This window comes from Phoenix dactylifera, chromosome 17 (assembly GCF_051530095.1).
Source record: "Phoenix dactylifera cultivar Ajwa chromosome 17, Ajwa_hap1_PhDact_Kaust_v1.1, whole genome shotgun sequence".
NCBI lineage: Eukaryota > Viridiplantae > Streptophyta > Magnoliopsida > Arecales > Arecaceae > Phoenix > Phoenix dactylifera.
The window spans coordinates 18712943-18839554 of NC_143206.1; the positions used below are offsets into that span (position 1 = coordinate 18712943).

General features: G+C 39.1%; 10 protein-coding genes across 31 annotated transcripts; 3 read left to right on the forward strand and 7 right to left on the reverse strand.

Moving 5' to 3' along the window:
• Window positions 1-2402: 2402 nt before the first annotated feature.
• On the reverse strand, window positions 2403-9546 carry ABO1 (IKI3 family protein). 2 transcript variants are annotated; one of them, XM_008812581.6, is made up of 6 exons: window positions 8929-9546; window positions 7503-7838; window positions 3913-7016; window positions 3308-3409; window positions 2788-3103; window positions 2403-2708 (listed from the first exon to the last, which is right to left on the reverse strand). In XM_008812581.6, exons 1-6 carry the CDS (start codon window positions 9085-9087, stop codon window positions 2685-2687), a joined length of 4041 nt encoding a protein of 1346 aa, XP_008810803.2. In that variant the 5' UTR covers window positions 9088-9546; the 3' UTR covers window positions 2403-2684. The 2 variants fall into 2 exon arrangements, with proteins under 2 accessions (XP_008810803.2, XP_088569717.2); XM_088713591.2 differs by having other exon boundaries at window positions 3913-6968; window positions 8929-9318.
• A 7229-nt stretch (window positions 9547-16775) lies between these two features.
• Window positions 16776-23754, forward strand: AGD7 (ARF-GAP domain 7). Its single transcript, XM_039133094.3, has 3 exons — window positions 16776-17970; window positions 20729-20806; window positions 23073-23754. The coding sequence occupies exons 1-3, from the start codon at window positions 17134-17136 to the stop codon at window positions 23541-23543; spliced, it is 1386 nt and encodes a 461-aa protein (XP_038989022.2). The 5' UTR covers window positions 16776-17133; the 3' UTR covers window positions 23544-23754.
• A 2370-nt stretch (window positions 23755-26124) lies between these two features.
• On the forward strand, window positions 26125-36664 carry LOC103723018 (THO complex subunit 4A-like). Of its 4 annotated transcripts, none has more exons than XM_089928318.1 (7): window positions 26125-26523; window positions 26634-26780; window positions 28451-28519; window positions 28603-28787; window positions 34347-34892; window positions 35095-36101; window positions 36224-36664. In XM_089928318.1, the coding sequence occupies exons 1-5, from the start codon at window positions 26362-26364 to the stop codon at window positions 34498-34500; spliced, it is 717 nt and encodes a 238-aa protein (XP_089784444.1). In that variant the 5' UTR covers window positions 26125-26361; the 3' UTR covers window positions 34501-34892; window positions 35095-36101; window positions 36224-36664. The 4 variants fall into 4 exon arrangements, with proteins under 4 accessions (XP_089784444.1, XP_089784446.1, XP_089784443.1 ...); XM_089928320.1 differs by having other exon boundaries at window positions 34347-34815; XM_089928317.1 differs by having other exon boundaries at window positions 35095-36664.
• Window positions 36665-38183: 1519 nt separating this feature from the next.
• On the reverse strand, window positions 38184-68486 carry LOC103723019 (uncharacterized). Of its 5 annotated transcripts, XM_089928310.1 has the most exons (19): window positions 67699-67836; window positions 66498-66598; window positions 56164-56243; window positions 54887-54937; window positions 54237-54773; window positions 53839-54093; window positions 53032-53097; window positions 50455-50634; window positions 48035-48086; window positions 47672-47959; window positions 45688-45798; window positions 43433-43624; window positions 42708-42983; window positions 41165-41773; window positions 39815-40326; window positions 39670-39730; window positions 39495-39563; window positions 39170-39388; window positions 38184-38924 (listed from the first exon to the last, which is right to left on the reverse strand). In XM_089928310.1, exons 3-18 carry the CDS (start codon window positions 56211-56213, stop codon window positions 39302-39304), a joined length of 3396 nt encoding a protein of 1131 aa, XP_089784436.1. In that variant the 5' UTR covers window positions 56214-56243; window positions 66498-66598; window positions 67699-67836; the 3' UTR covers window positions 38184-38924; window positions 39170-39301. The 5 variants fall into 5 exon arrangements, with proteins under 5 accessions (XP_089784436.1, XP_089784433.1, XP_089784432.1 ...); XM_089928307.1 differs by lacking the exon at window positions 66498-66598 and having other exon boundaries at window positions 38184-38912; window positions 67699-68486; XM_089928306.1 differs by lacking the exon at window positions 66498-66598 and having other exon boundaries at window positions 67699-68486.
• A 2622-nt stretch (window positions 68487-71108) lies between these two features.
• LOC103723020 (UDP-glucuronic acid decarboxylase 6-like) lies at window positions 71109-78505 on the reverse strand. Of its 3 annotated transcripts, none has more exons than XM_008813808.6 (13): window positions 78170-78505; window positions 77620-77737; window positions 77400-77486; window positions 76835-76922; window positions 76417-76508; window positions 73815-73879; window positions 73642-73730; window positions 72717-72794; window positions 72481-72574; window positions 72264-72330; window positions 72110-72173; window positions 71902-71942; window positions 71109-71552 (listed from the first exon to the last, which is right to left on the reverse strand). In XM_008813808.6, the coding sequence occupies exons 2-13, from the start codon at window positions 77707-77709 to the stop codon at window positions 71361-71363; spliced, it is 1047 nt and encodes a 348-aa protein (XP_008812030.3). In that variant the 5' UTR covers window positions 77710-77737; window positions 78170-78505; the 3' UTR covers window positions 71109-71360. The 3 variants fall into 3 exon arrangements, with proteins under 3 accessions (XP_008812030.3, XP_008812029.3, XP_088569839.2); XM_008813807.6 differs by having other exon boundaries at window positions 78247-78443; XM_088713713.2 differs by having other exon boundaries at window positions 77620-77850; window positions 78170-78396.
• A 2037-nt stretch (window positions 78506-80542) lies between these two features.
• LOC103723021 (uncharacterized) lies at window positions 80543-84970 on the reverse strand. Of its 2 annotated transcripts, none has more exons than XM_008813809.6 (5): window positions 84622-84970; window positions 83260-83407; window positions 81757-81977; window positions 81473-81649; window positions 80543-81105 (listed from the first exon to the last, which is right to left on the reverse strand). In XM_008813809.6, exons 1-5 carry the CDS (start codon window positions 84808-84810, stop codon window positions 81019-81021), a joined length of 822 nt encoding a protein of 273 aa, XP_008812031.1. In that variant the 5' UTR covers window positions 84811-84970; the 3' UTR covers window positions 80543-81018. The 2 variants fall into 2 exon arrangements, with proteins under 2 accessions (XP_008812031.1, XP_008812032.1); XM_008813810.6 differs by having other exon boundaries at window positions 81473-81646; window positions 84622-84810.
• Window positions 84971-85476: 506 nt separating this feature from the next.
• LOC113460989 (rhomboid-like protein 19) lies at window positions 85477-100500 on the reverse strand. Of its 10 annotated transcripts, XM_088713721.2 has the most exons (11): window positions 98195-98446; window positions 96245-96373; window positions 94227-94305; window positions 90851-93017; window positions 90636-90754; window positions 90406-90466; window positions 89522-89688; window positions 88558-88672; window positions 88219-88421; window positions 87939-88073; window positions 85607-86837 (listed from the first exon to the last, which is right to left on the reverse strand). In XM_088713721.2, exons 4-11 carry the CDS (start codon window positions 90920-90922, stop codon window positions 86735-86737), a joined length of 975 nt encoding a protein of 324 aa, XP_088569847.2. In that variant the 5' UTR covers window positions 90923-93017; window positions 94227-94305; window positions 96245-96373; window positions 98195-98446; the 3' UTR covers window positions 85607-86734. The 10 variants fall into 10 exon arrangements, with proteins under 10 accessions (XP_088569848.2, XP_088569847.2, XP_088569845.2 ...); XM_088713722.2 differs by adding an exon at window positions 85477-85579 and having other exon boundaries at window positions 86755-86837; window positions 90851-96373; XM_088713719.2 differs by lacking the exon at window positions 98195-98446 and adding an exon at window positions 100488-100500 and having other exon boundaries at window positions 90851-94563.
• On the reverse strand, window positions 100354-104919 carry LOC103723022 (CASP-like protein 4C1). 2 transcript variants are annotated; one of them, XM_089928312.1, is made up of 3 exons: window positions 101106-104919; window positions 100867-101002; window positions 100354-100734 (listed from the first exon to the last, which is right to left on the reverse strand). In XM_089928312.1, the coding sequence occupies exons 1-3, from the start codon at window positions 101336-101338 to the stop codon at window positions 100516-100518; spliced, it is 588 nt and encodes a 195-aa protein (XP_089784438.1). In that variant the 5' UTR covers window positions 101339-104919; the 3' UTR covers window positions 100354-100515. The 2 variants fall into 2 exon arrangements, with proteins under 2 accessions (XP_089784438.1, XP_089784437.1); XM_089928311.1 differs by having other exon boundaries at window positions 100867-101020.
• Window positions 104920-105066: 147 nt separating this feature from the next.
• Window positions 105067-112034, reverse strand: LOC103723024 (ubiquitin-conjugating enzyme E2 7-like). Its single transcript, XM_008813813.6, has 6 exons — window positions 111809-112034; window positions 111585-111687; window positions 110598-110695; window positions 110399-110499; window positions 108394-108471; window positions 105067-105380 (listed from the first exon to the last, which is right to left on the reverse strand). Exons 1-6 carry the CDS (start codon window positions 112023-112025, stop codon window positions 105303-105305), a joined length of 675 nt encoding a protein of 224 aa, XP_008812035.1. The 5' UTR covers window positions 112026-112034; the 3' UTR covers window positions 105067-105302.
• A 1477-nt stretch (window positions 112035-113511) lies between these two features.
• Window positions 113512-117246, forward strand: LOC103723025 (heat shock 70 kDa protein 4-like). Its single transcript, XM_008813814.5, has 2 exons — window positions 113512-114430; window positions 115353-117246. Exons 1-2 carry the CDS (start codon window positions 114220-114222, stop codon window positions 117083-117085), a joined length of 1944 nt encoding a protein of 647 aa, XP_008812036.2. The 5' UTR covers window positions 113512-114219; the 3' UTR covers window positions 117086-117246.
• Window positions 117247-126612: the final 9366 nt, after the last annotated feature.

The following is a 126612-nucleotide window of genomic DNA, read 5'->3' on the forward strand; positions in this document are numbered from 1 at the left end:
CATGCTCGGTTATGAAAAATTGAAACATTTACCACCCAAGGTGGTTGCACGGTTGGAACAGGGCTCAGATTTTATCAGAGTAGTTCAAGTTTGAAACGTACGAACGTTAATTAAATGCAGAAACCGGATATCCCCGCAGGATTAGCTTGGTGGAGTCGTCATCTGATCCGCCAGTGCTGAGATGATGTACTAATACGTGAAAATTTTCTAGTGGAAGGAGGCAGGTGGGGTTAAGTCCCCTGCCCCCTCCTTTCCCTAAGCAAAAAAAAAAAAAATTATAACGTCTTGATCCCCCAAAATCTACAATATATATATATATATATATATATATATATATATATATATATATATATATAGAGAGAGAGAGAGAGAGAGAGAGAGAGAGAGAGAGAGATGCCGTGATAAGCTCATCCGGCCTCAACTAGTTCGAAGACCAAATCTCCACCACTGGCGGGAAGGCACCGATGTAAAATTTCATTAACATATCTGGTGAGTTATTGCCATCTCTATAATCCTAACCTATTCGTTATCTCCTATGTATTTTTGCTCCCTTTCAAATTTGAAAGAATGGACGGGAGTCCTTTGATGAATATTTTAACACAGACAAGAAGGTAATGCAAGGTCACCTTTTCTGCTGACGGAAGCAATATGTGGAAAACTCGTGTAGAGTTCTATCAACCTGTGCCACCAAGTCTTATCCTAAGAGCAGATAATGATATAGAACAATGCCTCAACTCAATCAAATATAAACTATTTCTAGTGATACTCATACATGAACAATTTAGGTCCTGTTGGTATTGCTTTTGCCTTGTGTTTTTGTTTTCAAAAATCCAAGAAAACAACGAACTAGACTGAACAAATATGTGTCATGAAAAGGGTGTGCAAGCTCTTAAGAGCTTTTAGCAGCAAAAAATTATTGCTTTCAAGTGAAAATAAAAGCAAGGAAGGGAAGAAGTTCCATGTAAATGTTATCTCCAATGTCAATCTCCATACCATATTACACTAATGTGTGAGGAAAACAAAACACAAAAACGAGAGTACCAAACAAGCCCTTACCTTGTCAAAAATTTTTAATACACGCAGGAGAAGGCAGTACGAAAGTCCCACGCTGGATGTTGCTAGTGAGAAACACAAATAATAGAACTCCTGACTCAATCCCCTCGGGATTCATTATGTGGGGCCTATTTTTACTAGACTCTTATTTGGAAGAACCAACGTCACCAATAAAGAGAAGTTTCTTCAAATAATCCCCACTGCTCATTTTTAACAACGCGCTTTTCCTAATAACTTGTACTCTGGCCCTCTGTGTTCTCAACAGGGCCAGTGTCAGGCGTATAATGCAAATAGCCAAACTATTTAAATGATTTTACGCTCAGTTATTCTCTACTACTTCCACCTCCAACCTTTGTTGTCCATCTTGTTTTTTTTTTTTATATATATAGTAAAAACGACAATTTATATAGCTCTAACGTGAGCACATCCTGCCAAGTCAGTAGAAAGTTTCCATGTTTACTACTCTATCCCCCTATCTTTTATGCTCCACTTACTTTCATGCCAACCTGTGAATTGTCCAACATTCTTACCACAAACTATAGTTTCTCGGAGAAGGGTTGGTTAAAAAATTGAACATTTTCATTGTATATTTGATTTAATGAGCAAGTCCCAATCCACAGAATCTACTTCCTCAACCAAATGAAAGTCATAACCAAATTTTGATGAGCGAATGGCATGGATGTACCATAAATAACATGATATCTTTAATATGTATAAATGAATATGATAGTTACTGTACTTGATGCTAAATGAGAAGTCTTTCTTAAACTTGATCTTAAGAGTAACTCAGATATTGTATGTCAAGATATTTATGGATTTGCATGTTCAGCAGCTGCACTGTACTCGGTAAGAGATTGACTACTAAAGATGAGACAAACCTAAACTTACATGAACTCGGCCTCGCTTCCTAACACAATTCCTCCATACAAATTGAATGTGAAGGCTTTTGCATCAAGCCTGTCGATCGTAGTATTTTGCCTGAGTTGAAGTTGTCCTTAGAGATCCATTCTACAGGCCAATCATCCTCCAACAGATATCTGGTAAAAACTTGCAGCTAAAATCTAGACGTATTATAGTCTTCATGAACCCATTAACCCACAAGCGCAAGGGCCCCAAATTAACCGAGTACGAATTGAAGGGTTGGTTGGATGCATTGCAGGATAGTCTGACTCATTGTCTTAACTCTTTGCCCTTTAGCAATGGCCACGGAAGACATTTATGGTTGCAATAAAAGTAGGATTTCTTTGTCCAGAGAAAAGGAAAGGACTAGGATTTAGATACCGTAGTCCTAGCAAAAATCTTCAATAATGGCATACTGGTATCCCTTATCCTAAAAGGCAAGACAAAAATTAATACGATAATAAACTTTATTCCATATTACAAGGTTGCCATATAAGGTTAAGAACCAAAATTTGATATGCAAAATTATACGAGCGATAAGCTTTTGACAGAAACCATTAGAATGAATCATTCATAAAATAAAAAAATATAGACATGCAATAACAATCAAAAATCCGCAGTACTCGAGGGAAAAAATGTAAATCACTGATGCTGCCTCAGAAAAAAAAAATTGCACTCGCCGAGCCGCATGGCCATTGCTCTGCATGTGTATCTTCACAAACATGTCCATGCTAGCCACCAGTATTTCGATGCCCCTGAAAACAGACATCTATAAGATGGATACTTCCGATAAAAAGGCAATCTGAAACAATGCGTGATTTCAAAAATTTTTACCTGCAAAGGTGGCATCAATACTTTTGATTGCCAACAGAGGGCCTGCAAATGGTGCGGCGCCCTTAGTTTTTTCACATAATGCTCCAAGGTATGGGTGTTTTCATCAACAGTCTCATTCGTCATGGTATCTTCAGCCAGTTTCACAGCTGCCTCTTGAGTTAATTGAAAGTGATCTCCTACAGATTGTATTTGCTGAGCGATTTCCTCCTTTCCCAGCATCACAAGAGCTTTCAGCAAGGATTTGAGTTCATGTTGAGCACTGGCAGTAAGAGACATGCCCTTCAAATGTTCGACCAGTGCCATCTCCTCTCCAGGGCTGTAAACATTCAGATATTTGGACTGGATCAGGACAAAGAAATGAATTAAAGGAAAATAAACAACTTAAGAATTGAAAGCATCAAGCCTTGCCCAACTTATTTGGATCAGCTTGATTAGTTCCTTTTTGCTTCAATTAAGAAGCATAAGTCACTAGATTTGATCAACAAATATAAGATAAAGAAAAGGATTTTGATCTTTGAACCTTCCAGCACGAATTTTTCCACCCTTGTGCCTTTGGCGTCTTATGTCTCGTGACTTACTGGCAGTACTAGAGCTGATGGAAGCCACTGAGTCCTTTGCTGTCCTGTTAACAGTCCAACGGATGAACGTATTTGAGGCACAAGCAAATGTATAATCAATTTTGGCAAAACCAATTGAAAAATATGCCCAGCACAATTAGCAGTTGGTGGAAAATCATGCAAAAAGAAGCCTTAGTAACTGAAGAGGTTTTATAGCCATCGAACTATGTGGATGTGTAATAAAATTCGTAGAATTTTCCAAAGAAAGCCTTAGTAACTGAAGAGGTTTTATAGCCATCGAACTATGTGGATGTGTAATAAAATTCGTAGAATTTTCCAAAGAAACAGCTAATTGTCGAGAGACTCAAGAGGATGGGATGTTATGCAGTTTTATAGTACAACTGGTGCACAAGGGGCGTTAAGTAGATTAAGCATAAAAGTTCGAAAAGGGTGTTATCATAACCTTAATGGTGAAGCACTAAGGCACCACAAAAGAGTAGAGAACATTAAGGCAGAGCAATACAAAAAAATAATGCAATTAAAAAAAAAATCTGATTGGAGAGCATACCTTGTGGTGTATGCACTCATCTCACTGAAACGACTGCTGGTTTCTGAAACAGTATCATAATCAGCATCATTCACCAATCTATCCTCGGATTGAATTCTAGCAGCAAGAACTATTCTTCTTTGACGCACAGCTAGGTAGCGGGCTAGGTACTTCCCCACTTTCTCTGTTCCCTCCTTATATTCAGATATCAACGTAGTGGCACATTCCAAAGTTGCATCCTTCACATCAGAGATTAAATCCTCCCTTTCATTCATAAAAGCAACTCTAAGAGCCTCATCCCATTCTCGTGCCATTATAAAATAGTTAACACCTCTAGCAACATCAGCACAATACTCGAGTGCAATTTTAGCAGCCTCGGCTGGATTCCCAAGTGCTTGAAATTCTTCGCAGAGCTCATTTGCTAGATGAAGAATTTCTTCCTTTCCTAGTTTGAGAAGTCCGGCTACTATAAACAAATCTCTCCAATCACCACAAGCACGATATGCCCTCAAGGCTTTCTGATATGAGGAACAGCATAAATAAGCCACACCAGCATCTTCAAAGCATTTTTCAGCATGAAGATGATCACCCCATGCCTCCTGAACCTGCCTCCTCTTGATATCATCGGTAAACAATTGAAGGCCAAGTGGAAAAAGTTCAGGGTTATTCTTCAAGAGATTTATGCAATCTTCATAATAAGCATCACCTGCTGAAACAATATGTTTAAGTGCACTCTCATACCTACGTAGTCTTAGATCAATTGTATACCTCATAACAGCAGGAGGCAAGTTTTCCAGTCCTTTGAGAAAAGGAAGGAATTCCTTTGGATCTTTTTGAGAGTTTAATGCCACAATGGCAGCAAGGTTCAGATCATACAAGCCTAATGCAGCTTCATAAACAGCTTCAGGATCTGTCAACCACAAGAGGTGCTTTAGAGATTCTTCGGCAGAAGGATACGATCTTTGCCGACCATCATCAACCCCAGACAGTTCCAACTGACGGATTACTTTAATTCTGTTAAGTGCTTCCTCTAGAGCAGGAGGCTCGCTACGAGCTAAAGTGGTCAATATGCAAAGCTCTCTTTCTGGACTTTCTTTCATCCGTTCCTCAAGGGCTCTCCGAACTGCCAGCAATACAGAAAAAATCTTGTTTTCTGTGCCAAAACCCTGAGAACCTTCTGATTGTCCTGTGGAGTTTTCAGTGAGAGTGGGTGGAGAAATATATGGCTTGTACAAAGTATTAATAACATTCTCATTCTTGATTGAACAGACAAAGTCTGTGATGTGACCAAGATTATTCACTTGACTAACAAACTCTGCAGCTGATTTAAGAAAAGTTTTCCAGCCACAATAGTCAATAATCACGTTGAAGTCTATCCTGTGTCGCCTTACCATGAGCATTGCATCTCTAAAACGTCCTTGGACCAAAGCATTAATGATTGATACAAGAACCAACTTTCTGGGGTAAATGCATTCGAGGTTGCCCCGATTAGTTTGCAATAAGACTGCTGCTTCATCCCCGTGCATAACACCAATCACCGTTGCCCCTCTTTCCCATATATTCACATATTCCTTATTTTCCTTCCCTTGATTTTGACTACTGCTGTAACTTCCAAATTTTACTTCAGGATCCCCATGCAAAATGTCATCAATACTGATAATAAACAGTAAATCCTGCTTTGTGGTAAGAATCAAGTGTGAAACCACTTCAGTAACTCTGCAGGTATTGGAGTAGAATGAGAAACTGCTGCAACTATTGCATAATACCCTTCTGCCAACATGCAGCCTACCACTGTCATCAAGCCCAAAAAGTAATGATCCCATAACGCCTTTGTCATGAATAGCAACAGCTTTCATCCAAGGGCATGATGATGGAAATCCATATGCAGAATCAAATTCACGAGAATGTGACCCTGCAGAAACCCTCATGGTACTCATATTTGAAGTATACTCGAAAACAGATCCTCCATTCATCTGAACAAAGGCTGAAGATCTTTTTGCAGGATTAGGGACAATACCAATAACAGGTCCCTCTAGCGACAATGTGTTGGAGATCTTTGCACGCCAACCTGAAGAACTGACGGAACCAGGCACAGAATCCTCAGAACATACAAGTTCAATCTCCTGTAAATAATAATTGTTAGCATGTTTCTGTTGTTGATGTGCAAGAACATCTTCCCTCAATGACATTGAACAGTTAGTAGCCTGGCAGCAAGATACACCAAGAAGAATATGTGAATCTAACCAAGTGAGATGCATAAAAGCTCCCAAATTTAATTCAGAGAGACAAGTTCCAATTCCAAATTCTTTGCCTTCAAACTGATCCCATAAATCCATAGTAGGAAGCTCCACGGCACACAAACTGCCATCAGAGAGGTGTGCAGCCATATAGTTCTTTGCGCTCTTAGAAATGAAGGCAATGTCTTGAACAGCAGTATGAAACTTCAGACTGAAAAGAGACATGGGAGGTGGCATGAGGGACAGAGCAAGGGGAGTTACCAGTACACTGGACTTATCAATAACCAATGCAGTTGTGGTCTCTGTGACAGCAGACATCCAAACAAAGTTGTAGCTTATGATCATGCCACTCAGAGTCCAACAAATTAGGTGCAACGGTTTTGTTGGATTCCAGGCGAACTTCACTTCATCTTTCTTTGAGTATCTTACTTCTTGTTTTAAGTAGCAATGGTAGTTGCTAAAAGACCAAATTTTAATAGCATCATACTGATCACAAGTAACAGAAGCAGCAAGAAGGTCTGAATTGCAATTCCATTTTAAGATCTCAATTGTCGTCTCTGCTGGCTCGTCAATGGAAAAGGAGTTCCTCTCCAATCCATTCTTCTCAAAGAAGACAATAAGAGGACATTTGTTTTCAGCCCTCCTGTCACATACAGCCGCCAGCTTAGCTCCACTTGGCATCCAGTCTAAGGTTTTCCCCATAAAGGTCTTGGAGTTTGAAGCAGAATGCAACATTCCAGATTCTCGTTCCCAAACCCTAAGCTTTTGCAAAGAAGAAGAATCATGAACTCCACCAAGAGTAGCAAAATATTTCCCATCACCTCGCCAAGAAATGGAACTCTGGAACCCATTGCCAGGAGAACCATCCATGTCATCCATGAACACATTCTGGCAATAAACTTAATCAGATACACTAAATAATCTACATACATCTGCAGAACCACGTTTTCACCAAATTTATGCCATGTTCAGATACAAAAAATGTAATCAGACATCTGTGCATATACTCATAGCTGAAATCAATAGCTTGCAAATAAAATGTATTATATTACTGTTAGCAACTAAAACTTCGCAGAAATTAATGTGGCGAAGAAGATGCTATCATCTTTGTAAACTGAAAAGAGGCAACTACAGAACAATAAAAACATTATAGTCAACCAAATACATTCTAAGTGCACTCCTCACTAGAAAAGGTTTAGAAGTGTAGGATTGGGATTTAGTGCATGTATATAAGAGAAGGTGTACTAAGAACAAGAGTTGGCCGGCATCTATGCAAATGATGCAAATGTGAATGATATCAGATAAACTGAAGATCAGATTTTTGATTGTGTAGAAAAGAAGTTTTAGGAAGGGAGGTAGGACGTCGGAACATACATCGGAAAGTTGAGGGTCAAGTGCAGTTTCATACAGTACTTCCCAGTCATGAGTCATGACTAGTAACTGTCCTGAACCAGTTGTTACAGCGAAAAGTGCTCCATCTGGACTAGAAGCAATGCTCTTCACACCACCCTCCACCCTCCCGATAAGTTCAGTCATTCTGCTGTCCATAATAAGTAGTACCAGGCAGCCACTTGAAGTACCCACCATCAGTGCCTCCTTCTCTATCAAATAATCCATTGCAACTATGGAGTCCCCTGGTTCCAAATCTATAGGCTCAGGTTCTGACGATAAAAGGGCTTTGCTCCATGGCACTCCCTTTTCGTATAGATGCTACATAAAAATAAACAAGAGGTTAAATGCATGTCAATAATTCTCTCTTTGCATCATGCATGTAAAGTACATTTTCCCATGCACAAACATGATATTTTGCAATAAGTTGTTGGTTCCTAGCCTATTTCCGATGCAAAGAAGGTAATGGATAATGATATCTTCGGGACTTGACATAAAGTGCAAGTAACAATAATGGACAGCATGATGAGAAAAGTATCAAGAAAAAAATCAAAAATTCCAAGAACTATGTAAGAAAACTTGGCACCAACCGACCATGTCAAAACATCCAAACATTTTTGTTTGATTAATTAAAAATTTAAAATTATGTTTCTAGAGGCTAAATATTTATGAATGCTCTGAATAAATATTAAGAAAAAAAGTATACAACATAAAAATTCTAGTTTCAACTACCACATACCCTTGCCCAACAAATAAAGAAAGTGACTGTATAAATGCACATTGATTGACCATATAAAAAACAAGGATATATTCTACATTGATTACGATCATACATGGACATAGACCAACTGAACAAAAAAAGGACAATATACATTCAACAACTCAAAGCAACATCCCTATAAATGGCATCGTTATTCATCAGCTTCTGTGAATGGAATTGCACACTCCTTCATTTCGCTTTTTGCATACAAATAGAATACAAGATCTTCATCTTCATCCATCATGTGAATGAACCTCATGCAACCTCCAGGTTGCAAATTCCCTTTATCCTACAAAGTAAACCCTGATATGCCTTTGTTCTACTGTAGCCTAAATACCACTCTAGAGAAGGAATCGAACTCTTTCATACGATTAACCCCTTCGAATTTCCCGTTGTTTCATTTCTTTTTCTCTTCTTTCTTTCTGCAAACATCGCTCAAAGTTGAATCACCTGACGTTAACTGCATCTCGCGGTATGCTCCGCCATCAGTCGGCGCATAAACCCAATCCTTCGATGCATAAACGATAAATTTAACAAGAACGTCCATTTATTTTTTATAGTATCAGTTTATAGAAAAAAATGGAAAAGAACTGGAGGCATCTACATAACCCTAGAATCAGATGGAACTTGACAGAGCATTTTCTTGCTTACTTGAGATAAAGGAAGTTGGAGAGTATAGATAACGTTGGCCGAGGAGGCGAAGAAAATACGGTTGTGCTCGATGTCGAAAGCGGAGAGGAGAAGGGTTTCTCCCTCGAATTGCAGATCGAGCTGCACCGACTGCTGGGAAGAAAGCTTCAGGTTCTTCATCTCCGGCGCGCAGCAGAGGAGCGGATCAACGGCGAAGCTGTAGAGTTATACCAGGTTTTTGCTTTGGAGTCAGAGGGAAGTGGAAGTCCACGGCCACGAGGGAGGTGGGCGTTGCCTTCTCCGGCTCTTGCCCGCTCTTGCAGCAGGGCTTTAGGAGAGAGTCGGGGAGAGGGCTAGGGTTTTGGAGGAAAGGCAAGCGAGGGACGACCGGTAACGGGCCTAGAGGCCCTCGCGGGACAGTCTTGGACCCTTGGTAGTGGAATAGGCTCGGACGTTTTCCTTTCGGATTCGAGCTCGGGTTTGGGTCAGAACCGAATGGGTTTGCCAATAGGTTATTGACCCGAGCCGAACCCGACCGACGCAACCGATTGCCACAGCGCGAGGTCTGGAACCAGAGCAACCGCAAGCCCCTCGATTTCCGAATCATATGCGTGCAAGCCTGGATGACCTTGATTTGACGAGTAAAAATGGCTAGTTTTACGGAGAGTGCCTCCTTGAAACTAGCTGCGTTCAGAAACAAACATTTATTTATCATTTTTGTTGTTATTAAAGGGTTTGGAGAAGTGTATAGTTTGCCACATGTACGAATCATGTTGAATGGGCAGCTAAAATCACGGTGCATCACATGTTTGACTATGGATTGAAAGTACAGACATGCAATTTTTTTATTTTTTTAGTTAAATTCTCTCCTCTCTAACTATAAGATCTCTCTAGAATGGTTAGTCACATAGAATGCTACCCAATTTGCTGCCTTATTGGCCTCACGATACACATGCTTAGCCGATAACGCCATCCATCCCTCACCATCGAAGAGGTGGCACTCACCCCTTCACATTCTGCTGGATCTAGATTCTAGCCGATGACAGTTTAGCGGACCCACATTCTATAACAGAAGTTTGCAAACACAGTTAAGCTCTATACAATAAACACCTACAACTTCTACAGCAGAGATGACATATTTGACTATGCTGAGAGCGCACACAATTCAAATTGAGCAAGTCAGACTGCACATAGCAAGCAAAGATAAAATGAATATAATAATCCAAATTACTGGCAAATCAAAATTCAAAAAAAGCACTTATGATTATAATTGGTAATATACGCGCAATTCTTAACTATAAGAATAATTCCTTAAATTACTTGTATCTTTAAGTATATAATAGATAATTTTTAGTATTACAATTTTACCACAACTGTTTAATATATGTGCATTTATGCCAATATTAAATTAGGTCAAAAGTTTGTGATCCAGGTTTAGCCCAACCTATTGGCCTAGCCTTCTTGCAATGCAGGCTGGGTTGAGCAGGCCATAGACTTTTTTGAAAGGTTTTATGGGTGAGCCACACCTTGTCTCTTTTCTCGCTTCACCCGTCCACGCATCTTTTCTCTAGGGTCTACATGAGATCAATCTCGGATATAAAACCTCTAAAAATAATATGCTTGGCCACTTTTATGATCTTGAAGTCTATTAGGTCAATTTTTTAGATGAATGAGAAATTTTATTTGAATATATTTTGGCCTAATCTATGAAGTTAGATGTCTCCAAACTCTATCCTTATATTTACATCATCATTATTTTTTTTTTTATGCTTTTTGGATACATCGGTAGCTTATATTAGTCTCGCGTGAGCATTGCCATCTAAATCAAGAGACAAAATACTCCATAAATATGGAGGAACAGATACAAAACGAGTCTAGAGAACCTCTTTAGAATGGTGAGCAGCAAAGGAGATAATCCAATCAGCAGTTCTGTTTGCCTTCTAGAACACATGCACAACCTGAAAGGCATCACACTCTTTCAGCAGCCTTCGGATGCCATCTAGAAGCGGGTGGTCGAACACCCTCGGCCCCTTCTGTAGAATCCGCTCAATCATCTTTACCGAGTTCCCCTCTAGGATGATGCTTCTAGCCTCTAATACTTGTCTCGCTTAAGAGACTTCCTTCTAGATGGCCCAGAGTTCCGCCCCTAAAACTAAGGTCTCGAAGGTACGTCGCCACTCTGCCGCAATCAGCCTGGACTCGTGGTCCCTAATCACATAGGCAACACCAGAGCTGCTTCCGCTAACCGGTAGACTAGCATCAGAGGGTGGAGGTTCCTAAGATGTGATTTCCACCATCATTGATGTTCTTGGACTATAATATACAATGCAGAGTTTTGTAAGTCCACCCGCAAAACTCTGGCGGAAGAAAAACAACAGTGAGCCCAAGTTCCCAAGTTCGAATCGCTGCGGCGATGATTAAATTGTGGACCGGAGCTCACTACTTTGGCCACTGCTTGGACTTGTGGTTTAGGACCGCTCTTGAACCGCTAGTAGCCGGGGTGGTGCCGGGTGTGACGTACTCACACGTGGGACTCGAGCCAGAGCTCAGAGGAGTAGCTGAGCCGGGCCCACGGGTGGGGAGGGTATGAGTAAAACTGGTCGGGGTGCCCAACACACGGCCATTTCTGCCCGCATCGAACATTCTCCTGGCGGGGCGGGGGCTCAGTGGGGGCTGCTACGCGGGGATGGGCTTGTCCCTTCCTCCCCCTACCCCTTTTCTTTAGCAAAAAAAAAAAAAGAAAAAGAAAAACAACAGTGAGCCCGTGCGTGTGCAAACATGAAGCAATTGTACTAATCATCGAACAAATTCCATGCACCTAATATCTAGGAACTTTTTTTTTTCACCAAAGGCTTCACATTCTCTAAGGTTGTAATATGGTTTATTCACAATTAAATTGCTCGTTTGCACAGGAAATTGGGAAAAATCTTCTTCAGCGGGGCATCAAATTACTTTGCCGAAAATCCCATATCTGATCGATCGATCATAATGCACGTCATGACTTTTTACTTGTTCCAACTAATCAGGCATGCCACGTGCTAGTATGCAGTCAATATCAATTTGTGGTACTTAATATTTTAGAGTACTGAATATTATAATAAAATGCACGATAAAAACAAAACAAAAAAAAAACATTGCTTTGGGCGTACATTTTACATAGACTGCAGCTTACCCTCTCCTCGCCATTTTTAACCGGTAGAGTATGAATAATAGTTGGCTGATGGCTATATCTCAACAACCTTTCATCTCAATTAACGGGCCAAAACTAGCTATAGGGAGTCTACCTGGCATTTTTTTTAAAAAAGATTTCTGTTATAGTTTATGCTGAATGTAGGTGAAGCACACCTTGCATCTTTGAAAGTCTATGCATAATAAATATGGCCTTCATATCAAGGGGGTGACATGCCCTAATTCACGTGTCGTGTAGGCGGCTTAGATGCCCATGGAGATACTTGGGGGTGCCAATTACTGGTAGAAGGCTGAGGAAAGTTGGATGTGAGACTTTGGAGCAGAATATTAGGGAGAGACAAAATGGACGGAAAGCTATGTTCTTTTTATGATGGGTAGGGTGACTCTTATGAAATTAGTACTCGATTCTATTCGTGTCTATCTTATTACTAATGTCATATTACCAAAGTACTCCTTGATGAAGCTAGCATGGATGTTCAAGAACTTTCTCTAAGGCTCTATGAGAGAGGTAAGGAGGGTTCACCTTATTGTTTGGGATAGTGGGTGCTAGCCACTTCGGGAAGGAGGCTTGGATCTTCAGTCATTGATCAGAAGGGAGGTGATGATGGTTAAACATGTGGCCAACTTCATTCTTGAGCCTAATGGTTTGTGGAGTTCCTTGATGAGAACTAACTATGGAACATGGATTGTTTATCATATTCATCAGCGCCTACCCATAGTAGTTCTTTTCATTAAGAAGAAGGTGTGTACTCACACTCATATAGTGATGCAAAATATTGGATGGTCTATTGGTGAGGGCTGGTAGGTGGAGGTGCTGAATAAAGTTTGGGTGTTCGATATTTCTTTGGCTCGATAGCCAACTATTATTGTTTAGGAGGTTGTTGGAGGTTTTAGGTATTGGTTTGTTCCTTTCGGGAGAAAAGAGATGGAATGCTCCCTTCATAACCCAATGGTTTGGACATACGTTTGTAGATAGGATATTGTCCATAGTTATCCCAAGCGTTGCTACTTTTGACAAGATGATGTGGAGATCTACATGCAACTCCTAGGTAAAATCCAAGGAGCTATACATGCTCTACAATCAAGGATCATTGAAAAGGATCGATAGTGCATGGGTTTGGAGACTAAGGGTTCATCCTAGAGTTGCCCTCTTCCTGTGAAAGATTAGTTGGAGCTAGATTCTATTCTGAGATGTGCTGGCTTGGAGGTGGTTGAACATTTCCTCGACTTATAATTGTTGTCCAATCGTGGACGAATCGATGGGGCACGTCCTTTTCTAGTGCCCTAAGGTGTGGAGGTTATATAATACATCTTCTGTTGTCATTTCTTCCCCTTCCTTGTTAGAGGCCTTTCTTGCATGTCTTAAGGGATGTGGTAGCAGAGCCTCTAGCATAGCTCAGGGCACTTGAGCAACATATATCTCTTACTAGATTTGACTTGCTAGCAACAGTCGGATATTTGAGAACAGTCACCGTCCATCGAGATTCATGTTGGATAGGGAAATATTGCAGGCAACTGAGGTTATCAACTTGTCTACTATAAGAGACCTTGTGTTAACCAAGGACATCTAGAGTTCCCTTACTTTAGTGATTGCGGCACAAATGATATTCATCAGTTGGGAGACCCCACCCCTTAGCTTTATTAAGGTCAACTTTGATAATAGTGTGCTGGATGGAGGAGATAGAGGAGGAATAGAGTTTGCAGTCAGAGAGCCAGATTCTACTTTCATTGTGGTGGGTGGCGGTAGATTGACGGATATCTTTATCTTGGTCTAGAGTTGAGAGGAGCATGGGGGTGAGAATATGTGAAACTCATCTTGCGGGCCAACCACATTCTCGAAAATGATTCACGATGGTGATACGTTGATTATCTAGACTGTTTCAGTCGAACCATGACCATCCTTTACTGCTGGACACTTGGAGCCTAGCTTCAATCAGTGGTTCATTTAGCACTACCCACATGTATCAAGAGGCGAATAGAGTAGCAGATTAGGTAGCATCTTTCATTACGGAGCACTCAGATTGTATGTCGTGGGAGAGTTATACCAATATTCCCTCTAAATTTCAAGATATTCAATTTTGTAATTTTATTGGATACACTCATGCTAGATGGTTATGATTTATCTGGTATATCAAAAAAAAAAATAATTATGATATTATCATCGAGTGTCTACTTGGAAGGTACCATCATTGCCGCTTAGAAAGAGGGACCATTTTGATTGGAGTTTTTAAGAGATGGAATACTTATAGAGTAGGAGGATTAGTCCCTTTTGATTAAAAGAGAAAAAAGGAGGACGCTGCTGCATGTGAATTATGTGACAAGGGACGATTAGAAAAATGACACCAAGGTGATAATATAATAAATTGAATTCTTTATTTTTATACTTTTAAGACTTCGACACTAGTAGATAAGAATAGAAAAAGTATTATCTACACTGCATGCACCATACGACCGTGCACACTTCTAATAATGACTGTTGGTATTTATGAACTCCATTTATCGTACACACATCTTGATGCATTATTATTAAAATCAGTGCAGTAATTGTCGCATGCACGGCTACGCTGGTGCATGCAGCATGAGCAATAATTTTACCGGTTTTTTTCGTACATATGCTCCCAAATATTGAAATCTGCATGAATACCTTCCTAAAATTAATATTTATATGTATACCCTTATAAAATACTTGTTTTGCATATATACCCTTCATTTTCTTTTTTTCTTGCATATATGCCAACACTACCTAACGCCATCAAAAAATTAGTTGTTTAAAATTAAAAATGACTAAAATATTCTTAATTGGTAGATATTTAAAAAGAAACATTTATAAAGGTATATATGCAAATAATACTTTATGAGGTTATTAATGCAATTTCACATATTTAGGAAGATTTACATGCACAAAAAAATCTACTTTTATTTTTTTCTATTTCAACCAATTTTAACACTCAAATTTGTCTAGTGCTTGCTCCTCAATATTATTTTATAAAAATAATACTTAAGAAAAAAATTGATTCGATAATTAGATAACAAAAAGAGTTATAAAAGTTCTTTCACTAATCATGAGATTATTCTATTTGATTCTTTTTTCATTTATAACAACCACTATATCTTATTTCATCGAAACATAGCTTATAATATTTACCATTATAGATACATATATGAGGGCATATATTAGAATATAGAAAATGATTAGAATCTCTTAAAGGCATGCAATAGATTGTAATGATCAAGTTTCTTACTATTGCTATGTTGATGGGTGAAAAAACAACATCAATCATCCTCAAACAAAATTATTGAAGGACTTCGAACCCTTCGGACTTATTAACAACTTCCGCAGCTATATGGTAGAAGGCCACTCCTTACGTTGTGTATCTTAACCCATTTTTCTGTAAAGCTTCAAATTTTTAAAAGAAGAAAAGATCTAGTATATGAGGCCCATCTTGTCACAGTAATTTTAAATTAGCTACCAGCCTATACATGAGAAATTTTCCAACTCTAAATGATAAACATTGCAAATCTCATACACTAAGAGATAAATGTTGCAAATATCTCACAACACTTTTCTTTAAATAATTCATAAAGCCAAAGGAAGGACCTAACTATCTTCATGTAAAAAAAAGAATATAATGAAGGGCTGTCTATGGTGGAGAAGGGAGTCAAGGGAATAGTTTTGATTCTAGATGAAGAAATGAAAGAGAGGGTCGAGAGAGATCAGAAGATTTCTCAAAAGAGGTAGAGATATTAGTTTCCATTGAGACCTATTAACCTGTTACCCACTTCAGAAATAAAAAGATACTTTCATAATTTTAATTAATTTTTAATTTAAATAAATATGATTTTGGCTAATCACGTTAGCTCAATCGTATGTTAAATGTATCCATATAAAATTAGTATTTTGTGAGAGCATGCATGTAAATATCAATTTGGAGGATATTCATACAAGTTTCAATATTTAGAAGGGGGTTTATACAAAAATATATAATTTTTTTTGCGTGTATATCCTTCTAAATATATGAAATTGCATGAATATCCTCTAAAATTATTATTTGCATACATACTTTTATAAATATTTCTTTTTATATGTTTACCTTGGCATTTTCATTATTTTAGTTTTAAATTACTAACTTTTTAACGATGTTAGATGGTATGGGTAGATATATAAAAAGAAAAAAAAGGTATACTTATAAAAATAAATGTTTGATGATGATATAGATGTAAATATTAATTTTGAAAGAATATTTATGTAAATTTTAATATTTAGGAAAGTATGTGTTAAAAAAAAAATAATATCATTGCGAAGGGGCTTAGGTCACTGTTGTTAAAAAAAGAAATTAGAAAAAATAAAATTCAGGGACAACATAATTAGACTAAAAAAGAAACCGTTTCTACGACAAGTGCCGGAAGCAATGCCAATTGTAGGGCATGTGAGGTCTAGACGGATCTCACCAACCGGGGTCTCTTGCACTGTGGAAAAAGAAAAACTCGAGAAAGCCCAGCCGTCACACTCCACTAATGGCCATCTCACCGCCCACTTCGACACCGATCGCCGATCGCCGCCCAGTCTGCGTGAGATCTCCACCCTCGGCCCCCAAAGGGCCCAAGTGGCTCCACTTAATTCCGTAATTCCAGGGGCATTTTTGGAAATCTATCCAAGTATTCACACCGCGATCCGAGCAGAACGTTTTCCCCATTTATAACCTGTTCCGTGTCGGCGACACCCCGATTACCACCACACCCCCCTTCAAAAAGAACGTTTTTACTCCCCCCGAGACGAGAAGGAAGAAGAGGAGGCCCGCTCTCCAACTCCACCCCCTCAGCCTCCTCTCTTTCTCTCTCTCCCCCCCTCCCTCCTTCCCTCCCTCCCTTTCTGTCTCTGCCCTTTCTTTCCCAATCTTGCTCCCGAAATCGATGGGAATGATCTCCAATTCCTTGACCCAGAAGTTGTGATTGTTTCCTTTTCTGCTTCCCTGGTTCCCGTCTTAGGATCCGTTTATTATCTTCTTAGATTCGGAGATCCAGATCCGGCTGATCGGGATGGCGGCGATGGCGTCGCGGCGGCTCCGTGAGCTTCAGGCCCAGCCGGGGAACAAGACGTGTGTGGACTGCGCCCAGAAGAACCCGCAGTGGGCCTCCGTCTCCTACGGCGTCTTCATGTGCCTCGAGTGCTCCGGCAAGCACCGCGGCCTTGGCGTCCACATCAGCTTCGTCCGCTCAGTCACCATGGACTCCTGGTCCGAGATCCAGCTCAAGAAGATGGAGGCCGGCGGTAACGACCGCCTCAACGGTTTCCTCGCCCAGTACGGTGTTCTCAAGGAGACCGACATCCCCGCCAAGTACAACACCAAGGCCGCCGCCGTCTACCGCGATCGCATCCAGGCCCTCGCCGAGGGCCGCCCCTGGCGGGACCCGCCCGTCGTCAAAGAAACGCTCACGACCGGCGGCGGCTGCCGGGCCACTGGGACAAAGAAGCCCCCAATCGGTGGCGGCTCCGGTTTATCGGCGGCGAATAATGGAGGGTGGGATAGCTGGGACGGCGACGACTTCCGGTCGTCGTCGGACATCCGGCGGAACCAGTCGGTGGGCGATTTTAGGGCTGGGGGGAGCGGCGGCGGCGGAGGCGGGCGAGGAGCGCAGCCGTCGAGATCTAGATCGACGGAGGATATCTACACGAGGGTGCAGCTGGAGGCGTCGGCCGCGAACAAGGAGAGCTTCTTTGCGAGGAAGATAGCCGAGAACGAGTCGAGGTCCGAGGGGATCCCGCCATCTCAGGGGGGAAAGTATGTGGGTTTTGGATCGACGCCGCCGCCGTCTGCTCGACGCAACAATCCGCAGGGAGATGTGCTTCGGGATACGGTTTCCGTGGTTTCTCAGGTGAAGTGACGCGCACTTTTGTCTTTTGCTTGATAGATAGTGAAGCGATGATAAATCTTGCATACATCTTGGCATTTTAATACTTTTTAATGGCTATTTATGGCTATTACATTTTTTTTCCACATTTTATGGTATTTATTTATTTTGTCTGCAAGTTCCTTGAGAGCCAGCTTGACATTGTTGGAATAACTACATTTGATTAGAAAAATGTTATGCTTATTAACCTGTGAAACTTAAATAATTAATATATAAATTGTTAAGCATGTGCGGAAAGTCGCTGCTCATGTTCCTTTCTCTGGGGTTAATGTCTGCTACCTGTTTTTATATTTTCAATAATTGGAGCAGATTTCTATAACATATTGTAGGAAGGCTGTCAGAACTGAGGTTTGAAAAGGTACAAGCATCGATTGCAAAGGGAAATCAGGATTTCTATATGGAGGAAAACCTTTTCACCTCCCGTAGCGAGGCATATTGTGATATATATGGATGAAAGATGTGCCGCCTTCTCTAGCAATATTGGTAGCTAGAAGGCCTTCCACCAGAGGCATAATTTTGGAACATTAATGTCAACTCATGCTTCTGCATTATTACACATAACCAATCCAGCTAACCTCCAAGCCTCACAAAGGATGCGGCCATTGTGATCATCTAACAATCTGCCAAACCTGACAATGTCCTAGTACTAGATGTAGAGAACATAATTGAAACAAAAAGTAATCTTTTCGGCATGTCAATGAGAATTCATGCTTCTGCAGTGTCATATGTAGCTGAGCCAATTAATCTACAAGCCTCTGACAGCATCTGGCCATTGTGATCATCTATCACTTTGCCAAACCCAAAAATATCCAAGTACAAAATGTAGATTACGTTTAGCTTGGAGGCCAATTGTTGGGTGGGGGGCTCCTGACCAATCTAAAAGCAATACATGCTCCTCAAGCTTTTTTCGGTGTTGGCTCTTCTTTCTTTTAAGACACTAGGAATAAAGGATCTATGTTTATCTATGTACCTTCTATAATGGGATTAAGAAGTGTAGATTTTTCGTTCATCATCTTTCTAAAATGTCCAAAATTCCTTTAGATTTCTTCTTTTTTAAAATGTTCAACATATCTCTATTTTTGTATAATTGTCTAACAAATCAAGTTCCAGAGTTCCTTTCAGATATTGCTAAACTGAACTTATTATCAGTTGGTGAGATCCAGCTTTTCTTAAGAAAAAAGACAAGTTGTAACTACTGCACTAAATATCTAAAGACATGTGCTCGATCACCTAACAATGAGAGGGAGCATTACATTTTGAAAAGTTTTCATCAAGTTTCAATCGAAAAATACCATGGATATTTGTTAATATTAGCCTATATGCTGGAGAAAAGGTTTCTTTCACTTTCTTGCTAGTACCAAAAAAATGTTGCTGTTTACAAATGACCTCCTCTTATTATTTATTAGAAAACTACTTGATATTGCTGGCCTATTGATGCATGATGAGTTCATAGGCTTTCTAATTTTACTTTCTGTTGGGATAGAAAGAAGAAGTTATTAACAAGGAAATGAGCAAGGAAAGAAGGGGGAAGAGAAAGGGAAGTGAATGAGAGAATGAAGAACAAAGATGGGAGAAGAAAGAAGAAGAAAGTAATACCCATAAAAAAAGAAAATGAAAGAGGGCTAATAAGAGGCAAAAGAAAAATAAAGGCAGGGGTGCAGTGGCTGTGCTCCAAAATTCTGACAAGAATTTGAGGTCAAATTCTACTACTTGGAATCAATAATTAACTAATAGGCATTTCAAATATTCTAAAAAGTGATCATATTCCGTAATCATAATTTAGATGATCTGTCCTGGGTTGTGGACTTCTAATTTGTGGTTTATATTATGTAAATAGGAGTTCAATTCAACTTTCTCCTCTCTCTCTCTCTCTCTATCTTCTCTCTGCCTGCCCCATCCCTTCTTTCTCCCTGTGTGTTTCTTTGGGCATGCTTGGATGCACATGCAAATAGGTGCTTGGTCGATATTTTGTGGACTTGTACATATACACATGTAGACATGTTTGTTTGTAGATATTTATGCACATGCATGTTATATGGTTTAATATATGCATTCTTAATTATGGCATTCATGTATTTACATATGTACTTATGTAGCTTCAGTGTCTGCTGTTTACCAAACAAGAGCCATTATTATTGCCATCATCTTAATTTAACACTGTATTTTGGTCCTTTGGTTGATACATCTTGTTAATTGATTCACTATTTCTAGAAACTTCATGGCTCAATGCGGGTGTTTTAAACTTAGATTGCAGATCTGAACAGTTCTATCTTGTACTTACATGTTGCATGTTATTCTAAATTGTTTTGTGCTGTTAAGTTTGATCGTATTGCTCTAGAGGACAGGCTTTGTTTCTATGGTAAGGTTGCTTTCTTTGACTTGGGTGTCATGGGTTTGAAACACCTCTCCACAGCCGGGGATAAGACTGTGTATATCTAACCCTCTCTAGACCTTGCAGTAACGGGAGCCTCGTGCACTAGAATGCCTTTTTTAAGTTTGATTATATTACTGGATCCTTGTTTTGTTCAATTGTTTGGTCTTCAATTGCTAATAAACTATATTTACGTAAAAAGTGAAGGGGTGTTTTTACCTTCTTGGAAATCTCCTTTTTTGATCACCATGAATCTTTTTCTCTTCTTCTGTACATAGTGAGCCCTATACTGGTTGTTGCTGCACATCTTATGCACTATTTAAATTACCATGTTCTTATTTATTTTGTTAGGGTCTTGGTCGTCTGTCCCTGTTTGCAGCGTCTGCTGCCAATGTTGTCCAAGCAAGCACGAAGGATCTGACTTCCAAGGTATCTTTCATTTCTATTGGTATTTCAGCAGTTTTTAGGTATCATAAATATTTGATATTTAGCTCAGGCACTGCTAAATTTCATTAGTGTTTAACATGTATTTCTGGTTGGTGATAGTGAAGAAACCTTCGATTAGATTTTGAATTTTATGCTGCTGAATTTTTTTTCACTATATTGATGGTCTTTTTATATCTGAGGCATACTTTAGAAGTCAATGAGAAAAAATGATAATAAAATTAGAACATGTCTCCTTTTATGCATCCAACCCAAGGCGCTTGCGCTTGAAAGCAGCCTTGGAGTGTCCTTTAGGAACCTTTGGATACTAAGATTTCCGACCTCTTACTTTCGTAGTTCTGAATCCCAGAATTGACTCTCACCATTTATTTGATTCAGTTGATATCATAAATCAAATAAATGTCCGAATCAATCATTAATAAGTAAGGGTTACTTCATACCTATTGGTACTGGTTTGGACCGGTACCCAGAACTGACTTTCTTTGCTAGCTCACCCAAAACTCTGTCTTCAGGAGGAAAGCTTGCTTGAAATCAAGACTCAAGCTCTTTCAGTAAGCTTGTTCCTATAAATTTTGCTTTGAAATTTCTGTTGTTACTAAATACAACAGATCATTTATTGATATGTTTTGTAGCCTATCATCTGGCCTTTCACTTTCTTACTCATTAATCTTCAGGTGAATATTGCCATTATTATTATTTTTTTGGGACATTCATATGAGTTTGTGAAATAGTTATCCATAATTTTGTACAAAAGGCTTAGTCATCTGGTAAGTATTTTACCACTTTATACTAATTTCACGTAGTGTTAGCCAGCAGTGGTAAATAAATATATTGGGAATGCTGTATTAGAATAATTAGCAAATTGGGATTCATAAAGCCAACCCAGATGGTTTGGACATATGTTGATTGTTGTTGTTTCCTGAAGTTGTAGCTTTAATTGGTAAAACATATCTTGATTAGAATATAGGGCCATAAAAAAGAAGTGCTTTCTAGATGCTATATGCCTGATCTGTTCCATTTCATAGTGACACAGGAAGCTTATCTTGAGAAAATAATTTATGTTTATGATAGCTTAGCTCATACACAAGTACATCATTTAGGCAGTACAAAACAGAGATGTCCCAACCAACTGAGGCTATTGAATTTAAATTGTACTCTTTATGAAGTTGAGAAAGAGGATGGGGAGATTCAAGCAGGTTTAGATCCAGTAGTCTATAATGGTTTGAAGATTCTCCAATTAGGAGGTGGGGCTTGGATAGGAAATGATAGCAGAGTAAGATACTTGTCGTTTACCTAATTTATGTGACAGGGCTTCTGTTTAGTGTGTTTTATTTTTGTAATCTTGTCTTCTGCTTTGAAAAAGGAAAGAAGATGCGAATGACTCTCCAACACAATTTACTTCTACCTAGCTCAATGTCACTGATTATCTGTTTCCTTGTAACCCTCATCTACCATGCCTGTTACAATTACCTATTTGTAGTGTGCCTGTCATGAGCCAATACTACACCAAGGCAACATTGTTACTTCCAACTTTATATCAATGTTTATTGACTAGAACTTATGTGCAGTGCATGGTGCCTTTGTGCACAACTGGCAATGGAAGTGCTACTGATACATAAGACTAACTCTTGTTGATTGTTGCAAGATAGTTTGGTACAGTCTTTTACCTCATTCTGGGTATCCCTTGAAAGGTGCCTTCTGTTTCTGGAGTTCCGAAAATGTCAGAAGTTGCTAGGAATCTCTAAGGCTAAGATATGTGTCTCTAATTTGAGAGGGAAGTTGCGTAGCATTTCTGTGCTAATTTTAGTTTTTGTGGATGTAAACTACAATATTTTTTACAAGTGGAACACATTGTTGTTCCTATTATTAACTCATATATCACAGTCATCCATCTCTTATTCAAGCTTTAAAATTTTGTGTGCTATCATTTGATTGACAACACTTTGGCTTTCAAATTTTATGTCCTGATCAGGTGTTAGTACTGTACGATGTAAATTGCACAAGGTTCTTTTTGCTGCCAAGGTCTAGTAATTATCTCCACCTAGTGGAGATGTTGTAAATTTACTGTTGATTGGTAACTGATTGTTACATGTATGCTTGAAAGATCCGAAACAATTATTGTTTATAATACTCATACTCTTAAAAATGACCTTCGAAGAATTTCATGGGATCGTTTTTCAAATTACAATCATCCATCAAATCCTTTTATTACCACTGTTTGATATCTGATATTGGATGCTTCAAACTACAGGTGAAGGAGGGAGGTTATGATCAGAAAGTGAATGAAACTGTAAGTGTAGTAACTATGAAGACCACTGAAGTTGGGCAGAAGACATGGGGAATCATGAAAGGTGTTATGGCAATGGCATCACAAAAAGTCGATGAGTACACCAAGGAAGGGATCAACTGGAACGGGGATGATTGGCAAAGAAAGGAGAGCGAGAAAAATGGGCACTATCAAGATTTTGGACAGGATAAGGGCTTCAATTCCTCCGAAGGGAATTCCTTCAAACGTTACAATTCTGTCAGCTCTTGGGATGACTGGGATGAGAAAGAAAAGAAACAAGAGCCTGAGAAAGGGACCCAAAATAGTGAAAGCTGGGCAGGGTGGGATGATGTGAAAGATGATGGCTATGATAATTACAGTTACAGCCCATCCAACAAGGGTGTCAACCAGAATGGCAAATCTGGTTCTTTGTGGACTGAGAGCGGCTTCCTTTAAGGTTGGCCAGCTTGTCAGATCTCTTTTTTCCTTTTATAATATCAAAATATGGAGAAACTTGTGTGTTTATGCTAGTTTATAATGTTGATAGCTTTGGGTTACCAATAATTTCATTTCTTTTGTAGGAAGTCATCTGAATACTTGTACTTTGTACTTTATTTTTGCATCTGTGACAATCAACTATATTATGATGCTTGCTCTTATTTTGCCATTTGATAATTGTATGTGTGTCTAAGTATTGTTTGAACTTTGTACGGTTGCCAATTAAAAGTCATGCCATTCATTTGAGCTTAACTGCTTTTCAGCAGAGGGCATTTTGGAGCCAGTTACTAGTTTTTAATCTGCAGCATAAGCAGTGTGATTTTACGGATCGGCTGGTTGTTCCATGAGCTGTTTTGAAGAGTCAAAACAGAGTGGCCACGATTAAATTTGGTTATGACAAGTTTGTTCATATTTTGTTGGTTACCTCACATAGGTGGTACAAGGATCAGCCTGCATTGCTTGATGCCTGTTTTAACCGAGAATTTTGTTTGTTCATGGAGAGAGGCCTGTTTTATTCCTATGATATCTATGAGTTAGGTCTTCTGAATATTGCGCCATTTTGACCCAACCCACCATGCACGGCTTGGGGTTGGCTCGCAGCAGGTGAGCTGAGTAATGCTGGCAGATGTTGGAATCAGGCCGAAGTTTTTGTAGCTTGAATTCTTGATGAGGTGCCATTAAATGTCATGCATCTGAGCAATGGAACTGCAACATGGCATATAGCGTCTCTCTTGGCATGCTGCAATCATTTAATTTTTCTTGTTTATGCACTATATTGAAATTATTTGTGATATTGTTTTATAACAAGCCTTCTGGTTTCTTAACAAAGAGGTTAATTTGTTCAAGTTTTGTAGTCACATGGAAGCTGTAAAAAACTGTGCGGAAGATCCTCTTGCTTATTGTGTTTTCTACTTTCAGCGGCTTCGTGGGTGTTGCCGGCATCCACGTCAACAACGGTTCCATCGCTACCGTGGAGGACCATGGCGACAGGTGTCTCCTCCGAGTGGACCACGTCGTGCTGCTGGATCACAAGAATATATGATACCACCCCGTGGCTCGACGACGCCGGCGCGTCCCCGATGGGCCCCTGCTCCTGATGCTCCGCCTGCCGCTCGGCCAGCTCCGCTACCATCGGCTACGGGAGCCGCCCCTTCCCCATCACTATTAGCTCGTGCGCTCCGCTCCTCCCGATCGCCAGCGCTGCCTCCAAAACATTCCCCACCGGCGTCTCCTCGTACCTCGCTGTCCCATCAGTCCGCCCCCGGAACACCGCCACCGCCGCCTCGTCCAGCTCCTGCCACCCAGAACAGCAAGCATCAGATCCCCCACCAATATGTTGCTTGACGCGTAGTCACATACATACGATTAAGAACAGAGATTTGTTGAACGAATAACCATTTCAAGCTCGCGGGCCATGACGGCGGTGGAAAAGGTGTAGCTGTCGTCGGCGCTCTTATCGGGGAGGGGCGCAGCATGACTCTCACGCCGCGGTGCTCCGCCATCCTGCCGGCCAAAGGAGAAAGTGGTGTTGTTGGATAATGAGCGTTCGGGACAAAGGAGAAAAAATAGCACAATAAGGGAGTGGGTGTTGATTCCATGAAGGAGCGAGTGTCTATGTGCTACGTTTTCTTGCCTTATTCATTACATTTTAAGAATAATAAAGAATAGAGAAAAAAAATATATATTGCTTATTGTGAGAGACCAATATTTACTAATATTAATGACAATATGATTTGTTACAGTGTTACATTAAATTTTAGAAATATCGTGAAAAAGGAGCAATAATTGCACCTTGCATATATTAATGATGATGGTATGAATGATGGGGGTTTCTTAGGAAAGGCTTAACTTATGCAGAGTCATTCATCTTATGGACTTTGGTATTAGTGACATTAATATTAATGACAAAAATTTTAGCTCAATCATCATTAAACTTTAGTATTTAATATGTTGCAAGGAGCAAAAAAAATAGGTATCTTCCATATTAGTTTTTCAAAAATATTTGAAAAACGGGATAAAACCGTACCTCACACATCATGTGAGGTTAGTTTTAATTATGATGCTATTAATAATGAGAGTTTATCTATGAGGGCTTAATTTGTAGAGAGCCATCATATGGAAGGGGGTATCAGTAAACATTAATAATAAAAATTATTATTAAAATTTATTGTTTAATATGTAAAAAATTTGTCTATCAAACACTCTGATTTATTATAATTTAGTATATTGCTATGTTATATTTTAAAAATAATTAAGAAAAAGAAAACATACCTTATGGATCATGTGAGTTACATGCTAATTTGTGTACTTTAGTCTATAGAAAACAAGTACAGTGCATGTTCGAATCAGTAAAATTGTATGAACAGCAAGTCCAAGCATGCGCATGCAATTAAATAACTGATTATCTAAATATTAATAAATAAATAGCTAATAAAGTTTAATGAATAAAAATTAATCACGTGAGAGCCTGCTGCACGACATCTTTGATGTCGACGAGGACGAATAAATTTATATAAAATATGTTCGCTTGGTTACTCTTAACACGGTCTAATTCACTCCGTTTCGGTTCCCCCAGGCAGTCGCTCCCTTTCTGGTTCCCACTCTCATCCCCCGGCCCTTACCCACTTACCCTCCCATCGCGCTCCCCAACCCCTTCCTCTCTCCTCGAAACCCTAGTTCCCCCAATCTCCTCTCCTCCCAAATCCACCGCTGATCCCATCCTCCCCTCGAAAACCTAGCTCGCCGATCCCATCTCCCCCTTTTCGATCCCGCCGACATGTCGAGCGCCTTGGACATGTCTCTCGATGAAATGATCAAAAAGAACAAGACGTCCTCCGCCGGAAATTTCCGCGGCCGGGGACGAGGGTCTGGCGCCGGCCCCGCCCGACGCTTCCCCCCCCGCTCCAGGAACCGCTCCGCCCCTTATTCGATCGGCAAGGTACGAGTAGGGTTTCCACCGTCCCCTCCGGATATCTCGATCTCCGCCAGATTTCGATTCGCGGCCTTCTCTTCTTTAATCTAAGGTTTCTCACTCGATCTTCATTCCAGGCTCCGGATTCGGCATGGCAGCATGATATTTATTCGGGCCAGATGAGGGGTTATCCGGCGCCGGTGGCTAAGGCAGCAGCTATAGAGACGGGCACCAAGCTCTACATCTCCAACTTGGACTACGGGGTCTCGAACGAGGATATCAAGGTCGTTTTCTCTACCCTTTCTGTTTGATTTGGTTTATTTATGAAACTTTGTGATACTACTCTTAGGATCTACTGTTCTTTCTTGTCTTTCTTTCGATCTTCTTTGGGCAAAAAAAGTTCAGTGTGTTGCTTTTGAAGAGGGTTTTCTACGCTCTTTCGTTTGTTTACCTATTAATGGAAACTTGGCATCTTGCTGATGACAATCGACATAGTGGGTAGATTCCAGATAGTTCTGTTCTATAACTTTCTTTAGTGGTTCTTTGGATTTTCTTTAATATAATAAACTAGGATAGCACTTCAAAAAATTTAACACCCAGGATAAGCAAAAAGTTGAAAACCCTTTTATTACTTGATACATATCTTAAGGACTTGATACTTGGACTTTTATATTTGTGGACTCATGAATTCAGCTTCTGTTGGATGTTTGCTTCTTCTGCTCTTTAGTTAACTTCAGTTAGATATACCTTGGCCATAGATTCGGTGAATAACTAACGAAAGCCCTAACCCGCATGTGAGAGAGAGTGAGAGAGAGAGAGAGAGAGAGAGAGAGAGAGAGAGAGAGGAACAAAGAAGAGGAAAAGTGGAAGAAAACTCTATGAAAATTCTATTGATTAAGCAAAACAACTCTGCTGCAAATTAAACCCTAGGCTGCCTTATATTGACGAGCTTTGCTAAAGTAAATAGGAAATTTATACAAATAATAAAAGGAAACACACTAAAAATATTTAAGTAGAAACTATAAAACTTCTGCAAGAATCAACATTGATAAAAAATCCCCGAATCTGGTGAGCGAGTCTGCTGGCTCCTGAGATTTGGGTCTGAATGATCATAATAATTTCCAGCTGTATCCTGCATTGCTCCTGAGATTTGAGTCTGTGTTGCACTTAGCATGGTCAAATGCATCAATATAAGATCCATTTTAGAACTAAATATGTTTCTATAACTACCATTATAGGGATAGGAATCAAGAGATATCAATTATAAGATTAGGATGGGAGGATTGGACATCTCTTTTCTTTGGCATCTTATGCGGTTCTAGTAGATTGGAAATATCCACCTTAAGATACCATCATCCAGTCCTCATCATACATGCAATTGTCCATGGGCTGATTAAGCTACTTTGAAAGAGGACATGTGTGCGCCGTGGGGCGGGGTGAGGGGGGGCCTTTGTTCCCATGAACATTGAAAAGATGGATGTTATATGAGAGATGGAGAATGGTTCCTGGATACCTACTGCGTTAGTTTGTTACACAGAAGTGGAGATGTCTGCTAAGAAACACATTCCCCTGTCAGCTTGATTCCTTGCTTTATAGTTAACAGAATTATGGTGTAATTATACGTGTAATCATGCTGCGTTTAAAATAGAATACGTGTTCAAATGTTGGGAAGAAGTTGAGGGTGGTGTATGCAAGCAAGCTCTATTGCATGTTTGTCATGCCTTTAGGTCACCTCTTTCCATCCCAGCTTGTCATGATATTGGAGTTACCTAGGATAATCTTTTATTCCTCATGAAAATCTGCTGGATGCTTGTTTTTGATCCGATCTCTCAGACACTCCTTGTATCTATATTTTACAGTGAGGGGAATCTTTATTTGGGCCTTGTGTTTTTTTTTTTTTACTGGTCAAAATTTGGCTGTTTGGTTGTCTAAAATTTTGATTAATTTGGTCTAGGAACTCTTCTCAGAGGTTGGTGATCTGAAGCGCTACTCAATTCATTATGATAGGAGTGGAAGGTCCAAGGTATTTCCTTCAACTCAGCCTTGGCATTTAGTTATAATATTTCATTTCTTTTTCCTTATATTTGGAAAAAAATGTTCTTAAAGGGAACAGCAGAAGTTGTCGTCTCAAGGCGAGGAGATGCTTTAGCAGCTGTAAAAAGATACAACAATGTGCAACTTGATGGCAAACCAATGAAAATAGAGATTGTAGGAACAAACATCCCGACACCAGCGGCTGTGTCTCAGGTTTCAAATGGGAGCTATGGAAAACCTAATGGTGTTTCTCAGAGGTTTGAGATTTTTGCCCTTTATCAGATGCTTGCGATTTAATAAGTTCTTTGTTTATTGTTGCTTATTGTTTGTGAGATTGGTTGTTCACCTCTTGCTTTAAGTTTATACATTATAGGTAACTGCCGTTGCTGAACAACTGTATGACATGCATGTCATCTAGTGCCCCTTAAAAAAAGTGACCTTCTATATTGTCTTCAACTCTTAACAAATGTCAGTTTCTATAGTATTTTAAAATACTATCATTGCTTTTCTGAGTTGAGTGTTACTTTTTTTAAAAAAATAGGAAATTTTATTTGTGCAGCTTGTTTTTCAGAATACACAATAGTCATGAAAAATGTTGCAATACTTACATGCTTTAGTGTGCATTCTCACAAATATATTTAATTCTTTTCAATTACTACTCACTTTTTTAATTGCTTAAATGCCATATCATCATACAGAAGGCTTGCTTTTAAACCTTATTATATTCCAGCTTGATTTTTTTTTTTACTGAAACCATCATTGTGATACTGGCAGCCAACAAAGAAAATACATGAAAGGTTTCTAAGTCAAGTTTTGAAATTTAAAAATGGTTTATGCATGCAATTTTGAAAGAATAGCACCATGTGTGCCTAATTTTCTCGTGTTAAAACAGATAGTGATCATAACTAAGGTCTCATAAAAGTTCAAGATGGCAAAATCCTAAATGATCGACAGATTAGCTTGTTTATGCATAGGCATAGCAGAGGCTTCAAACTTAGCGCCCATGCTTGAATTTGTGGTTGAATAATAAATTAGTATCCAAGCTTAAAACTGGTCAGCCTCTACATACTTCAGCTTGTCATCTCCTTTGCCAGCTTGACAATCATATTATGCAGAATGTTTACATGATTAATGAAACATTTATATGCACAAATATTGGCACAGCATATGGTATCCTTTCACTACTCATTTTTTAATCCTAAAGTATGCTTTTATTGATCTATTGGATAAAAAGAGATAATTTAATCAATCTTTTAACTCTCCAGAGTTTTTCTCCCACCATCTGTTTCGTAATCTACACGTAAGTTTGTGTTTTAATTTTTAAAGTTTCCCCATAAGAGATATTAAAAATGTAAATGATGTGCTTATGGTCTAATTTTTCTATAACATTCAAATGAAAACACATTTAGACTCTTATTATTAGTTTGTGCTGTTTGACTATCACAGTTGCTATCTCTATACTGATTATAATGAAGGTTGCTATTCCTAGTCACTTGCACGAGTACTGCTAAGACTATGCATGCTTCTTGCATACCAAAACCATATCGTTCTTATATGCAGGTCCACAATATCTCATCTGCTGTGTAACTGACAGGGGCATGTGTACTGTATATTTGTGCAGATGAAATTGTTTTTGCCTGTACAAATGTATAGATAGTGTTCAGCTACCAAGAATCCTTTCTCAAAGCTGAAACACAAATTTTAAAAAACTCGTTGAATCTCAGTTCTCAAAGCAACCTGAATAAGTTACCAGATTCCAATATGAACCTAGACATATTTATCTCGCCGAGGTGGAAAATTGGAGGGATTTTAGAGTTGAACTTACTTTGGTAAATATCGAAAGATTGGCCAATACATGGTAAATACAGGGTGAGAAACCCTATTAAAGAGAGAGTTTGAAATCCTCCAATTGTGATCCATGAGGGGTGAGGGTAGGGAGAGAGGAAAGGAGGAAGAAGTCTAACATGTAGCCACAAGCAGCTGCCTAGGTGCCTAGGCTCCCCTAAAACACCAATGCAAGGCTCGCCTGATCGCCTGGATCCTAGGTGCTTGCCCAGCAAATTGATTGTGTCTGCAATGGGCGATGCCCAATTCACCCAATCCAGTTGGGCGCTCGCCTATCTCAGCCCAATTGAATTGGTTCGAGAGAATTAGGTCTGGATTGGTGACTCATCAAACAAGCTTCAAGGAGGAGAAACTCAGGGTGCATGTTCTCTTTGCTCATCCAACCTAGGGCATGGATGGCTGTGTTCTCTTCACTGCCCTCTCGCTGGCATCCTGGTGGATAGTCGCTAGCCGGTGGGGATTCCAGTAGTGAGATAAGTTTCTCTCTCTCACGTTCTCTCTGCTCTCTTTGTTCTCCATCTAATCCTTTTTTTTTCCTTTCTTTGTTTCTTCTTTTCGTTCTGACTCGTCTCTTTGTGGCCGGATGCCTAGTGAGATTTCCATATAGGCTTCCACATCTCGGCCCATGCATCTCTCTCAAATCAAATCCGAGATGCACTTTTTCACAGCATCTCCCTTTGTGAAACTTTTGTCTATTTATTTTTTTCATCTCTGTGCCAACATTTGCGATGAATTTTTGATATCTGCTAGGTCTCTCACCCATGTATCTTACTTTCTTTTTATCTAATTTGCTTTCTTCCATTTCTATCAGCGATTTACCTAAGAAATTTGTCAATGATTTCCTTATCTATTATGCTAATGTTGTCTGATCATCTATTATAGTCTGACGATAATTTCCTGCTATTATTTTCTGCTTGCACACTTCTTTTGATTATTTCCTGTGTTCGATGAACTTTAGTGGGCACAAAATGTTTAGAATTAGTTGATGTTTTCTTGAACCAAAGCAATTGATTATATTCACCATGAGTAAATGGGAGCATGGAAATAATGGGGCTCAAATGCTTGTGGTGATGTAGAAGAGGAATGATTGACTGGAGAGGGAAGATTACAGAAGTCCTAAGTGTTGGGATAACTCAATACTTTCCCTAGTTTTGTTTATTTGTTTATTTTTTGCACATGGAGTGCTGTTCCTTCTCCATGGTCGGACAGCTGACACTGCTTATTCCAAGGCCTCAAAATTATAGCTATATGAGTTTAAATGGATGTCCATTAAGTGATTGAATCTGCAGAACAGGGGAAAATTTCTTTTATTCTTTCAGTATTCCCTTTTGTTTTGAACTTTTGATCTTGTGATTTATTAGGATTATTTGTTTTAAGTATGTTGATAATTTATTGAGAATTTTGTGAGTTGTAATCATTGATTGAAATTTATGGAAGTATGGGTTGTTTTGTAAATCCTGTACAAATTTTGTCACTTAATTGCTTCGGCTACAGACAGGTCCATCGTCTACGGTTGCCTAGGCTATTTGACAACAATGTTTCGAATCATTTATCCGATGGCTGCTCTGTGAGAGCAAGCAAAGTGTCTTAGCAATATGATCCTCAAAGTTAGGAATCTTATACCTAGGGTGTGCTTCAAAAACTTCCTGGAATCTTGTACCAGCTCCTGCTTAGCGCTTCAAGATGAAATGTTCTCTTACCATGCGCTTGCTCCCGGTTCTGGCAACTAAGATCTAATCTGTGAGTTAAAAGCCACAAGATCGTGGAGTGAATCGTGATGGAGTACATGATCTACAACTTTTTTGAGGAATCCCTCCATAAGATTGCCATGGATGTTATCTATGTTCTAAAGCGCTGAAATGGTGCCTTTGATATCTTTGGTAGATGGGGTACGAGATCACTTTGTTATCCCCCTTCTGATGCCAAAGTTCTTGGGCAGATATTTCTCTATTTACGGTTAGGTTTGATTTAAGTTTGGATGATTTAGCGAGGATGATGTTTTGCCTTTTGGAAGAGGTGGTTGAAGTTGTGGATGATCCAATCCTTCAAAATATAATAAAAATGCTTGTCATTTTGACAAGGAAACCTGATTAAGTTATTAAGTCGAAAACTACACAATCTTGGCAGGGATACTGATATCATATTGGCTAATATATTGAGGTGTATAGGTTTATAGCAGCAGATATTATGCTGGCCGATGTTTTTATTGTATTGGTGAGTGGCTGATACCAGTACAAACTAATATATTGGCTGAAATAAAACCTTGCATCCAAGTGCATATGCTATATTTTTTTTTGTATGTGTTTTAGGTTTACAAATTTTCCACTTTCTCAAATTGCATGCCTTTTTTTTATTGTTGAAGTAAGGTTATGGTATTTTGAATAGGTTATGATACTCAGAATCTCAAAAATTTGACATTGGTTAAAACACCATCCTAAACATGTTTTCATTAATTACATCTTTTCTGAAGATTCTAATAGGTGGAGGTTCCTTCATTTGTCCATCATGGATTGTTGGTTCTTTGATTTGTTTGCTAGGCAGTGAAAGGCATCTTGATTAATATCAAAAGAAGAGGATGACATGGAATTAACACTTTTAGGGGAAAAATGAAACGTGTAAAAAAGGTAGTCTGTGTTTTCGTGGTAGAATGGGTCAGACTTTCACCTGAATCTCGTCTTTCTGCTAGGAATTTTATGTATCAATTGATTTTCTTCAACATTTAAAACTTGAGAAAATAAATAAATGGTACTATTGATTCAGTTGTGCCTCCCATCTCAAAATGTTTTTCCAATTTCTGAAAACGTTGCCATTCAGAATTTCACCGTGTAGTGTTCCCTGTTTCTGATTTTTGTATGCTTTATTAACATGTTTCTAATGCGGCAAGATGATGTGCTTGCTATGACAAAGAATGACATATTGCTCTCTTAGAAGCAGGAATCACTAAATTTCAGAGTTGAACTCATTCTAGTTCACCATTCAATATTCCCTTAGCACACATACCTTGTGCCACCCTTACCATTTCTTGTGCCACTTTGGTCTTTGAACGATAAAATAACTGTACAGCTTTGCATTAAATTTTGTCAATGCTCTTCATGATTCTACTTCTAGTTAAGATCTCTCCTGGTTTTTCACAGGGAATTTACATATAATTGCATTTTTCATACTTCTAGATATCTGACTGATGTGCAACTAGTTCACTAGTAAAATGCCTCACATTTTACTATTGTTATAAAGGGCTTTCCAGTAGTTACTCTTCATTTGGTCCTGAAATGCTTTGGCATTGATCTCTCTTGTAGCGGAATGTACATTTTTTAATCATACATGATATTTTTATATCAGTTTATTTTTCAATCTATGTATGAGAAGTAAAAGCTCCATATGATGAGGTGATTTTACTTTAAACTGGAAAATAGTATGGATAGAAAGGTAGGCTGTATCCTTCTTCTATAGGAGTTTGTGAGGACACTTGGAATCTTCATCATGCATAATAAAATCAGTGTCTGAGAGATAATTAAGAAACAAAAATGGGCATGCAGAAATCCTTAACCAACATGCTGTAATTCATTGCATTTAATTCTCTTCTTGAATTTGCCTTGCAAACGACAGCATATAGAGTTTGAGGAGGGCCATCATTTGACTAAGATCTTGAATATTCATGACATGACATTTGTAAACTATGTTGTTGTTGTGATACTACACTAATGCACCTTGACAACATCTTTTCCTGCAATTTTTACAGGAGATTTTTTGGTCTCTGGTAAATTCTGATCCATCACTGACGTGTCTTACTGGATTCCAAAAGATAATGAGATATCCAAATTGATTATCTTTTGTTTTGTTTGTTAGTTGAAATGTTTTCAATCCAAGCTTTGGATCGATTCTGCCACCTTGTTTCTCAATGATTTTTCTATTGAAGTGGGTTTATGTCTTAAATCCTAACTTTTGCTTGTTTTGGCATGCTAATGGAACAGTGCACCAATAAGGGGCTTAGGACAGCCACGAGGTGGTGGCCGTGGAAGGGGGAGGGGCCGTGGTCGAGGTAAAGGCCGCAATGAACCAATTTCTGCTGCAGAGCTTGATGCTGATTTGGACAAGTACCATTCAGAAGCAATGCAAGTCAACTGAAACCACCTCTTATCTGGATTTTATGTGCTCCAATTGCTTGCTCAGTGCTGCCCAATAGTTTTTGTTTTTCTACATCCATGCTACTGTAGGAAAGGGAAGATAGTACTCTTAAAAGTACTCCACTGGTTTATGGGGCTTTGATTTTCTTATTGTTACTGCTCTTGATTTCAACATGCTACTTGGATTAAGTGGACATCTGGTGACCGTGCTTGAGGATCATTTCATTTGGTTGGCTTCATTTTTCTCACTCTCAGTAATGCGGCTCGGATTCTATCTTGTATTGGTTGCGCAAACTGTTCAAGTCAGCTGCACAGGGTAAGCTGCAGTGCTTTTGAGAATATGCGGTCCTAGTTTCTCGTTCTGAATTGTTTCACATCCCATACTGGTGTAAGGTATGGGTCTTGTTTCTTAATAATCTATCTGCCTAATGCTGTATTATGTTACTGAATTATGCATTCGATAAATGATTGTCAGTGTAAATATGGTTTTTGTTTACTTTTTATTTCTCTTAAGCACTAACACTTTCTTTAAGTATAATAATATTATTATTCCATGCAACTGCAGCCTGAAAAAAATTATTGTATTGTTTTACAGGTGGGCTGTATAGCAGAATCCTTAGTGACAAATGCTTTCCTTTAGTAGCATCTACTCAGTTGATGGTATGAGGTTCCTTTACCTACCTAAACCAAAAGTATCCGTGGGCTGCTGTTGATCTACGGTAGTGTCAGCGCCATGACTATTGAAAATATGCTTGACGGTGCATCAAATACCATTAGAATTGCGCGTCAACTGAAAGCAGGTTGATTTTGTGGGCTGTGCTTGTTGGGCTTTAGGTTGGCAAGGTGCCTAAACCAAAAATTCTGTGGGCTGCTGTTGATTTCACAGTCATCAGTGCCTGTGAATGTTGGAAATATGCATGATGGTGCATTCAGATATCATTAGAATTGTGCATCAACTAAAATCTGGTAGATGCTTGTGGGCCACTGAGGCAGAGGTTAGGGTGTCCAGGTGCATAAATCAAAAATTCTGTTGGCTGCTGTTGATTTGCTGTAGGATCAGTGCCCACGAATTTTGAAAATATGCATGATGGTGCATCAGATATCATTAGAATTGCGTGAACTGAAAGCAGGTTGATGCTTGTGGGCTATGCTTGCGAACTGAGGCTGACCTTAGGGTGTCGAGGTGCAGAACCATGTTTGGTTTTGCTTGCTCATGAACTGTTGAAGGTATTATACCTGCAATATAACATATGCTCGCTGATATCTGTGCAGCGTGTGATCAATGCTGTGCTCGAGTTTTTGGTATTTGAGATTGTGATGTTGAATAAAGTAGAAGGTGATGGCTTTGGAAGTACTGATATAATGATCATTGGCCAAGTTGGTCATTGCTCAAGCCTCAAAGGTGCTTATATGCCCCTGGCATAGGGTCACATTGTTTCATTAGGCACTGCTATTATGAGAACTGGTGCTGAAGATGAGGTTTAATTGGGTGGCACCTTGGATCCTTCATGTCGTATCTGATAGCTCTGAAATGAAGTTGAGATCTCATGGTATAAAATATGGCGATCAATTTCAACCGGAAGAATTGTATATCATCTCATGGTATTTCTCTTATCACCACTTTAGAAGTTGGTAATCATAGCGGTGAAAAGGAAATATTTGCAGGCTAGATGAATAACTAACTTAAACAATTTACCTTGGGATTATTTTTTGACTTCTTGTAGAGGTTATCATTGGCTTCCTTGCGCAGCTGCCTTAAGAATGCTGTGCTTGTATGTCATGCCGTGTCACAGCAGTTGGTGTGCCTCACAAGCGACATCACATGTTGGACGCTGCATTTTAATGCAGTTCAACGTGACAATTATTTTTGCTGCACGGTCCGTGGGAAAGTTTGATCAAGTTCTGCTACATGGCCAACAAGCTTAACTTTGCAGTGTAGATGATGATGGTGCCTATCTGGCTTGCTATTGCTGGCCAGCTGTATTTGTGCATACCTTTTATTCGAAAGTGCCATCTGGATGTCATATCTTGATGCTAGCCTCTATATGTGGCTTGATGAAACTAGAATGGCCGTGGTCAAGCAAGATCAAGAGTTATTCATGTCTTTTCAGCAACCAACGGTTGCATGGATTGCTTCTGAATGGAAATGAGATTCATGTTCTCACGAGCCAATGGTTTTTTATTTGGAGCCGTACAACAAATTAATGATATTGAAACAACATTATAAAACGTTTTATTTCGTAAATCCCGTCCAAAGTTGAGAAAAAAATTAGAAAAGCTATTTAACAGTAACCGAATCAAATAGGCACACTCAATAGTAATCAAATACGGACCTCTAGATAAATTTATTTTTAATTTCTAAATATATTTTTAGTCAGTATATATCATATTAATATTTGATAAATTAAGCCATCTAGCAAGCTAATATATATTTTTAGATAAATTATTATATATATATTTTAATTTTGTCTTATGTCATCTTTTACCGGCCGGAGCTTCTACAAAGGTTTCACAAAATCCATCCGTTATGAATCATGAACTTGGTCCCTCTTCCAAGGAATTTTTGCTCCTAATTTGTCTCCCCGCATGTTAAACAAACAATTTGATAGATAAGGTGGCCACTTTTTTGCGCCTTGAAATACAAATACGCCAATGCCCAGAATTTGGTGGATCATGATCTAACCTATACGCGCGCGCGCGCCAAGGTCTACAATACCAAATGCATGATGTAGAGCAGAGCTGACTCAATTATGGCCCAACATCTACACCTATAGCACCTGATATGTAATTCACTTGACTCCAAATTGGACTCAATCCGGCTGTGATAAAGGTTAACAACTAGGTTGCATCTCCAAATGCTAAACGTAGCACCGTTTCCCGTTGTCATGCAGGAGTGAACGCTGCTGACCATACTGCTTTGGGATGTGCACGGTTCAATTCGAATCAGTTTAGATTTAGTTTTTGAACCGAACCAATTTAAACTAATTTTTTAAAATCGAAAATGAACTGACCGGCTAAAAAAGTCTATTCAGACCAATCCAAAAAATTCGGCTCAATTTGATTTATCAAATTGATGGTTAATGAAGTGGACCATATGGATTTGAATAAGTTTAAATATAAAAATTTTATTTTATATAGAATTGATGTTCAATGGGCTAAAGTAAATGCACTGGGCTAAATTTTCATACACGTAGTCGTGGCCGAATGGGTCAATTTAAATATATATTCTTATATATACATATAGAACGGATCACATCAGTTTAAATGTCTATACTTAATACTTATATATACAAATAGATCAGATCGGATTGATTTAAATGTATATATTTAAATATACATATGATTTGGAATGGGCCGGATCGATTTGAATTGGTTTTGTGAAAGCTCAAACCAAAATCAATCCAAATCTCTTCGGTTCAAAACTTTCTCAAATTGGTATCAAACCCAAATATATATATATATATATATATATATATATATAAGCCTAACCAAAGAGACCAGTTTGAATCAGGTTAGTAGTTTGGTCCCTTTTTTTGCACACCCCTAATACAGTAACACTGCTACTAGATTGGCTGATATAAATAGGGTACTAAATCATATTCAAACAAGAGTCTAGCAAACTAGATGAAAGCATATAAACTTATAATTTATATTTTTAGCAAAAGTTTTGATTACATAGCAAACTAAATGAAAGCATACAAACTTATTATTCATATTTTTAGCAAAAATTTTGAATACACAATTTTACAACATTGAAATATCCAACAGCAAGGACACAAAAACAATACATACAAAACGAAAAGATGTAACAGAAGCTAACCAAAATTCCTCGATACACCTCATACATTTACACTTAGGATCAAGAAGAATGGATCAAAAAAAGACAAGCAGTCCCCACATAGCACAGACAATGCTGTCTAGAAAAGTACTGACCTTCACTTGTGCCAATATTTTACAAGATCAGCAGCTTGTTCTCATGATGTTGGTCTTCTTCGGAACACTGAGAATTTTTATTACCCGAGGATGCCTCACAAAAAACTTGCATGAACCTCAGTACTACAGCATATGATTCCAAAATTTAATTACAAAAAAAAAGTTGCTTATCAGGTGGCAGAACCCCATCGTCAAATCCTGGCGACTATATATCTGTAACCAAAGAAATGAAGAGCCGCTTTCCTATGAAGGGGTTGAAACTTCACCTCTATAAAAAAGATTGGTACGATTCAAGTACTGACGGAGGGAATACTTTTAGCTGAACGGTGAACAATTTTTCCCTTGCTGATGGTTACTTGCAGAAAATAATTTAAATCAATTAAATGAAAGAAGTAACACGAAAGGTCCCTTGTGCATCACATGCTTCAATAGATATATTTATCCAGCAAAAAAGCTAATTTACAAGCTTTGCTTAAACACCTGCAAACAAAACTGCCAGAAAATTCATCAGTAACCACCCAGAAGAAACTAGAAGAAATAACAGCATAATGAGTTAATGACTAAATAGTTTGTGTCCAGTGGGCTTATGTAGTTGTTTAAACTAGCAGCTGTCTATTACATCTCTATCCGCCTCAGACCCTTATCTACGTGATGACCATTAGCACATCTTCCATATGCAACATCACTTTTAACTTAATTACAAGAACATTTTCAGACAAAATTAAAAAGCAAATTACCTTATGGTATCACCTGTGCCAAGTCCAGTCTAGGTATTCCAACTTGCATCCCTTAGGAGCACCACTAGGGTAATAAGAAGCATCATGGTTGTTGTTCATTGATACAACCAAGTTTGATATAATCTTCTAACTTTATAACTTAGTTCCAAGATAATTCGACAGCTGTATTATTCCGCGCAGTTGGAGATAAGGATTCTCCAGAAGTTTTTCATTGTTGCACTAATTTTTATCAAGGAAGAAAAAGAGATGTCAGTTAATGTGTTTATGTACGAATATATTTTTCTATTTAGAAATGAATTCAGGCAACATGTGAAAGGGTTACAACCTGTTGTGCTTTTATAATGAGGCTTTGAAGCATGCGTTGGTAATTCTGAGGCTCCTCTGTCATCATCCTCTGTGAATCAAAGCTGAACCAGTAAGCATTGTAGAGTACAGGCAATCAAATAGGAATAGTTAATTGTGAGGAGAGGAGATAATTGCGAGGGAAGGAGAAGGCATACTTTCAACAGAAAAGCAGCAGAATAATATGCTACCCTTGAGTCTGTATCATCTAAAAGACCTCTATCAACATTGAAAAGCACATTAATGTTAAGCATATCCAAGGACTGGTAAGTGTAATGACTAGCATGGGTGGGCAAAAACTACCTGAAGAATTCTTTGCCTTCAACTTCCTCAAAAGCTTCTTGTTCAGCAGTGCATTTACCAATTAAAAGTAAAAGAAGAGCGGCCCTTATATCTGATGTAGCACCTGGTAGATTACCTCTTCCTTTGCTGCCAACAGCAATACCTAGTGCAATATCATCTGTTGCTGCACCAGCAAGTTGTATTAACGGCCAGTAGAACAATGATGTTGGAACGTGGGCCACCAGCTGCATAGGAGCTATAGCTTGTCCTCGCAAAACCAATGCTGCCATTGATGCTGTCTTACAAATTGAAGTGTCTTGACCAGTGTCCTGACTGGCGCAAACATTTTGTGGCAGCTCCTCTCTGCAATCGTTCTTCCATAGTGTTTCTTGGGACACACGAGATTCCAAGTCACCTTGGTGAATTTCAGTTGTACAACCAAAAAAATGGCTGATGCTTTTAAGATCCCTAAAAAGCATTTCATTCGCAGACTGAAGCCTCAGACATAATTGAGAAAATAACATGTCACACATCTGCACAAAAGGGTTCAAGTCAGAGGAGAGAAATACTGAAGACAGAATGAATGCTATACAAATGTTTTGATATAGCTCTTCTTAGAAAGCAATGTAAAGATTAGAAACATTTGGTTAAATAAATTTGAAGAGAATACTGCTCTACAAAAAAACAATTTTTGAGATTTAAAATTTAGAGCATAATTACCTAGTACTTAAAAGAGAGTTTGAGCCATTTTGAACAAATTATACTCAAAAATAATAATTAAATACAAACAGAAGTACAAAAGGGAAAATCTTGCATAATACAAGTCCAGATCAAGTCAGAAATGAATATCCAATTTGACAAAAAGGATTGAATTCTCTTCATATAGTATGACTGTAGAATCAGGAAGAAGAGACTGCAAAACCAAATTATACCCATCGCCAGCATATCTTTGTTATGCCATGATTTTAATCACTGGTTTTGGTAAGGCATTGCTAAAGCACAAAAAGCAATAAGTTGAAATTACTCATATTTCTAAAACAAATTCTAGGAAGAGATTGTTGCAGCTAATCTTTGACATGGTCAAGATCATGGTCTCAAATCCCAGTAGCATATCCTGCAGGATGCTGAGTGGGGTACCATCCACCATGGGATGTGACCATCCTGCACCCTCCCCAGAATTCCAATCAGTGTGTCCTGGGGCATCCCCCATCCCAAAATTCAGGACAGCGCAGGATGGCGGCATGTTCCTTTCCATGGAAAAACAAGGATGACCCCATCCCATGGGATTCAAAATCTTGGTAAAGAAAAGTCTACTTTAAAAAATCAGACAGCAAATGCCATTAAGGTATAGAAGTAATATATCAAAAATACCTTCAAGATGTTGATATAGTCAGTTTCATTAATTTGAACCACCAGTGATAAAGCAGTGCTCATTATGTCTATAACTGCATTTGCTTTGTCCAGACAGTTTTCACTAACACCTTCATGGGTTACATGCTGCATCTCACTTTCATCTAGCAAAAATTTGCACCGTGTTAGAAGTTTCTCTAAAACATAAAGAAAGCCCCACCGGATAAAGTTGTGTTTTGACTTCAAAAGACCACACATTATAGAGATAGGCAGTGGTACTTCTGGAGAAGTTGAATCTTGATTGCCAGCCATGGTGATTTGCTGCTGCAACTTTTTAACACTCGACCATATTCCCTCATCATTATCCTCACTGATTTCTGAAAGAAGCAATTCGGCTAGCCATATATACCCATGATGACGAAAAGCAGATCTATCTGAGTGAAGGAGTGAGTGTATAGTAGCCCAACAAAGTCTAGCTTTCGTACCAATGTCAGTTTCACCAAGTCCATTCTCAATACTCTTAAGGGACTTGTAAGATTTTGTTATTCGAATCATATATAAGAATTCATTATCTAATCGAGTGAATGTGCTTATAGTTGCATCAAGTTTCCTCATGATCTTGTCCAAGAGCTACATATAAGAAAAGAACCATTAGCGTATATAAATGAAATAAGAAGTATAAAGTGCAAATATTAATTTTTTGTGTCCTCATACCTTTGACCTGATTCACATCCTAAAATGGACCATAAGTGTGGCATGTAACAGCTTGTTACACAAGTGAACACAGAACACAACCAGCACTTAAAGAAAAAAAAGGAATCACATGTTATCGGTTACGAATATTGTGTTTAAAAATCAAGTGCAATTAAGGGTCCCGTCAATTATCATTTTCAGAAGTATAATGTAAGTGTTGCAACCTCTTGGATTACTATGGACTTTTGTATATCAAGAACTCAAACCCAAAATTCGTAATGTTCAGTTAACAGTGAATAGCAGTGATTGGTGATGCCATAGTAACACTGGAACAAAACAAAAACTAAAAGGAGATACGTAAACAGCATTTGATAGACAATAGATACGTAAACAGCATTTGATAGACAATATTTACAGGTAAACAGAGGCAAAAAAAAAAAAAAAAAATAGCTCTGACTTAGGTGTTAAGTTAGCCATGAGTGCATTAGAGTGACTCCTGAATCCTGATCAAGTGGTTCTCCCAGTGCATGGCTGGCCCTGCGTAAGCTTGTTAGAGTCTTTGTTCATAATATAGGCTTATCGAAGAACAAGAAATATTATCTAGGAAATGAGAAGTACAGAATTACAAGGGGAGATGATAGATTTTACAAATTAACTTACCAAAATGAATGCTAGAACCAACTATAATTCTCAATTTTTGTGCTTCTACTATCAACAGCCTATGGAGAAGCAAACTCCAATAGGAATTTCTTCATAATTTACTTTAGTTCATGTATATTTGTTGTTATTCCGGATTGTTTGTTATTTATTTCTAAATACATTCCTTGGCTTGAATAATAAGATATAATAATATTCACTGAAAGCAAATTACCAAATTTTGACGTTCATAGTTTGTTGATCTTGGTAAGGCTGGAGAGACAGATCTTTTCAAAATCTCTCCAATGCCTTCCACGCCATGCTTGACAGCAATATAAAAGGCTTCAGGTGCATCTGCAAGAGTAAGCATGGAAGCAACAGGTTGGATCTCATCATAGGCATAGGCAGAACTTCCCCTAGCCAAACATGCTTCATTTATTTGATATACAACATAGTCGAAGAGAACCAGAAATAAATCACGTTTTTCTTCCCTTGAGTTGGCTCGTGAGTACTGCAAAGTAAAATAAGATAAGCTTCACACCTTGACAACTCTAGGGGAACCTTTAAGTAACAAATAAACATCATTATTTTACTGAACAGATCCTTCAAAAATATATTTAAAGAAAGCAATTTTGCGGCACTTAAAGGAAAGAAAGAAAGAAGTAAACCATAAAATTATTGGAAGATAAACTATGACTTGTAGCTCAAAAGTTACGAAAAAGCCATTATGACTAAATTTTAAGTTAACAGCATTTCAATGCTGCTAAAATTATGAGTTCATTTTATAAAACATCCCTCAGCATACTTCAATTATGCATATTTAACTCAAGTGTTTCACTTATTTCTGAAGCACTAGTCGACTGTCAAACAAGAAAATTTACCCCATTTGGATTAATAACTGATCGTAAGTATTGTGAAACACAGGCAATTTATTTGAAAGATGAGTAACACAGAGTGTACCTCAAGACATATGAAGTCAATTCCTCCAAGAAGATCAACTTGTTCAGCAAGAAGTGTTGGAGTATCTGAAGCAGCTTGGAGAGCTCCATTTGAAGTTTGATAGAACATGTTTGTCAACATGCAGATGAGCTTGCAATGAACTACTTCTGCCCATGAATGTTCACCACTGATCTCCAGAAGGGTCTTAATAACCTGAAAGTGAAAGCATACAACAGAAGGCCATAAGATAGGTGAGTGATACTTATAAACAAAAATGTAGCTATTCACAAGGCAGAGATCAGATAAATGCACCATAAGAGGATATCAGAAGGAAAGACTACTATTTTAGATGGTTCGATCAAAACCCATTTTAAGCCCTAAATCAAATCTAGACCGTGGTTCACCCAACCACTGCATGTACTCTAAACTACAGAGGTATGGTGGTAACTCCGTTCTTTATAAAATGCACATAGATTGCTCATCACATACATTAATTCATTAACCATTCCTCATCTTCCTCCTACAGTTCTAATCAAGTTTCGCCATCTCGGTACCAGACTCCGTACCAGTACCATCCTAGTAGAGTGTTGGTATGCCCGGTATGGGATCAGTTTGGCGTACTTACACTCAGTATGCCCCCATACCGCATACTGATTCGATACAGATATGGTACAGCCGTGTCCACCGGTACTGACTAGTACAGTGTACCATGGCTCCAATTATCTACATTTATAGTGGATCAATAACACAAAAAACTGGTAGAAAATATATAATGTATCCATAAAAGGTGAGCCATAGTTTATCAGCTAGATAAAAACTTTTGGAGTGCAACATATTCGTGACGAGCTGTTGGGGTTGCATGGAATATTTCATAAAATAGAAAGTGAATCATAACATGATAATATTCCACATGGATGACACTAAAAATATAATGGTAGCATATGAACAAGATAAATTAGGCAGAATTGAGGTCATTACGTACATCTATACTAAATCTAGTGAAACGTAATAAGATAATGTGCAATAAAGGAAGCCTAAGCAGCCATAATGCAAGATGAAGGGATAAATACAAACATCTCAAAAGTGCGGAACAAAATCTATGGACATCATAGATATAGAGAAAGGGAAACACACAAAGGAACGATGAGAGAGAAAAAAATTGAAGTACTATAACAGTAGGCAACCTTGGATGGCAATGAATGGCTAGATATAACCCATAAAGCAAAACTATACAGTGCTTGATTGGAGGGCTGCACATTGTGCATTTTGGATCAACTTCGTCGGGGATGTACTCAAGCTCAGTGCGCGAGCCACTTGAAATTGCTTTTCTCAAGTCAAGCCCAAGGTTACACCAAAATCTGTCAGTGAAGGACTGTTTAGGCTCATTCCTTATAAGCTAAGCCATAAAATGAGGTTTTATCAAAGCATGTTCCTGGTTGAATGAAATGGTTATAGAGCCAAGTCCATGCTGCACATGAACAGCATGGTTCACTTGCAGCCCTACAAAGAGGCATGATGTGAGGGCTTTGCCAGGTCCAAACTTATTCATTTATCAACCAGTTGTAAAATCAGATTAATAATTTTCCTCTGCACATTTATAATGTGAATCCATGGTAATCAAGTTAGAAAATGCTAAGAAGCTATATCTCTGTAAATTTTAATTTTTAAATTGTCGAAGAATTGTCAAATTGTTGTCATAGGGTTAATATTTACAAATTTGTCTTCATATAAATCATGCTTAATTTACAACCTGCATCAAGGTATTCTTATAACATGCTAATCATTTTCCCCTTTCAATAACATATTCTCCATGTTCCCTGTTCTCTCCAATTCTTTACAAACTAGGCCTTTTCAGCTGTCACTGCAATAAATAGTTCTGTCCTGACATACTAAGTCCTGAACCCCAATTATGTGACAATACTTGCAACTTATAGCAAGACCATCTGGTCACAAGCATTATCCCAGTTAATGTTTGAATCTCTTCAGTGTGGATGCAATTAATACTTCTTTCAAAGGAAAACAAATGGGCACCATATTTCCTTTTTTTCAGCTATAAGACAAACTGAAGATTGATGTGAAAGTGCATTCCGGACTAGACTGGCAGACCTAATAATAAGCATGACAATATGAGGGGCTGCATCAATTTTTTTAGAACATTAAAATTGCATATTCAACCATAATTTGAAAGGAGTTTCATAGTTCTAAGAAAAAGATAATTGTTATGACAGCAGAGTAATGAAATATTTGAAAATAAAGTACAAAGCTTAGTTTCCCACCCTTATGTCAAGACCTTCCAATCGGCTCCTTAATATTTTTCCTCGATCACAAACAAAGTAAAATAGACAACTTAGAGCAGATGCCCATACAATTTCTTCCCTTTCTTCTGTCTGCAAATACTCAATGGCACATATCACTAAGTGCAAAATAATTATCTAAAGGGGAAAAAATATTGCATATAAAGACAATAACAGTAAACAAGCTCGATTACAGCACAGACCATGAAACATCAGAAGGAACAGGGGAGTAAGAAACAATGACAGGTTTGTCCAACAGTTTCTCAAATGAAAATGAACCGATTAATGTAAAAAAAAAAACTTTTGGGCATTTCATTATCCTTCATCTGTCAATCGAGATTCTGTTCTATCTACTAAAGCATTGTTGAGAATACGATGTGCAAAATTCTGCAAAGAGTATAACTCACTATATCATAAGAAAGTTCCATAACGATACCATAGGTGATATCTTCCCTTTTTTCTTTGAAAAGGAAGAATAGCACCTAACAAGACAGAAATAATAACTATCAACGGAAGGCTAGATCTCTTTTATTAAGAATTAAATAACATATGAATTGCAATCATATGTCTGTTGTTTGCAATCCAATTATTCAAGACATTGTTATGCATAAGAAGAAACTGTTGCACACAATTTCGATATAATAACTAAAGTCCAGCAGCCACAGCATGCAATTTCTTTAACCTTCAAGAGGCTATCAACTCTGAAAGAACAGATTGTTATACAACAAGTTCATTCAGCCTCATGGAAAGCTTTAAGGTCATGTTGTAAGCATGATTAAAACCCTTAAAGCTGCTACAATAAGCACATAATTGTTAAATAGACCTAAGGCAATTAACCGTGTGCTGACCTTGCACTGCCAGACAAGTTGGTGAAGAAGAGAAAGTAGAAAAAAGTGGAGAACAAGAGGGAGAAGATAAAGGGTTAAAAAAATGATTTTCTTCTCACTACTACTATAAACATTTTTTTTAAAAAAAATAGACTTGAGAAGAGGAAGAAGAAAAAGTGGAGAACACGAGGGAGAAAATAAAGGGTTAAAAAAATCATTTTCTTCTCACTACTCCCATAAGAGGAGCAACTTTTTTGTGAAAAAAAAAAAAAACTTACAGCACCAACAACAACTTGACACTTCTTGTCAAAACCTACACTCAGAACCTCAGCCAAAGCTTCTCTTGGGTCACTGTTCTCTCTACACCATTGCTTACCAGTCACAATGGCCCTAGAGTACTATTCAATTCCAAGAAAAATAAGAATTCCATCTCCGTGCCAACTTCGGCCATAGGACAACATGTAAAGATGGCTATTTACCCTCCTAATCAAGCTCAAGCGGTGGCCCATCCATTTAAAGTTGTGGTCCATGGTTCACCATTAGAGGGATAACATTTGGATTAGATTGCATATGGGGAGTAAAAAAGAGATGGAGACAGTGGGTTTGAGAAAAAATGCATTGAATGGATGTTAGATGAAACTAATGGGCACTCCTATTGGAGCTAAATGCAAGAGAATGGTCAAGAAAGTCTTAACTAAATCTTAAGGCCAAAATGGCTCATTGCTGAAAATTATTCATGCTTTTGTCGAGATCCCAACCTATAGGTTTATCTATTTGTATTCTGTTTTTCAGAATAGAGGCATTCTTGGAACTGAATAAAAGTTGGAAATATTTTATACGCATGATACGCGATATTGTGCTTGTGTCTGTTAATGTGGGCATACACGTATCAATTAATAAATGTATGATGTTCAAATCAAGGGTAACCTAGGCATACTAAGACATGTCCATTGCCTAGTCGGTTGCATGGGCATTTGCCCAGCCCCCAAAGGAACCGCACTTGACAATGAAGCAAGTCCATCAGTTCAGCTGTAGCAATTATTCAAAGTTGCAAAAAAGATTCACAGATGTTATGGAAACAAGTTCTACACAATCCCCCAAAGGGTCATAACAAAAGTAATATACAAATTGGCACTCACCTGAACAAGAAGACTAAGAATCTCAAATAATATGACCAAAAGCCATGACTCAAAATTATCGACAGATGAATTAATCCTCTGTTGCAGGTTAGATTCTGCATTCATCTTTCCCAGTGTCCCCAGTTGTTCTTCATTGGTCAAAGAAGGCTCTTGTGAAGGTTCAACTTCTTCAATTGCTGGAGAATCTTCGGGTAACATAGGCTCCAGTAATTGCGCATGCACAGCAAGGTTTAGAATTAAATCAAAAGCCCGGATCCTAGAAGCAACTTTCTTAGAGCTAAGCATACCCTGAAAGGTAGATAACAAAATGAGAAAATCCATCTACATTTTCCCTCAAGGAAGTCATGAAGCAAAGGAGGGCACCTCTAGCATATAAAGAGTAAGGGGAGCAGCAATTCCAGGATCCATCACATACCTACAAAAGGAGAGTATACTCAAATTAAACTCATTCTAATACACAACAAAACAAAAAGGAAATTAAACAAAAAACAAACTCATATTAAACTCATTCTAATATACAACAAAACACAGGAGATTAAAAAAAGTCAGTATAGATGGTATGCTCATAACTATATTCAGTCTTCCCATGAGTTTGCAAGTAGAAAGCTACATTAAACCAATGACTCTTAAAAAACAAATATTGTAAAATATGTGAAAACATCCATTTTACATTTTTCCAGTAACTTATTAACAAGTTTCTGTGGCAAAAATGCCCACAACGGGAGAAAATATATGGGTAAGCATTAAAAAAAGGTACTGCACAAATGTGCAACATAAGTGTTGGCTTTCTAGGAACAGGAGCAGATGAGAATCATGGCCATATGAGAAAACTAGGAATATAACAATTTCCTAGAAAGCTAGATAGGTTCTAATTAAGAAAGGGTGTAAGGATTTATCAGAAAAGTTGGAGGTGATTTTTGTGAGATAGGTTGTGGTGGTGGTGAGAAGAGGGCATCATGTAAAATTTATTGGTTTTTTATGTAGAAAAAAGTTCTATTAGATTGAGGAAGTTCAAATTGGACAGGAGTTTGAATATTAATAAAAAAGATTATCAGGTCTCTATTTTTATCCCATGCTCATTTTTAAGATAAATTAATTGGAAGTGTATATGCAGAGAAAGAAAGAAAAAGATTAGCATTAAGTGAGAATTGAAGAGATAGTAGAATAATGAATGGCTCAAGTGTTACTGATTGTTGGATTTATAGTGCAAAAATGGATATTAAGCATTCAATGGTGCTGATTCTTCTACCATAAGTAATTTATAAATTGGCCACTGATTATGAATGTAGTCCTTTGATGCAAATTAAAATATCAGATATTCATGGTAGTTAAGGATTATAGAGTCTTAAGATAAATATAATGTAGAACAGCAATGGTACTAAACATCTATTAGGTATCCTATCAAGTAATTTAAGCCATACTTAAGGTCAAGATTGTCTACAAATATGCCCAAAGAGTGCGTGATTAAGACAGTTTATGATCTTCTTGAGCTAGGTGAAAGATTCCTACTCTTCTTCAGCAACTGGACATCCCTAACATCTTTGAAGATTTAAGCTAATAAAAAATGAAGCACAATCTTATTACCATACAACAACCAGGTTCAGAGCTGGCTCTACAGCATTTTCAAACAAAGACAGGTTTTGTTAGGTTAATAAAGCAAACCTGAACAGAAGGTATACAACTCATTTCCCTTTTCATCATATAGCAAGGTTAGCCTGTGAATATTTTAAGACCCTCTTCCTCTGACGAATAAGCTCAGCAGTTAATTACATGCACTTATCTCAGCTTCTATAATACAGAAAGGAGGTCTGTTATTGATGTAAAAAACAAGGAATTCACCTAACTCTTGTTCCAACAGTTCATGTGCCTCTCTGGGATCCACTTTTTAACAATTTTCTCTTGGCAATGCTGGCACATCACTGGTTCCAGAATCTCCAAGCAGCATACAACCTTTAGCAAAATGTATTTTATAGTAGAAACAAAACCTACTACCTTTCAGCAGTCTTTTGTTATCGATATAGAACATTTCATCCATTGGTCGGGTTCAATATCAAGCTAACAATTTTAAGGAACAGGAGGAGAATTTATAAGAATTTTTGTGAATGTTTAGTAAAAGAGATGAAAATCAACGTGCTTTCATTGGTGTAGTACACATATAGCAGAGAGATGGTAAGGCACCCTTTGAAATCAATGATTATATGTCATACAACATGATCTCACACTGATGTAGACACTTTGGTGTCAAATGTTGCAATTTAGAAAATTTTGAGACAATGGGTTGTCGAAAAATTTATAATATCATACAGAAATCGATAAGAGTTAATGTAACATGAAGATAAGATTACACTTAGGCCCATAAAAAGAAATCAGAACGTGTTCTTGGATTTCACAGAAAATCAGCACATGACTATTTAAGAGGCTGAAACAAATTTCAACAAAAACCAGTTGAAAATGTTAGACATGTATTCAAGAATTTTCAAATAGTCATTAAATTTTACGACAGTATATGACCAATTTACTTCAAACAAAATGTTTGTCTTACATCTTTTATCAGACAGTCCTACCATCGGCAACAACGAGGATCATCTAAAATAAGCATCATATTGTATACAACACTCAGGAAAAATATGAAACAATATTCTTGTATAATAGGCACATTATTTGTGCAAATATATCTTCAGTATTGCATTAGCTATGTGGAACTTAACAAGATAAGAGTTATATAAACGAGCCAAAAATTAATATAAGTAATCTATCTAGCCATTAGATCTATTTGAGCATACATGTCAATAACAAGTTTGATGAGCACATTAACTGCAACATCTGTGGCAGGCTGCCCACTATGCTTAGTTAATCGCGATGAGGCATTCAACTGAGTTGCATGTGGTGAAGAGGATTCTGAGCAAACTTCAGCTATGACTTCACAAATTTCAGCAGGATTCAGTCTTAGAGGTAGCTGCTCACTGGTACATGTTAAGTTGATAATAAGAGATAGCCAGAAATAAAGCGTAACAGCTTGCAAATACAAGTCAGTCTGGAGAGAGAGAGAGAGCTTAAGAACCTCAAGGAGGTCAGGAGGTGCATATGTTTGATAATATCAAGATATTTAATTGATGCAGCAAAGCTTCTCTATCCAATAAACAAGTTATTTCACTGATACATCAGCAATGCATCTTCTCATGACTGGCTAGAATACTACAGCAAAAAACAGTCACGGTACATCCAAATACTACGTTTTCTTTTCAAAAACCCATTCAACCCAAATTTTTGACCCACAAAATCAATTCCTCATTACCACCCACCCACTTCCTGTGCTGCTTCCAGAATTCCACTAGTTACTTTGCGCTGCTCGCCAGATAACTATAGCAAAGGAAAAGAAGTCCTACCTCCTCCAGCAGTGAGGTTCATGTTCCATTTTAGGATGTATCGGGTAACATCCCACCAGATCTGGCAGGATTGGTGGGGGAGAAAGAGTGGGAGAGGGGAGATTGCAGGACCAATCTTGGAAGGATTAAAAAAGACAACCTATCGAGGTTGTTTTTTTAATCTGGCAAGGATTGGGCACCGTGATCGCTGCCCTCTCCCTCTATCTCTTGCCCTCCCATGCTCTCTCCCCTGTCAATCCCGCTGGATTCAGCAGGAACGTTCCAAACAGGCCCTTATTGGTGCTACAGATTGCCCAATACTTTCAGCCAGAAAAAATAATAGCAGTCATTTTCACATTCAGTATCCATCCGTATGTGGTAAGGTGGTCAAATGTAAGGAATTCCCCCTAACAACAAGCATGAAACAAGAAATGTTTCAGTCTTGTAATTCAGCTATAGTTCTTGAACCCCATGCTTTGGGGACTTTTCTGACCATCATGTCCAACTACTAACTCGGGTATTATTTCTTAAATTCTTTCACATTGTGGCAGCTACATTGTCACCCCTAGCCCTTTAGGAAAAAAGTGTACTCATAGTAAACAAAGACTGGTTAACATTAAGTTGATGAGAATAACATATCTCATAGGACTTTGCTTTTACATTGGCACCGACTTATTATTGGACCTTCCCATCACAAGGTCTGCTAATGTTTGATTTCATACTAGTAGTTAGCTCAACTACCTATCTGGAAAATTCTTTCTCACATCCAATGGCTTCCCTATCTCCTCCACTAACACATTTTCTAAATCCACATTCATAATTAAATTAAAATTCAAACTAACTTGGAGAGCTATGGACCAACAAAAGAAACCTAAGGAAAAATTAGGTTACATAATTGCCTCAAATTAGCACCATAAAAGAATCAAGTGCCACAAGCATATTATCAGTTTGTCATAGGGCACATTATCTTTTTCAACCAACACCTAAAGATTTCCTTTACAAGCTAGACAACACCTTATTGAAAATTGCCTTGATTATGGTAAAGAAAGAGGTGAACAGGGGTCAGCATATTTCAATAGTTAAGGACCTAAGGTATAAGTTTCTTGGACATAATTAAGTAAGTACTTGAGAAAGTGGTATTTTAATTAAAAATCCATTCTATCCACATGGATTCAAAGCATCCTCTTAAGGGTGCACCCTCAACCATCTGAGATGCTTTATTCTTAAAATCATTCATGGGCATTTAGATTGTTATGCACAATAGAATTCATGATAAATTACGGGACATCAACTTTCGCATGGCCTTCAATTTAACCTTCTAACATTTTTTTAACAACTTAATCTAACAATAATCCTTAACACATTTGGTACTCTTGGACAGGCTATCATTTTGTACTGAAGTATCTTCTCATTCTTTAACTCAAGCCATTGCAATCATTCATGCAGCTTATAATTTTCTTGTGGAGCGTATGTTTCCTTAATTCAAAATAAGTCAATTATGTCTATATAATGCTCACCAATTTCAGTAGATCCAATTGTCCTTTCTATGTTATGCACAAATCAAGGTCACATATATTCCAATTTATTGAATGTTTTTCCAATTACTTCTGAAAATTCTTGTGAAAAGTTTATCGGATGTCATGGTAAAAGTCCCTTTAATGTTCAAGACACTTTTGAACATTCATGAATTTATAAAAAACCAAAAATTATTTGAAACTTCACTGAAATTTTGATCAATTTTGCCCTTTTTACTGAAATGTGTCAATCTTCTTTATACTTTTCTGCTCTTTTTTCTTTTCCTACAAATAAATATCTATCTTCCTTTTGTAACATACAAACATCCAGAAAGAATTCTAAATCCTGACTCTGTTACTATCTAAACAATCATGATGGCACACAGAAGTTTCATATCCAAATGAAACATTGAGCCTACTTACTTGATTTTTACTGCTGTAAAAGTAGATCTGTGAGATTGCAGAGAGCTTTGTTTAATACCTGTAGTGTCTATACTGAAAAAGAGGGCGGGCTCGAGGATGGAATGTGCTTGCTGGTACTTTCATCCTAAAGAAAAGCAGAATATTAGTTACATGCACAAATCCTCAATTGACCAACTATTTAGATGAACAATCTTTAATTTCACAAAAATGAGAAGTTAATTTAAACCATGCACTCCCATATGGCAGGACATGTCAGCAATTTTTAGTACATAAGTATGTTCTGATAGTCCTTTTTCTGTAGAAAGTTACAAGTGCAACATAATAAATGCACTGGCAGTACTGCAAACAGGTACATAATTGTCCTTTTAAGAGGGAAAAAATTCAAAACTAATATGAAAACAGATGAATGAAATTGAAGTATAAGGGTTAGCACATCTTTAGTGGGTGTAGGAAGGTTGTGTGGTGGGCCCCTATAAGCAAAAGTTTTGGGTGTTAACCCTGACCCTGATCGAGCAGGACCGAAAGAATAATACAAATATTTTGTAACATTAAAATTATTGCCATACCCCTGGTTATGTTCTGTCAAAAAGCTTAGATCATATTTTATCATGATTATCAAAAAGTGCATCTAAATTTTATAATCATAAGGCTTACATGAGTATGCAAGCAATTTCTGTCTATAATAATAAGGCTCGCAGAGTACACAAGCAATTTAGAGTTCGTAACATCAAATGAATTGCAACCATTACAATGACAGATGCAGATCTGCAAACTGCAACAAATTGAAGGAAACAACCAAAAAGAAAAAGAAAAATAAATAAATAAATAAATAGGTACTTAATGGTACTAGTAAAAGAGAGCATACCAAACTTGCTGAGGTCCTGGTTTTATGCGTTTTGATGCAGTTATTGCTTTTAGATGGCTATGAGCTGATGCAAAATTAGTAGCTGCAGCAGCTTTTGAAGGTTGCAACAGGTCAAAATCAGGTAAATCTTGTGTCACTGAGTAGATCCATGGCTTCTCCTTCATTTTCGTCTCCATGTCTCCCACTAGAAGAGCTGCAGCACCAACTTCTAGGAAACCATGAGTACGGACGTCTTGGGGGCTCATAAGACAATCACTGGGTCAAAAGATGTTCTAGTGAGTTTCTTGCATGACTATACTAGTGAACCAAATCTGAACTTTAAGAAATACCAAAACACTCTCATATGATGTTACTTAGCACATAGAGGTGTTTGATAATCAGGAACACCTGTGAGTTACCTTTCTCTTGTGAAAGATGACACTTGGTGTTCTCTGTCCCAAGACCATCGCCATTTGAGGAGATCAAAGAATATATACTTATTATTCTCTCCTCCATCAACTTTTTCTACACTTGATAATCCTGAAGCAGACACGCCAGAACCTTCTCTTGACTCAAGAGAGTCCCTATTGCTAATAACTTCTGGACTTAGCTGAGAAGTAAATGATCTACTTAACAATGATGACAGAGTTGGAAGAGATTGTTTTGCAGAAATTGATGCACCAGATTGTGCCAGTGGTTGGAATGACAGTTTAGGAATATGTCGTGCCACTAGGGAACGGACATAATTTAAGGACTTCACAAGTGAAGCAGATGCAAAATTGGAAGCTGGCAGGGAAGGGACAATAGCATTTGATGCTACAGCTGATATTCCAGAATGCTGACTTAATGATTTTGACCATAACGATACTCTTCGGTTGGTTACAGATTTGCATTCAGCAATTAAGTTTGCACAAAAAAGATCAATCTGCCGCAAAGTCTGCACCTTTGGTACATACCTATAAAGAAAATTCAAAACAATTACTCTGGTCATGCATATTTTTTCTGCATTAGGAACAAAATAATATCAATCAAATGTCATCAAATCCAAACAACACCAAGATTAACTCACCGAAGAAGATACTGTTTTAATAATGCCACACACCTTGGAACTACTGCTGGGCTGGTCCAATAAAAACAAGCATTAGAAAAAGATGATGAATAATTGACTCATGCTTCGGCAAATGATTAGAATTTAGAATAAGGATTTGAAAATGCAGTTCCATGCCTACACAAATAACAAGTTCAGATGTCTACCAGAATAAAAGTAAGTGCTAAATGAAATTTTTGTTTTATTTCTTGATCTGAAAATGTTTTTTTTTTTAATTTTCTTTTATCCTTTCATTTTTCCTGATGGGTATGACAGGATCAACCAAACAAGTTAAACATGGAAAATAGTCCCATCTCTCAGTTTCAAAGCATATTCCTGTTAGAAAACCGCATAAAAAGTGATAGATTTCAAATTAGATCTCAGTCCCACATAGCACTAGGAACTCTACAAGCAATATATAACATTTTATATATCAAAATTTCAGAAGAGAACCAAAACATTACATATATTCCAAAAAAAATGAGATGAACAAATGTAGTACCGTGCAAAATCCTTCAAGCAGTCAAAAATATAAAACATTGCTGTCAACCTTTTTCCAAATAAAATTGATTTCAAACACATGGATTTCATTTGGTGCAAACATGGTTAATACATGAGAAAGGCCTCCATCGAACTCTGACAAGAGAAACAAAAATACGAACAATTTCAAATCTCACATCGAACTGTGACAAGAGAAACAGAAACCTGAGCAATTTCAGGACAGGATAAACATGAGATCTAATCAGCATCAAAATGAGCATATTGATTGAGAATCATTTTATTATAGATTTAGCATTGTATCGTCACACTCTCTTTCTTGCTGGTTTGGTTTCAAAAGAAGATATGCTGTGACAGTTCTTTTTGCTCATTTCAAGATATTCCTAAAGATGCATTTCACAAAAAGATTGAGCCATTATCTTTATTTATTCATAGATGCTTTATCCTCATATTATTGAAGAGAATATTTAAGTGATGGTGCAGATTCTTATGTTCCTATTTTTCAAAATGCAATTGTTTTGCTCTTAGTGTTGATGCAGTTGCGGACAATGAAAATTGTGGTAGAAGTAATATAATAGAGAAAATAGATGACAGATTTCTAAGCATATAAAAGAATGCTTCTTCAAATTTAACTTACAGAACTATCTTGTAAGCAGATTTGGAAAACAATCAAAGATCAGCTTGAGAGTACAAAGACCTCGCTTGAAACCAATTGGAACCAGTACTGTGAAAAAAGAAAAAAGAAAATTCCATATAAGTACCTGCGATCTCTCTCTGCAAGTGCATGTTCTACAAGTACACTGTAAGCCATATCAGTGGTTGACTGGGAAGCTATATAATCCTGTCAGCATATAATCACTTCAATGTCAAACACAAAGAAAAAATTATATACCTTTCGTCACAGAGCTAAAATATTAGTTCATTGAAAGGATAAGGCTGGGGAACAACAACAACAAAATAAGGTAACTTGTAGAATTAACAAATACAGTGACTGAATGCATTCAATATATTTACAGATGAATCTCCCATATTGTGAAAGAATCATAATTGGCTGGTTCAAGACAAACCGGATTGGTCAGTTATCAGCACAGTTCAACACATCGGTTCAGTAAATAAGCCTTCCGGCACATGCCTCTCCCCTCCCAATGCATGCAACTCATGAAGCTTCCTCTAGCCGCTCCACTCTCTCCCGACGCGTACGAAGCCTCATCTGGCCACTCCTCTCTCTTTCGACACGTCCAAGTGAGTCCCTCCCTTCTCTCTCTCTCTCTCTGATGCTTTCATCCCTTCCTTTCTTGGTGGTCTCGATTACTTTGCCGCCGCCATCTTCGAACCTCCACTACTCTCGCTTCTTCTTTCACGTCGATTTCTTCTGATTGACTTCTTAGGATGGGAAATTTCTATGCCAACGACGTCCATGGCGGGATGGGAGGCACCACCTCTAGTCAGGCCGAAAGGTTTAAGAATGACAACACCAACGAGACTGTCAACCACTTTCTCAAGTCACACGGCCTTTGTAGGCCTCCACTCCTAGATCAAGGTTTGACTCCTGATCTAGAGCCCAAGAAGCCCTATATTTCTGCTCTCTATGCTAGATATAGAGCCCAAGAAGCCCTATATTTCTACTCTCTCCATCCCAGGTGAGTCACCTCCTCTCTCTCTCCTTCCTCCCCCACCTCCCTCTCCCTCCTCTCCCTCTCACTCATCATAATTCTGAAATGCCGTGATTTGATGTAGTACGAACCGACACTATACCATACCAGTCGTTGTTCGGCATGCCTATCGGTACTAATTCTTCCAACCTTGGAATTAGGGCTGTTAGCCTTTTGAAGCAAACACCCAAAATCAACTCAGGAGACTTCCTAGATTATAACATAAAGGGGTTTCTATTAAGGCCATGGTTGTTATGAACACCTACCTAGGCACCTAGTCACTTGACCTAACCTAGCTCACACCTAGGCAACGCTAGCCTAGATGACCACTACACAAGTGCCCCCATGTTTTGGGCACTCGCCTGGGGTATTGGGCATTGCCTGGACAACCCAATTTCACTAGGCAGATGCCTAGCTAGATCCAATCGGCTAACCAAACTAGACTCAATGTCCAATGGTACGTGGGGTTGGATTTGGTCAAGCCAACATAAAAAAAAGGAGATGAGGAAAAAAAGAGAGCTAATAAGCATCCATCTCCTCTTCCTCTTGTCTGTCTCTGCTAGGGCATCTGTATTTGCAAATTGGCCTTGTCAGCTTCCGACCTCGAGCACCTGTGGTCGATGGTGGCTAGCGAGCCTTGCTTTGTGGCCGCCAAATCTCCACTCTCCTCCCTCTCTCTCAATGACAAGGCTCTCCCCCATTCCTTCTCCACTCTCGACAGTAAGGCAATCTAGCTTATGTCCCCGTCGAGTACTCCATGCTTCAGTGTGGTAGCTATCTTTCTCCCACTCTCCACTCTCTGGCAGTCGGCTTCTCCACTCTCGACTCTCCAACCATCCATCTGGCCACCGACACCACCCGTCGTCACCATCCCTCCTCGCCTCTCCTCCTTCACTTCTCCTTCACCACTCTCTCTCTCTCTCTCTCTCTCTCTCTCTCTCTCTATGCGCGCTTAATAATAGTTGCATAATGGTGCTTCTATATTTTTACATTGTGCTGTTCGTACTTTTAGGTCTATTTGTAAGCACCTCATTTTTATATTGTTTAAATTGATTATGCGCGCATATTTAGTTTATATTTTTTGATTATTGATCTTGTATGGTTGTCTAGGGGATATGGACCCACATTCACATGCAATAGAGACATTTGAGCTGAGGTACCATCATTGTTGTATGCTTTTATTTCATAGATTTTGATGAAATGATAAAATTGTAATGGATTTGAATGTATTATGTTTCGAATGATATTCATGTGTTAAGTTCATCACTGTATCTTTGGATCATGTGATTGGATAATGTATTAAGAACACTACAAGTTTTAACTAATAATTGAAATACATTAAGTTATAAACTATTTTAAAAAATTTTGTAGAAATTCTATCACCTGCATTGTCGCAGGCGATCGCCTGGGTTATTGCCTAGGCTATAGGAGAGCCTGTCACCTATAGTCGCTTAGGCTATTTGACAACTACGATTAAGGCATCACTAGGGGATACATTTTCTATCATGTGTTACTTATGTGATACTCCACAACACATTGGTGCAATATCACTATGGTACTACAATGACAAGGATACAACATTCACACCACATCTATTCTAGAATATGCCCAAATTCTGGAGGGAGGCATCAGTGAAGCTCATCGCCTCTGTGACTTCATGTCCTGTGCATCACACGTGACATGCTCTAATTAAAATTATAATAGTACTACGAAATTGGCATAGTGGTTATAGGGTGCAAACATATTTAATTGTCATCAAACAAGCATACTATCAATTAAACATTGATATGTACAAAGCATCAATCATGCTTCAGCAATTTATTTAATCAAACTGTAAATCTTATCTTTTAAAGCTAAGAACAAATAACTAATGAATTACACAATGGGACAATACAGCATAATCATTGTCTAGTGGATATGGGATACCACTGAATCCAAATAGATAACATCTTACATGAACCACGAGACCATAATAAAATAATTTAAAATCTAGATGATATGATAATCAGAACAGAGTGATGCATGCAACGGAAAGGCATTAGCATACCTTTAAAGTAGGACACCTTACTCAAAATTACTAGTTTCCAAGAAAAAACCTTGTTACAAATCATAACAAGTATAACTCAATGCTTATTCCTATCTTGTACAATAAAGTATAGAATGGGAGAAGGTATTTCTAAAGTAACCATAAGATGAGATCATTGATTCTAATCAACTTCTAGGGTTCATTAGGATCATAGGATAAAATTTCTCTTGATAATTACTCTACCTTGACAAAATATGAACAAGCGATGTTATCATGAATGCTACATCATTGTGCAGAAAGAGGTGGATTTTGCCTTCTCATGAGATCTACTCTGGAAATATCATTAGGTACCACACATAAAAAAATCATCTTTCCTTGCATAACATCAAAACCACATAATTACATGAACCTCATAAATTTAGAGGACCACCTAGCAGGGAAGCACACTGAGCCAGTTCTGGTACAAGCTAATACAATCAAAATATAAAAGAACCAAACCTAATTAAATGATTTATTTTGCTTAGTCGTTCAAAATTGGCCTCTCTTTGTCCCATATGATTTCTAGCAGGGGATTTTACAAAAATTACCCACTTTATTTCTGTTTTTGGAGATTTGGGCCACTATTTTTAATTCTAGAAAAGGCCCGGATTCTAATTTTTGGACAATTTTCCTCCTAGCCCCAAATATATTCTCCAGCAATTCTATATAAAAAAGATTCTACATCTAGAGCTCCAAAAACATGTGCATTTCCTATAAAATATGTACATTCAACTTCACTTAAACATACAGCTTAAGAATATCTAATGGAGCTAGGTGCAAAAGTGTCTAAAATTTCAAAACCAAGTCCTTCTTGCCAAAATATAGAAGCAGTCCAAATATGCAAAGAGGAAAATAAAGTGGGTCACTTTCACAAAATTTCCTTTCTACCATCATTCAATATAAAAAGAAGAGAGAGAGAGAGAGAGAGAGAGAGAGAGAGAGAGAGAGAGACTTAACTTTAGCTGTGTTTGGCTCGAAAAAAATGCAGGAAAAGGTTTTCAAAAAAAATGAAATAAGGGAGAAATAACCAATTTTGTCAAACTTGTTTATGTTAAGAATGACCTCTGTTTCCAATTTATATGATACTTCTGGATCTTCCAAGTAATCAGAATGATCCCCAAAAAAGAAAGGATTGGATTGCCGTATACTTGGCATTGTGTTTTTCTTTATGAGATTATGGGTTATTCTTAACATGTTTTAGACTATTGTAGTCTTCAATAAAACACTCTCAAGAGTTGATGTGAATGGATTTTTAAAACTAATGTTCTGCACTAGCTTTTCCATCCTTAAGGAATAAAAGAAGCCCACTTATATGGAAATCTCATAACTATATTAGAGGGAGCCCACTCTAAGGCATACCCTTTAAATGTCATTACACCCAAATATATGAACTGAACATTTTATAATACAGATAACACTTCTATCCTTAAGTGGCATAACCTCATATCAAAAAAGGAAAGAAATGAAGACAGCTAGCCATCAGACCTAGTTCCTACTCACTGAGAAGTGAACGATTGCAACTATAGGCTCATGAATCCCTTTATATTTTGATGTTTTGCAGCAGATCACTGGTGTAAAATGTAAAACAACAAGCAAATCTATTGAAAAGATTAGCGCCTGCAAACTTGGTTAAAGCTATAATGGTTTTCATCAATGCCTAAGAAAAATGATTTAGTACAGAAGGTTGCATCGATTTCATTCTATGTGGATCCCATCTTTGGATCAAGATCAGCCGAGAAATTAGGATCTTCTTCCATATTATGAAATGTACAGCCCCTCAGGTCATAAGATATGACTTGATTATGCTATGTAGGTATTAAATAATATATTATCATATTTTCTATAATTCATTTGCCTATGTGGCATTTAAATTACTTATTGGTAATAAGACTTAAGTAGTAAAGTTAGCTACCTTGTTACTGTATGTAGTCTTGTTATGGTAATGAACTAAGCAGGTACTTCGAGGGACCTATATCCTCCAAACAAGTTAACACAATATTTCAATGAAAGTAGTCATGCTTTTCTCATTGCATGGGAATCAAATAAATAGACAGCATTACAACGGGAGTAAACTAACTAGCCAAAATGTAGCTTACTGGCCTAGCGCTACAATAGGAAACTAACTATAGCTAATGGAGAATATCTCTCCGTGGGCCTGGTCAACAATAACAAGGAAATAACAGCAAAGCAAATAATAAGGCAAGTAACACGAGGCATGCAACCACTTTTTTGGCACTTTGGTGAGTGGGGAGGAACACGTAGCACCCCATGCATCCACCATGCAACTACGTAGCAGAGGCACGTAACACGAGGCATGCAACCACTTCTTTGGCACGTTGGTGAGTGGGGAGGAACACGTAGCGCCCATGCATCCACCATGTAGCACGTAACATTTACCCTTCCCTCCGAAAAACCATGTCCTCATGGTTTGGGAACTTCTGCCGGAATTGTTCATAATCTTCCCACGTGGCGTCGTCGACCGTGGTTCCCACCCATTTCACTAGCACCTCAGTGGATGCCCGATTTCTACGATCTAAAATTGTCTTCGGCTCCAGTTGTAATGTTCCTTCAGGAGTGATCGGGGGTAAAGTTGGCTGAACTGGGATGTTGGTACTGAGTTTGGGTTTGAGGCAGGAAACATGGAACACCGGGTGGGTTTTGCAGTCCTCCGGAAGAGAGCTTATAAGCCACCTGCCCGATACATTGGAGCACCTGAAAAGGCCCGAAGAATCGAGGGGAGAGCTTCAAATTATGGCGAAGGGCCAAAGAATGGTGGCGGTAGGGCTGCAAGCGGAGGAAAACCTAATCGCCTACAGAGAAGGTTCGCTCGGTGCGGAGACGGTCGGCTTGTCGCTTCATACGTGCTGGAGCTTCCTGGAGGTTGTTTTGCAGAAGAGATAAAATCTGGTCTCGTGTACGTAGGATCTCTTCCCCTGTTGCCACACAAGTAGTGCCCGTAACATACGAAATAAGCTTCGGGGGACGGACACCGTAGACCGCCTCATAAGGAGTGACTTTCGTTGCTTCATTGGTGTTGGTATTGTACCAAAATTCTGCCAAGGATAACCAAAAAGACCAATCTCGTGGCCGAGAGCCTGCAAAGGTGCGAAGGTAGTGCTCCACGCTCTTGTTCACAATTTCTATTTGGCCATCGGTTTGTAGATGATAGGAGCTGTGAGCAAGCGTAATGCCCTGGAGCCGAAAAAACTCTTGCCAAAAATGGCTGGTAAAAATAGAGTCTCGATCACTTACTATGGATCGCGGCATCCCGTGGAGTTTGAAAACATTGTCAATACATAATTGTGCAACTGTGGAAGCAGTGTATGGGTGGAGAGCTTAATAAAATGGTTGTACTTGCTGAGTCTATCGACAACCATAAAGATTACACTGGACCCTTTGGATGGCGGAAGACCTTCAATAAAATCCATGGACAGCTCCGACCATATACATTGCGGAATGGGGAGTGGCTGAAGAAGGCCCGCTGGTTTGAGGTTCTCGGCTTTATGTCGTCGGCAGACATCACACTCGCGTACATGCTGCTTAACATCCTGTCGCAAGCCTTTCCAAAAGAATTCTCTCTTCAAGCATTGAAGCGTCTTGTGAAAATGAGAGTGTCCTCCCTGTGGGCTATCATGCATGTGGCAGAGGAGCTGTTGCTTTAAGTGGGGCTGGTCACCAATTAAAATCCGGTCTTTATAAAATATGAGCCCATTCCGCAATTGATATTTAGGAGAATCCATTGTACCTTGCTCTAAATGAGCTTTGATAGCTCTTAATGCTGGATCTGTGAGGTAGGCGGCCTTTAAGTCGTCAGACCAAGTTGCAATAGGACCTGTAATAGCTGAGAGAGAGTGTTGTTCATCCCCTTGTGATAGTGCATTTGCGACACAATTCTCCTTTCCTGCTTTGTACTCCACAAATAAATCATACCAATTAACTTAGTTGCCCAACTTTGCTGCATAGGCGTTCCAATTCGCTGCTCCAAGAGATACTTCAAAGATTGTTGATCAGTCTGTACAATAAAGGGCTTCCCAAGGAGGTAAGGTTGCCACTTTTTAACGGCTACCACTAAGGCAAGTAACTCCTCGTAGGTGGAGAGGTGTTGATTTCGGCCTTTAAGAGCATGACTAAGAAAGGCTATTGGCCACCCGGCTTGCATTGAGACCGCCCCAATGCCAACTCCCGATTCATCGCCTCCACAGTGAAAGGCTTCGAGAAATCCGGGAGAGCTAAGACCAGTGGAGATGTTATTGCCCTCTTAAGTTGGTTGAAGGCGGTAGTGGCTTCGGGAGTCCAATAAAAAGCATTTTTCTTTAGCAAGAAAGTAAGAGGGGCTGCATTCTTACCATAATCGCGAATAAATTTTCGGTAATAACCGGTAAGTCCCAAAAATCCTCTAAGAGACTTCAAAGAAGTGGGAATTGGCCAAGTGAGCATAAAATCAATCTTGCCGGGATCGGCTTGAACTCCTTCTTTGGAAATGAGGTGGCCAAGATAGTCGATTTGGGAACACTCGAACTTGCACTTGGAAACTTTGGCGAATAGGTGGTGCTTCCGGAGTAGGCCAAGAACAATATGCAAGTGACTGAGATGCCCTTCTTAGGTCTTGCTATACACCAAAATGTCGTCAAAAAATACTAAGACAAATTTTCGTAAAAAGGGACGAAAAATGTCATTCATTAAACCTTGAAAGGTAGAATGAGCATTAGTAAAGCCAAAAGACATTACAAGATACCAAATGTTATGGTAATGAACTAATCAGGTACTTCGAGGACCTATATCCTCCAATCAAGTTAACACAATATTTGAATGAAAGTAGTCGTTCTTTTCTTATTGCATGGGAATTAAATAAATAGACGACATTACAATGGGAGTAAACTAACTAGCTAAAATGTAGCTTACTGCCCTAGCACTACAATAGGAAACTAACCATAGCTAATGAAGAATATCTCTCCGTGGGACCTGGTCAACAATAACAATAACAAAAAAATAACAGCAAAGCAAATAATAAGGTATGTAACACGAGGCATGCAGCCACTTCTTTGGCACGTTGGTGAGTAGGGAGGAACACATAGCACCCCATGCATCCACCATGCAACCACGTAGCAGAGGCACGTAACACGAGGCATGCAACCACTTCTTTGGCAAGTTGGTGAGTGGGGAGTACCACGTAGCACCCCATGCATCCACCATGTAGCACGTAACAAGTCTGCACTGGTGAATGGAAGCCCATGTCGCAAAAAAAGAAGCAGCTCTTCCCAGGCTCCATCACCAATGAAGGAATGTGTATCCTTCAATGAGTGAAACTCCTAGGGCCTTTATCGCTGGGCGTGCTTACATCCTAAAGCATTATGAGCTATATTGGTATTAGCCAGACCAACCTCATTCTCTCTTTCTGAATTCACTGTTTCTTCATCAGCAGGTGGGGAATTCGAGACTCCAGCCTCACCCAAGAAAAAAGAAAAAACTTCAATCAATGAATGATCAGTCATTCCATTTGTGCTTTCAGCAAGTAGGCGACGCGAATCTATGAAGAAGATTTTCAATTGGATACCAATTTCATGGATGCGTTTGAAGGCCTCGAGATGACTCTTGCAGAAAAATTCTGATGTTGGGAAGCCTTAAGAAACCGGCAGTTTTTTTTCCCGAATGATGTTCTTTTGAAAATCAAGAACCCAAAAAACTTGTAGACCAGGTGATTCACTGCCTCGCTCTCGCTAAAATGGTGATGAATCTGGTCCTAGAACCAAAAATAAATAAACATACTCCTCAGTTGACTCAAAACTCTAATCGGAACTCGAGCTTGGATTGACATTTTGTTCAAAAGGCCTAGAATCCTGATTTTTTTAAGAAATTTTATCATTTGCTTTTTCCTAAAACATTCTAACCAAAATGATCATTAAATTGACAGGTAGTATATAAATATCATGAATAATGAGACACCAAGTTGTATTAAACATGTTATATACGAGCTCATGTTGGTAAAAACTAGACTTCTTGCATGTGTGGCTTTTTATTCTTCATTCATCTACTTTGTATTTAGCCCATATTACAATTTTCACATTTCTTATATATTTTCAAAAAATGCTTGAAAGAAATCAAATAAAATTTTACTATTTGCGATCCAATTCGATCCAACCAACGCAACAATTTACGAGTCAATCCTGAACTTAAGAACATTTATCTCAATTATAATGATAGAGATGTTATCAAAGGAAATTTAAGCCAAGATAAGAATCTCGACCTAATAACAGTCATGTTAAATATCAAAGGTAATGTGTGATTGAACTTGAGAAGCAGTAGGAGAGAATATACTATCATCATCGGGCCATAAGCACGTAAAAACACAAGGAGTCACAATGTGCCATTGAGTTTAAGGAGTAATGGTGGAAAAAACACTAAAATAGGATTGATAGTGTCATAGGAATAGACAGGTCAAGATCATATCTACCAATGCTACTCTAGTTCCCACAAGAATGACCGACCAATATGTATGCAGTGGATTACTAAATAGAAAGAGTGTACTAGAGAGAAGAGACCAACAATGGTGATTATAATTGGAGAAGTGACTGGATGAATCTCGCGAGATGCTCGAGGATGTATAGCCGTGAATTAGCTATAGTACATGTGGATGTGCCAATGTAATTAACAAAGTGGAACCTATGAAGGTTTTTTTGTGACTGACATGCTGAGTTCAAATGTGAGTTGGCATGGTACAATGAAAAGCTGCATATAGAAATGACACATGGAAAATGTGGCAAGCAGCACATAGTCAATGATGTCTTGCAATGGAAGCATAAAAAGGCAAAGCAAATAGCCAAATGCATATCTAGAACGGTAACAACAATAATGATATGCTATGAGCTAATAGAATAGAACAATAGCTAGGCACAAAGTGGTAAACTACTTAGTAGAATCATATGGCAACGACAAAAAATGGCTAGCAAGTTCAGCAAGTAGAAAGGAAGACTACCAAAGAATTTATGAATCATAAATTCGACATTACATGCACATAATGACAAGAACTACAAGAAAGCAATATTGACCTAAGAATATTATCTAGGCAAAGGTAACATGACAAATGGTTAGTTGAATCTAACAGCAAGAACTAACAAAATTAATTAGAAAAGTATCAAAGGGCAGTGAAAAGGGTTACAAACGATCCAAGCTGTCCATGAACGGCACGTGATCAGCTCGGCGATCAACCTGTTTGGGCTCAGTTTGAATAGGAAAAGAACCTAACTCAAACAAATTTTAAAGCTAGGCTCACAAACAAACCAAGCCTGAGGCTTATAAAAGTACATAAAAGCTCGGCTCGACTTCGTAAACAAGCTCATTCATACTCAACTGAGATCCCATAAAAGCCAACCTACAATACCTTCTGTTAATCTTGGCTTGAGCTTGATTAGCCCTTTTCATACAGCAACCAAACCTGAATAGCTTACCACTCGGTTGGACTCAGCACATTTGCATACCTCGCTGCCACAAAAGATGACATCTATTGCAACTGCAGCTATAATAGTAGAAAGAAATCTCTAGCGCAATATAAGGCGATAAAAGAAACCTAAAGTAAAGAAACCTAGAGTCAAAGAAACCAATCCACAAAGATTCCAACAAATTCAGAAAAACAAAACGTTACTCAAAAGCATGGAACAAAGCAAGCCATCCCAATAGCCATTCTCGGCCATGCATCATTCATTTCAACTAAACCTAAAATAGTGCTGTTTTTGGAGTTATTTCATTTATGTTTTTAAGAAAGTACATTCTTTGTCCTCATTTTCTTTCAATCCTTCCAGTTACCATTTTAGACATTTTGTGCACCTTCTTGGTGCAATTTCGGTTTCTTCTTCTTATCAAATAATGATTCCTGAAGCGTTTTGAATAGTCATTATCCAAGGCCCAAGAAACATCAGTACATGAATAACAGGATTATATAAAAGAACTAACATGAAATTTCTGTAAAAATGTCATAACGAAAAGATTAAGGCTGAAAAGATCATGATTGCTTGTGAAGTATGACCAATAACTATGGTTAAAGTAGAGATCAGCAGACAATAAACAATCTCAAGATTCTAAAGCAGTGAGTACTGCTAATATAATCCTGGCAAAGTGAATATACCATCACAACAAATAATTAAGAAAAACAGAAGAAACCGTACAAATAGGTGAAATCAACAGCTAAAAATTACAGTTCAAGACTAGTGATGGCTTCTCCTATTAGGTTTACCGTAAGAGACCGCACTATCAATACCAAGAAGGACAAAAAGGAAAGAAAGAACATAAAAAACAAGCAGACATGTAAATTCTAAGCAACAGAGGGAGAAGAAACGGAGAACAAAGATCAAAGAAACAACCATAGTTCCTAACTACATTCCAAGAATCACAGTCTATGACACAAAATCTGATGGATTCCAGCTCAAATTCCCCAAATCCAACCCCACCATCAATATAAAATATGGGCGTATACCCGTTCACAATTAACCCTCGACAAAAACCAAATTTGAGATCAAAACGCCCAAGAATCAAGTACCAGAAAAGCAAGAGCAGTAAAGAAAGGAAACAAGAACAAGAAGGCTCACCCGGAGAGTCCTGGCGGCCTCGGAGGCAACGGCGGAAGGGTTCCCATGGAGAAGGTTGGGAGCGGAGGGGGAGAGGCAGTCAGCGACGGCCCCCCGGAGCGGCTCCGGCGGCTTCTTGGCCGCCGGGGAGGATCTCTGCTGCCGCCCGGACGGCGCCCCGTACAGCCTCGCGCTCGCCGGGCTCCGCGACGGACTGTAGCTCAGCGCCCTCTTCGGCCCTCCTACCGGCTCCTCCGCCGGCATTCTATCCCTCTCTCTTCCCTCTTGTCTCCCACTAGCCCGATCACCCCCTCTCTCTCCCTCTTGTGTAGCTCTCTCTCTCTCTTTTTATCTCTCTCTTTCTCTACTTCTCCCTCTCTTGCTCCACATTTGAACGCCTTCTTTCTTTCTTCTCGCTCACGCTCTCTCCTCTCAGTCAAGGAAGAACGATGAAAAAAAGCGAAGAAAAAAAAGGATCGAGGGATTTGGAAGAGAGATTTGCTGGAGTCATGAGAGAGAGAGAGAGAAAAGAGAAGCGGCGCCTTCGGAATCCTCGTTTCGACTTGTCCGGGGAGCGTCATAGGCGGCACCCACAAAGAAACCCCAAAACGGAATGCCGTGTGTCTCTCGAGTGCTGACTTGGGTCCGTTTTTGAGGTCCACTACTCGGGTGTCGCTACGAGTTGGGTATATTATGAGATGATTATAGCTGGCAATGCTTCCTGGGGCCCACCATCAGGGCTTCTTTTTAAATAAATTAATCCGCATGGCACAGACTTCCGCTAGTGTCCAGATTCCAGCGAGGTTATCAGCTTCTGAAATATAAAAAAAAGTTCGTCTTTCACACCCCTCCGACCAACAAATTCTATGGGAAACAGCAAGTCAATAAAATTAGGGATTAGATAGCTATTTATGTGACCAGCCATTTTGGTAGAATCTTATAAACTGAAAATGAAGAGTTATGTTGGACACTCCAAAACATTTTTTTTCTAATTTTATTAGATGTATCGATACTCATCAAATATGATCTATCCGCTTTAGTGGAAAAAAAAACAACTCGACACAGATGAGAAGAAAGGCAGGATCTCTTTCTTATTTTCAACCCTGCAATAGGCTAATGATGACTTCTGGTGGATCACAAAATTTAGAAATTTGAGATCTAAGCTTCGCAGTAATTTGAGAACAAATGGTGATACGATCTAGGATACATGTTATGAGTTTGCAGCATTTATCATTTCAAAAGTTGATAAAATGATAATATTCTTGTGAGACGTCAAACTGTGGAAGCTTAATTGCATGTTGATGAATAACATAATCAATGCATGCTCATCATCCCAGTTTGTCGGCATAGTCTATCAATTACGGAGTTAAAAAGATAAAAATAACAAAATTCTCTATTTAATTATTGAGGAATGCTTTGGTAATAGAGAAAATTGAGGAAAATTGTTAAACAACTGATATGTAACTCTATTGTCGCTCCCTTTTCAAGCAATGCATTGATTACATGTTACCCATATATCACCTTTTACCGGCTTTGATTTAAAAAAAAAAATCAAGTTTGTAATAATGGATTTATAGTTTTTGGTAACCAAAAATCTTGCCATACAACGAAGCTTAGAAAATGACCAAAAAAATAATACACAACAAGGAAAAAATTAAGTACACAAGCATAGAAGGTTTGTTATCATATTATAATTGTTGTTAGTTTTTCAGCTATAAAACATGGTTAAAGAGTTAGGAGTCTCTCCGATTTATAGTTGAGTTGGAAGAGTTCTAATCCAATCCCCAATTATTACACGGTACTAGAAAAATCACCAATCAAGAACTGAACTTCTTCGATAGAACCACGAACCAGAGAAATTCCAATCTTATGGTCAAATTTATACAAAACACTTAAAAGGCAATTAATAAGAAAGAATACTATTTTATTCACATTCAATATTTAAACCATCGTATAGCCTGCTATGCTTCTCCATGATTGTATTTCAACAAGCCTCTCTCTCTCTCTCTCTCAAATGTGTGCCCATGAAGGTATAAGCTGCATTTGGAAGCTTTGAAGCCCAACTCATGCAAACAGAGATCAAATAGCGGCGGCATTTGCGTTGGATTTGGATTTTATCATAATTTTCGACAATATCAATTACAGAATAGTATTATTAATCAATCATCGGCAGTCATCCTGCCATGCTTCACAGACATACAACGGACACCATCATGTATACAATTGGATCTTGAATTGGGATTTCTTTTTTTTTTTCCCTTTCTTCCTTGACTATGAGACCAAAAATCTACTGGTGGCCTTTATGTCCCCAGAAAATGCTACCAGTCAAATGTCAAGGACGAAACTGGGAGAACCCTGTGCTTCCTTTTCCCAGCTGCCGTATTATTCCCCCCGCCCTTGCAGTACGGCACTGCTTCCTCCTCGTTTGGGTGCCGTCCAAAGCCTGAACACCAAATTGCGCTGTGTGGGGATGGGAAGAACGTATCCACCAAATCAAGTACTTGCATTCATTGCGTTAAAAAAAAAAGAGAGGAAAGAAACGTCCAGCAGCCACCATATGGAGAAACGTACTCCAATGGCTTCCAAGCAATCGAGGCACAGTTGGGTTTTCTCTTTTTTTGATGAATACAATAAATTCTTATCAAGGAAAATGGTGCTTGATGAATGACTATAATCATTTTAGATATAGATATAATAAACCATCCCAAATAAAGAGCCATATAAAATAAGAGTCCTATCTATTATTCAAAGTAAAGAATCAAATAATAATAATAATACAGTCCAATATAAAGAAATGTATTAAATAAGAATTGTATTATCCAAAATAAAAACTATATTAATAATATTATTAATATAGGTGTCCATGATGCAGAGCTCAGCACAAGCTGAAACTAAAATTATATATCATAGATAGTGAAAGCTCACGGGATGCTGATTGGGTGACAGATATGGGACGTTCGATGCAAGTTTGACTGGGCATCCAATTTTCCTAACTACAACTTTCAATGTATAAAGATTGTATGGTTGTACCCATAGAACTATGGTGTATAATCATCTTGATATCAATAAAAAGTAGTCTTGCAGATGCTACACACTTGAAGCAATCAAACAAGACAATACGGAGTGGTGCCAAATTAGTTTTTCCGCAGGGGCATCCTTACGGTGGCAAGCCACTGAATTTCTTAAAAAAGCTTTTAACCGGACCATATTTTAGATTAGACCAACAATACTGTTGACAGACCTTAGTTTCAAAAAATACTTAAAATCATCAAAAAAAGAAAGGAGCTTTTGGAGAATACTTCAACCCATGCACTGGAGATATGTTTAAAGCATCAGGCATCCAAAATTTTGGGAAAACTACTCGATTCACAAGTCATAAAATAGCAAATTCAAGGCTGAGATGGGAGAGGAAAAAAATGAGATATAGAAGGTAAGAGGCCGAAAAAAAAAACCAATTTTATAAATTTCATGCTTTGCTTCTTCATTATAACTGATGCATGACTAATCTCAATACAAGCTCGTTGCAAGATTAAGAATGTATTCCTCTGATCCAGTGTCGACAATGCACATATCTTTATTAGATAGACAGGACACCACACTTATTATGAAGAGATCCAACATGCACAAGCTTGCGAAAATGCAGACTGAATGCAGTCAATCTAGAGCTAGATATCCATGGGGCCTTAATTGTTTTGGCTTTTGGGCACGACAAGACGCTGACGGAAATCCTCTTCCATGAGCGGCAAACCCTCACGTAATGTTACCTTGGGCTCCCAGCCAAGCAGTTCCTTGGCCTTTGTGATATCAGGCTTCCTCTGACGTGGATCATCAGGTGTATTCTCCACAATCTTCACTTGTACTGTTGGGTCAATCAACTGAAATCAACAAGAAGGTTTAAGTAAGTTATTAACACTCTTTCAGCACTTCTTCATCAGATTATGAAGTAATCGATTAAAAACTTATGATTCTGCTTTTAGGTTACCCATAATCCACCAATTGGTCTAAATTAGGAGATATTTTATAACAAGGGTCAGATAGTTATAAAAAACTCAGCTTTGGAGTATATAGGGCCGATCAACTTTGTACCAACAGATTGTGTTAACAGCTGCCCAACATGAAACCAGTGGTCTCAAGTTTCATGCTGGGTTAATTACAAAAAACAAGGCAAAGACATCTTCAGCAGGAGTAAACAGGAATAACAAAGGATTTTGGGCACAAGCTGACCTCCTTCACAGTTTCTGCAAGCTCCATCATTGTAAATTCACCTACAATGGTTAATGCTAATTAGAATTACGGAAGTCAATTGCCTAAAAAGATAAAAAGTTATGACACTTAAACAAATGGGTCTACAAAAAAGAGAGCTGAAAACAGGAAGGCCCACAGACAAAACATCAGCTAACTAAGAAAAATCAAAGAAAATTTCATAAGTTACCTGGGTTTCCTATGTTGATTGGACCAGTATGATCTCCTTCCATCAGGCGAATAAGGCCATCAACCTTTAGGATTAAACCAGTTAAATAATCAAATAATCACATCATACATGACCCAACAGCTCTGAACCTTACAGAAAGAAAAAGAACGTGTACCATGTCAGAAACGTAACAGAAACTTCGAGTTTGTGTTCCAGGTGCTTGAACTGTTAAGTGTTCACCTCTGCATGACATCAGAGAAAGTAAGAAAGATTACAACGAGATAAGCAAAAAGTGATGAGATGGGAGTCAATTAGAAAGTTGGAATGCAGACAAAAGTCCTTAAAATTCTCATAGAAAAATAAAATAAAATAAGGGCCCTTGGAAGTATTACCGGAGTGCTTGGGCTATGAAGTTACTCACTACACGACCATCATCAATGTTCATCCGTGGTCCATATGTATTAAAAATTCTAGCAATTCGAATTTCTGTTACAGAAGATCCATCAAAAGATAGAAATTTTCGAGAAGCATTAGGACTCACAATAAACATAACACTGAGCAGAAGCCATTAACTCAGACACAAAAGCTTAGAAAATTAAGTTTCAGTTAGTAAAAAACAGTATTTCACCTATGCCATGCTGCCTGTGATAATCGAACATTAAAGTCTCTGCCACACGCTTCCCCTCATCATAGCAACTCCTTACTCCTACAATCAATCAATAAATTCAGAAGTTCAGAAAATGCCTAGAAGAAAGTTGATTATGATTCTCAAAGAATGTCAAATATAAATTCCAGCAAAAATTATAACCATATAGAAGATGTCAAGGTACTGGTAAAGATAAAAACAGTGAAAAAGAAAAGAAACTAACAACTAAAAGACAATGATAACATGCATGAAGTCCAAACCTAATGCAAGCATTGAAGTATTGCAAAAATATAATCCACTTCGCAATAATAATCAATACAAATTAGTTCAGATGGTAGAATCCAAAAAAATGAATGCCCAAGTAATATATGAGAAAGTTGTGCCATGTATATCAAACACACAATATCTATTAACTATCCCCTAATTCACCATCCTTCCTGAACAACAAAGCACAAAGATCTAAAAAGACCAATTATTTGAAGCATGGTACGCAGTAGTGGTTTCAGCACTTGTACCAGTACCATTTTGGTACAAAGTCAGTATAGGCCGGTTTGTGGTACCATCACAATGCACCTCTGTACTATCGGTTTGCTACCAGTATGGTGTGCTATACCTGGTGCCGCATGCTACTGTCCGGCGTCGCATGAGCGACCCACTAGACAGATAACAATTCTTCAACAAACAGGAAATGATTTTACAAGATTATCATAAACTAAACAACTCACCTTTTATAAGAAATTGAAGCATGCCTATGTAAGTGGATTAATAATAATCCACAAGTTTAGTTGAGAATGACATAATACAATTGAAGATCTCAGGGGAAATTGAGTGGTCAACATAAAGGATCATCACCCACAACATTTACAATAACCAATTCTGAATTACTTGCAAGAAGAATCCAACATACCAATTGGGTTAACATTGCCCCAGTACTCTTCGTTCTGGGGATGCTCAAGAGGATCACCATAAACCTCTGAGGTTGACGTGAGTAAGATCCTGCAAGAGAAAAAATGCGAGGGATTTAAAATATCAACCTTGTAAGAAAACAAATTAAGCACCATAAGCAAGTCGAGAACTAACCTTGCTCCAACTCTCTTTGCAAGCCCCAACATGTTTAAGGTGCCAATGACGTTTGTCTTTATGGTCTATTGCATATATTTTCAAGATATCACTTCCAAATTCAATAAGCATGACTTACAAAAAAACAAGTTTCAAGCTCAAGGAAATATGTATCTAAGATATAGGGAGGCAGAATTGAAGAAGATATTCTTCTTATATAACGTTTTCTTGATTTTGATTCCAAAACATGCTCTATCTTTTTGTAGAGAGATATTACTTCATTTTTGTGTCTCTCACTAGATAATGCTATAAAGAGACTACAGGATTCTACTTCTGAAAAAGAAGAATCCAATTGTTTTTTGGTTAAGCTTAACAGAAGGGGTTTCGGTGATAGATATCATACACATGTAAGTCATTGTAATATAACACATGCAATGATGCAAGTTATGTTGTGCTGAGTAGGAGGGGCTTAGGGCAAGCCTAGTTTAGCTGATGAGGTACTTGTGAGGATTTGGAACATGTGTTCTTTGGGGGCCATCTCCCTGCTGCTGTGTGGCATTTATTTCATTTGAGCCATTGATTTACCTCCTTAGATAACAGCTGTCAGATAACCACGATGAAGTCATCGAAAGCACGATAAGTTGGGGAGTCGTATATTCAATTATTGTCTATATTTTATGGCTGTTATGGGACACAAGGAACAGGCAAGCATTTCAAGATGAAGTTGTATACCAGGCTGGTATCATAACAAGGGCTCAATTTTTGGTTAATGAATATGACAGTTTCCATGAGCTACACAAATGAATGGAGTTTAGTTTGGTCATTGGGGAGATATATCTTTGCAAGATATTACGCCATCATCCTCTTCCATTATTTGTTGGTCTCCCCCTCAACCTAACTGGATTAAACTGAACTTTGATGGCTCTTACAAAGCAGATGGCATGCTGGTGATAGTTTCATCATCCGAGATAGCAATGGATCTATAATGGCTGTCGGGATGTTCTCATGAATTCGGTGCCTTTTACTGAGTTACAGGGGGGCATGGGAAGGACTAAAGTATATTCAAATGTAGAAAGGGACTCATATATGGGTGAAATGTGACTGGGCAATAGCTATTTGTGGCTCAATCAAAGGCCTGATCAAAACCATCCCTGCATCTCAGCCACAGCTGCATGTAGAAGGGATTTTATAAATTCTTAAGGGGTGCATGTAACATGAGAGGTAAATCATGTAGCTGATAACTTGGCTAATATAGCTGCAGATTCAAAATAGTTGCGAGTTTGGACCAATGAATATCCTTATGCGATCTGTACCTATGCCATAGGCACCATGGCATTGCTTACGGTTGAATAAAATGAACATCCTTTCCTTCCAAAAAACTAACAGAAGCATATGAGAAAGGGCAGCAACACACAAAGAGACACAAAATGATGTAGAAATTGGAGTTTGCTAAGGGCCCCTCATCAAAGATTTCTAATGAGAAGGCTCTTGATACTATAGTCGATACTAGATACTAATGCTACACTTGGTTTCCGGGAATTAAAGGAATTGAATGGGGATTAGAATGCAATGGGAATGGAAGGCAGGGAATTGGAATTGCAATTCATATTCCAATGTTTGGAGATGAAACAAATGAATGCATGGAAAAAGAATAGCAAATCAGTTCCAATATTTAATTTAACTACTTATATATTAGAAAATAATAAGTTTTAGTATTTTTTAAATATATTATTAACTAAGCAATAGAAGTAATCTTATAATAACGAGCTGTAATTCTTTTGGGGACTTTCTATATACTTGTTACTTTTCTTCGATTATTATGACACAATTTTTACTTGTTATTTTCATATATACTTGGGGACGTTATTATATTTTTACTAATTTATTTCTATCTTACTTATATTTTTATATTTATTTTATTTCTAAATTTTATTTTAAATTTCAACATTATTTATTTATATTTTTCATATAGTAAATTTATTTTATTCATATTTTTTATTTTTAATATATATTTTATTGCATTTTTAGTTATTTATTTTAATCAAATACATCATTTCTTTCCATTTTCATGGGAATAATCATTCCTCCCATGTAAGAGCCATTCCTTCAAGTGAAGGAATTGTGATTCCAAAGAAAGTGTGGTTACATTCTTTATTGCCATATCAAACATGGGAATGGAGCCAAAGTTGAAATCCTCATTCCATTCCTGTGCGGATTCAGCGAACTAAACATAAAGTAAAAGTAGAGGACTAGTAAACCATGCACTTGGGGCAATAAGCTTCCACGCATAAGAATGTGCAGAAAATTCTGTAGCAGAATTGTCAATAATGATAAAGCAAAGCCAAACTCATTAGTCATGTCCCGTACAATATAGTTTTTAGCGTCTGAGTTTCTCAGCCTTCTACTATTGGAAGTTGTTTCTTGTACTTATTTCATCAATTAGTGAAAAATCTTGGTTAAACCAAAATTTTAAGGCTTCGATAATTCTACAAAAACTGAAATTGGCCTAGAGGCTGACATATGATAGAATTTCAAACATGTTGAACGGATAGATTAGACTTATTCTATGAGAATCATCATCAAGCATACTTGATCCCTAAAATTAAGATAAGAGAATACACACCTTTACAGGGTTGTATTTGTAGAAAATTGGAGAAGCAGGACAAGCAAGATGATAGATCTGATCAACCTCTACCAGCAATGTTTCCGTAACATCTAAAAGGATAATAAAAAAGTATTTAGCAACATGTAATGGACATGTAGACTTGTTCATGGATGCATAACATCTATTTAAATTGATGAAAGACCTATAAATATTTCTATGTTGGACTATACAATATACTAGGAGACAACAAAATGATCAGACATTCAAGACAAGGCAAAAGGTCTGAAATTATGGAATTCTAGAAACTCTTCAAATATCATTAATTAAAAAAAAGAATCGTATAGACCAACTAAAAGGCAAGGATATAAATAACAATTACTTAACAATGAGACCAATGCAAGCACTGATATTTTCATATTTAGGTATATCAATTTACCATGTCGAATAAGCTCAAATCTTGGGTGCCCAATCCACCTTTTGAGGTTATCTTTTGAACCAGTAAAATAGTTATCCACGACAATAACCTGAAGAGGATAAAGTTATTTTTTTTAAAAAAAAAAAAGCAAATTATCAAATAAAGCACAAGAATTTGTACATATGGTTTAATCAGCCATCCTGTAGAACAGAATGATCAGCTGGAAAGACACTGTACCATTGCCACACTTCGAGAAAACATTTTGCCTTTAAGAATCATAGTTAATGCATTAAATAACATATGGACTTGCTAGCAGCATAATTTAATGAAGTTGCCTTTTATTTTTGAGATAAATCTTTGCTGATTAGTCAACAAATTTCAAACAATAATTATCACTTTATCCCCCGGGTGGGGTTGGGGGTGTTGGGGGGGGGGGGGGGGGGGGTTGGAAGTGGGGGCATTCATGCATTAACATTAATGTTACAGCAGATTGATCAGTTGACTAAGAGAAGATTGTGAACTTGTAATTATTAATATTTTTGCATCTGAAATTAATAAACACATATAGAAGTCATCAAAAAAATACCTCATGTTTCTCGTTTTCCATCAACCTGTCAACCAGATGAGACCCAATAAATCCGGCACCCCCGGTAACCAAGATCCGCAGATTAGCCTGTCAATTGTCATCATGACAGCGAGTTGACATACATGCACTCAGCGCATGCACATAGATCCCTTTCATGAACAATCTAATTCTTTCGACCACAAATTTCAACAATATATAATTTAGCTGAAAGTAAAATAACCTGAAAGAATTTGGAAAATCGCAGAGGAGAAGGAGTCGGAGGCGGCCTTGTGATGGTGTGCTGATGATCTCCATTGGCAGACTCCGCCATCGCTCCGATCTCCGCTTAAACAGATGGCCTGCAGTACTCGTTTCCAAACCCTAATATCATCAGATCTCGTCGAAACTAATCTTATCAACAGGAATCGATTACAACCGATTACCAAAGTTTCGTTTTATTCCATCCCAACATCTGAAGAATATTAAAAGCTTTTAAGAAAAAAACAATTTGCTAACGTCAAGGTAACAAAAACAGAAATTCTAACCAACAAATCTAGATTAAAAAAACGTCTATGTTCTCGTCCCAAGGAAATTAGCTTCGTATTTCCACCAATTAAATGGCGCGGAGCCTATAAATCTAGGACCTTTATCTAGAGCAAGCGAGCCCGCCGCCAACACCAACCGATGCAAAGATCAAAACCTAAAAACCCTTAAAATACAATAGAGAGAGCAGCGAAGATCACATTTGAAATGGAGCAAAAGGAAGGAAGAAAGCCGATCGAGAGCGATACCTCAACGATTACGGGACCTCGAATCAAATCCGAAATTACCGCGTTTATCTGCTTCGGAGGATTAAAAAGAAAAATACCTTTAGAAGAAAGGATTTGGTGAGGGTTATCAGCCTCCTTTGGGATCGAATTGAATTGATCGTTTTTTTTCTTTTTGATGAAAATAATGTCAGAGATTGTTTGGGCTGGCCGACGGTAGTTGCTATTTATACTGGCGTTTGCGCTCGCCCTCTCTCTCTCTCTCTCTCCTCCTTTGTATCCATCTGATCCTCCCAGTATGCCGCGGCTGAGCTGGCGCTGCGTATGACGGTTGACAAGCACCAAACGCATGTTGATCCGAAAACGAGCGTGCACGGTTGGGGCTGCAATATTAGTAAAACTATTACCCCGTTTTGATGGAATTAGGACCGTCCGATGCGGACCAACACGACAAATTTCCGTGATAGGCAGAAATCGGGATTTCTGGTTTTCTAACGTATGAGGAGGTAAGACGTGTCGCTCTTCCTTTATAGAGGTTTTTGTTCACTTCAGCGCAAGGACTCTTCCTTTATTCATTTATCCTAGTTGACAGGGACGTGCATTGCATATTTGCATGGTTATTTTTGCACATTGAATCATTGATGGTAATAAAAAAAATAGCCTACTAATATTGGTGAAGGTTGCGAAATTTAACATCATATTATTGCTATCTTTGTTATATAATCGGGCTAAAGCCAAATGTAAATCCTAGATATCTGGATAAATAGTTAGAAATCAGGTTCTTATTGTAGTTCACTTCTTTGAACCAAATGTAAATCCCATATGAGAGAATCTGTAACTTACAAAAAACAGATGACCTTACTTATCTCATGAAAGCATACAATGCCATAAATATGTGGTTCATATCATCAGACTACCAAATGTAAGTCCTGTATTGGAGACATCCACATTTGTAATAGGCTACAAAATATGAATATTTTCTATTTCCATAGCCTAGATAATTAGCGATACAAATTTACTGACATATTCGATCCTTCTATTTGCTTACTCTGCTCCAGTTTTGGACCTGCTCCAGTCTATATCATTACTGGCGATGGTGGAAAAGTAGAAGGATTGAAAAATTAGCAAGACACCTAGTTCCAGCTACCTCTCAGAAGTTCTATCTTAATAGGTTATTCTTTTCACTAGGGAAACAAGCCTCTCAAATCATATATAATTAATTAACTTGATTTGCAGTTTGACTCAGCCATGACCTGGCTACTCAGCGTATCGGGATGCAAGATTTGGCCATGCAATTCTGGAGATCAAGAGCCGAACACATGCCTACTTCTTGTGGCATCCCAATCGGAACGGAGAAAAAGCTAGCATTCTCTGATCTAGTAACATGATTTTGATATAATAACTAGCACATTCTCTACAGATTCAGCAAGGTGTGTTCGTTGTTGTTGAAGATGTAAATTCTCTGTTTCGACTGTGATTTTTAAAAAGCCACAGTTTGGTCATCTCAAATGGCAAGGATAAACTTCACTTGCCATGATACCCAAGAATGTTAGTCACAACATCGTCATATTTAGTTATGCACACGGGCTAAAATGTGATGTCCTCCTTGATCAAAATATTTATCAGTGGACGCAGTTGACATAAATCAGCTCTAGTTCTTTCTTTTCCTTTTTTTTTTTTTTGCTAGAACGATGTATCGTACATGGCCGATACGAATACACTCAAAAAAGTCAAAAAATAATAAGTCTTGAAATGCTCCGGATTGATCCTCCTCCTCCAGCCAGAAAATTTTTTCAGAATAGTTAGCCACATAAAAGACTACCCAGTCTACTGCTTTATTGGTCTCTCAGTACACATGCTTAGTCTGAGCTCTAGTTCTTTCTGTTGATCAGATTTATTAATGTCTTCATAGTTAATAGCATATTTTTGAAGTTATGCTCAAACTTTCCAGTATTCCATCATTTCCAAGGTTGATATTAGGTTATCTTTTGCCTGACCTTATCCTTGAAAATTAAAAAAAACAAATATTAGGTTTTGCTATCACAGGATATCTTCGTTTGGTGAATAATCTGCGACCCTCTTTCTTAAGCCCTAAAGTTCACAACTTAGTAAATATATTATTGGGTGCACACACATCAAAATTAAATGAATAAATATATTGACCCCTCTTCCAGCTCTCACACTTCAACCGTCCACAAAGTAATCTCTACGGCGAACCATAACATTCTAATCTCCTGCAAAACAGCCAGAACCCTACCCACCTTATTCATCCACCATGCCTGATGACGTAAGAACTTCCAACAAATTAACAATGTACCGTCAGCTGCGCATTCATCAAGATCTTTTCATTCTTAAATATGCCTTGTACAAACTATCGGCAATTACAAGCCAAACAAATTATTGAACACCATATTTTAATTATTTAACATCAAGATACAATCTGGTCCATGGATCAAAACAGCCTTTCTTTGAACCATTACATTAATGAGGGCAATCTAACATTTTAATGGCACCCCTGCACGGCTCAGATCTTCAGGCTTATAGCATTCAGGGCTGGAGGAACTTCCACTCTCCTAAACTATAGTGCAAATACAGTAACAAAAGATAGTATCATGCCCTGACACGAGGCATGTTACAACAAGTTAAGCAAAATATCTCCTTTAAGAAAAAGGTAGATCTAGTGAGCCCACTCCTCCCATTTGCGGATGCATCAGCTGTAGCAGAAGAAAACCATGATTGGTGAAGAGATACATAGCACCAGGAAGGCTCAATTACTAGCTCGAACATGGACTGGAGCTCTTCCGGTCTCGCATTTCTTCTGGTTTAGGTTCATACCATGATATAAAATAAATTACACGCCCCGAAGGTGGGCTCTAGAAGATGTCCGGGTGGAACCGTCCAGGAATAGAACTGGATTCCTGTGCCTTTTGAAGATGTACCTTCAATGTGTAATTGTTCAGCTGCACCAAAATTATAACATTTTATCATCCCGGTCAAGACCAAGCTCTCTGAACATCCTAGAGCAATATGAACGTGGCAAAGATGTGTTTTCACCCAACATCATTAAGTTGAAACAAAATCCCATTAAAGGTTTAGAAGAGCACATAATGTGGGATGGCTGGTGATAATGTCAGCACCCAAGGTCTTAGCTTCAGATGAAGAACATGCAATGCGGCAGGGGCTGTAATTTGCTAAGCACACATGGTCAAAGTTCTACAAGTTGTGTGTCTTTCCATCACCATATCCCTTATACCATGCATGCATGCGATTGGGCCAAATTCAACATAGTACTAAAGTAGAGCAAAACTGACAGCTACTTGTGCTTACCTCCAATGTCCGGATTTGCTCTTGGTACTGACCAATAATGTGCTTCAATTGCTGCACCTCCTTTAGCTTCTCCTCATGCTCTATATTGCGTTCATGCTGAATAGCAACAGCTCTCCTCAGAATCTGGTTGTCTTTCAACAAACACTGCAATTGCTCTTTAAGAGAAGCAATGCCCTGCTGCTCCACATCAGTGTCAAAAAGAGAGCCAAAATTATTTATCAAGAACAGAAAAAATAGGGGAAGAGCTTTCGTGTAAGCCAAAATGGATCCTTTAGATCATCTACCTCCACTGATGATGTAGTCTGTGCAACAACACTTTGTTCAAAAGTTTCCAAGATTTTCATAGCACGGTTTCGAACATCATCCCAATTTGAGGCATTCATCATTTCTTGTACAAACATATCAATCCATGAAACCACATTTTGGGAAATATTAGGCTCAGAACCCAAACCGTCAGTCTGAGTACCTTCAACATTCTGCTGAGATGTCTGAGAATTACTACCACCTGAAACATGCAGACAAATAGAAGTTCTAAGAGAAAGTCATTTGCAAGTCTCAGACAGGGCCGGCCCAAGCCTTAGGCGACCGAGGCGCGGTCGCCTAAGGCCCCGGCCTAAAGAAGGCCCCAGGCAGCGCATCTCTTCGCCGGCTCCACCCCATGGCCAAAAACATGGATGGAGTCGACCATGACATCCCTCAACCCCGGACTTCATCTAAAGTTTCCTTCCTCGTGGAACGTCTCATCGTCATTAGTCTTGGCGCCACACTCGCCTTCCTCTCGTTCTACTCGTCCTCCCTTACTCCCCCACCCTCGCTCCCAGTCCCACTCCCTCCACTGATGACTCCATCCCGACCTTCTATGACGACCCTTCCCTCTCCTACACCCTCGACGGCTGTCACCTCTCCGACTGGGACTCCAAACACCGTCACTGGCTCTGCCTCCATCCCACCTTATCATCATCATCATTCATCCAGGAAAAAGAAGAGCGGGTCCTCATGGTCTCCGCTCCTTTCTCATGTTCTCTGTCGGCGTGAAGTGTTCGTCCCTTCTTGTAAAGATTGATATGAGAGGGGAAGACAGATGTCTACTTGCTGGATTTCAATATGTTTTGTTGGATTTTTGGGGGTTAGGAAATGGAGTGGAGTCGTTTTGAAGAGGGCATCAAGGCAAAGAGTAGGACAGGGGAAGGATGTATCATGTATGCCTCTGTATGCACAATGCACATTAATTAATAATACATTAGTAAGTTGCCATCTCGCTGGTCTAGAAGAAGTAGCACAAATCAAAAAAAAGAAAAAAAGCCCAGAAGAAGACAAGCATCCAACTAATTGTTGATGGGCCTGATAATAAACAGCTAGATTTGCAATCAAATCAGGACGAGAATTTTAGGTGCGATTCCGTTAACAACCTTGCAAGCCACGTTCGGAGTATGTATCACTATATGAAGCTGTTTTTGATTTTTTATTTAATTTTAAAAGGATTAAATTGATTAGCTATATTATTGATTAAAAATAGTATTTTAATGAATCTTGAGTATAAAAGTTTGATTAGAAAATTTGTATCTCAAAAAGCTAGACGAATTATTTTTAAATAAATTTTTTATAATATTTTGCACTTATTAAATTTTTTTCATCATTCAAAAGGAAGAAAAAAAAAAGCTCCCCTAGTGAGTTCGCCATAGGCCTCCAAATGCATTAGGCCGCCCCTGGTCTCAGAATTGAAATAATATCACCACCACTCAGATAGAAATATATGCAGGATATTACATGTAAATCCATGTCCTAACCTTCAACAGCATTTTCAGTTGCTTGGAGAATAGAGTTAAGCCTTGCTGATTCGATTCTTGCAGAATCATCACCAAGGCACAGAGCATGAAGACTCTTGATGGCATCATCAATTTTGTGATCATGGGTCTTTAAAACAGTTTCCACAACCTGTGCAGCAATTGCAAATAGAAAAATCACATTGCTGATGGTTAAAATAAAAAAAGATTTACAGGGGACAGAAACTCATGGAAATTTTAGATTCCAAGACATTTAACAAAATAATATTGGCAGAAGGCAAAATACACCTGAGTCAAAATAGTGCCATCAAAACTGGCTAATTTCATATAACAAACCATACATTTACAACATGACAATATCCCATATAAAAAAGAGGTGCATTTATAGGGTGACAATATGATTTCGCAATAAAGGTGCTAAGACTTTAATGTCAGCATATCCCATATAAAACCAGAATTACCCTATTGAGCACAACTGAGTTTATTCTCCTTTTATAACAGGGACACCTCCTATAGTTTGTGCATGTCTAAGACATTATTCAGAGAGCAGACAAAATAAAAGATTGCCTTTCGTACATGAACAGGAATGTACTAAAAAACAATTGCCAAAAATGTCATGCTTCTATCCCAATCTACAATGGTGTCTAAAGCAAGCTAATGAACTGCCAATTTTGAATGTCAACAATATCCGACAACATACAGCCGTGTTTGACGTGATTGTCACAACAACTAAATGAAACAAATCTCTTGTGAGGTATCGCGCCCGAAAGTGTGGCAGCAAGAATCAAACTCCAATTAAAAGCATGAACTACTTAGAAATTAAAAAAGATTATGAGCTTAATTTGCCGCATAAAAAGCAAATAGGAATTCAGCCAGCAGATGACTCCAGTGTGTTTCAACATCGCTCTTGGGTCTGTATCCTAGGAAAGGATCTGTAAACTTTCATTTTATCTCAAATCCCCAGAAACAAATAATTTCCTACGCCAAGGAACAACATTGACAATACCTGCAAACAACTGTTAAACGTCAGAATCATCCATTCACCAAACACATTCTCTTCAACAGCTTTCAGTGAATTACTTCCCCATAGAACTTCGTACTTGCTTAGTTCACCAATAGCATTCGGTGTTTTCACAATTTCTAACTGTTATTCGATCATGATCAAGAACTAAAACCGAATAAGAAATTGCAGTAAATTAGAAAGTAATCGGTCCGACGAATTTATATCAGTTACTGAACAAGAAAGGGGGGGAAATTTAAGAAAACCGGCTCAAGGACGATAAAAATAGCCCAAACAAACCATCTAAATCCAAGATATATCAAATTAGCAAGCGGAAAAAAAAAGAGGGAAAGAAGCATGTTTACCTCCCGATCCATGGACGGGAACATGCGAAGGAGTATGGAGACCTTGTCGTCGGATCCGAGGCCGAAATCGGAGGAACGGATGGGAGATCCGTAGCGCGAGCAGCGAGATCTCTTCGCCGACGGTGCCGGCGCCGGAGATCCGAAGATTTCCTCCAACCCTAGGCGCTTCCCGCAGATCCCCGCAGACATGGCAGCCAAACCCTAGCCCTGCGCAAAACCCTAGGGTTTTTGATCGAAAAGGGCGAGCCCTCCCTCCCTCGTCCCAATTCCTTTCGCCCCCCCTCCTTTATCGCCTCCCTCCACAAAACCCCACCCGTGTCTCTGCTTCTGGTTCTTGATCAATCCCAGAGGGGTGAAGTTCTCTCCCCGGCTCTCCTTTTATAGATGTATGAGTCTCCCAGCCAGCCACAGAAGAAGAAAGAGGCTTCCTTTTCTACTACACCGAATACGGTGTGGCGAAGCTTTGGACGGTTTGATCAGAGATGAACGGAAAGGATTTTTCTCTTTTTCAGATATCATAGGCTCACAACAGTGATCGCGTTTATGGGATACCGACGTGTCGACAGCTTCTGATCATGACCGTCAACGTTACACCGCACAAGTGTCGTAGTGCATACCAACAGCTGTGATTGAGAAGCTAGACACGTGGCAAAATAAGCACGATTTTTAGATGATTTTTTTATATCAATTATTACAGGAATATATGAAGTAACGAAGGTCGACAGCGATGACCGTTTGATTGGCGACTTCGAGCAGCCTTCCAACTTCGATTGCGAGTCTGCGACTAGGCGGCCAGAGGACTTAAATTTCTCCAATGTGATTAAATAGGTAGTTATCAGCATACCTTTCTTATCTGGTTGTAGTTTAATACTGAAAATTTTTACGTTGTGATGTATTCATAAATTCAATTGTTCGCTATGTTTTCACCTCCTTAGTATGGAGAGTTACTTTTTCAAACCTACGATAAATATCACCAAAATATAAAAATTGCTGCTTGAATGAAACGGAGTTAGAATTATGTCGATAAAAAATTATATATAACTAAAGCACGTGTGGGATAAATGACAATGATAATGAACAGAGTGTACTTATATCTTAACGTAGACAATTCTTGACAAAGTTTTGAATAATTTGTGTAAAATGCAAAAATAGCTTAATAGTTAAGAGAGTATTTTTTGAGAAATGCCTTTATAATATTGCAAAAGTAATAGCTTAGGGATTGTTAAGCTATTGTGTTTGTGATTTTGTTTTTCTAAAATTAGTGAAAAACACCGTAGAAAGATTGATGTCGATGATAGCATATATTATTTATTTTTATTTTCACATTGTTCCAAAACTAATAAATTTTTACAGTCAAAAGCTTTAAGAATTTTATAAATAGTTTTAAGAGAACAAAAATTTTATCATACACGTCTTAGTCAAATTCATTTTTTTTTTAATTTTTAATAAAAAATAGAAAATAAAAATACTACCAAACAAGAGTGATGCTAGTTGCTTTAGAGTAGCTGTTTTTTGTACCGCGAGATTTGTCCCTCGCTTATCCACTTGACACGCACTCGGCTGCAGCAAGTCCCTGCCGCAAGGCCATCTTGTTTCCATTTGTATGTGCGCACACGAGCGCACAGTCACCGTGCCTTGTGTTTGGTCAGCCACTCGGTGGTCGAAGGTGCAGCGCGGGAGCAATTTTCAAGTCGGATGGGTTGTAGTTTGACCATTAATTTGTTGTTTAGTGGATTAACGAATGCCACAAAACATAGCTTGAAAAATTCTTTTGTCATGAAAACATACTAGTCCTGATGCAATCCAAAAATAGAATGAAGGACTGCACGTGCTGAGCGATGGGCTTCCACAAAATAGCATTTTCATCAGACGTGTTTATCCTTTTCCTACTTTTTCTGGTATAAAATTTTGTTAATTAAGCAATTATTTTGTAATGAAGACACGGTGTTATATCCCCTAACTTGTCATTGCATATTATAGTTTGTTGACTGAGGTACCATATCAAGCAATCAACGTATATGTTCGTTTCTTTTCCATAAGAACAGGAGATTCTTCGTGGTGCAAGTTTTCCAAAATTAGGTGAGAACTCAACAGATGATCAAATGCGTTGCAATCAAAGGCCAAAGTACCCACGTTCAGACGATTCTTGATCTTCAGAAGCAAGATTGTTCCTCGAATCATGCAACCCTTCCTCCAGAACACGTGATCCCCGTTCTCTGCAACGTGAGCAACCGTAAGTTATATGGGAAGATGACAACAACGAATCTCAACTAACTGTGTAACGCTAGTCAGCAACACTTCATGTCCTTGAAGAGAGTTCAACTAGCGGCAACATAGTAAAATCAATGCATATGAGGTTTTTATTCACACAATAGAATGTATTCCAAAAATTTTGACTATATGTGCATTTAGTTATCAATGCATCACCGCATCTCTTCAACTTTAATAACAATAATGAGAATGAATGCACCTAGTTCCACATTGAATGATCAGAGATCATAGATTAGCTTTATGTAATTTCCAGGAAAGATAATATCAGCTTTAATAAGCTGACATTTAAGGGAAACTAACAACAGGTAAACAAGTGAAAAAGGATCGCAATTTAAGATATTATAAAATCCATCAAATCCTAGAATAATAGAAGAAAATGTTGATTCTTTGATCAATATGCTGCACAGGAAAAGATGTAACAGAAAAATATGAAGCTCTCTACAAGACGAAATTCGAAATCCATGACAATTCCCTAGAAAATTTGATGCTTCAGTGAGTTTTAGCCAGAAATGACCACGTTTTAAAATGGAACTAGAGCACAAGATTCCATTGTCACTATAATCTGTTTGATGGGATAATGCCAGGCCCATGCTATATTAAAAATGGGCATTATCATGCTTAGCTGAATAATCTTTCAAGTGTCAAACCATCTCCCTTAATCCTGACAATAACCTCATCCCAATATATTTGCATCCATTGAAATTGTCAGTTGGGTGGGATCCACGCATGCAACAGTAGCAGACTACTTGATAAACACAAAAAGATGAGAGCAGGAAAACAAAATATGCAAATGAAACACAATCTAACATCAAGTTCAGCCAAATAACAAGGGTCATCGGTGGGCTGCAGCATCAGACCGGCCTTCTCTACCAAACACAAAAACTCCATTAATGGGAAAGAAGGCTGATATTCAGGCAGCATTGCTCATAGAACTAAATGAAATCAGCACTTTTCATCCAGATAATCTAATGGTGTGATTCACAATAAAAAAGTTAAGACAAGAAGTTATAGATTAATGAATCATGTATAAAGTGGTGAGAGCTGACCTCCATCTAGATGCTTCAGAAGTATCAAAGCTGTGCATCAAGAACCTGTCCGAATGATCACCATGTTCTCCCCAAGGATTACAATTTTGGCACAGCAATTTGTCTAGACTTGAAGTGAAAACATCAATAACTGGCCTGCAAATACAAAGATAACCCTCTCCCATATTACATAACTGCAGAAACATGTTTGCTAACTGGAATATCAACAAGTTCTAATATTACACCCAGCAAGTTACAGCCGAAAAATAAGTAATTTGAAAGCAGAGGTAGAAATAAGTACCTGATGAATCCAGGAAAGAATGTCGATAATGCAAACTCATCACCAGGGGTGCCAGTAATATTAGATTCAGGAATTCTTTGAATGTACCGCAAGTAAAGCCAACCCCAATAAGTGCCGCAAAGCACAAATGGCGAATACCGCATTGCATCCAATGTGACAATGCTTATAGTAACGGACATAAGGATGAAGAGAGATGGTAGCCACTAAACAACATCCACAATATTGATAATGATGTCAATAAATGTTCAGCAGGTCAAGGGGTCTATCCAAATTAAAATAAAACTTATAAAACAAGGTTTTCTCAAACAAATCTGCCAATGTCAATTTTTTTGCACAAACCTCAGCTCTTATATTGAACCAACCAAGCACCTCAATACCTTGCTCAGGCACAATTTGCTTCACTGCTACTAGAAAGCCTGGTAGTACTCCATGAAATCCAGAAAGCGGAACATATCTGTAAAGCAGAGTATATAAAATAATGATGATCAGCCATTATTTTAAAGAGCTACTAGAGGATGTTAAAGGAGGACATAATAATGCCAGGCAAACTCAAACTATACCGCAAACTCATAACACAAAAAATTTCATTTTTTCCAAAAATTATTCAACATCTTTACATTATTAGATATTAAAATGAGCTTCCATAGTTATCTAAATTTTTAAATTCAACTGAATTAACAATATTATTAGGCATATTTCACAAAAATAGCCAACATGAAAAGTGTTTTCCTTTCTTTCTTTTTACAAATGAAAAGTGTAGGTTTGGCGACACAGAGATTGTAGTAGAAGAGGCTAGACTATGTGATAGATAAGTTTCTATTTGTGCCAAAATCAGGGTGTTGCAATGGAAATTAAATACACGATATTAGGATTTGAAAGGTGTTACCCTGATTGTTAGATTCACTTTACCATATATAAGTACTGAAACATAAAAGTGTGCATGGGTTAGAATTGGTATCTAACACTGCCATTATGGCCATGGAGTAAATCAATGATGCAGCTTCATAAATAAATCACTCACAAGAAATGTAAAAAGATTTTTTTAGATGGTTAGAAGCTATGATGGAGAAAGATGCAAAAAAAAGGGATTATATAGAAATATGTAAACAATATCAGCACATGTTGAAATATTACATCAAATTATATCAATGGTTGAAGAACCTCCATGCACAAACAGATACAAGACATAGAATAACTATCATGCATGCACATGGTTTGCTACAACGATAAAAAAGATCAAGCTAATTAACATAATAAATGTTTGTTCCAAGAAATTTAACAAAACAAGTAAGAAAGTGCTCACAGAAATGTCTCTCTCCTTGTTATATGGTAAAAAGCAACAGCAGTGACATAGACCCCAATTAAAGTGGTTGTGTTTACAAAGATAATGAATTTCAGGAATTCTCTTGATGTCCAAATGGGCTCCAGAAACTTCCCGAAAACAAGAAGGCCAAATATGCTCGACATCAACTGCAAAGTGCACACAAAAAGTTTTTGCAATTTATCTTACCTATATACTGGCTCTGGCGATTGATAAAGAACAGTGTAGGCACCAAGAACAAAGATATGACAAGGACAACTGTAATATACTGCTAACAGTATTACTAGAGAATAAATTAATAGGTGGAAGAAGAAAAAGAAATAGAAAGGATACAACGGGTTAAATTTGAACAGCATTGATGCAGGCAAGCTACCAGTGTTGTGCGCTGACGATCCGGGTAACCATTTTTCTTACAAACAGGAGCCAGACTGGAGGAGGAGGAGGAGGGGGGGGGGGGGGGGGGGGGGGGGTGTTGGGGGGCGGAGATTCTAATGCATCAATCAAGAATCAAGCAACAGCAAGGAAAATAGTATAACCAGAAGAAACTCTCTGATCATCCTTGTGAATAAGCTTATTTATAATAGAGAAGCAATTTTAAAATCTTTCCACAAGATGCAAGCTTTAAAGCAACCAAGACAGAACAGAACTTTCATTAGAGCATGATATTACTAAGAAAAATTTGCTCCATCAAGTTTTCAATTTATCAGGCGCCTCTTTAAAGAAAATACTTCTACCGTGAGCAGATGAATCATATCATCAAGAAAAGGACCTTCAAATGATGCTGATGCCGCCAAATTTTACCAACATCATAACCATCAAATTCATACTTGTTCACAATCAAGAAGGGGGAATAATATAGACAGTACCCCAAATATCGACTGTTCTAAGTACCCTGCAGTAATGATGTTCCACACGAAAGGAAAGGTACTGCATCAAATCAAAAATCAACGTATCAGATAGTTCGCAGAAGAATTCCCCCCCCCCCCCCCCCCCCAAAGAAAATAACCAACCTCCCACTAAAATTCAACAATCTAAAGGCAGGCATATTGGTGTATTTTTTTTTCAGACCAAATTAATAAAAGAAAACCGATCGTACTTGGCAGGAACTAGAGCCAGGTAATTCAAAGTCCACGGAAAGATTAGGGTCAGAAGGTATCCAAGAAACAGAACTCCGGATAGTACTTTGGAGAGCCTGGTGAATCCACCCGTAAACACCTGGTGATAAGGGATTTAAAAAAAGAAAAAATCAAGAAACAACAATAGAATCGTAAAGAACTCAAGGCAGATAAAAGAAGAGTGGGGAGGGCTTACAACGGACAGAGACATGGCGATCGACGGAGCTTCTTGAGTTGAAGAGAGGGAGAGATCGGAAGAAGGGTCCATGGGGAGAGAGGGCGAGACAGCGATCGAGCGAACGGGCGAGACAGCGATCGAGCGAACGAGCGAGAGGGGCCAAGAAAGAAAAAGAGAAGCGGGAAGAGACGTAGAAGGAAGAGAGGGAGTGAGTGTAAGGGTATTAAAGGGTTTTTGTTCGCTGGAGACGGTACCCGCATTTATGAGCAGCGATTTCGGTGGCCCAAACCGGAACCAAAAGCCCGTCGGTGCGCTCTTCTAGTAAATGGGGCGTAGAATAAGGGTGACCTGGTCATTTAACGCCTGGTTTCCGCATAGATCGGGATCTCTCGAACAAAAATCATATGGGGTGGGCGGAGGACCAAAAATCAAATAATAATAATAAAAACAAGTGCTTACTATTTTATTATACATATATATTTTTAATATATATCTTAAAAAATAAGAATTATATATTTTTTTAATAAAACCGTCAGTTTTAAAATTATAAATAATAAAAAAAATTGCAATACATACTATACCACTAAGTAATACATACCAAGCAAATTAGTTACTTAACAAGTCAATATATATATTTAGGTAAATCGATATATAATTTTTAAAACATAGTGTTCCCAAGTACACAGTATACGATCAGATGATATACACTTAATAAATTAGTCATCTAACAACCCAATAGACACTCTCAAATAAATTAATACATAATTTTCAGAATACACTCTCAAACAAATTAATACATTATTTTTAGAATATCATATTCACCAATATATACTAGATAGCGATAAACACTTGTCGACTTTGTGATACAAATTGCAAACTTATCTGATGTATACCTAGCAGTGATACAATACACACATTCAGATAAATTGATATACAATTTTCATAATATATTTTTTATTAGTATACACTACATGATTAGATGATATATACTAAGCAATTAATCATCTCACATATATTATTTTAACAATTACGGGATTAACGGACTCCATTAGTAGCACATGTCTTATTCTTATTTGACTTTTAAATTTTATCTTTAATTTAAATACTAGAAAAGATATGGAAAAATAAGAATCCTGCCTTATAAAATATTCTATAATGCCTATAATGCCTGCCTCGTATGATTTTTGTTCTAATCTCTGACCTGCTCGCTCAGGATGCATGCACATAAATCTCCATGCAGGCACTTGCATTCCGTCTCCCTCCGTCACATACAATCTCAATAAATTTCAGAGGGCCTTGCTCATCTTCACCGCAAAAGGAAAATCTTGGTAAGCTTTTTTGCATGATATACTTTGTCATGGGATCATGTTCTCTTGATTTAAGTGACGGAGTCACTGAACCATTTTGTTTTATGTACCCTTATTGGGCATAATGCCAAAAAGCATTAAAGATGGACACTAAATGTCCATCTTTTTCAATGTTGGAAAAGGTGAGGATATAGCTTCTCACACTATCAAGTTGCAATGTTTACCGTTGTAACTAGTTGAAAAATCCAAAATCGCTCAATGCGATTCATATCTCAGATCACTCCCAAGCCATGGGTTTCAATCGACTGCCATAGCAGATGAAAAATAAGAAATGGTTCGTTTCATGGGCCATGTACAATAAGGGATAATAAGGGTTTCCATGTTACTCCTTTTTTTTTTTTGAAAAAAATATTTTCACTAGTATTTGAAGAGTTTGAACCCCTCAAACTGCAGCTCGTGCAGGCGTCATCGCAAGTAGGTCTTTCCCATGGCCAGGGAAGTCTGAAAAACCATAATAGTAAAGAATGCAAGTAAACCTAACCAACATGGAAGGCAAATCCTATTTCGTTTGCAAGAATTTTGATACAATCAGTACAGCAATGATGACCAATGAAAGCTCCTGTTCTTGTTGGTTTATTCATCTGACATCATCTTGAGAAACAACTCTGCCGGCTGCTTCCATGACCGAGGGTGCTTTCTTTTAAATTTAACAAGCGCTTGGCATCCTTGTGATATCTCAACATGGGCATGCATGCAAGATGTGTGAAGCATATAGCAAATCAGGTAACCATGCTACTCGAACATGCTCTTGGTTTGAATTCATGCTCTTTTTAGTTTGAATTCAACTTGCAACAATTTATTCTGCAATCAGTTCCAACCTGTAAGACCATAAAATTAAGGCCTTTCCGCGAAGTTGATCACCCAGGGGTGTTATTCATATAATGCCTACAATATCATAAGATTAATCCGAGTCCAATGACAGCTGAATTATTGAACAACCCACTCGAATATAATATTACTACGTAATCTAGTGGTTTGGACTTCAGAAATGAGAATAGGGCAAGCCCCTGCGACTAAGACATCTGCAACCCATTTCTTCCAACACAAGTTCCTATGGTGGCCTTTTAATTTGTTGCTCTTATGTAAGAAGGATGGTATATTTGACACAACAATGTGGTCCAGCATCCCCCAAAAATAAACCCGGAGACCAGATGCAACATAAAATAGAGAGTAAATAACATCACATTTATAACTACTAAAGTGTGACGAGGTGAGAATTGCTAAATCATTGGCAAAGACAAAGTTGGGTTTCATCTAATTATAACATCATTTTTTCGTTCATCAGATGACATGGAATGCAGATATTTCTATAAGATGTGGTGCATGACCGACCTTCAACTGAACACTCCTTGTTTACAGCTAACCTCAATGGCCGCAGATGGAATAAAGTGGTTGTTACTTCAGAAGATCTACCAGGAGCCAGAGTAAACAACAGCTGGATATTGAGGTTAGCTGTAAACAGGAAGTGTTCAGTTGTAACATATGCCCACAGACCAATTAAATCAACTACAATAATGCATCTGGAAACTTGTAGATTGCAGTTTTTTAACATAAATACACGCATGCACAGGATTGAAGAGGTATTTCAAGTATGTGCTACTATAATTTGCAAGGCACAAATAACAAAATAACATAGCATTATGTTGCTTAAGGATTATTTTATCAAGTTCTGTTAATCAAGTGCAGGGGCCTTCAATACTTACTAGATGGAGAGAAAATTATAATGATCTTTGTTATATGGATATCATAGTTTCTATGCTACAAGAGGAGAATAAGTTGGCAACTTTCCTTATCAATTAAGGGTTTTAAGCAATTCTTCTCTCTTTTTCTTCTTTTTTTTCCCGAAAAATATGCTTATACCTACATCAATACAGTATTCACTGCATTTTATATTTTTGTTTCTATGCTATCAACATTTTAACGAAAAGGGAAAAATGATTGGGAAACTTCATTATTTCTTATAACTAATCAAAATCAATGGCTGCAGATAGAGTCATACCTCTTTTAACTTCTTAAAGAACTCATACCTCTTTTACCTTCAAAAAGAACATCTCTCGAGCACTCTGATACATCAGCTGATTTGCTTATCTCTTCTCTTTGCTTTTCCTACAATCCATGGAAGTTAGTTTCACAGGTAGTTTCCTCTAAACAATAAAGGAATGAAGGAACTTCCACATCATTTCTACAAGTCAAAGCAGTTAAAATTGCAGCGAACACTGGGTGGCTGTAAATATCTTTATCAGAGAGTTTCATGACTGACTTAGATGGAACAGTCATAGTTTCCCGATTCAGCTTAGGATTAAGCCATTTGACTTCAAAAGTGCATCTGCAGTGTACCTGATTTGAATGTTACACTCTGTATGTCTGCAGATGACACAGATCAAATGTACAAACAAATTGGCATGGAGTAAGCATTTATATAATGAACAGAAAAAATACAATAGGAAGAGAACTTGGACAAGGAAAATGTGAAGTTCTATCCTTATCTTTTCTTTAGATCATGTTATCTGAAAGGCCAAGAGACTATGTACAAAAAATTCCAGCATTCAGTTTCCTTGTAGAAACAATAGAGTTCAAGTTAATGGTTAATACGATTTTTTTTAAAAAAAAAATCCTTGAATGGCTATGCTAAGATTCATTTCCACTCTCAGAGAACACAATAACCTTCTTAAGCACAAAAAAGGTCAAGGTTCGTGCACCCTAGAACAGCCAGAGTTTGCAAAAAGTACACACTTGGACCAGGCATGGTGGACTGCTGAACCCCTGAGTTTGGCATATCTGGAAAAACTGAATCTAACATAATAACATTATGAAAAAAATAATAATAGAGAGTCATCAAAAAGCATTTTGCATTTTACAATCTTTAAAATACAAACAAGGGATATTAACATGCACAACCATTTGTGAACCAACAAACCAGTAACTTGTAAGAAACTGATTAACAATGTCTAATTGAACTGGAAGCCCTATCATCCATTGACTTCAATTTTTTCTTGGGCGCTACTTCAAAGTTCTAGTTCACTCTGTCTGGAGGGTCCAGACATCCGAGATCGATTAAAGGCTTAATGCGTAGAGGAAGAAGTACTAGGAGAATGGCTGCTACTGGAGAAAACCCTGCATCATTATTGCAATGGTGCTGCAGTTAGTTTACTTTTCAAATTTCAACTAAGCACTTCTTGATCTCATACTGCCCAACTACACGGACAGTTGCTTCATCCAAGCAAGCTGCCTCACGACACATGTTTTTTATGACAATGTATATGACTTTTCCTATATTATCTTTGTGAAGCTAACCTTAGAAAAACCACATCTCATTTTCCACTTTTTGTCCAAAATATGGCCAACAATTTCATGCATCACAGCATTAAACATAAACATTCAACTACTTTAATGTGTTTACAGCACCATTTGACGATATTTTTAGAAATTACAAGAGAACAAGTCTTAATTTCATTTTGGTTTGTATTAGGCATGTTGAGAGTTCTAATATCAGGTATCAATTCAGATGCAACGCGGGAGTTTTAGTGGTCAAAATGGAAGGGATTCAAGGGACCATGGCCATAAGAGTCATTTTATTTTGGACTTGAAATACTCGAGTGCTTCATCGAAAACATTACATACTGGTTGAAGTCTAGAATAACAAGTGGAAAAATATAATATCCTAAATAGAATTGGATAAATATTTGGCATAAGCAAACTTAAGAGTCATTTTATTTTGGACTTGAAATACTCGAGTGCTTCATCAAAAACATTACATACTGGTTGAAGTCTAGAATAACAAGTGGAAAAATATAATATCCTAAATAGAATTGGACGAATATTTGGCATAAGCAAACTTAAATAAATGAAGCAAATGGGAATTTCTCTCTCGACTAAGTAAAATAGGCTATTTGGCTCCATTCCCCAGCTGCAAAATGGGCATGTAAGAAAACCAAAGAGAACTACCAGAAACATAAATAGAACATTTCACATGTTTCTTCCTTCTCTTTAAATTTGCCGTCACAGAGGTCTACAAAAATGGAAATATTTGGTAGAAAATAAGTACCTTCTCTATAACAGCATCAAAGAACAAGCTCGTTGTTTGCATGCTAAGGCATCTTCTCTATTGAATATAGTATCTTCTTGATTGCAACTTTCAAATTGCACGACAATAAAAGAAGTTGCATCATTGGAACTGCACAGTAATAATCATGATTTAAAATTCTAAATAAAAGTCAAGAAAGAAATAATTAGAAATAATAGTAACTTCAAGGGGAAAAAAATCATATTACATTTCACTCGCTGGTTACATCATACCTACACAAGCAGATGTACATATGCAAGTCTACATGTGCATACACAAGTTTATAATCTGTTTAAAATCACCAAATGCAGTTGCCAATTCGTTTATGCAGAGTATGATATCACCATATACAGTCTTAGGCAGGCAGGGATGTAAATATCTGTACGGGTGTGTGCATGTGCATGTGATAAGATGAGTTTAAGATTCAGATCAATGCCATTCTATGTATACCATGGAACATCTAAAACTATTCAATTTAAATAGACAACCAAGAAGTCAAAACTAGATAGATAGCACATATAATTAAAGCCTTCATATATTCTCAATCTGGGTGTGGAATTAATCATACTAGATGAAACTCATTAAAAAGAGAAAAACCTGGCTTTGCTAATACTTTCATCTTTTTTCCCCTCAATGGCATATCAAATACAGCAATTCCAAAGTTCTCAAATTTTTACAACACTTGCAGCTTAAGTAAAACATCCTTGAATGATTTCAACTAGAGTCTCAATAACTTCTTATATGAGAGAAATAGGACCCATATGAAACCAGAGGTTATTAAGTGCATAGGAAAAGTTCATTTTAATTTGGCACTTTGGATTTTGAACTGAATGTGATTCCTTATATGAAATCTTGCCTTCTCCGGTCGCATGAACTTAGGTTGTGAAACCAATTTGGAAGGTCTCATTGCAAGTTTCTTTCTTGACCAAAATTGCATTTCCCAGGAACTTAGTACTGATACAAGGGACTGGCATCATGTTGAGAGCCAATGGTGCTGAAACTTCATTGGACCATATGTTAATACATAACAATAATTTCATGTGAATAAGATAGTTTGTAGAGGGAACTGTACAATTTCTCCACAGTTATTATGCCAATGTTCAATACGATAGCATATCCTGCATGCACATTCAGATATTAGATGATCAAGGTTCCCTACGTTAATGTACACAAAAAATTCTGAAACCATTGCTTACGGATACACATTATGATACCACTTCCCTTTGTTCCCACCACAGTCAATACAGTAGCATGTCTTGCATGAACATTAAGATATTACATAGGCAATGTCCGTTACCTTAGCGTGAACAAAAGATTATAAAGCACATTGTTGGTTTTGAGCATACCAAAACATTGTTGGGTTAGAGAGTTAGACATTGGAAGTCGATATGATGAAAAAAACCACCAATGCCTAATTGTATGACCAGAAAGAAAGATGCGAATCGAAGTTAGGTTTCAACTGTAGACATTTCCCTACAAGCCCACAACACTGATAACGTAAACTATATTAGCACACCGAAAGAGAAAGTACTCATAGATACACAATTTTGCATTGGAAGAAAGCATAACAGCTAATCATGCCTACCATGAACTGAACTTTTCTACTCTATGAGCGGCTTCTATTACATAAATTTAGGTCTCAGCAGACACACCCAAGAACTGGCAACCCCTATCGGGGAAATATTTTATATCTTGACGCCTGGAAATATCCCTAGACACCAACATTTCAAGTTTGCACAGATAAAATAAGGACCCCGATCACAACGCTCGATCTAATCTATCATACGTGAAGGGTAACCCATTAAGATGGAAGCACTTCTAACAGGAGCAAAGTCATTTGGAATTCTGAATCGCCCATCAGCGAGTATACTCGAAATCAAACCGAAATCCCAATGGCCAATCCCGAAATTTGGAGACTAGGAAAGAGAGGACCTCGAGGAGACGCGGCAAGGATGCCAAGTGCCGTCCTCCTTGAGCATCGCCTCGAGCTCCATGGACTCTCCCGACGTCGCAGCCATAGGAGCTCTCAGCTCATCAAACCCTACAGAGAGAGAGAGGAAGAGATGGGGAGTCTTCGGCTCCTCCCCGAGCGAAGGGAGGAGGCACCTCGGGGTCTGAACTCTCTAATGGTGCGGAAAAGAGGGGGGGGGGGGGAGAGAGAGCGCTCGGCCTGTCGTCCGGTGGTCCGGCGGTCCGGCAGGTCAACGTTTCACGATGGGCTACTGTTCATTGTACGGTCTGGATTGATGGAAAGAAAGCAATGCTGGGCCGGTGGGTGAGGAGCATCCTTCTTATGTTGGACTTCCGGTTTACCGCCATCGAGCAAAGAGTGCTTTAATACGGCCAAACACTGGGATAAACTGACTGCGGTACACCACAAAAATATAGAGTTGATATACAAATCAGGAAAAACTACCGTCAGATCTCGATCTTACGTTCATCATAATCCTTCGAATGTGGACGGCTGGGAGCCCTTTCAGACCTATCGGGTCGAGAGTTGGGTCGAGTTCCTGGACCTGGCTCAGTTGTTTGTTCGGACCCAATTTGGTTTGGTTCTGTTGATCTGACTTCCGAACAACACGAACCTGACTCATGAACAAGTGACTCCAATTCTGAGTCTGGACTTGGAGATTAACACGTCGTTCAAGTTTTTGGTCGAGATCAAGTCCTTTTTGCACAATTGGAGACCCATTGATTACCAAAACAAGCAATGGGTTTTCATCGGGGCATGATGCCACTGGCATGGGGATCCATGCTTGACAAAATGATGCAGAGAAAAATGATCACCTGCCCATAATTGAACTTCAATGTTTGTCATGAATGATATCCTGCTCCAGTGGAAACTCTCTGTATGGTAGACATATATCATACCTCTATTAGCTTGTTCTAGATACCTAAAATTAAAGTCATCCACCTCCTTCACACTATAGTAAGTAAGAGTGGCTTTAGAAACAAAAATTTCCATCAGAGAAAGAACGAGACAGATGGATGCATATTACGATTTTTCAAATCCAGATTTTCTCAAATACATTGCGTAAAAATTGATTTTAGAATCCTTGATTGCTAAGGGAAGGGTGGTTAGCATGGAGACAAGCCTCAAATATGAAAAAAAAATATGATAGGCTTGACGAAGAAATCTAGTAGTTGGCGACGTAAGTTTTACTCATGCATAATTATATATATTTTCATTAGTAAGGTACCAAATCATGGATGTGGAGCTCATAGCAAGGACATCCATGTCAGCAAGAAATTCCATCTAACTAGATGTTTTGACGAACTCCCTACCCCATGCAAGCCCATCCAACTAGGCATGGGAGCTAATAAATAAAAATAGCATCGGTCGGTACCTACAAGTGTATGATTTGTGAGATTCAATTACTTGCATGAGTTGTGACACTGTGAAATTCATGCACAAGGGACCATTCAATCCACTCTATAGCCCACCGAAGGGTGCATGGATGCAGGCTTACATTACTTGCGATGTCAACCACATCCTCATGAAATTAAATACCATCCAGCAACTAGAATCATGCATAATGTCCCTCTAATCCAACATAACGCAACTCGCCGACTTAGGCATTCCTTATCTCATTATCATCCAAGCCCATCAAGCTGCTACATGGAAAGGGCATTCCATTGGAAACTTAATTGCTGCTGGTCTTAAGAAACTGCTTGATAGACTTGAGCACACTTATCCACCGTCCAGACATGGGAGGATCTTAGATGTTATGTCTAGCTGTAGCCAAAGAAATAGCCAATATTTATAATATCGGCATCTGCAAGCATTAAACGGTCAAGTTTGAATCCTCTGCGATGCATGTTTTACACTGTCGCATTAGCATACCAAATATGACTGCATGTCGGCATGTCATGCATGATATATTGTGAGATATTTTGGAGATGTGCGATTTTTTTTTTTAATCTAAATATGTAGCAAAATATGCTGAGAACGAGTGTGGATTGTGTGACAGCATCTTATTCGAGGGGCAGGTAGGGACTCGCCTGGCGCCTGATCGTCTCCATTTTCACGTGATTGTAGATATGGTGTCTCGGTACGGCACACTACTTAAAGCTGAAGAACAACTAAGAAATTCAGGGGCAAGGGAGGGAGTTTATTGATATGGAGACGGTGGGAGCCAGCGTTCTCAGTTTAGTTAGCGTCCGAGTCAGTATGACTCGGTCGATCACTACGAGTATACATACGCTAGCTTCTACAGAAACTTACAAGTCAGCGGCCGGCACGCGATACGATATCAGAAATGGAAGGGAGAGCCGGTGATGATGTAGGAGGCGACGCGGAAGGCGGAAAGGAGAGTAGAGAGTGCGAGGAAGGCGAACCCAGCGAAGCCCAACCCCACCGAGATGTACGACTGCAAGCAGAAACCGCCGCTCTCCGCCGCCCACGCACCCGCCTTCCCCCGCGCCTCCGTCAGCCCCGACGCCTCCGCGGACAGCAGAATGTACGCGAACACCTAATAACCACACCAATTCCACATGCATGAAAAGAAGAAGAAAGGAGAAGAACATCATCTCTTTGGAGGGGGAGAGAAAGAGCTAGTGTTATAGGTATCGAAAATGGGAATAAAGAGTGTTCGCCCACCCACCTGGTCGTGACTGAAGTCGAACCAGAGCTGCAGCGACTCGGGGAGCAGGGTGGCGCCTTTCAGGATCTCCCAGATGGAAGCTCCCATCTCGAACAAGGAATACAGGGCCACGATCCCATTCGCCGCGAACACGAACCTGCGAGAATTAGCGGACCTGATCAGCTAGCTTACATATTATTCGAGAGTCAGCGAACGAAAGAGAGATGGAAGTAAGGAGAGGGCGGAGGAGAACTACGTACCTGAAGGGGTGGAAGTGGAGCCAGGAAGGGGAGGTGGGGGAGCGGGAGGAGTCGGCGGACATGAAGACGGCGGCGGCGAGGGAGAAGCAGAAGGCGGCGAGGCGCAGGAGGAGGATAAGCGCGTTCAGCCGGCGGATCTTGTGCTCCGCGACGGCGGAATGGAAGTGGCGGTGCGGTGGTCCGCCGGCCCCAGCGGGGAAGGGGGCGTCCCCGTTCCGGAGAGGGGATGGCATCGTTGGAGGAAGAGGAGGGCGAGGGAGCAGCAAAGAGCGGAAGAAGTCATGAGAGAAGGGAGGAGAAATAGGGGAGTGATGAGAGAGGATTGATAGGTAGTTAATGGAATCACGAGCGGGGGATGAGGTTAGGGGTTGTGTGGATAGAAGTAGGGGGAAGAGGGGAAAAGGAGAGGGAAGGGAATGGATAGCAAAGAACCGGCTTTCGCTTTTACGGGTTTTATTCCTCTCTCTGGTTCTTGGGTGATGGAAGAGGGGTTTTAGGTTCTTCTAGGACCCAGGCGTCCTCATAAAGCACACGGTTTAGGAGAGCAGAGCGACCTTTGGGAGGCGGATTAGGACGCCCAAGATTCTAATTACTTCGAAGTTTTATTTATTATATTTCATCAACATTATTAGTATTGTTATTATTTGGATGTAGGAGGATGGAAAAGGGACTTGAATCAACTCTAATACATCCGCCTAAATACTCTACCAACCTGATAAACTTTCCTTTTTTTTAATTTAAAAAAAAGGAAGGGAGAAGAACCTCAGAAGAAAAATACTGCAACTAAGTTCTAAGCAAAGCAAAACTCAAAACAGTCCACCAAGAGAATAACAGGGCCAGCAGTTGAGGCATGGGATACTTAATACCAAAATGGGAATCACCATAAACACGCAGATTAGCTGAGTATTATGCCACCTAATTGCCCTGTCAATCTATACGAGATGCATGAAACTAAGCCCCAGGGACATGAGATATGGCAGGTACACTGCAACAGATGACAACGGCTAAGACTACAAGGAACAGGTCCAGTCACCTAGCTAATAACAATAACACCTCTGGATCTGTATCCTAGCTAGCTAGAGGCGTGGAAATCAAAGAAAATTATACATGAAGACCTAATCAAGGAGAAAAAATGGATTCCCTTCAAACCTGCTTAATTCAAACCTCTCAAAATATTAAGAAAATATAAGAGAATCACAGAAGTAGAGTTCAGGATCTCCTTTTCTTTCATCAATTCATAATACAACTGATTGCAAACCTTCTACTTATGCTAGTGAGATCTATCCTTACAAAATGAGGATAGATTTCTCTTAGTTAGAAAATATTACAACTTTTATAAATTAACTATAGCTAGAAAAAAATTATCATGAAAAGCTCCAATACTTTTATAGCTGGATTTCCAATTCTACATTAACTTTATCTTTAGCAACTTTGTCTAATTATTTCTACATTGGGAAATTTGAAAGTTTTGACATGCAGCTACGTTTCGGATATGATGGATCTTGATCTTAGATTCTATCCAAACCAACCAAGCTACTCGACATGGCCACACACATTACTTAGTAAGAATCCAGCACTAATGAAACTCTTTTTCATAGACTTCTTTTAGTTCATTTAGTACATCCCTTGCCTTGCTTTGCTTCTCTAAAATAAAAAATAGATATACAGAATGGAGGACAAAAGTGGAGGTGATTACTTGGTACAATGTCACTCTGGAGGAGAATCATGGATGGTTAAGATAAATTTCACTTAAGCTTCTACATTTTCTATGGCTACTCTCCTTTAATGTTGGCTTCACCAGTTAGAAAGATGAACAGAATGGAAATGCGTTTGCAAGGCATCAATGACGGAGACACACCAATCGATAGAACACGGATAATATCATCAGAACAGTAGGATATGTCTCCGTCTATGTTATAAAACTCACATTTGGTCCAATCTCAGACCTGAACAAAGGGCAAGATTAGAAACACAAGCGACTAGAATCCAACCATCGTATGCATTGCACAACTGGTAGAGGGATTATAATCACAAATCACAACCAATTTTCCATCCATATCTCATCATCCCAAACCTGTCTAGTAGTTACATAAAAGAAATTTTGCCATGAATGACACATGTCTCGCGCGTGAGTTGTAAAGCAAATCCTACGGTTCCGTAACTCTGATGCCTTACCCTTTTTTTACATAACTTACCTTAAGACTTTAAACAAGAGATGAGATGAAAGGATATATATGACCATTGATAGGATCTGCTCGACTTTTAACAGGGCGTGAATGCATCATCATTCGGCGGCATAGATGTTGAAGCTGGCTTGGCCCCATAAAGATACATACACAAAGGCCAGCGGAGACCACCACGGAGTGCGCAAAGCCGAAAAGAAGTCCACTCTTTTAGCAGACGTTGAGGCTAGTGAGATGGTATGGCGTGCATGGCCGCCACCCCTCTACGTCAAAGACGTCGCCAAGTCGGTGGCCTTCTACTCCAACGCGTTCGATCGGCTACAGCGTCCGTCGCCTTGACGAGTTCCACAAGTCCATCCACCTCTCCCTTAATTTCTTCTTTCTTCTGTTCTAAAAATTCTTTAGATGGGGCGAGTTGGATAGCGGACGGACGACGATCGCCTTCACGCTGGTGCACCAGAGGGAGCGGTCCAGACTCCAGCCGCGGGATGGGAGAGGGGCGCCGTGGAGCTCTCCTTCCCTTACGCCGACGTAGACGCGGCCTACAAAAGGGAGGTGCAGAACGGTGCCATTCCGGTGAGCCGGCCCGCCCGAAGACAAAGTCCGGGGGCAGAAGGTCGGCTGTGTTCGGGACATCGACGGCATCGTCGTGCGCCTGGGAAGCTATGCGGTGGAGACGCGTCCATGAATAACTTCTCTCGCCGAGCTCACCACCGTTTTGTATGATACCCTTCAAATCAAATGGATGTTATGATCTTTCAGATTCGAACTAATGGAGGTCCACTGGCATTCCATTCACCAGTAATTTGTAAGGACATTAAACAAGCTTTGAATATTTATTAAATTGCACCGTTTTCTTTTTCTTTTTTTATTTCAAGTAAACTTAAGATCCTATGAGATTCATACCTTCTACTTTGGTGGTCCGCCCATCAACCTTCTTGGGACAAAAGTTTGATCGAGCAATATCCATCAGGACAAGCCCTATGTACATACTTGCGATGATTAGCATCTTATGAGGTCCGCAAGATCATTATGATCTCATGGATTCTAGAACAATACGTAACATATTACAGATAGAGCAGATAGGGCGACTTGGATTGCTCCAAACCTTTAACAATCTCGGATGACACTGCGTTTCTACATCCGTATCTGGTCCATAATTTACGGAAGCTGAGGAGTAATCCCCATATAAATCGGGGACTAGACCTGACACTAGGAGTCAAGGTCAAATCGCAGAGAGGTTCATCAGTTGGAAGTTCCGTCTGATACATAGCGGCACCGGCCGGCAGACAAGGAATTCAGGGCATAAAGAAGAATTCCGATCTAGACTTAATTCTAACGTTCTGAAAAAATTGCAAAAGGAAAATCTCGCAATTAAAAGGAGGAAAGTAAATTCTCCGCAAGTGAAAGGGATAATGATGAAATTAAGAAATTAATGGAGGAAAAATAATGGTTCGACGTTCGAACAAATATAAGGAGGAAGTAATAATGTTTGATATACTAAGCATCCACTCTTCACTCTTCAGAGATGGAGACGGTGTGCGTCCATGAATGCATACTTGCATTCTTAAAAAAAACATTAAATTAAAAGGCGAACCGCATTTCTTAACCTAACAACACCATCAAGTGCGCAAATTTTCTAATCCACTACTAAAACAGGGTTGGCTTCATGAGTGGGGAAAATATTCTCCATAGATAAAAGGAAACGATGAAACCAGAAAACTTACGAGTGACACCAGGCTTTGCATGACAAAATTTAGAGACACCCAAGTTCGAGATAAAAAAAAGTTGGAACAACGAGTGTTCAATTAAACATCCGTATCATGCTGTTTCTTATGGCACAAACGAGTTTGACGACAATGACAATGATGAGCACTACAATTGACCCGACAAAGGATATTGAAACTCTTTTAGCTAGCACATTAAGGACCCGTCCCGTACATATAGTTTTCCAGCAAAACAGGCATGAAGCCATGGCTTACGCAGATCCCCATGAGGCCTGATTTTAAAGCTCTCAAAGCATTTCCTGTGATCGTCTAACGATGCGACTGACTGTTTTCTTGAATTCGTCCCTTCTCTCTCTCCATTCCTTCTGCAATTGGCAATTAGAAGAGATTCATGTCAAAGCAAAGTTCTCTTCAAAACTCACCAATTATGCTCACCCGAAAATTGAACATAGAGAAATAAGAATAAGCACGATCCATGTCATCACAAAATTCTTTAATAGGAGCCATCAAGAAATGGTCATCTAAAGAGAGATATTGCAAAGATATCTAATGGATACCCTACCAACTTATTGTTAGGTACTCTAAATCAAGGAAGAGCTGAATTCATGGATTAAATTATTTGCCGTGTTGGTTTGTACCATAAAAAAAATATCATTCCAATAAGTTCCGAGGTCGGTATTCAAGTATCTCCCTCTGTATCCTGCATCACCATATGCCAGTCCATGTAGATCCGTATCAGAGCTTCCTACATACACCAGTGCACTGATACCCACTGATACAGAGGCTAGCATAATTTGTTTGCTGCAGCCCTGGCACAAAGACAGTACAGCTCCATACAGTAGGACGCACCAGCACGGGATTGGCAACAGACAATACTTTAATCCTTGGTTAGGTCTGCACACATGTAGATGAAAGCTGCCTACACAATGTGTACGTAGCACCACAGTCATCGTTACTCAACTAGCACTTGGTGCAGGATCCACAAGAAAAACAAATATCAACACACTGTTAGATCTAGCATTCCAATTCTGAAACATGGCCTAAACCCCCCTTTTTAATATGAATTAAAGGAAAGAGTGATTCTAAAAGTGACCTTGCAAAGTATTCGCTTTCTAACCTATTTCCTCCTGCTTGACGTAGGGTTCACATGGAAAAGGATTTCAATTTCATCACACGAAGGACCGTGCTGTTCTATGTTGCACATAAGATAATAATAAACAGGTCTGGTTTTCAATCAAAATCAATAGATAGGAAAACATGATTAGGGAATAATACAGTAGTTTGTGCAGGCACACATTGTTACCTGCGCTTTAGAGGATTTTTTTTTTTCAATAAAGGAGATATTTGATAATTAATTTTACATTGGTGCCGAAGACCAAATGGAGTCACATGACCTATATTACTGCTTGCTCAATAGATTGTTCTGGTTGAAATACTTTAAATAACCTTTTTGTCATCGAATTTCAAATGATGTCTCAAAATCTTGGAGAAAGCAAACGAATCCTAGTACTTTCTTACCACATGCTGGACAAACCACCATCTGTAACTCCATTGTCTGAACTCTCCCCTCATCAAATTACAATCTCTATTCACCAAAAGTTAAAACTTCAGGACTTCATCTAGTTACATTCAGTTCAGCAAACTAGAATCCAGAGATCCACAATTTACCTTTGTGCAACCCCTTCCTCCACCTTTCATTCATCTATCTCAAATCTTTCCAGAGAATTTGGTCCTCCACTTGCCGCCTAATGGAAGCAGATAGCACCATATTGACATTCCCTCCCTCATCCAAATCACACCCTCTTAAACTGCTAACCAATTCTGTTATTAAAGTATCCTATTTTTATAACAAGTCCATTTTCCTTCACACCTTCGAATTCCTAATCCTGTAATATAACCCCAAAGACCTCCCTCCAAACCACAATGATGGACCAAGTTTTCTCTCCATTATGAGCACCAAACAATCTATTTTTTAATTCTTATCCCAGCATTCCCAGTTAAACAATCCGACTCAAGATGTTTTAAACAAGTGCTGAAGCTCTGACAGGTGGTATCCACGGCCCTATATTGTAAACCAAACAAAATAGAATCTGCTCCAAGATGGGTATTCTCTCTGAAGACTAGAGAAGTAAATTTCATAATCCAACCTTGCTAACAATACACCATCAGTCCATTGGTTCTCATGAAGTGTCAAATAATTGGCTACGACCTACCTAATATTCATCACAATCTTCAAAAAATCTTAATTTTTATACTTCATAAGAATCTTAGCATAATGCTTGTGAAGACAGGGACAAGCTTGAAAATGGGACAAGGGAATCCCTGTGCCTTTATATATCCTGTTTTAGCATCATCTGTTTCAAGTCACCATATCCATGCTGGAGGATTTTTGGTGTGTACTTAAAAACCACCATCGTATCTAGAAGTGCACGCGTTAAGAATATAGCATCTAAAAGCTAAGAAATTGTATTAACATCCCAATAAATTAAATCAGCAAAATAAAAAATGATATAGCATATCCCGAGCTCATACATCAAATATATAGAATGAACACCCTTCCCCTGCCGAATATCAAGAACCACCAACTGATAGAGAGACAGGAAAAATAGAAGAGACAACTCTATCTTTCTCTTCAAAGGCACATAAGCTAAAGCCTAGGTAATTACAGATTCTTTCTTTGGCCTAGTCGCAGATATGCAATTCCCTGAGTGTACCATCCACTAATTTATGAGGACCAGATTAATATCTGCTATATAGTTGAATCCCTAAATCCTAGCAAATAAAAGGTTTGCTGAATTTGATGCCAGCACTCAGATCTATGCAACAAAAAATTACCTGAGAAATTTAAACTGTTTCCACTTAAAATAAATGATTTACTTAGATCTATTTAAGAATAAAATATATATGCACTTGATAATACTAACCTCTTCATAATTAATACTCTCACTTATTTATCCAGATCCAACTCAAATTTCAAGATCCTAATAGCATGTTTCTCACAAAAGAATGAAGAACATAGACACTCAAGAACATTTTTCAAAGAAAACACATCATATTAAAATTAGAACCTTACAAGTCAACTGACTGAGAAAATTACGACAATTCATTTAATGAAAACCAACAGTAAAAAAATCCACCTAAAGAAAAGATATATTTTTTCCTGATATATTCAATGTGCATAAAGATATAATAACCTGTATCTTCTATTACTACAACATATACTTCAACTTGTTCCTTTCTTGTTTAGTCTAAATTGGCTTGCCCTGAAGTTCCTAGTTCCTCAAGTAAATTTGTTGAGAGATAATTTCATAGAAGATAAAAGAAGATCAAGTTGCAGATAACCAGTAAAAGCAGTGGTAGAACATTTCTTTTACTTACAGCAGCTTCAATATTTGCAGGTGATTCATCATTGGGACTCGAAAGCATGGAAATGATACTTAAAACTATGCTCTCAACCTGCATATCAATACATGTTCATTACAATTTGCTCCGAACAAAATTCTACAGTTATATTAATTGTAAAGACAGCATGAATTTCCATGCAGAGTACAGGATTGAACTTTGAAACTTCCATCTTAAGCTCTTTACCTGACAACCAAGTAATACCATCAAATGATACAAAATATAATGCTCTGAACCTGCATATTTTGAACTAAACCAAATAAAAGTTGGAAAAGTAACATGAAAATTCTCAACCAGAGGCCATCAAATGATTTGCTTAACAGGGTCCAATAGTGGTTCATACTGTGTTTTCAATTCAACTGGCTGAGATTCCGTCCTACCAGCAAAATACATGAGCTTGAGTGTGAAACAAAATAAGAAAACCTTAAACTTGAAAATCTGAATTCTGGCTTACAAGATCATATTTTTGGAGAATCTATAGCATCAACAAGAATCACAGTCTATAGCAAGCATGGAGGAACTTCCACAAAACCTAGGTTTTCACACATACCATAAATTGAAGGCCATTTATTTCCTATCTTGGGATGAAGGAGTACTAAAACGACCTTCCCAATGCTTAAAAAGAGATGAAAGGAAGGAGGACCGGTTCGGTCCAAACCGGACGGCTCGCACGGAACCGGCCGGTTTGAACCGATTTTGACTCCCATAGCCGAACTGACTCGGTCTCGCATCGGGTCAGCTCGGTACGGCCCGAACCAGACAGTTCGAATGACCATATCAACAAATCTTCCCCTTTCACTATTACAGAAGAAATTGATATAGCTCTAGAAAGTTCCTAAACAAGATTGTAAAACCAAACCACCACCTAGGCGATCCTAGGTCATGAACGAACCCCCGACACCAAAAAAAAAAGAAAAAAGAAAAAAAGAGTTATCGGGATAAAATCCTTAGTGGCTGGACGTACACCTTGAGTTGAAATTACATAATAATGTTCATATTTTTGTAAAAATATAGAAACTTGCTTCATGTACTAAGGACCTGTGCGGGCGTATGTTTAGTCCCACATCGGTTATTTGCTGAGTAGATCTTGGATACTTATACAAGATCAAGAAACCCAAATAATACCTTCCAGCTAGCCATTTTGGGTGAGGTCCTGGGTTGTTACAAATGGAATCAGAGCAGACCCAGCCCATAACCTATGTGGATTAGAGAATACTGCAACACGGATCCATTGGGGCCGACCACGGGCTGATCGTGGTGCTTGTGATGAGATTTGAATGGATTTGAACCTTAGCCTGACGAGGATGTCAGGATTTAAATAGGGAGAGTATGTGAGAACCCATATGAGCATGTGTTTAGTCTCACATCGGTTAATCGCTGGATAGATCTTGGATACTTATATAGGATCAAAGAACTTAAATAATATCTTTTGGCTAGCCATTTTGGGTGAGGTCCTGGGTTGTTACATGCACACAGATAGAAATATGTACACATGACAAACAATTCTAATGACGGAATGGCTTCTAAAAGAATCAAGATATTGACAAAACACTAATGCCAACAAAATTGAATTTAACATCTAATTGGCTCCTGTATTACGTATATATGAAGGAACAATCGAATAAAATCATTGATAGCAATCCTTGTCCACACACAAAGTGATAAGCAGAATTGTAATAGGAAGATCGTCAAAACACCGATTATGAAGTGAATTCCTTGTTGGCCATGTGTTTCTCACAGCAAACACTTTTAAGCATGTTGTAGATTGTGTGAAATCATCAAGAACCATCAATTGTATCAAATGAAGTTTAATAATCAATAGTTAACTTTTGAATTTTGTGCAGTAGCCAAAACATATTGTATCTAGAAAAATATGTATAAAAAAGTACTCATGACACACATGATAAGAGATGAAACTATGAAAAGAGTAAATTAACTCGAAAAGCAAGATAACAGAGAGAACATAATATTAAAAACATACCGTGTGGACAGGCGACCAACGCTCACTTGCAAGCTCGTAGCCATTAGGGTCTTCCCCAGGAGCATGAAGAATTGATATGCAAACTCGACCATCTGGGTAAACTGAGAAATATGTGCCGACCAATTAATTTTCTAACATTTCCTTTTCATAATAAAAATAAGCTGGACATAAAACACTTAGACAAGCATATGTAACTAACCATTTGGATGCCACATCTCTGATATAAATCTAACTGTAGGGGGACTGTTAGGATAATTTGCTGGAAAGCTCATGATCGCATTGAAATAACCTCCTTCACTACAACACAAGGATTGGCCAATCAAGATCACTGAGAAGAAAACGGTGAAATTCATAATAATATCACATAAATTAAAAGGACTTTATACTATATGCAACTAATTATAGACCACATTTTTTGTTGGACCATGTGTCTAAAACAGCACATCAGGAAGCCCGGACAAATTGAGGGAAACATGGACAAATTAACAAATATAATTTTAATACCATGATTTAGTAATTTCTGAAAAAAGATTCTAAATAACCATCAAGATCTCAGTTAAAGATATGAACATAGAAAGGCAGATGTTAATATTTAATATTTAAATTTGACACTTCTGATTTTGTAGCTTTTGCATGATCCCGAATCAATGACCACAATTAATGATTAGCATGAGCATAAATTGCAAAATATGAATGCCAAATTTAGTGAATCATAAATAATTCTCGAACATTTACCAAGAAATGAGAAAGTTTCCAGTAAATTCAAGAAAATAAGATACTTCAAGCACTAGAACCACAAAAATCTCCCATACAAGTAAAGTACGGCAATGTGCACAAATGGATTTAAGGGGGAAAACGAATCTCAATAAAGAAAGCAGCCTTTAAGGGAAGAAACATTTTTTCCTCATATTTTCACGATTACACCATCTAAACTCCAATCACTCACATGAAAATCCCACCTTTGAGAAAGGGAAAAGAGAGGAGTTTGTTTTGTTTGGGGGGGGGGGGGGGGGGGGGGGGGGGGGGGGTGATGGATTCTATGTACGAACAACTCCGCACCAGATGCAACTGGAATAAAGAACGCAGACAAGAAGGGATTCTAGTATCGAAACCCAAGAAACCAAGAACCATAGAGAATGAAAGAAAACCATTTCAAAACCGAAAAAAAGCCAACAACTTTACTCACTAAAGTGTGTCCGGAGGGCCGATGATGGTGACGCTCCACTCGAAGATGTTATTATCGTCAACGAGGCCAGCGGAGAAGCCGTCCACCGGATTCTTGCTGAGATCTGGGCCAAAGACAAAGAAAAGATATTTAGCGACCCATCGATCCGCTTCCGGACGCCATGGCCCAAGCAATCGGTGGAAAACCCTAGAAAGAACGGAAGAAGAAGGATCGAATCCCCATACCTCTGAGTTGTTTCTGGAGGAGTAGGCTTGCCTGGCTCGTCGAGGCCATGAAAGGAGGGAGGACGGCGGAGCGGAGCTTCCTCTCGGGACCGGAAGGGCGTGGAGGAGTAGCCAAGAAAATGGCCTTGAAGCCCAAGGCACTCCGGGGCTGTAAATCAAGACGATGGAGCTCGGCCGAGTAAGGAAGGCGGCGAGGGATCAAGAAGGCATATATCATATTCGGTATCTTCTAATTTTAATGTTTCGTAGGGTTGCAAATGTAGTCGGTAGACATCGACGCCGACTCACAGTAGTAATATGGCCATTTTACATATTAACCCTTCCATATAATGAAAATATGCTTGAACTTCCCAGTGCAGCTTACTCTACTTGCGGGATATGGTTTGCCGATATTAGTTTAAACTAATCACAAACTCCCATGGATTGCAAATTTGACATTTAAGTCCCCTTACATCTAACATGTCATCATATCTGGTGCTTAATGCCAGCTCCTCTATTTGCTTTGTTAAGGAAAGCTCTTCTCGATTCAGTCCTTGGCTTCAATATTGGAGAAAGCAACACATTTTCTTGCGATAATAGTAATTTATTTGTTAACTTCAAAAATCATGCAAATTTTTGATCAAATTGGAGCTACAACAGCTATGCTTCTTCTCATAAGCATATGTTCATTGAACTGAACTTACCATCTGCACTGCAAATTGTAAGGAAGGCTTTCATGGAACACATTATTCGGCTAAGAAGTTTTAATTTGAAGTTTTTTAAGAGTATTCTAGAAGTTTAGGTTCCTAACTATTTTTACTAATAGAAACGCAAGCAACTAACTCCATTTTCCAAGAAGACATCGTAGTCAACTGGTTTGAATAGGTATTTGTATGAGCATATTCATATTGTTCTTAGCCAACTTAGCTAGAACAAGCATTGGCAAAATTAGCATAAAGCTAGCACATCAAGAAGATCACCACATGCACTCAGGATACCACGTTTTTTCCTCCTTCCCCAATAGCTTATGATATAACAGATAAGATGTGTAGAAATTAACGAAGCAGCAATCGATAACCATTCCAATTTACATGAGTATAGCAGTATGATGATTCACCTTTTTTTTTTTTGTCAATGGAAATGTTGCCACCTTAAGAATAAGGGTGGGCAAAATGATTGCAAAACCATAAGCATATGACGCATGTACAGATGTGAGGCATTTTCTTTTCTTCTTTCTTCTTCTTCTTCTTCTTCTTCTTCTTCCTCCTCCTCCTCCTCCTCCTCCTCTCTTCTCTTTTTTTTCTTTTTTTTCTTAGCGAAGGGAGGGGGGGGGGGACCTTATAGCAATCTTCACTGGATCTTCTTCCCGCTGGAGAGTGTTCGATGCAGGTAGAACATTTATTATTCATATCCTTTCCATCCGTGGCAGAGCCTCACCAGTATGGCAACCCTATTTTCGTGTGAGTACGTCACATCAGCACCACCTGAGTAACAGCAGATCAGATAACGATTCCACTGATCAAATCAGATGGGGGGCATCTGGTCTCTGCATTTAATCGGTGCCCGCGTGTTTTGAATTTGGGCCACTTCGGTAGAATCAAAGCTTCATTTCTCCTCTGCTGTCACCTCGGTGGTTGTAAGGCCATCTTTTATCCCATGGAACGAGCAAATGGATCATATTAGCTTTTTATTTAAGCTACATATGGTAATTTATCCTTCAGCAATAGGCCTGAAGAGAGAGAGAGAGAGAGAGAGAGAGAGAGAGAGGGGGGGGTTAACGGAGGGAGGCAACGCGCGGCGAGGACGGGGATGACGAGGCCGACAGAGAGAAGCGCCTCGGCGAGTGGTTGGAGGTCTTCAAAGACAAGCATCTCAAGGCCGCCGCCAGAGCCTCCTCTTCAGGAACTCCTCCGCCTATGAGCACATCGTCGAAACCGTCGCCGAAAAGTATATCCGCCCTTCCCTCTTACACGTGTTGGACTCCGGTTGGCATGGTCCACAGATAATGTGGGGGGCCTGGTCCAATCACTAATTGTTCCACGCAAGCGCTGTTTGGTGCTAAAGATCCAAGCGTCGAGATGTAGAGCGGCGCGAAATTGCGTTCGTGGCTTCGCCAGAGGATTCTGGAAACGCCCAGTTAGCGGGCGTGGCATCGACCACCTTCTACACAATGGGAGATGAAGAGAGCCGTAGATCTAACGCTAATCCGATGGTCCACAAGCTCCAACAGAAGGTTCCCGAAATAAGGACCTTTTGATCTCTACACCCTATAAAAGGACCCGTCGTCCCCCTGCGTCCTCCCCCAAGGATTTACCGTTGGCGATTAAGCTTCGTATCCTACGCGTTCACAGGCTCCCATTCTCTATCGTTAATCTTTCTTCTGCTAAAACCGCTTCTCTTCTTCTACTTCTTCTTCGATCGACTACTTTTCGATGGCGAAGGGCGAGGGTCCGGCTATTGGAATTGATCTCGGCACGACCTACTCGTGCGTGGGAGTATGGCAGCACGACCGGGTGGAGATCATCGCGAATGACCAAGGGAACCGCACCACCCCCTCCTATGTGGCGTTCACCGACACCGAGCGTCTCATTGGTGATGCTGCCAAGAACCAGGTCGCCATGAACCCCACGAACACCGTCTTTGGTGAGTTATTCGATTAAATCCCCTGGTTTGGAAACTCTCTCTCTCTCTCTCTCTCTCTCTCTCTCTTGTTTTCTTTGTGTTCTTTCCGTTACGTGCGGATGTGATCGAAGAATTGTAGGGTGTTTAATGCGACGAAATTGCTCGTCGATTTCATCACTTGGATGGATTTTTGATTCGTGATTAGCTGCTCTTTAATAGCTACTCTTTTTATAAAAACAAAAAAAAACAAAAAGAAAGTAGAGCAAGAAGTTTCGGTTCCTTTTGATAAATTGCTCTTTAAGCAGCCTTTTTCCCGTTATGTTTCTAAAGTGTCCAAGGAGTTGACTTTTTCCCGGGCGTTCGATTGAAACCATGACTCCTTTGCTGATGCTTGGTCAATTGCAAGTGAAAAGTTTCTAACAGAGTTTCCTCTCTAAAAAAGGTGTTAACTTTATATTGTTTTAATTCTAAAAGGGCTGTTACCTTTATGTTGTAATTCTAAAAAGGGTGCCGTCTTATATTGCCTTGGTATATCTGGATTTAGGGAATGTTTGTAATTCTCATAGGAAGAAACAAATTCTATAAAAATTTTAAGATTACAGAATATAAGGCATGGCCTGCTGAGATTTTTATTTTCTTCCTATATATAGAATTCTAGCCGGCCAACTTCAAGGCTATTCCTACGTATTTTATTGATATAGATCCAACCCATTCTGTAGTCTGTGATCCTGCTGTTATCGATCCGATCTATGAATTTTACAGAATTTTTAGCGCAATCCTGTCGGAAAATTGAAACAGGCTCTTAATCTTATTGCTACTCTAAATTCTATAAGTTTTTTGATTTTTCATTGCTTCATTTAGGCTTTAAATTTTATATGAGTAAATTACGAGGGAACATAGAGTACTCACAAGCTTGCTCTGTTTGGTGGGTTTAACGTGGCAGATGCCAAGCGTCTGATTGGGAGGCGTTTCAGTGACCCCTCTGTTCAGGCTGACAGGAAACTGTGGCCTTTCAAGGTCATTGCTGGCCCTGGCGACAAGCCCATGATCGTGGTCCAGTACAAGGGCGAGGAGAAGCAGTTTTCCCCGGAGGAGATCTCCTCCATGGTCCTTACCAAGATGAAGGAGATTGCGGAGGCCTACCTCGGCACCACCATTAAGAATGCTGTTGTCACGGTCCCTGCTTATTTCAATGACTCCCAGCGCCAGGCTACCAAGGATGCTGGAGTCATTGCCGGCCTCAATGTGATGCGAATCATCAACGAGCCCACCGCTGCTGCTATCGCCTATGGTCTCGACAAGAAGGTCAGCAGCTCAGGGGAGAAGAACGTTCTCATTTTTGACCTTGGTGGAGGCACCTTCGACGTCTCCATCCTCACCATCGAAGAAGGGATCTTCGAGGTCAAGGCCACCGCCGGTGACACCCACCTCGGTGGCGAGGACTTCGACAATCGAATGGTGAACCACTTCGTTCAAGAGTTCAGGAGGAAGCACAAGAAGGACATCAGCGGCAACCCGAGGGCTGTGAGGAGGCTGAGGACGGCGTGCGAGAGAGCAAAAAGAACCCTGTCCTCCACTGCTCAGACCACCATCGAGATCGATTCCCTCTACGAGGGCATCGATTTCTACGCCACGATCACTCGAGCGAGGTTCGAGGAGCTCTGCATGGACCTGTTCAGGAAGTGCATGGAGCCCGTCGAGAAGTGTCTGAGGGATGCTAAGATGGACAAGAGCCGCATCCATGATGTTGTTCTTGTCGGGGGGTCGACCCGGATTCCCAAGGTGCAGCAGCTGTTGCAGGACTTCTTCAATGGGAAGGAGCTCTGCAAGAGCATCAACCCTGACGAGGCCGTCGCCTATGGTGCTGCTGTCCAAGCTGCGATCTTGAGCGGCGAGGGCAATCAGAAGGTGCAGGACCTGCTGCTGTTGGATGTCACCCCGCTTTCCCTTGGACTGGAGACTGCCGGAGGAGTCATGACTGTTCTGATTCCCAGGAACACCACTATTCCCACCAAGAAGGAGCAGGTCTTCTCCACCTACTCCGACAACCAGCCTGGTGTGGTGATTCAGGTCTACGAGGGTGAGAGGACCAGGACCAAGGATAACAACTTGCTGGGCAAATTTGAGCTCTCTGGCATCCCTCCTGCTCCGAGGGGTGTGCCCCAGATCAACGTCTGCTTCGACATGGATGCCAATGGTATACTGAATGTGACTGCTGAGGACAAGACCACAGGACACAAGAACAAGATCACGATCACCAATGACAAGGGCAGGCTCAGCAAGGAGGAGATCGAGAAGATGGTTCGTGAAGCGGAGAAGTACAAGGCTGAGGACGAGGAGCACAAGAAGAAGGTCGAGGCAAAGAATGCTCTGGAGAACTATGCCTACAACATGAGGAACACGATTAAGGATGACAAGATTGCCTCGAAGCTGCCTCCAGCTGACAAGAAGAAGATAGAGGATGCAATCGAGCAGACTATACGGTGGCTGGATGGCAACCAGCTTGCTGAAGCTGATGAGTTTGAGGACAAGATGAAGGAGCTTGAGAGTCTCTGCAACCCTATCATCGCGAGGATGTACCAAGGTGGCGGGGCAGGCATGGCTGGAGGTATGGATGAAGATTCTCCCAGCGGTGGTGCTGGGGGCGCCGGGCCTAAGATAGAGGAGGTCGATTAAGTGGTTTGAGTTGGAGGGCTGTGCTTATGCATTAGTCTATGGTTTGTTTTGAACCCTAGTTACTTGTTCAAAGGCCTCGCATCTGTATGAGGGAATGCTTTTGTGTCCGATCTTATACAGTAAATGTTACAGGTGAAATAATAAGTGAAGATTTTCTTGTAGTTGTATCTTTTTCGTATATTAAAAAAAACAACTGCTGTATCCTGTGCTCTTGGTTGATTTCCTGCTTGGGCTGATGCAGGTAGTGCATTGCAGCGGCACTCCAATTAGATGAAGCTGGCCGAGTTTTTTTTCTTTTTTTTGGGTGTGTGCGCGCGTGTTTGATCGTTTGGGGACTTGGAATTGAATTGTTATGAATGAACCTGCTCTTGGATTGATGTGTGGGGGTTGACGTGAAAGCATGTTGTTCATAATCCTTTCTGTTTCTGTTCGAGCAGATACCTATCGTTGGTAATTTGGGTCTGTCCTGCTTGGGCGTTTTGATAACCCTAATTCAAGAACGATATAACCTCACTGAAGCATGTAGCAGCCAACAAGGATTGATAAGCCGAACGTTGCGCAAAGCCATGAATTGATATTTAAAGCTCTCCACTGAAGGCTTAGAACTCATCACATATATTATTAAACAACTTCTGAGCACTGTTATACAAAGAAAAAGTCCCGTAATCAAAATATTAGCTTAGCGATACCAACCAAAAAAAAGAAAAAGAAAAGTCCATGTTGATGTCAGACTTATATAGATGCTACTGTATTACTAAGCTGATTTGGCATATTAGTATCGAATTAGTACAATATAATACATTTTGTACAGTTTGATTTAATATGGTATCACATATCTTGACATCAACAATATCTAGTAACATTTAGTAACATTTAAATGGAGGCTAATTCAGACTTCAGAAGATACTGATCTCTCTGATATTGATCATTAGAGAAGAATACAGAAAACAGCCTCCCCAACAAACATGACAAAAGAGAAAATTAATTCCATATAAAAGAAAGACATGAGAGAATTAATGTGCACAAAACAGTCTAAACGTCTTCGAAGATGTTAAAATCATCAATGAAAAGTGAGAAAAACAAATCTACATTTCAGAAAAATAATATTGAAAATCTAAATCTTGCACGGCACGGACACTTTGGAACTTAAAGGCCACAGAAACTTGATCGCAAATTCAACCAGCAGAACACATGAAATTACAATTGGATCAGACGAGTACAGGAAAAAAAAATGCAGTAATAATATAAAAGGATCTAGGCGGGAGCTAAAAAAACCAGCAAAGTAGAATTTGTATGTCACGAGGATCAGAGATGTTTATAAATATTCGGAAACAAATATAAACACCCATACAAGGAGTCAAGTAAATCCTAGTCAATAGTTTTTTTAAAAATATGGAATTTTGAATGAATCAACAGCTCAACTCCTAGTAGACTGCATACTGTACTTGATAGCAAGCTTATTTATAACTCAAAACACTAGATAGAAATTGGAAGCCTCTTGTCTCTCATGTGAAGGGCTGACAGCACAACCCTATACGTATCCCATTCTCTTTGGAAAGGAAGAAAGCCAGTTCCTTGCTCTTTTTTGGCAGGCACACCAAATAGCAAGTTCATTTTATAATAATTCAACTATTCAATTCTCGTTTCTCGTGAAAAGGCTTTTGCATAGCTTCAGTTCCATCGGCAGCTGAGGCCTGCCTGCAACAAGAACATCAAGAACCATGCTAGTAATACCATTCGAGACAACATTAATAAGCACAATGCTCATAATCCATAAAGGGCAGCAGTTCTTACAATTCCACTCAGAGGAAATCATTCTATAACCAAAGCCTGATCCATACTTTGCAATGTTCCAAATCTATAGGATGCTGACAATTGATTTTAAAAAAATAAAAATAAAAAGAACTCGATCATGATTGGTCGACGAAAATGCATTGCTCTAACAACTTTCACCTCTCTGTAACAATCAGCCAAATAATATATAAGAAACCATTTAAAGCTTGAGGGTTGTTTGAAATATGCCAAGATATGCTCGAGTTTCCTTATCAAGGTTGAAGATCTTGTAAAACATCAGTATAGTAAACATGTTATTGACTGATCCAGTCTGCAATCCTACCAGTGTGAAAAATAGAAACTAGCATTGCCTTGCAGGAAATTTGCACCACTTTCAAAGCTACCTTAAGAAAATCAGTGATGTTTACAAAATCGAGCAAAAAAACATAATGTTTCTCTGAAAATCTTTCCTTTGTATGACAAACCAATGGCAACCCATCCAACAATATTGATCAAAAGTAAACTAAATCTGTTTCTCCTTGAACCATGACGGCCTCCTTTAATATTATTGGAAGTCCTTCTACAGATCAATCTCATATAAAATATCCAATCATCCCCATTCCCTGGCATTGGTGCACTTTATAGATTAAAAGAGCGTTGAATCTTACCTGCATTTTAGCATGATGATTAAATGAAATCATTTCACTAACAAGGCAATAAGTCAGCATGGTGCCAATGTAGATTTTGTATCGATTAATGGTACATCGATCACCCTAGAGTTCTTTAAATCCAATGCTTTTCTAGGAGCAAAATCAACAAAGGTGGATTCGCAAGCATTAAGTATATTTGAAAGAATTTTTTTAACACCCCAAATCCAGGACATAATACAACTATGCTACCAACGGATACAACCCATGATAACACAAAGCCAATCATTACATTTAGCCCATAAATCCATCACAAATAAAATATCATAAAAGAATTCAATTCCATCATCCATTAAATAACAAATTAAACACTGGTTTAGAGTATCTAAATCCAAATATAATTACCAAACCCATAATCTGCACTAATTATTAAGCTACAAATTTATAACCAACTAATGAACTAAATTTCTGCTACAAAATCGCCAAGCTTTCTAATGCCAACTCCAAGCATGGACCATCCTTCATCCCTACTGGCTCTATTTGTCTATAGAGAGAAAAATAAAGATAGAAATATGTGAGCGACATAGCTCAGTAAGAAAATTTTACACTGCCTTACCGGATCAAGCATAAGTTTTTCCATATCAATGCATCGCTTAAAAAAAATAACAATATTGCAAATAAAGCATTTCATAGTACAATATATCAAATCAAATTATAAAGCAAAGCATGCATGAACACATCATCTATATTTCATGGGTCCAAGTTCATTTTACAAGTAAATTTATAAATCATTCTTCATGCCATTTAACCACATCGCAGTTCAAAATATTGCTCACGGATATTCGTGCTAGTCACTTTATACCCGTGATAGGGACTGCGCTTGTAGTCGACAAACCCATGTTTCATATGCCAACTTTATACCTGCTAGCAGGGCCTGTGTTCGTACGAATGCTAGCTCTAGATGTCGATCTTTCCAATTTTAGGGATCATACATAGCTATTTGAGAGCCTTTAAGAAATATTCATATCTTTTCTTAAAACATACACATAGATAGATGAAAAACACTGAATGGCATGATCAGATACAAAGCTATTTTTGTTAAAATATTCATGAAGCTGTCACGCCCCGGATCCGGATCCGTGACACGGCCGTGCTATTGCCGACTATCGCCCACAGTAGCACGCAGCCTCATACAGGGGTAACAGGTAGCCAAAAAGGATTCATCCTTATATATATAATAAAAGTTTGCAGTACAACCTTCAAGTTTGAAACCAAAAATACAGAACTTCTATGCTATTCAAATGTACAGAAGTATATAAGCTTCTCCAAAAATACGAAGCTCTGTAACAAAATAAAAACATATCTGATGGCGATCACTGGTGAGGATCTGAAAGAAAACGAAACATAAACAGATGTGAGCTACACGGCTCAGTAAGTAATCCTGCATAATTCTACCGGATCAACCAGTAGACTAAACATGTAAATCAGGGTTTTGAGAAGCTGACATGCATGTTTATCTAATAATCATCCTGGCATAATAAGTATGCAATTTAAACAAAGCAGTAGTGCAAATCACAAAATTTTCATATTATATGCATATGAAACCGTGCCCCCCAGCATGCCGTGGTCCTTTTACTCTCGGATGCTACTGCGAAGTCAGACTCGGCCACTGGCGGGGCCAGCTCAGTTACTATTCAGCCACTGGCGGGGCAGGCCCAATTCCAATTTAGCCACTGGCGGGGCAGGCTCAGTTACTATTCAGCCACTGGCGGGGCAGCTCAGTTACTATTCAGCCACTGGCGGCTCAGTCATTCTCAGTAGCATCTTTGAGCCCATTATAGTGCCTCTGGGCTAGCTAAGACTTTATAAACTTACATGCATGATTATAATATCAGTATCATCATGTTGCATACATAGCCATAGCTTCTGGGATCATTAAAGTTACTTATGCATTGTAACATATCATGTATGAAACATATATACTTAAAATAAATGCTTAGGAAACATTAATAACATAACATGATCCATAATAGGATTAGAACAGGTTATTTACATTCTTCACTAATCATGCATACAATTCGAATTGTATGAAAAACACTGGTTCATCTTATAAAACGTAATACAAGATCTACGATAGGATTAAGACAGATTACTTACAGTGATTCGTTTTCTCCCAAGTTTCTTACGTCCTGGTGACGGATCCTGAGTCACCTAAAATCACATTATAATGAGCATATTATTTCCTTTTACTTGTTTGGATTCTACCCGAAATTTAGCCCAAGTCTAATGTGTTCATATTGGAGCCTTGATTGGGTCCATATGGTTTAATTGGCCTTCTAATTGGTCATTAGGCTTAATCCCAAGTTTAATTTGGGTTTAATTTTGGTTAAATTTATAGTCTGGCTTGTCCAGACTTAGCCCAATTTGATTGGGCTCGGGTTTAGTCAAATTTGGCTAAACCCTTTCCCCCTTTTTTTTTTTATTTTTCTCTTTTTCTTTTTCTTTTTCTTTTTCTTTTTCTTTCCCTTTTTCTTTCCTTTTCTTCTCTTCTCCTTTTTCTTTTCTTCTCCTTCCCGAAGCTTCCTCTCCTCCCTTCTTCTTTCATCCCGATCTCCCCCTTCCTTTCTTCTCCGACGATGGGAGCACGACGAGCGGAAAGGGAGGACGGCGAGCGGAAGAAGGCCGGGCCACAACCGGCGGCGTCCACGGCTAGGCCCCGCGGCGTCCTCGGCCGAGCCTGTGACGACGGTGCTCGCGGCCGAAGCCGGCGGCCGCCGCACACGACGAGGAGGATGAGTCCCCTCTTCCTCTCTTCTTTTCCCTCTTCCTTTCTTTCTTTCATTCTTCTTCTTTTCTTCAACCTCCCTTCACCAACCCCATATTCTCTCTCTCTCTCACTCCCAAACCCTCTCTCTTCCTCTCTTCATTCTTCCCCTGTGAAGAAAGAAGGGGGTTTGGGAGGGCCGAGCCACAGTCGGCGGTGCCACGGCCGGGCTCGCGGCGTCCACAGCCGCGCCTGCGGCGGCCTTCTCTTCTCCCACGGGGAAGAGAGGCCGGGAGAAGCCGGCGGCACTGCGGGATGCCCGCGGCCGCTCCCTTGGTCTGCCAGCAGCCGACGCCCGCGCCGACGGGATCACGGCTGAAGCCGATGGCCGTCGCCGGTGGCTCTCGGCCTGCCAACAATCCCCTTCCTCCCTTCTTTCTTTGTTTCTTTTTTTTTTTTTTGTCTTGCACAAAACAGGGGGAGAGAAGGCAGGGGGCTTACCTGGCTTCCGAAGGGGATTGCAGTGCCCCGTGCTCCAGTGCCTCCACTCCATCGCCTTTGCCGATTTAGGGGTTGCCGGCAGAGGCTTAAATATTTGTTTAGAGGATGAAACCCCCCTCTGAGAGGTCCCATCCTCTCCTTTTCTCCATACTTCGGGACTGGCCGCCGCCCCCCTTGTCTCCGGCGCGCCAGCAGGGGGTGCGGTAACCCCTCCCTGTCGGTCTTATCCCTTCGTTTTTTTTTTTTTATTCCTGATAATAATTATGCTGGCTACAGTGAAATTTGGGCCCAACCCTTAACTGGGCCTATTTCTTATTGGGCCTAGTAGGTTATGGGCCCGGACATTACATCCTTCCCCCCTTAAAAAAATTTCGTCCTCGAAATTAAACATACCTCGGTTCTCGAAGAGCTGAGGGTAGCGTTGTCGCATCTCTTCCTCCAATTCCCAGGTAGCTTCCCTTTCAGTGTGGTTGGTCCACTGGACTTTAACGTAGGGAATGGTGCGCCTTCGGAGAATTTGCTCTTTTTTGTCTATGATGCGCAGGGGAGCCTCCTCATAGGTTAAATCTTTATTTAATTGCAGAGGCTCATGTGGTACCACATGGCTGGGACCCGGAACGTACCTCCGTAACAAAGAGACGTGAAAGACGTTGTGTACGCCTGATAGCTCTGAAGGTAGGGCCAATTTGTAGGCAACTTTGCCTATTCTAGCAAGAACCTCAAATGGGCCAATGTAGCGAGGACTTAATTTGCCGTGTCTTCCGAATCGGGTAATACCCTTTGATGGTGAAATTTTTAGGAAGACAAAGTTCCCTCCAAAAATTCCAAGGCCCTTCTTCCTCTGTCAGCCCATCTTTTCTGTCTATCCTGGGCAGCCTGAAGCCTTTGCTTAATTAGTAGTACCTTGTCTCTGGTGTGCTGGGCCAGTTCGGGGCCTAGCATTTTCCGTTCCCCGACATCATCCCAGTGTAAGGGGGATCGGCATCTTCTCCCATAGAGAGCTTCGTATGGGGCCATCTGGATACTGGAATGGTAGCTATTGTTATAAGCAAATTCCACCAGTGGTATGTGACTATCCCAGTTTCCACCTAGGTCCACAGTGCAAGCCCTCAGCATGTCTTCCAGAGTTTGGATTGTCCGCTCTGACTGGCCGTCAGTCTGGGGGTGGTATGCTGTACTGAGCCTCAGTCCGGTACCCATGGCCTTCTGAAAGCTTTCCCAGAATCTGGACACGAATCGGGGGTCACGATCAGAAATGATACTCACTGGTACTCCGTGCAGGCGTACAATCTCATCGATGTATAATTGGGCCAGCTTGTCTAAAGGAGTACCAATTCTGAATGGCAGAAAATGAGCTGATTTTGTAAGGCGATCAACAATCACCCACACTGCATCATTCTTTCTCACCGTTTTGGGGAGTCCTGTAACAAAATCCATCGTGATGTGCTCCCACTTCCATTCAGGAATTTCTATTGGTTCCAGCAACCCTGCTGGCCTCTGGTGCTCTGCTTTTACTAGCTGACAGGTCAAGCATCGGGCCACAAACTCAGCTATTTCTCTCTTCATCCCCTTCCACCAGTAATGTTCCCGAAGGTCCCGGTACATTTTAGTACTGCCTGGATGAATAGAGAAACGGGATTGGTGGGCTTCTTCCATGATTTCCCTTTTTAGGTCAACATTTGCCGGTACACACAGTCGGTGGCCAAACCTTAGAGTGCCATCTGGGTGCATTTGGAGTTCGGGTCGCAACCCTTTCTCCACTTTATCCTTGAGCTGGCAAATGTGCTCATCAGACTGCTGGGCAACCTTTATTCTATCGATCAAGGTTGGTTGTATACTCAAGGCGGCCAGCAAAATTTTTGTAGTTTGGGTAACCACCTCAACCTGCATTTTATCGAGATCCTTCTGAATCTGTGGTTGAGTGGTGAGTAAAGCGGCGGAGCTTATAACTGACTTTCTGCTTAGGGCATCCGCCACCACGTTGGCCTTTCCTGGGTGGTATTTAATACTCAGGTCATAATCCTTCAAGAGTTCCAACCACCTTCTTTGCCTCATATTCAATTCCTTCTGGGTGAATATATACTTCAGGCTCTTGTGGTCGGTGTACACATCACAGTGTTCGCCATACAAATAATGTCTCCAAAGTTTCAAGGCAAACACTACTGCGGCCAACTCTAGGTCATGTGTCGGGTAGTTCTGTTCATAGGGTTTCAGCTGTCTCGAGGCATAGGCTACCACCTTGCCATCTTGCATCAGCACACAGCCTAGCCCGTTCTTGGAAGCATCACTGTAGATGGTAAATTCTCCAGTTAAGGACGGTAATGTCAAAATTGGGGCAGAAACTAACCTTTGTTTAAGCTTCTGGAAGCTCCTCTCACACTTGCCGTCCCAGATAAACTTGGCCCGTTTCTTAGTCAACTGGGTCAAGGGGGTAGCTATTTTGGAGAACCCTTCCGCAAATCGCCGGTAATACCCGGCTAATCCCAAAAAGCTTCTTATTTCCTTGGCGTTGGTGGGACGAGGCCAATCCACCACCGCTTCTATCTTCTTGGGGTCCACTGACACTCCTTCCTTGGAGATTATATGGCCGAGGAACGCCACACTGTCCAGCCAGAACTCACATTTGTTCAGCTTGGCGTACAGCCTTTTCTCTCGAAGGATTTGTAGCACCACCCTCAAATGGTCTTCATGTTCCTTCCGACTCTTTGAGTATATCAAAATGTCATCGATAAAAACTATCACGAACTGATCCAAATATTGTTTAAAGACTCTGTTCATCAAGTCCATAAATGCAGCCGGGGCATTGGTCAGTCCAAAAGGCATAACCAGAAATTCATAATGCCCATACCTGGTTCGAAATGCAGTTTTTGGCACATCCTCAGATTTGATCTTCAGCTGATGGTAGCCTGACCTCAAATCTATCTTGGAGAAGACTTGGGCGCCTTGCAGCTGATCAAACAGGTCATCGATCCGAGGTAGGGGATATTTGTTCTTTATGGTTATCTTGTTCAATTCCCGGTAATCGATGCATAGCCGCATACTCCCGTCTTTCTTTTTCACAAATAGGACAGGAGCTCCCCATGGCGACGCACTGGGCTGGATGAACTTTTTATCCAGGAGTTCTTGTAGTTGTACCTTCAATTCCCTTAACTCAGCAGGGGCCATCCGGTAAGGAGCCTTGGAGACTGGCCCCTCTCCTGGTGCGAGGTCGATTGTGAATTCGATCTCTCGGTCTGGGGGTAATCCTGGTAATTCCTCCGGGAAGACATCCGGATATTCTCTGACTACTGGAATATCTTCCAGTTTGGTCTCTTTCTGGGTATCCATTACACAGGCCAGATAGGCCATACACCCTTTTCTCACAGCCTTTCCAGCTTTCAAGGCAGAAATAAAGTGTAGTGTAGGAGCATCTTGAAGGGGTATATCGCCCTGAAAGAAAAATTCTTGCTCCCCAGGTATCCGAAATACCACCCTCTTGTGGTAACAATCAATGTGGGCGTGATACTGTGACATCCAGTCCATGCCCAAGATAATATCAAAGTCTTGCATGTCAAGCTGTAAAAGATTTGTCTCTAATTCTTTTTCCCCTATCTGAATTTTGCAATCTTTATATTTAGTGTCAACAATTTTTAAAGTGAGGTTATGATAAACTAGCATATTATAACATTTTCTATGACGGTGACATTCTTAACTACCCTTTTTCTTAGGCATTTTATGGTTATTCTATTGTTTAACCTAAGGCTCTGATACCACTAGATGTCACGCCCCGGATCCGGATCCGTGACACGGCCGTGCTATTGCCGACTATCGCCCACAGTAGCACGCAGCCTCATACAGGGGTA

Coding starts and splice junctions, on each gene's coding strand:
- LOC103723022 (XM_089928311.1), bottom strand. CDS start 101,338: ATGCCATCCCCTCTCCGGAACGGGGACGCCCCCTTCCCCGCTGGGGCC. Junction 101,021..101,105: donor CTCCACTTCCACCCCTTCAG/GTACGTAGTTCT, acceptor CTAGCTGATCAG/GTCCGCTAATTCTCGCAGGT. Junction 100,735..100,866: donor TCGACTTCAGTCACGACCAG/GTGGGTGGGCGA, acceptor TGTGGTTATTAG/GTGTTCGCGTACATTCTGCT.
- AGD7 (XM_039133094.3), top strand. CDS start 17,134: ATGGCGGCGATGGCGTCGCGGCGGCTCCGTGAGCTTCAGGCCCAGCCG. Junction 17,971..20,728: donor CGGTTTCCGTGGTTTCTCAG/GTGAAGTGACGC, acceptor TTATTTTGTTAG/GGTCTTGGTCGTCTGTCCCT. Junction 20,807..23,072: donor CGAAGGATCTGACTTCCAAG/GTATCTTTCATT, acceptor TTCAAACTACAG/GTGAAGGAGGGAGGTTATGA.
- LOC103723020 (XM_008813808.6), bottom strand. CDS start 77,709: ATGGCGGAGTCTGCCAATGGAGATCATCAGCACACCATCACAAGGCCG. Junction 73,731..73,814: donor GCAAAGAGAGTTGGAGCAAG/GTTAGTTCTCGA, acceptor TTTCTCTTGCAG/GATCTTACTCACGTCAACCT. Junction 72,795..73,641: donor GGGCAATGTTAACCCAATTG/GTATGTTGGATT, acceptor GATTGATTGTAG/GAGTAAGGAGTTGCTATGAT.
- LOC103723019 (XM_089928307.1), bottom strand. CDS start 67,941: ATGCCGGCGGAGGAGCCGGTAGGAGGGCCGAAGAGGGCGCTGAGCTAC. Junction 56,244..67,698: donor AGGCCGCCAGGACTCTCCGG/GTGAGCCTTCTT, acceptor ATATGCTGACAG/GATTATATAGCTTCCCAGTC. Junction 41,774..42,707: donor ACTATGAACGTCAAAATTTG/GTAATTTGCTTT, acceptor TCTTATATGTAG/CTCTTGGACAAGATCATGAG.
- ABO1 (XM_008812581.6), bottom strand. CDS start 9,087: ATGAAGAACCTGAAGCTTTCTTCCCAGCAGTCGGTGCAGCTCGATCTG. Junction 7,839..8,928: donor TCCAACTTCCTTTATCTCAA/GTAAGCAAGAAA, acceptor ATTTTTATGTAG/CATCTATACGAAAAGGGAGT. Junction 3,410..3,912: donor ATGAGTGCATACACCACAAG/GTATGCTCTCCA, acceptor GACTGTTAACAG/GACAGCAAAGGACTCAGTGG.
- LOC103723021 (XM_008813809.6), bottom strand. CDS start 84,810: ATGTCTGCGGGGATCTGCGGGAAGCGCCTAGGGTTGGAGGAAATCTTC. Junction 83,408..84,621: donor TCCCGTCCATGGATCGGGAG/GTAAACATGCTT, acceptor ATTGCTGCACAG/GTTGTGGAAACTGTTTTAAA. Junction 81,650..81,756: donor AGACTACATCATCAGTGGAG/GTAGATGATCTA, acceptor GATGTGGAGCAG/CAGGGCATTGCTTCTCTTAA.
- LOC103723024 (XM_008813813.6), bottom strand. CDS start 112,025: ATGATATATGCCTTCTTGATCCCTCGCCGCCTTCCTTACTCGGCCGAG. Junction 110,500..110,597: donor AGAGATGTGGCATCCAAATG/GTTAGTTACATA, acceptor CATATTTCTCAG/TTTACCCAGATGGTCGAGTT. Junction 105,381..108,393: donor CTGCAAATATTGAAGCTGCT/GTAAGTAAAAGA, acceptor TGCCAATTGCAG/AAGGAATGGAGAGAGAGAAG.
- LOC103723018 (XM_089928317.1), top strand. CDS start 26,362: ATGTCGAGCGCCTTGGACATGTCTCTCGATGAAATGATCAAAAAGAAC. Junction 26,524..26,633: donor CCCCTTATTCGATCGGCAAG/GTACGAGTAGGG, acceptor TCTTCATTCCAG/GCTCCGGATTCGGCATGGCA. Junction 28,788..34,346: donor CCTAATGGTGTTTCTCAGAG/GTTTGAGATTTT, acceptor CTAATGGAACAG/TGCACCAATAAGGGGCTTAG.
- LOC103723025 (XM_008813814.5), top strand. CDS start 114,220: ATGGCGAAGGGCGAGGGTCCGGCTATTGGAATTGATCTCGGCACGACC. Junction 114,431..115,352: donor CCCCACGAACACCGTCTTTG/GTGAGTTATTCG, acceptor TTAACGTGGCAG/ATGCCAAGCGTCTGATTGGG.
- LOC113460989 (XM_088713719.2), bottom strand. CDS start 90,922: ATGGACCCTTCTTCCGATCTCTCCCTCTCTTCAACTCAAGAAGCTCCG. Junction 88,074..88,218: donor TTCTTTCCTGGATTCATCAG/GTACTTATTTCT, acceptor TTGTATTTGCAG/GCCAGTTATTGATGTTTTCA. Junction 86,838..87,938: donor TCTGAAGCATCTAGATGGAG/GTCAGCTCTCAC, acceptor CTCACGTTGCAG/AGAACGGGGATCACGTGTTC.